Genomic DNA, 144179 nt, shown 5'->3' on the forward strand with positions numbered 1-144179 from the left:
AGTTCAGCATTCTGGCTTGCAGCCCCCCACCTCTTTCTTTGCTCATGGACAGTGTCTCTCACTGGGGATGGCTTTCATCGTACATGGCAGCTCCATACACACACGGCAAGCTTGTCTCTTTGCTCTTCGGCCTATAACTCATAAACTGGGGCGTCTTTAAAGGGAGGCACTCATTTCAGACAGTTCATCTAGATTAACTGTTTTCAGCTCTGCTCCAGCAACTCAGAAAAGCTCCCATATCTGCCAGCTTCTATGCGCTGTTGAAAATACCACTTTACTGAACAGGAGCGGCATTTTGCTTTTCTCATTTCTTCCTCCCACAGTCATTTCACGCACCCAGCCCATGACATGAATGTCTGCAATTTGGTCTCCAAGCCACAAGCTCCGCACACACGAACTTTCATTTTCAAAAGAGGCACTTTTTTGTAATTAGCTTCAATTTAATGTAATTCTACAATTCTGCAAAGCGTCTTTTCGCCTGTTTAAAAGCAGGCTGCTGATCAATGTCCCATTCAAAAGCATATGTTTTCCTTGTAACCTTGTAGTTTGGCTTCACAAGCTCACTCCAATGCAGAGTGTGATCTCCTCCAGAGAGAAGAACCCTCAATCCACTGAATCTTTGCGCTTCCTTCTTACGCACAGATTTTCCAATCTGTTGTGCCATTGCCAGACCAAAGCAAATCACTGCGCTTAAAAATGTCACTTTTAGTACAGCTCCCTGCACGATTTTTCGTAGCTTAATGTCCATAGCGCTTCAAAGATTGGCTATCTAAGCGCTATATAGGTGCGATAATGCTCCAAACCCTCCAATACAATTCTCTATTAGCTACTAAACTGGGGCCTCCGCCCTGCCTGTCTATGCACAATGCATAATGTGACCTACCACCCCTACTAGGCCTGCATATTCCTTGTAGCTCACTACTGCGTAATGGAGGCGCTACAACACATCACTTTCAGCATTTAGCACATACCTTGAATAAGCTATTGGTTTTAGCTCTTAATGCAGCCATATAAGGCCCTAATATGGAAATATGGCACTTTGTATCTCATGACACCAGCTTCCACGTGTTAGCAGCAAAATTCTGGAACTCCCTCCCCACCGCCATCAGAGCTGAATATTCCTTTTGGACCTTTAGAGCCAAAGTGAAAGACTGGCTCTTTGACCAGCAACATTAACTCTACTCCTTCTGCTTCCACTACCTACACTATAGGACCTGTTACCAATGTGGAAAATGCCAACTGTGAACTGCTCATCAGCTTTCTTGTAGCCATGGTATATGCTGACACTTTTTCCTATTTGTAACTTATGCCCACATGCCATTTGTCTTCTGTCTATGTGTATGTACCTGTAACAATTACCTATATGCATGTATCTGTAACAATGACCTTTGCTCAAGCGCCCAGATACCTCAGGGTTTAGGTGCGGTTTACAAATAATAAACTAAACTAAACTATTTTTCATGCAAGCAAATTAATAAATCCTTTTGCTTAGTCATCACTTAAAATGTAAGGTGCTTCTTAAAAGGTGCTTCTTTTTGAAGTTCACAAATCCCAACATTAACAGAAATGAAAACATATGCAGCCCGATTCCAGGAATAAATGTGCACTGAAAATTCCAGCGCAAGCGTGCAAAACCTTGCGAATCGCAGTGCAAGTGCGAAAATCGCAGCAAAACCCGTGCACATCGATTCATGGAAGTCCTTGCGCAAGTAAAATCTGGGATATGCGCTGAAAATCTGCGTGGCGCACGCCAGCGCACTGGTCATCTAACGGCGTGTGCTACGGCCACAGCGAAAGCGCACATAGCGCGGCACACATAACAAAAGTAGGCGTAACACGGGGCGTGACACGCAGAATGGGGAACAACGCATGAAAATGTGGGCGTCACGGGGGAAGTACGGGGCGCGGAACGCCCACACGCTCGCCTACAACACGTATTCATGGAATCGAATAGGGCAAACCAGCGCATGGGCGAAGACGCGCACAGGCCTAAACACGTCCGCCACATGAAGGCAGGCGATAGCGTCCCTGCGCATGAAAAACATGTGCGCCAATTTGTGCACTAACAAAAATCACGTATATACAGCTCTGATGATTGTCCCATACTGTGGCCCTCTAGGACAAATGACGTGCAAAGGGGTACGCGACAAACACGGACACCCGCACTGTCAAAAATAGCGTGTGCGTGTATTTCGGTGGTGCGCAGGAAGTTTCACACGCGATTGGCCTTGGGCGAGCGGGGTGCGTGTAAATCTGGGGTTCGGGGGAAGTTTCACACGCGATAGGCCCTGTGCCAGTGGGGAGCATGTATTCCTGGGGTTCACGTGAAGTTGCACACGCGATTGGCCTGGGTACGTGTAAATCTGGGGATCGCGGGAAGTCTCACACGCGATAGGCCCTGTGTGAGTGGGGTGCGTGTATTCCTGGGGTTCTCGTGAAGTTTCACACGAATTGGCCTGGATACGTGTAAATCTGGGGTTCGCGGGAAGTTTCACACGCGATTGGCCTTGGGCAAGCAGGGTACGTGTATTTCTGGGGTGCGCGGGAAGTTTCACACGCGATTTCAGCAGGGTGCATGTATTTCTGGGGTTCGCGGGAAGTTTCACACACGATTCCAGCAGGGTATGTGTATTTCTGGGGTTCGCAGGAAGTTTCACACACGATAGGCCCTGTGCGAGTGGGGTACGTGTATTTCGGGGGTACGCAGGAAGTTTCACATGCGACAGGCCCTGTGCGAGTGGGGTACGTGTATATCTGGGGTGCAGGGGAGTCCTACACATGAATTGGCAATGTGGGTCCTCCCAGGTGTTCCCTCTAGACCCTCCACAGCCCCTGCAGGCAGCCCACACCACAGGGGACTACCCTGCACCCCTGGTCATGTCCCGCAGGCAACCCTTCCACCATGGGCATGCCCCCCAGGCAAGCCACATGTCAGCTTGCACTATTGATCACCAACGCATGACCCCCTCCACCCCCACCCCCCAGCACTGAGGGGCACCTGCCGGCAGGCCCCCACTCATGTCCCACTCATGTCCCCTTGCACCCTCACTCCCCAGCAGTGCAGCGCACCTGCCAGCAGGTCCCCACTCATGTCCCCTTGCACCCCACAACCCCAGCACTGAGAGGCACCTGCCAGCAGGCTCCCACTCATGTCCCCTTGCACCCCCGCCCCCTGCAGTCAGGGGCACCTGCCAGCAGTCCCCCACTCATGTCCAACTCATGTCCCCTTGCACCCCCACCACCCAGCAGTGCAGGGCACCTGCCAGAAGGTCCCCACTCATGTCCCCTTGCACCCCCACCCCCCAGCACTGTGGGGCACCTGCCAGCAGGCCCCCACTCATGTCCCCGTGCACCCCCACTCCCCAGCAGTCAGGGGCACCTGCCAGCAGGCCCCCACTCATGTCCCACTCATGTCCTCTTGCACCCCCACCCCCCAGCAGTGCAGGGCACCTGCCAGCAGGCCCCCACTCATGTCCCACTCATGTCCGCTTGCACCCCCACCCCCCAGCACTGAGGGGCACCTGCCAGCAGGCCCCCACTCATGTCCCCTTGCACCCCCACCCCCCAGCACTGAGTGGCACCTGCCAGCAGGCCCCCACTCATGTCCCACTCATGTCCCCTTGCACCCCCACCCCCCAGCAGTGCAGGGCACCTGCCAGCAGGCCCCCACTCATGTCCCACTAATGTCCCCTTGCACCCCACATCCCAGCAGTGCAGGGCACCTGCAAGCAGGCCCCCACTCATGTCCCACTCATGTCTCCTTGCACCCCCACCCCCCAGCAGTGCAGGGCACCTGCCAGCAGGCCCCCACTCATGTCCCACTCATGTCCCCTTGCACCCCCACCCCCCAGCACTGAGGGGCACCTGCCAGCAGTCCCCCAAGCATGTCCCCTTGCAACCCCACCCCCCAGCACTGAAGGGCACCTGCCAGCAGGCCCCCACTCATGTCCCCTTGCACCCCCACCCCCAGCAGTGCAGGGTACCTGCCAGCAGGCCCCCACTCATGTCCCACTCATGTCCCCTTGCACCCCCACCCCCCAGCAGTGCAGGGCACCTGCCAGCAGGCCCCCACTCATGTCCCCTTGCATCTCCACCCCCCCAGAACTGAGGGGCACCTGCCAGCAGGCCCCCACTCATGTCCCCTTGCACCCCCACCCCCAGCAGTGCAGGGCACCTGCCAGCAGGCCTCCACTCATGTCCCCTTGCACCCCCACCTCCCAGCAGTGCAGGGCACCTGCCAGCAGGCCCCCACTCATGTCCCACTCATGTCTACTTGCACACCCAGCAGTGCAGGGTACCTGCCATCAGCCCCGCACTCATGTCCCACTCATGTCCCCTTGCACCCCCACACCCCAGCAGTGCAGGGCACCTGCCAGCAGGCCCCCACTCATGTCCCACTCATGTCCCCTTGCACCCCCACCCCCCAGCAGTCAGGGGCACCTGCCAGCAGGCCCCCACTCATGTGCCACCCATGTCCCCTTACACCCCACCCCCCAGCACTGAAGGGCACCTGCCAGCAGGCCCCCACTCATGCCCCCTTGCACCCCCACCCCCCAGCAGTGCAGGGCACCTGCCAGCAGGCCCCCACTCATTTCCCCTTGCACCCCCACCCCGCAGCAGTGCATGGCACCTGCCAGCAGGCCCCCACTCATGTCCCCTTGCACCCCCACCCCCCAGCAGTGCAGGGCACCTGCCAGCAGGCCCCCACTCATGTCCCACTCATGTCCCCTTGCACCCCCACCCCCTAGCAGTGCAGGGCACCTGCCAGCAGGCCCCCACTCATGTCCCACTTATGTCCCCTTGCACCCCCACCCCCAGCAGTGCAGGGCAAATGCCAGCAGGCCCCCACTCATGTCCCACTCACGTCCCCTTGTACTCCCACCCCCCAGCAGTGCAGGGCACCTGCCAGCAGGCCCCCACTCATGTCCCACTCATGCCCCCTTGGACCCCCACCCCCCAGCACTGAGGGGCACCTGCCAGCAGGCCCCTACTCATGTCCCACACATGTCCCCTTGCACCCCCACCCCCCAGCAGTGCAGGGCACCTGCCAGCAGGCCCCCACTCATGTCCCCTTGCACCCCCACCCCCCAGCAGTCAGGGGCACCTGCCAGCAGGCCCCCACTCATGTCCCACTCATGTCCCCTTGCACCCCCACCACCCAGCACTGAGGGGCACCTGCCAGCAGGCCCCCACTCATGTCCTGTTGCACCCCCACCACCCAGCAGTGCAGGGCACCTGCCAGCAGGCCCCCACTCATGTCCTACTCATGTTCCCTTGCACCCCCACCCCCCAGCAGTGCAGGGCACCTGCCAGCAGGCCCCCACTCATGTCCCACTCATGTCCCCTTGCACCCCCACCCCCCAGCAGTGCAGGGCACCTGCCAGCAGGCCCCCACTCATGTCCCCTTGCACCCCACCGCCCAGCAGTGCAGGGCACCTGCAAGCAGGCCCCCACTCATGTCCCACTCATGTCTCCTTGCACCCCCACCCCCCAGCAGTGCAGGGCACCTGCCAGCAGGCCCCCACTCATGTCCCACTCATGTCCCCTTGCACCCCCACCCCCCAGCACTGAGGGGCACCTGCCAGCAGTCCCCCAAGCATATCCCCTTGCACCCCTACCCCCCAGCACTGAAGGGCACCTGCCAGCAGGCCCCCACTCATGTCCCCTTGCACGCCCACCCCCAGCAGTGCAGGGCACCTGCCAGCAGGCCCCCACTCATGTCCCACTCATGTCCCCTTGCACCCCCAGCAGTGCAGGGCACCTGCCAGCAGGCCCCCACTCATGTCCCCTTGCACCTACGACCCCCCAGAACTGAGGGGCACCTGCCAGCAGGCCCCCACTCATGTCCCCTTGCACCCCCACCCCCCAGCAGTGCAGGGCACCTGCCAGCAGGCCTCCACTCCTGTCCCCTTGCACCCCCACCCCCCAGCAGTGCAGGGCACCTGCCAGCAGGCCCCCACTCATGTCCCACTCATGTCTCCTTGCACACCCAGCAGTGCAGGGTACCTGCCATCAGCCCCGCACTCATGTCCCACTCATGTCCTCTTGCACCCCCACACCCCAGCAGTGCAGGGCACCTGCCAGCAGGCCCCCACTCATGTCCCACTCATGTCCCCTTGCACCCCCACCCCCCAGCAGTCAGGGGCACCTGCCAGCAGGCCCCCACTCATGTGCCACTCATGTCCCCTTACACCCACCCCCCAGCACTGAAGGGCACCTGCCAGCAGGCCCCCACTCATGCCCCCTTGCACCCCCACCGCCCAGCAGTGCAGGGCACCTGCCAGCAGGCCCCCACTAATGTCCCCTTGCACCCCCACCCCCCAGCAGTCAGGGGCACCTGCCAGCAGGCCCCCACTCATGTCCCACTCATGTCCCCTTGCACCCCCACCCCCCAGCAGTGCAGGGCACCTGCCAGCAGGCCCCCACTCATGTCCCACTCATGTCCCGTTGCACCCCCACCCCCCAGCAGTGCAGGGCACCTGCCAGCAGGCCCCCACTCATGTCCCGTTGCACCCCCACCACCCAGCAGTGCAGGGCACCTGCCAGCAGGCCCCCACTCATGTGCCCTTGCACCCCCACTCCCCAGCAGTACAGGGCACCTGCCAGCAGGCCCCCACTCATGTCCTACTCATGTTCCCTTGCACCCCCACCCCCCAGCAGTGCAGGGCACCTGCCAGCAGGCCCCCACTCATGTCCCACTCATGTCCCCTTGCACCCCCCACCCCCCAGCAGTGCAGGGCACCTGCCAGCAGGCCCCCACTCATGTCCCCTTGCACCCCGACCCCCCAGCACTGAGGGGCACCTGCCAGCAGGCCCCCACTCATGTCCCCTTGCACCCCCACCCCCCAGGAGTCAGGTGCACCTGACAGCAGGCTCCCACTCATGTCCCACTCATGTCCCCTTGCACCCCCACCCCCCAGCAGTGCAGGGCACCTGCCAGCAGGCCCCCACTCATGTCCCCTTGCACCTCCACCCCCCCAGAACTGAGGGGCACCTGCCAGCAGGCCCCCACTCATGTCCCCTTGCACCCCCACCCCCCAGCAGTGCAGGGCACCTGCCAGCAGGCCTCCACTCATGTCCCCTTGCACCCCCACCTCCCAGCAGTGCAGGGCACCTGCCAGCAGGCCCCCACTCATGTCCCACTCATGTCTACTTGCACACCCAGCAGTGCAGGGTACCTGCCATCAGCCCCGCACTCATGTCCCACTCATGTCCCCTTGCACCCCCACACCCCAGCAGTGCAGGGCACCTGCCAGCAGGCCCCCACTCATGTCCCACTCATGTCCCCTTGCACCCCCACCCCCCAGCAGTCAGGGGCACCTGCCAGCAGGCCCCCACTCATGTGCCACCCATGTCCCCTTACACCCCACCCCCCAGCACTGAAGGGCACCTGCCAGCAGGCCCCCACTCATGCCCCCTTGCACCCCCACCCCCCAGCAGTGCAGGGCACCTGCCAGCAGGCCCCCACTCATGTCCCCTTGCACCCCCACCCCCCAGCAGTCAGGGGCACCTGCCAGCAGGCCCCCACTCATGTCCCACTCATGTCCCCTTGCACCCCCACCCCCCAGCAGTGCAGGGCACCTGCCAGCAGGCCCCCACTCATGTCCCACTCATGTCCCGTTGCACCCCCACCCCCCAGCAGTGCAGGGCACCTGCCAGCAGGCCCCCACTCATGTCCCGTTGCACCCCCACCACCCAGCAGTGCAGGGCACCTGCCAGCAGGCCCCCACTCATGTGCCCTTGCACCCCCACTCCCCAGCAGTACAGGGCACCTGCCAGCAGGCCCCCACTCATGTCCTACTCATTTTCCCTTGCACCCCCACCCCCCAGCAGTGCAGGGCACCTGCCAGCAGGCCCCCACTCATGTCCCACTCATGTCCCCTTGCACCCCCCACCCCCCAGCAGTGCAGGGCACCTGCCAGCAGGCCCCCACTCATGTCCCCTTGCACCCCCACCCCCCAGCACTGAGGGGCACCTGCCAGCAGGCCCCCACTCATGTCCCCTTGCACCCCCACCCCCCAGGAGTCAGGTGCACCTGACAGCAGGCTCCCACTCATGTCCCACTCATGTCCCCTTGCACCCCCACCCCCCAGCAGTGCAGGGCACCTGCCAGCAGGCCCCCACTCATGTCCCCTTGCACCTCCACCCCCCCAGAACTGAGGGGCACCTGCCAGCAGGCCCCCACTCATGTCCCCTTGCACCCCCACCCCCCAGCAGTGCAGGGCACCTGCCAGCAGGCCTCCACTCATGTCCCCTTGCACCCCCACCTCCCAGCAGTGCAGGGCACCTGCCAGCAGGCCCCCACTCATGTCCCACTCATGTCTACTTGCACACCCAGCAGTGCAGGTTACCTGCCATCAGCCCCGCACTCATGTCCCCTTGCACCCCCACACCCCAGCAGTGCAGGGCACCTGCCAGCAGGCCCCCACTCATGTCCCACTCATGTCCCCTTGCACCCCCACCCCCCAGCAGTCAGGGGCACCTGCCAGCAGGCCCCCACTCATGTGCCACCCATGTCCCCTTACACCCCACCCCCCAGCACTGAAGGGCACCTGCCAGCAGGCCCCCACTCATGCCCCCTTGCACCCCCACCCCCCAGCAGTGCAGGGCACCTGCCAGCAGGCCCCCACTCATTTCCCCTTGCACCCACACCCCGCAGCAGTGCATGGCACCTGCCAGCAGGCCCCCACTCATGTCCCACTCATGTCCCCTTGCACCCCCACCCCCCAGCAGTGCAGGGCACCTGCCAGCAGGCCCCCACTCATGTCCCACTCATGTCCCCTTGCACCCCCACCCCCTAGCAGTGCAGGGCACCTGCCAGCAGGCCCCCACTCATGTCCCACTCATGTCCCCTTGCCCCCCACCCCCAGCAGTGCAGGGCAACTGCCAGCAGGCCCCCACTCATGTCCCACTCACGTCCCCTTGTACTCCCACCCCCCAGCAGTGCAGGGCACCTGCCAGCAGGCCCCCACTCATGTCCCACTCATGCCCCCTTGGACCCCCACCCCCCAGCACTAAGGGGCACCTGCCAGCAGGCCCCTACTCATGTCCCACACATGTCCCCTTGCACCCCCACCCCCCAGCAGTGCAGGGCACCTGCCAGCAGGCCCCCACTCATGTCCCCTTGCACCCCCACCCCCCAGCAGTCAGGGGCACCTGCCAGCAGGCCCCCACTCATGTCCCACTCATGTCCCCTTGCACCCCCACCACCCAGCACTGAGGGGCACCTGCCAGCAGGCCCCCACTCATGTCCTGTTGCACCCCCACCACCCAGCAGTGCAGGGCACCTGCCAGCAGGCCCCCACTCATGTCCTACTCATGTTCCCTTGCACCCCCACCCCCCAGCAGTGCAGGGCACCTGCCAGCAGGCCCCCACTCATGTCCCACTCATGTCCCCTTGCACCCCCCACCCCCCAGCAGTGCAGGGCACCTGCCAGCAGGCCCCCACTCATGTCCCCTTGCACCCCACCGCCCAGCAGTGCAGGGCACCTGCAAGCAGGCCCCCACTCATGTCCCACTCATGTCTCCTTGCACCCCCACCCCCCAGCAGTGCAGGGCACCTGCCAGCAGGCCCCCACTCATGTCCCACTCATGTCCCCTTGCACCCCCACCCCCCAGCACTGAGGGGCACCTGCCAGCAGTCCCCCAAGCATGTCCCCTTGCACCCCTACCCCCCAGCACTGAAGGGCACCTGCCAGCGGGCCCCCACTCATGTCCCCTTGCACGCCCACCCCCAGCAGTGCAGGGCACCTGCCAGCAGGCCCCCACTCATGTCCCACTCATGTCCCCTTGCACCCCCACCCCCCAGCAGTGCAGGGCACCTGCCAGCAGGCCCCCACTCATGTCCCCTTGCACCTCCGACCCCCCAGAACTGAGGGGCACCTGCCAGCAGGCCCCCACTCATGTCCCCTTGCACCCCCACCCCCCAGCAGTGCAGGGCACCTGCCAGCAGGCCTCCACTCCTGTCCCCTTGCACCCCCACCCCCCAGCAGTGCAGGGCACCTGCCAGCAGGCCCCCAATCATGTCCCACTCATGTCTCCTTGCACACCCAGCAGTGCAGGGTACCTGCCATCAGCCCCGCACTCATGTCCCACTCATGTCCTCTTGCACCCCCACACCCCAGCAGTGCAGGGCACCTGCCAGCAGGCCCCCACTCATGTCCCACTCATGTCCCCTTGCACCCCCACCCCCCAGCAGTCAGGGGCACCTGCCAGCAGGCCCCCACTCATGTGCCACTCATGTCCCCTTACACCCCACCCCCCAGCACTGAAGGGCACCTGCCAGCAGGCCCCCACTCATGCCCCCTTGCACCCCCACCGCCCAGCAGTGCAGGGCACCTGCCAGCAGGCCCCCACTCATGTCCCCTTGTACCCCCACCCCCCAGCAGTCAGGGGCACCTGCCAGCAGGCCCCCACTCATGTCCCACTCATGTCCCCTTGCACCCCCACCCCCCAGCAGTGCAGGGCACCTGCCAGCAGGCCCCCACTCATGTCCCACTCATGTCCCGTTGCACCCCCACCCCCCAGCAGTGCAGGGCACCTGCCAGCAGGCCCCCACTCATGTCCCGTTGCACCCCCACCACCCAGCAGTGCAGGGCACCTGCCAGCAGGCCCCCACTCATGTGCCCTTGCACCCCCACTCCCCAGCAGTACAGGGCACCTGCCAGCAGGCCCCCACTCATGTCCTACTCATGTTCCCTTGCACCCCCACCCCCCAGCAGTGCAGGGCACCTGCCAGCAGGCCCCCACTCATGTCCCACTCATGTCCCCTTGCACCCCCCACCCCCCAGCAGTGCAGGGCACCTGCCAGCAGGCCCCCACTCATGTCCCCTTGCACCCCCACCCCCCAGCACTGAGGGGCACCTGCCAGCAGGCCCCCACTCATGTCCCCTTGCACCCCCACCCCCCAGGAGTCAGGGGCACCTGACAGCAGGCTCCCACTCATGTCCCACTCATGTCCCCTTGCACCCCCACCCCCCAGCAGTGCAGGGCACCTGCCAGCAGGCCCCCACTCATGTCCCACTCATGTCCCGTTGCACCCCCACCCCCCAGCAGTGCAGGGCACCTGCCAGCAGGCCCCCACTCATGTCCCACTCATGTCCCCTTGCACCCCCACCCCCCAGCACTGAGGGACACCTGCCAGCAGGCCCCCACTCATGTCCCCTTGCACCCCCACCCCCCAGCAGTGCAGGGCACCTGCCAGCAGGCCCCCACTCATGTCCCCTTGCACCCCCACCCCCCAGCAGTGCAGGGCACCTGCCAGCAGGCCACCACTCATGTCCCACTCATGTCCCCTTGCGCCCCCAGCAGTGCAGGGCACCTGCCAGCAGGCCCCCACTCATGTCCCACTCATGTCCCACTCATGTCCCACTCATGTCCCCTTGCACCCCCACCGCCCAGCAGTGCAGGGCACCTGCCAGCAGGCCCCCAGTCATGTCCCACTCATGTCCCCTTGCACCCCCACCCCCCAGCAGTCAGGGGCACCTGCCAGCAGGCCCCCACTCATGTCCCACTCATGTCCCCTTGCACCCCCACCCCCCAGCAGTGCAGGGCACCTGCCAGCAGGCCCCACTCATGTCCCACTCATGTCCCCTTGAACCGCCACCCCCCAGCAGTGCAGGGCACCTGCCAGCAGGCCCCCACTCATGTTCCCTTGCACCCCCACCCCCAGCACTGAGGGGCACCTGCCAGCAGGCCCCCACTCATGTCCCCTTGCACCCCCACCCCCCAGCACTGAGGGTCACCTGCCAGCAGTCCCCCACTCATGTCCCCTTGCACCCCCACTCCCCAGCAGTCAGGGGCACCTGCCAGCAGGCCCCCACTCATGTCACACTCATGTCCCCTTGCACCCCCACCCCCCAGCAGTGCAGGGCACCTGCCAGCAGGCCCCCACTCATGTCCCCTTGCACCCCCACCCCCCAGCAGTGCAGGGCACCTGCCAGCAGCCCCCCACTCATGTCCCACTCATGTTCCCTTGCACCCCCACCCCCAGCACTGAGGGTCACCTGCCAGCAGGCCCCCACTCATGTCCCCTTGCACACCCACCCCCAGCAGTGCAGGGCACCTGCCAGCAGGCCCCCACTCATGTCCCCTTGCACCCCCACCCCCCAGGAGTGCAGGGCACCTGCCAGCAGGCCCCCACTCATCTCCCACTCATGTCCCCTTGCACCCCCACCCCCCAGCAGTGCAGGGCACCTGCCAGCAGGCCCCCACTCATGTCCCACTCATGTCCCCTTGCACCCCCACCCCCCAGCAGTGCAGGGCACCTGCCAGCAAGCCCCCACTCATGTCCCCTTGCACCCCCACCCCCCAGCAGTCAGGGGCACCTTCCAGCAGGCCCCCACTCATGTCCAACTCATGTCCCCTTGCACCCCCACCCCCCAGCAGTGCAGGGCACCTGCCAGCAGGCCCCCACTCATGTCCCACTCATGTCCCCTTGCACCTCCATCCCCAGCAGTGCAGGGCACCTGCTAGCAGGCCCCCACTCATGTCCAACTCATGTCCCCTTGCGCCCCCACACCTCAGCTGTCAGGAGCACCTGCCAGCAGGCCCCCACTCATGTCCCACTCATGTCCCCTTGTACCCCCACCCCCCAGCAGTGCAGGGCACCTGCCAGCAGGCCCCCACTCATGTCCCACTCATGTCCCCTTGCACCCCCAACCCCTGACAGTGCAGGGCACCTGCCAGCAGGCCCCCACTCATGTCCTCTTGCACCCCCGACCCACAGCACTGAGGGGCACCTGCCAGCAGGCCCCCACTCATGTCTCCTTGCACACCCACGCCCCAGCACTGAGGAGCACCTTCCAGCAGGCCCCCACTTATGTCCCCTTGCACCCCCACCCCCAGCAGTCAGGGGCACCTGCCAGCAGGCCCCCACTCATGTCCCACTCATGTCCCCTTGTACCCCCAGCCCCCAGCAGTGCAGGGCACCTGCCAGCAGGCCCCCACTCATGTCCCACTCATGTCCCCTTACACCCCACCCCCCAGCACTGAGGGGCACCTGCCAGCAGGCCCCCACACATGTCCCCTTGCACCCCCACCCTCCAGCAGTGCAGGGCACCTGCCAGCAGGCCCCCACTCATGTCCCACTCATGTCCCCTTGCACCCCCACCCCCCAGCAGTGCAGGGCACCTGCCAGCAGGCCCCCACTCATGTCCCACTCATGTCCCCTTGCACTCCCACCCCCCAGCAGTCAGGGGCACCTGCCAGCAGGCCCCCACTCATGTCCCACTCATGTCCCCTTGCACCCCCACCCCCCAGCAGTGCAGGGCACCTGCCAGCAGGCCCCCACTCATGTCCCCTTGTATCCCCACCCCCAGCAGTGCAGGGCACCTGCCAGCAGGCCCCCACTCATGTCCCCTTGCACCCCCACCCCCCAGCACTGATGGGCAACTGCCAGCAGGCCCCCACCCATGTCCCCCAGCACCCCCACCCCCAGCAGTCAGGGGCACCTGCCAGCAGGCCCCCGCTCATGTCCCCTTGCACCCCCACCCCCCAGCAGTGAACCGGCGATCTCATGACACAAACCAAAAGTCAACTATGTACATCAACACATGTCTGCCACACGAAGGCAGGCGGTAGCGTCCCTGCGCATTAAAAAATGTGTGCTAACAAAAAGCATGTATATACAGCTCTGATGAATGTCCCATACTGTGCCCCTCTAGGACAAATGACATGCAAAGGGGTACGCGACAAACACGGACACCCGCTGTGTCAAAGATAGCATGTATTTCGGGGGTGCGTGGGAAGTTTCACACGCATTGTGCCTGGGCGAACGGGGTACGTGTACTTCAGGGGCTCGTGGGAAGTTTTACACACGATTGGGCCTGGGCGAGCGGGGTACGTGTATTACTGGGGTGAGCGGGGAAGTACAGGAGGCAAATGCGCAGAACGCCCACACGCACACGCCAAAAAAGACGCGCTAATCCGGAAACACGTACGCCAGCAGGAAGCAGGCGTACGTGGACCCGCGCAGCATAAAAGTGCGCGCAAACAACAAGCAAGCTCAGACGCCAGGATGAACATACCGTTCCTAGCAGCAGTGGTCGTGGGAGACCGCAGGAGGCGGAGGAGGATAGTCAGGACCAGAATGTTCACACCCAGAACCAGCCTTTTTGGCATGCCTGATGACCAGGTGTATGGGAGGTACAGGTTTCCACCTCACATAATACTCGACCTGGTCAGTGAGTGGGAGGATGACCTCACATCACCCGCCCTCTGCTCCCAAGCACTCAGCCCCCTGGAGAAGGTCCTCAATGTACTGCACTTTTTGGCCACCGGATCACTTCAGCGGACAAGTGCCATAGTGGGGGGGGTGTCACAGGCCATGCAGTCATGCTGCCTACATCAGGTCTTGGCCATCATGACTGCATGCCCATCAGTCCGCAGGCACATATACCTGCCCAGAACACCTGCAGAAAGGCAGGCTGCCATCCAGGATTTCTACGGGGTGGCACAATTCCCCAAAGTCCTAGGTCACATTGATTGCACCCATGTGGCTCTACGTCCCCCCAGGGCATCAGAGCACATCTATAGAAACCGCAAGCACTGGCATTCCATCAACGTGTAGGTAGTATGTGATGCCAAGGGAATCATCACCTCAGTATATGCCAACTATCCAGGGTCCACCCACAACAGTTTCATTTACAGAATGTCAACCCTAAACCGGGACCTAGAAGCTGGGCGGCATGGCGATACATGGCTGCTTGGTGAGTATAAATGCCACAGCACATGCATGCATGCCAGATACTGAGTAATGTCACAATCCCACTAATGATACCCATCACCACCTCCCCAGGGGACAGTGCCTACCCTCTGAGCACCCACATGATGACGCCAATTCGGAACCCCACCACGCCACCCGAGGTAAGATACAACACAGCCCATATTGCAACCCGGGGCATAGTGGAGCACACATTCGGAGTGCTCAAGTCACGCTTTCGCTCCCTTGACCGTTCTTGCGGGCAGCTGTTATACGCTCCCCCAGTAGTGTGCAGGATCATAGTGGCAGCATGTGTCCTGCACAACGTTGCAACACGCCAGGGCCTGACGGTGGACATGGTGGTGCCCCCACATCCCCAACCACATGCACGCCCACTGCGCATGGGAGGGGAAAGGGCACGGGGTGAGGCAGCCCGAACACAGCTGGTGGCTAATTACTTCACTTAGAATCACACCCCTGTGGAGTGCACACAGCCCTGCCACATACCAGCTGACAATCAATGATGATGACATAAGGGACAGTCAACTGTCACAACCATACCAGCCTGAGATTGGTCACCTGGAAGTGTCACAATGTTTGCATCCCTACCTACAGAAACACCACCAATGCTGTGTCATCAAAAGACAAATATGCTGCTAAATGCATTACCCCTTGCAAAATACAACATGAGAACAGTGCCATGTCACCCAACCCCTCCCCAGCACCGCCACCCAACACACCATGGCATGTCATGCTATGTGAGAGCAAACAAAGCAATCCCAAAAACCTGACACAGGTGTCACTAAGTACAGTGGGCCTCATCACGACCCTGGCGGAGTGGGTTTACGCCAGCGGTATTCGCGGCGGACCCGTCCGCCCTACTACGAGTTCCCGTAGCGCCATGGAGCCGTTTTCCGCCTGGTTTTTCCGGGCGGAGAAATCCATGGCGCTACGGGACCTTGTTGTTAATTACGCCACCGTATTTTACGGTGGCGTAATTAACGCCTTCCCCACTCCCATTATACCCTATGGGGCAAAAATGGGAATGGGGAAGGGTAAAATGGGGAATGGGGATTTACCGCCCCGCCAAGGTCGGAATGGGGCGGTAAATCCGCCAACCCCCATGGCGGTATCGGCAGCTTTCCGCCGTGCTCCATGGTGCATTTTGCACCGCGATCTCCGCCAGGGTCGTAATGAGGGCCAGTGTCCCTAATGGAAACTGGCCACACACAATATGCTCCTAGTAATGTTGAACTAGCAACACACATGACCAAATACTTACCAACAATACAATGCAGCTACACAAGCACAAACTCAACTAAAACATGACAGTACTAAGTTAAAGTAGTCGTAGTCTTACAACCTGAATATGCCACCACATCGCCCCCTTCCGACTGTAGTTTTGCAGGCTTCAAAACTTGTCTGTGTATTGCATACAACATGAACTCCATCTCCAAACTAGACGGGCTTGGGAAGACATGAGGAATGTACCTGCAAATTTAGAGGGAGACATGGAAGCAGAAGCATACATAAATCCAACATGCAGTGTACAATACAACAACAATATACACAAGGAATGTCTACACAGTATTGACTACAGACTGCCCATACAGCTCATGGGAGCCCAACATCACTGTGTATATCACTGTCACTTGGTCACACCCTTTGCAAGCCCATGGAAACGGGAAGCAGGAGGGGTGTGTGTCTCACGAACCCAAGCATCGAACCCAAACTCAGGACAAGCCTGCATGTGCCCAGCTGGAATACAGTGGATGCCCATGGGAGCCACACAAGGCAACACACTGTCAAAAAATAATCAAAAATCAAAAGTCAAAAATCAAAAAATCAAAAATGGCCATGTAGGGGAAAGGGGGCGGCCACCCAGGAGATCCGAGGACAGGGTGCGCACCAACAGCCACCTGTGTGGATGTTGGGAAAAAAAACACCTCCATGGGCTCATGGCCTGCACTGCTATGCCAATGTGGGAGAACTGCTGCTGTCGCTCTCATCACCCTCTGCTGCTGCCACAGGAGGTGGTGGTGCTATGGGAGGCAGCCCACTCAAAGCCCTGGTATGGTCCTCCATGGCAGCAAGCATGCGGGTGTGGAAGGTCTCATTCTGGAGGATTATAGTGTGGAGATCCCCATGCAGCACCTGATATAATGCCCGGATCTCCTCCCGAGTTGCCTGCATCTCAGCTGAGAGCGAACGTGTGAGCCGCTCCAGCTGCTGTTCTGTCCTCAAGTTAGTGGAAGTTTCAACATCAACAAGAGTCTCCCTGAGGTGATGGAGTTCTACCCTCAGGCTTCCCTGTGGCCCTGGGACTCTATTGATATCGATTGGCGTAGAGTCTCCAGTACCGCCCGTCTGTCCCTGTTGGACGCCAACATGTCCTCCCTGTGTGATTGGCAAATGGAGTCTGTTGCCTGCTGTAGTTGCTCCATCTGCCTTTCAGGGGGGACAATGGAAGTGGCCACCCTCTCCATTGCTTGAGCCATCATCTCAACTGATGCTGCCAGTTGGGTTGCCATACCGTACATGGATTGTTCCCATGCGGTATTGCCTGGTGGCGTACGGCCACCACGTCGACGGGCACCACACCTGTTTGGGGCAAGGTGATCTGCACCTTGCTGTGCCAGCACTGCCTGAGGCTGCAGGACTGCATTACCCCTCTGATCTGCTGGCCCAGGAACAGGATCAGATGTTGTGGTGTGTGACCCTGCACCCGTAACCGCCAAAGGCTGACTAACAAACACTGACATTCCCATAGAGGGTTCTACCCCTGGTGCAGGTGGGTTGGACAGAACAGAACCCCTTCCAGAAACACTTACCTGCGACGCCACATAGGTCTCATCATCCGAATCAGCACCTGAATAGAGGTCTGGGGAGGTGCACCCAGAGACACCCCTTGACAGAATCGTCTGCAGCAAGAGTGGTTTCTCACCCACCACCACACCACGTCCCCCACTGGTGGCCGGTTGTGCCTCAGGTTCCTCCTGGGTCTGCACCATCTCCTCAACCTCAACAGCATCAAGTGCGTCATCCCCAGCAAAAACATGAAAGACAAAAAATGGAAACAGGCAATAGCACCATAGCACACATATAGGCCTGACAAGCTACAGAACCAGTACATGATTTACACATGTCCCACATGACTATAACCCTCCCATGCATGCACTGTCACAGAGTTGGAAGGGGAGGCAAAAGTTAGACACTGATGACACCAAGATGGAAGAGCAACACATTTGCTGCATGCTGGGTAGCACTGCCATCACACATTGGCCTGTGAGTGGCATGTCCTATACACATAAATGACACATGCCATCACACAGATGGCATGTACCATAGCCATGGTACATTTCACAAGTACATCCATATGTCAGTGAATGAGTACTGTCACCCATCCTTGTGAGATGGACATGAAGAGATGAAAAATGCCACATAGTGTGAAAAGATACGGCATGTGCCACACACTGCAACACATCCAGTGTACAAAAATACAGTGATTGCAGGGCCATGTACACATCAATGGTTGTGCACTTCAACATGACAGGAAACAACTAGCATGTTCCACATTCAAACAGGCCCAAAAACATCATGTGATCAGGACAATACTCATACAGCCTGAATGGTCAAATCATTCAACTACCAAGGTGACACATGTGGGCCAATGTGGGGTTCTTCAATGACAGAAGCATGTCACATATGTCACAATAGGGCTGAAGAATGTGGGAGAATTTAAACAATCAGCCTGAAAGAACACTGAAAAATACAAACAATGTTGTTGCATGATGCCACCTCAAGGGCAACTGCCCTAATGTTGCGCTAAATTACTACTGTGGGCAGAAGGGATAGTGTCACACCCAAATTCAAGGCCGCAGAATGTTTTGGATGAAGCACATGGGTGACCCATACTACTCAGTCACACACACCCTCACCTGCCACTCAATCAGAACCCGTCACCCAAACAACATACACATGCATTACACACACACCCATGGGCACTCACCGGACAATGTGTAATAATCGGGTAGTTCTCCCACACCTTGGATCTGTTCCTCTGTGACGAAGGTCCCAGCAACAGACTCATGTTCAGTGAGTTTGTTGTCCTCTTGTGGAGACCCACCGCCAGTCACCAAAGTAGCGGCATGACTTGAGGCCAGCTTGTTCTTTGCTCTGCGTTTCAGGTCGTTCCACCGCTTGTAGCAATCATCAGCTGAGCGCCTCACAAATCGAAGGGCACTTATGTGGTCGGCGATGGTCTGCCAGTGTGCCTTACGTTGACCAGGTGTGGTCTTGGACCCTGCAGTCACCACCATTTCGTGGCTATGTGCCAACACATAGCTCACAAGTGCATCAAGTTCCGAATCATTGAAGCAAGGCTTCCTTGAGGTACCGGAGTGTGTAGCCGTGCCTGGGGTCTCAGCCTGTCGTGCCACAGCACCCTTCTCCCTCTTTTTAGAAGGTGGAGCGGAGCCAGAGTGGCTAACGCCGCTCTGGTCAGTAGGGGCAGAATCACTGGTATACTGGGTTGTTGGAGTGTGCGAATACACATTGACCATAGGACTTGGTGCAGGCATTGTCTGAAGTGTGATGTTGGCAGGGGGAAGATCAGTATGATGGACCAGGACCGACACTGTCCTGGCTGGGAGAGTCAGAGCTGGGGCGGATGGAGCTGCAGCTGCCCCTGCAGCCTCACCACCCTGCATACTTGGGGCAGCAGATGACATAGCTGCCCCAGATCCATGTGGCTTGGTGACACCTTGCACTGCCACACGTGGCTTAGACTTGCTGACCTGGAAGTCAGCCAGGGAGTCATCCTTGTGCCAGGTCAGGTGCCACAATGGGCTGGTCCAGCAAGGGCTGAGCTGGGATGGTCTCAGCCACGTTTCCTTCAACCATGGGGGGGCATGGGTGTCCCTGATTGGTCCTCCACACATGGGGGTATAGGGGCACCCTGCAAATCCCAGCCACGTCCCCTACCGCGCCCACCACATCCACCTTTTGAAGGTCGGCCACCTTTGCCTCCCTTACCGCTTGGTCCCCTCCCAACCATGGCACTGATGTTGTTGTGCGTATGGGAGGAGCAGTAAACTATTGTCCTGGGCAATTGGTGGTCAAAGGGGTAGGGTACTAGATGGAATTCGTACCCTAGTGCTCTAACAAGGCTGTCTGTGACCCGTGGGGGAAGATGACGGGTCACGCAATGCACAGGCAGCCCAAAAACAAAAATAAACGTGCATGCAACCCCTCGTAGACCACGTGCGTGGAAAAATGAACCCGCACTAGGCTGTGGCACCCAGAAACACAAAAATAAGCATACGCGTGATACACGCAGCCTACAATGACCTCTGAAGGGGTACGCGACACACGGGGCAAGCACAGTTGCTAAGTATGTGTGGAACTCACCATATGCCTGGAAAAAGAAAGTGAAAAATACGCGCGTGTGTGCGTTGGCAACACCCCTGCCAAAAGAAGAATTGTACGTTGTCTGAGGAGACAGGACAAAAGGAGAAGTGAACACTGTTTGAGGAAACAGGCCCAAAAAAAGTATAAAAATGAAAGCTGTCAGCGGTAACAGGGAGTACGAACGTGAAACGCTGTGAAGTAATCGCGTGTGAACCGACAAGAAGTACAGAATCCACTCACTCGCTCTCCACAAAAAGCATGTACAAGGAAATGGCGTCCTACATGTACCTTTTAAACCAGCTCACACGTACACGTCACTTACGCGTGTACGCGCCCTTTCCTCCAATTACACGCGCTGACACTCGGTTGTGCAGCTTTTCCACGTGTGCTCTGTTATCACGTGCTATGAGGGAAACACCCGCGCGCATCACGTCACAGACGCGCTTATGCGCTAAGGGCCTTTGGTCCAATGAAATCGCGTACGTGCGCTGACACGCTTACGTGCTAAGGGCCTTTCCTCGAATTACACGCTGACGTGCAAGATTTTCACGTGCCAAATCACTCTGTATCAAGCTGGCCATGCGTTCACACAGAAGACCACTCTCCTGCCCAGAAGGCCAAATTACTGCCCCCCAGAGCCCTGAGCACGCTCCCACCTGCCATCTGCTGCTGCCTGATTGCCTGCTGCCCACGTGCCCTGCCTTTTGCTGCCTGCACGTCAGCCAGGGGTGCTGTTGCTGTGACCACCCCTGCTGGAACCGAAGACTCCCGACTGGGATTCCATTGCTCCACAGCCCAGTCCCAGGACCCAGTTGCCCACCCACTCCTGCCTCTGGGGTTGCCATGTCCAGCACTACACCATCTGGCAGCACTGGCAACCCCCAGCCAGAGAGGCAGAGGGCCACCAGCTTCACTGCCACCGAAGTTGGTGTCCTGGTGGAGCAAGTCCTGGGGCAGTATGATGCCCTCTTCGGAAGGTCGCGCGCCGACAAGGAAGGATGGACCAGGATCTGGACGGACATTGTGACTGCCATCAACGTGGAGGGGGTGGCAGTTCGCGAATTCCATCATGTCAAGAAGACTTCAGGTCCAGGACCCTCAACAAGGCCCGGCGCCTCTTGAAGGCAGCGGATGCTAAGGGGCGCCGGGGCCACCTGTCGGAAGACCAAATGAGGGTCCTGCAACGCGTATGCCCAGCGCTCCACGTCCAGGTCCTTGAGAGGCACACCCGTCTGGAGTCGAGCGGTAAGTGTACATGCATACTGATTGGAAGCTGTGCGTGTGGTGGTGTGCCAGTAGTGTGCAGGTTGCACATGTGGTTTTGTAGGGCCATGTATGGATGTGTATGTACAGGGCCATGAGGCTGACACATGCATGTCCTTTCATGTGTGAGACACATGGATGGCGTATTTGTGGGTAAGCATGCAGGCCAAATGCAGATGTGTGAGCACACATGTTTGAAAGACTGTGTATGTCAGTTGTGAAGGTTCTGGTGTCACACATGGATGTATGTTGGTTCCAGCTGCATGTATCTGCACTGTGTACATGTGCATGTATGTGTATCTGACAAGTGTGCAACTGTCATGCAACATGAATGCATGTGAGACTGATATGTAGAAGACTGATTGCCAGATGTGACATGGATGCCGATCTCATCACTGCGACACTTGGTGGAGGTGTAAACATGCATGTAAGTGTGGTGGTGTGTGTGCTTGTCTAGTGCACTCCCTGTGTCTCATGTGATGTCTGGCTCACCTTTGCCTGCTCATGCTGTTGTATGTGTATGGATGGTGCTCGCTGTTGCGATAGGGCTGTGGATGTCATGATGCATACTCCCGGAGAGCCAGTCCAAGACCGGCAGCCCCGGAAGCACACATCAGGTACCCAAGGGAAGGTCCAGCAACCCCAAATAGGGGCCCTTTGGACACAGTCCTGGCGCCTTTGGCACCAGGCTCATTTTGGACATCAGTCCTGGCGCCATAGGCGCCAGGCTCATAAAGGGAGTGCTTTTGGTGGACTTACCTGATGCAGACCATGCTGCCAGATCCAGACCTCTTTGAGGCCTGAAAGGAACTACTTTACCTGTGGGACTATTTTGCCACTCGGGCGTGGTCAGGGAAGGATACATACCTGATTGGGGAAGGATACATACATGGGACTTCTTTGGAGGCTATTTAAGCCACGCCCAGACAGCAGCTCACGCTTCGCGTTGCTCTGCTCCTAGCAGCTAGACGCTCACCGTGTCTGCTCCTGCATCCTGACTCCAGCCACGCCTGCTTCAGTCCTGGAACACCTAAAAGGAAGAAGAGAGGAAGAGAAGGTGAATAAAGAACATTACCTGATATTGCATGGATCCGGAGCCAACACGCCGACAATCCTAAAGGAAAAGACATTATTTTTTGGATTCCTCGCGTTGCTCGTTGCAGCGCTGTGCTCAACTCACCTGACCACAAGGAATTCCATACTCCTACGACCATCCGCACGTTCCGCTGCATTCCAGCACCTAGGAAGGAAAAGAGAAGAACAAAAGGTGAGCCAGAGAAAACATTGGGAAAAAACTGATTTGACAGAAGGCTTACCTGGCGATTGTTGGGGGAGAATCCTTCCTCATCTCGGGTCGGCACGCCTTTTGGCAGTACCGCACCCCGGCCCCTATGGGGAAAAAAGAACACGCGCATTAGTGGGTGAACATACTGACATTAGAAAAACCACCCCAACATAAGCTCACCTGAATTATCCACAGCAAATTGTCTTCTCTATGTGGAATCTTCACTCTGCACCTGCGCTAAAAGACTAAAAGCAGTCCATTGAAAATAAAGGCCAAAAAGGAAGGGAGAAAAACCCTTGAACTTGATAAGTCATATACTTACGAGAGCGCCTTATTCATCCAAAAAACCAGTGAAGCAACTGGACCTGAATGCCCGTCCGATAACCAGTGAAGTAACTGGATTCTACCGCACCCCTGCACCAGAAGCAGGATGGAGAGCTCGTCATTTAAATCTTAAGGTGAGAATTAACGGGAAGGTTCAGAGGTGGTTTGAAGAGAGAGTAAAAGGGGAAAGGAGGGGTTCCACTCGTCACTCCATAGGTGATTAAAATCCTTTTCCCCATCTACAGAAAGATCTTCTTACGCATCAGACAGGCGAGGTTTGGGGGTCCGGCCCAGTCGGTGTTCCGAGTCCTGCGCATCACCTTAGAAGAGGCCGCAGCAGCCCAGGCCTGGTCAGCGTCTCAGTGGGAGTCAGGTGAGCGTTACAGAACGCAAAGCCTTCCTACAATTCCCCACCCGGACGCTATGGAGACTTCCGAAACCGATCAGCTGGCCCACCTATTGGGGGAATTACGGGCCAAAGTGCATTCCGCACGTCAGGAGACAAACGCTCTCAGGAGGGAACTAATTGTATCTAAGGAACAAACTGATGACCTTGCCAGGCAGTTGTGGCAAGGTCAAGCTGGATAAACTCCTCTACCAGAATCGGGGGGCATTCCCGCCCCAATGGTTTCAAGCAACCCTGTGCAAATTAATCTACCGGGAAATATGCCATTGGCCGTTTTGCGGGGAACCCCAGAAGATTTGCTGTATTCATGAATCAATGCCGATTACACTTCCTTTGCAGACCGGGGGCCTTTCCTAACGACCAAACCAAAGTAGCCTTCGTATTATCATATCTCAGCGGCTGCGCTGCAGATTGGTCGGTTCCACTGGTCACTCAAGACGACCCGATACTCCGAGACTTTCAAGGTTTTCAGACACGCATGGAAAGATTATTTGCTCGACACTCTCAGGGACAGGCCCTGGACAACGAACTTCTGTCCTTACGACAAGGTAACCAGGATCTATTAGCCTATATCACAACCTTCAATAGGTTGATAGTGGAGACTGGGTGGCAAGTTATTTCATCGAGGTCTACGTGGGGAACTTAAAGATGTTGTAGCCCAAGTTGTAAATCCACCCCAAGACTGTATGGAATATATAGACTTAGTGGTCCAATTAGACCATAGGCTTCAAAATAGAAAAGCAGATCGGTCCAAGTTTGAGACTCGCGTGTTAGTCAAGACCCATGTTAACCCCAAGAATGCTGATGTTACCGAACCTATGCAAATTGGGGGGCTAAAGGACCGTTATCTCAAAAGGAACGTGAAAGAAGATGACAGATGCAATTGTGTCTTTATTGTGGGGCTTCTGGACACTTTTTACGAGATTGCCCAATGAAACCACCCAAGAAAACGGTAGGAGTCGCGGATAAGAATCATAAGGATCCGGATTCGGGAAAAGACCACGCCCGACAAGCGTAGAGGTCCACTTGGCGAGCCTGAAAACGGACTCTCAGACCTCGCACTTCATCATGCCAATGATCCTTGTGAATCCGGAACAGCCTGGACAGTTGCATGCTATAAAGGCATACATCGACAGTGGAGCTATTGGGAACTATGTGGATCATGAATTGGCTTCTAGGATCAACCTCCCTCTTCGTCCAAAAACCACTAAAGAAGTCATCACCACACTCGATGGATCCGAAATTGCCTCTGGACCAATAACACACTCTACTGCAGAGGTGACACTAGTAGGTCAGGACGGGCATCGGGAGGCTGTTGTGTTTGACGTAATCAAGGCCCCGCAGTTTCAAGTAATTCTAGGAATCCCTTGGTTAGAAACACACAATCCACAAATTGATTGGCGAGCGAAGAGGATAACCTTTCCTGATTGCGCACAAACCTGTTATCCAAAGATAGGCCTGGCTACAGTAACCCCTGTCACTTTACAGCTACCGCCGGAGTACATGGAGTTTCAAGACGTCTTACAGAAGGAACAGGCCAACACGCTACCCCCCCACAGGTCATACGATTGCCAAATTGATCTGATGCCGGGTGCGCAACCCCCGTGTAGCAGAATTTATGCTCTTACGGAACCTGAAAATCTTCATTTGCGACAATATTTAGATCAGTATCTAGCCAACGGTTTCATTCGCCCGTCAAAGTCTCCTGCATCCTCAGCCCTGTTCTTCGTGCCAAAAAAAGAAGGCGACCTCAGAACTTGTATCGACTATCGCGCATTGAACCAGATAACTGTCAAAAACCGTTACCCTCTGCCCCTGATCCCCGAACTTCTTGACCAAGTAAATGTCGATTTTGTAATCACCTATCGTCCTGGCAGCAAGAACGGTAAAGCTGATGCCCTTTCCCGAATAGGAATGGGTGAAATAGATACAAGCCCAGAACCAGTAACAATAATTCCCGAACAAAAAATTCTGCGTATGATTACCTTACAAACTCTGGAGGACATTCAAACTAGAGTTAAGCAACTCCTGGACCCTACAGCCTTACAAGATTGGATTTTAAAGAGATCTATCTTTACTGTTAAGGATGACCTACCTTACTTCCAAAGGCGCCTATTTTTGCCACACAAAGAACTACAAGAACTAGTTATTTCTCGTTATCATGATACCCTGATAGAAGGACACCCAGGGATTGCCAAAACGGAAGAAAAGGTAAAACGACAATTCTGGTGGCCCTCTTGGCGAAAGGACATTAAATCTTTTGTGATGTCATGTGGTATTTGCGCCCAAAACAAAGGACAAAAGAGGAGACCAGCTGGTCTTCTTCAACCCTTAGACATTCCACCAGCACCTTGGCACACCTTGTCACTGGATTTTATTACGGACCTGCCTCCTTGCTGTGGATATAACTCTATCCTTGTTATAGTGGATTTATTTTCTAAAATGGCCCACTTCATTCCATTAAAAGGCTTGCCTTCAGCTTCAGTCCTAGATAAGGAATTTCTGGAAAACATTGTTCGCTTACATGGATTCCCATCCATACTAGTCTCTGTCCGAGGAAGCCAATTCATTTCCCATTTTTGGAGAAAGTGCTGTCAGCTGGCGCAGATTGACGTAAGATTGTCGACCAGTCACCATCCTCAGACCGATGGTCAAACTGAGAGAACAAATCAGACCCTTGAACAATATCTACGGTGTATGTTGCATCAATCCGAAAGTAATTGGAAAGACATCCTTTGGATTGCTGAATACGCATATAATAATTCGATACACTCGGGAACTGGACAAAGCCCTTTTTATACCATATATGGACATCATCCTCGGACCTCAGACCTTGATTCACCTCAAAGCCTCGAAATGCCCGCCGTAAACCATCTACATTCTACAATAACTCAAGCCTTCAAGGAAGCAACTGCGCATTTACGGCAAGCCAAGAGAAAGTACAAGCAGAATGCTGATCTACATCGAAGTGAAGCACCTCAATACCAAGTAGGAGGCCAAGTATGGTTAGCTACCAGACACTTATCGCTCAAGGGACCTCGAACTTTTAACCCAAGATATGTGGGGCCCTACTCAGTTACGGCCATCATCAACCCGGTGGCCGTCAAACTCGACCTACCAGCTAATATGCGTATTCATCCTGTTTTTCATGTATCACTTTTGAAACCGGTGCAACCTGGAACCCGACTAATCAAGCCACCAGAACCTATCCGAATAAATGGAGAACCCGAGTTCGAGGTGAAGAACATTTTGGATTCCAAGGTGTCAAAGTCCAAATTGTACTATTTAATAGATTGGAAAGGAATACGGGCCTCAAGAAAGACCCTGGGAGCCTAGTGACCATGTGCACGCACCTCGGTTAGTCAAAAGGTTCCACCGGAATTTCCCAAACAAACTGAGACCTCCGGAGAGAACGATCTTGGGAGGGGCCTTAGGGGGAGTGCTGTCATGATGCATACTCCCGGAGAGCCAGTCCAAGACCGGCAGCCCCGGAAGCACACATCAGGTACCCAAGGGAAGGTCCAGCAACCCCAAATAGGGGCCCTTTGGACACAGTCCTGGCGCCTTTGGCGCCAGGCTCATTTTGGACATCAGTCCTGGCGCCGTAGGCTCATAAAGGGAGTGCTTTTTGTGGACTTACCTGATGCAGACCATGCTGCCAGATCCAGACCTCTTTGAGGCCTGAAAGGAACTACTTTACCTGTGGGACTATTTTGCCACTCGGGCGTGGTCAGGGAAGGATACATACCTGATTGGGGAAGGATACATACCTGGGACTTCTTTGGAGGCTATTTAAGCCACGCCCAGACAGCAGCTCACGCTTCGCGTTGCTCTGCTCCTAGCAGCTGGACGCTCTCCGTGTCTGCTCCTGCATCCTGACTCCAGCCACGCCTGCTTCAGTCCTGGAACACCTAAAAGGAAGAAGAGAGGAAGAGAAGGTGAATAAAGGACATTACCTGATATTGCATGGATCCGGAGCCAACACGCCGACGATCCTAAAGGAAAAGACATTATTTTTTGGATTCCTCGCGTTGCTCGTTGCAGCGCTGCGCTCAACTCACCTGTCCACAAGGAATTCCGTACTCCTACGACCATCCGCACGTTCCGCTGCATTCCAGCACCTAGGAAGGAAAAGAGAAGAACAAAAGGTGAGCCAGAGAAAACATTGGGAAAAAACTGATTTGCCAGAAGGCTTACCTGGCGATTGGTGGGGGAGAATCCTTCCTCATCTCGGGTCGGCACGCCTTTTGGCAGTACCGCGCCCGGGCCCCTATGGGGAAAAAAGAACACGCGCATTAGTGGGTGAACATACTGAATTTAGAAAAACCACCCCAACATAAGCTCACCTGAATTATCCAGAGTGAATTGTCTTCTCTACGTGGAATCTTCGCTCTGCACCTGCGCTAAAAGACTAAAAGCAGTGCATTGAAAATAAAGGCCAAAAAGGAAGGGAGAAAAACCCTTGAACTTGATAAGTCATATACTTACGAGAGTGCCTTATTCTTCCAAAAAAACAGTGAAGCAACTGGACCTGAATGCCCGTCCGATAACCAGTGAAGTAACTGGATTCTACCGCACCCCTGCACCAGAAGCAGGATGGAGAGCTCGTCATTTCAAATCTTAAGGTGAGAATTAACGGGAAGGTTCAGAGGTGGTTTGAAGAGAGAGTAAAAGGGGAAAGGAGGGGTTCGACTCGTCACTCCACAGGTGATTAAAATCCTTTTCCCCATCTACAGAAAGATCTTCCTACGCATCAGACAGGCGAGGTTTGGGGGTCCGGCCCAGTCGGTGTTCCGAGTCCTGCGCATCACCTTAGAAGAGGCTGCAGCAGCCCAGGCCTGGTCAGCGTCTCCGTGGGAGTCAGGTGAGCGTTACAGTGGAATAGCTCATGTGTGTGATTTGAAATGACATGTGTGTTGGGGATTGTGATGCCATGTCTGAAGTTTGACAATGACACTCGTGTGCAACTGTCATGTGTGTATGAGTCCATTGTACAGTGCCCTGATGCCTGTGTCCTATCTCTCCCTGTCTGCAGCGTCGACTGATGAAGAGGGCGGAGAGGGTGCTGTGGAGCACAGTGGCAGGGATCGCACCGCCAGCCGGAGACGCAAGGCCCGGCTCCCCTCCCAGGTTGTCATCTCGTCGGGGAGTGAGGAGTCTGGTGCCGCGTCCCAGGTCGCAGCTGCCAAGGGGAGGTCCAAGAGGCGGAGGTCGGAGTTGGACTCCTCGGCAGCAGAAGGGGCAGCTGAGACCCCACAGGGCCCGACGGAGGAAGATGGCACAGAGTCATCCAGGTTGGTGGGGGGTTTGGTGGAGGAGGAGGCCGTGCAAGGGACAGAGATGGGGTCTGGAGGTGGGGATTCCACTGGTGCTAGTGGTGCAGTGCAGGGGCAGGGACAGGAGGCAGCACAGGCCGCCGCGGAGGTTCCTGTGTGTAATCATGTCCCCGATCCTGTGACTGCATCATCCTGCACCAGCAGGGATACCTACGTCCAGACCCGTTTTCAAGCATGGGATGAGCTTACGACAACTGGCCTTCCTCTGCCTGCGGACGTGGCTTTCCGGGACTGGGTTGAGCCTGTCCTGGGTGGTGTGGCATTGCGTCAACGGGCCATGCGAGGCGAAATGCAGTCTTTTCATGGGGAGAATGCATGTTGTCTCGAATGGCTCGTTGACCACGTCGACCTACTAGGACAGGTCACCAAGGCCGGATTCCTCCGTTTGCTGGGCCTTGTTCCGACCCCCTCCTCAACTGAACCCCCTATGCGCCAGTCGTACTCCGTGCCATCTTCCCACGCATGTGTCACCTGGGTGCCCTGTGGAGGTGCCTCTGACCCTGCGGCCAGGCTGGTGGAGGACACATCCCTGCCACAGTCGGGAGTCAGACGTCCAGCAGGGGTGGCCACCTCGACAACTGCACCCCAGCCGGAGGAGCATGTGTAGGCAGCAAAAGCCAGGGCACGGGCAGAGGCACAGCAGCAGCAGCAACAAGGTGGGAGCCATGATGGCTCGGGGCCATCGTCATCGGAGGGGCAGGCATCGGCCAGAGGGATGGAGGGCCCAGGACGGGAAGTGTCTTCTGTGTGGCAGCGCTTAGGCCATGTCATAGATACGGAGCAGCAGCGGGCAGAAGAGGCACGGCTCACGATGGTCAGGGCAGAGAACTCCATGCGGAGGGCCCTTAGGCGGGCCGAGTTCCTCGAGGCAATTCTCAGGGAGTTGGAGGAGAACATGTCGTCGTCCCTGCAAAACCTCGGGGCCATGGAAGAGGACTGCCTCCGGGACATTGAGCAGGAGTTCGATGATGCCCTGGCCCGGGACATCCAAAAGTGAGCCGTCGGACTAGCCCGCTGCCCTTCTAAATAGTTAGATAGTGTTAGGTTTGCTTTGGTTTTTTCTTTATTTTGGTTGCGCTTGGACAATGCACCACGTTTCTGTATATAATTTTTCATTAGGTAGTATTTTTGATAGGTTTCATTTCTTCAGTTGGGATCATGGACCCTGGATTGTTCATCTGTATATAGTTCACTATTGGATTCATCTCTTTTTTTTGGATTTCCTCATGGAGCAATGGTTTTTCCCTTGGATTTGCTTTGTTGGACTGTGACTTTGGACACCGTTCCTTTGGATTATGATTTCTTGTTTTTCATTATTTTACGGACATGCAGCTTTTCTTTTTTTATTCCCATTGTTGTTTGTTTGATTTTAATTCCATTCATGTTGCGTTTAATACATTTTTTTCTTCATACTTCGATGTGTGGTATTATCTCATTGGTTTCATGCATGTCATGATATGGGTTTTCACATTCACTTGCAACCATTGTGTGTGTGCGACAGACATGTGTTCATTTACATACTTGCCATTGGGGTTGTATCATGTAATTGCCTTTTCTATGTGGGTGGATGCAATACTTGGTTGGGGCTTTGGGCTGGGGAGGCTGGCCATAAGGGCCATGATTGAGGATCGTCATGACCTGGGGGCAGGGGGACATGAGTGGGGGCCTGCTGGCAGGTGCCCTGCACTGCTGGGCAGTGGGGGTGCAAGGGGACATGAGTGGGAGCCTGCTGGCATGTGCCCCTCAGTGCTGGGGGGTGGGGGTGCAGGAGGACATGAGTGGGAGCCTGCTGGCAGGTGCCCCTCAGTGCTGGGGGGTGGGGGTGCTGGGGGACATGAGTGGGGGCCTGCTGGCAGGTGCCCTGCACTGCTGGGGGGTGGGGGTGCAAGGGGACATGAGTGGGACATGAGTGGCGGCCTGCTGGCAGGTGCCACTGACTGCTGGGGGGTGGGGGTGCTGGGGGATATGTGTGGGGTCCTGCTGGCAGGTGCCCCTGACTGATGGGGGGTGGGGGTGCAAGGGGACATGTGTGCGGGCCTGCTGGCAGGTGCCCCTGACTGCTGGGGGGTAGGGGTGCAGGTGGACATGTGTGGGACATGTGTGGGGGCCTGCTGGCAGGTGCCCCTGACTGCTGGGGGGTGGGGGTGCTGGGGGACATGTGTGGGACATGAGTGGGGGCCTGCTGGCAGGTGCCCTGCACTGCTGGGGGGTGGGGGTGCTGGGGGACATGTGTGGGGGCCTGCTGGCAGGTGCCCCCGACTGCTGGGGGGTGGGGGTGCAGGGGGACATGTGTGGTGGCCTGCTGGCAGGTGCCCCTGACTGCTGGGGGGTGGGGGTGCTGGGGGACATGTGTGGGGGCCTGCTGGCAGGTGCCCCTGACTGCTGGGGGGTGGGGGTGCAGGGGGACATGTGTGGGACATGTGTGGGGGCCTGCTGGCAGGTGCCCCTGACTGCTGGGGGGTGGGGGTGCAGGGGGACATGTGTGGGGGCCTGCTGGCAGGTGCCCCTGACTGCTGGGGGGTGGGGGTGCGGGGGACATTTATGGGACATGTGTGGGGGCCTGCTGGCAGGTGCCCCTGACTGCTGGGGGGTGGGGATGCTGAGGGACATGTGTGGGAGCCTGCTGGCAGGTGCCCCTGACTGCTGGGGGGTGGGGGTGCTGGGGGACATGTGTGGGGGCCTGCTGGCAGGTGCCCTGCACTGCTGGGGGGTGGGGGTGCTGGGAGACATGAGTTGGTTATGATATTGCAACGTGACATGTGGCTTGGCTGGGGGGCATGCCCATGGTGGATGTGCTGCCTGCGGGACATGACCAGGGGTGCGGGGTAGTCCCCTGTGGTGTGGGCTGCATGCAGGGGCCGTGGAGGGGGTAGAGGGGACACCTGGGAGAACCCACACTGCCAATTCATGTGTAGGACACCCCGCGCATACACCCGTAATACGCGTTCCCAGCTCTAATAGCAAAATCGCGTGTGAAACTTCATGCACAGCCCGGTAATACACGTACCCTACTCCAATCGCATGTGAAACTTCCCGCGCACCCCTGAAATACACGTACCAAGGCCAATCGCGTGTGAAACTTCCCGCGCACCCCTGAAATACATGTACCCAGGCCAATTGCGTGTGAAACTTCCCGCGCACCCCTGAAATACACGTACCCAGCCCAATCGCGTGTGAAAATTCCCGCGCACCCCTGAAATACACTACCAAGCCCAATCGCGTGTGAAAGTCCCCGCGCACCCCCGAAATACACGTACCCAGGCCAATCGCGTGTGAAACTTCCCACGCACCCCTGAAATACACGTACCAAGCCCAATCGCGTGTGAAACTTCCCGCGCACCCCTGAAATACACGTACCGAGGCCCAATCGCGTGTGAAACTTCCCGCGCACCCCCGAAATGCACATACCCAGGCCAATCGCGTGTGAAACTTCCCGTGCACCCCTGAAATACACGTACACAGGCCAATCGCGTGTGAAACTTACCGCGCACCCCTGAAATACACGTACCCAGGCCATTCGCGTGTGAAACTTCCCGCGCACCCCTGAAATACACATTCCCAGCCCAATCGCGTGTGAAACTTCCCGCGCACCCCTGAAATACACTACCAAGCCCAATCGCGTGTGAAACGTCCTGCGCACCCCCGAAATACACATACCCAGGCCAATCGCGTGTGAAACTTTCCACGCACCCCTAAAATACACGTGCCAAGCCCAATCGCGTGTGAAACTTCCCGCGCACCCCTGAAATACACGTACCCAGGCCCAATCGCGTGTGAAACTTGCCGCGCACCCCCAAAATACACGTATCCAGGCCAATCGCATGTGAAACTTCCCGTGCACCCCTGAAATACACGTACACAGGCCATCGCGTGTGAAACTTCCCGCGCACCCCTGAAATACACGTACCCAGGCCAATCGCGTGTCAAACTTCCCGCGCACCCCTGAAATACACGTACCGAGGCCCAATCGCGTGTGAAACTTCCCGCGCACCCCCGAAATGCACATACCCAGGCCAATCGCGTGTGAAACTTTCCGTGCACCCCTGAAATACACGTACACAGGCCAATCGCGTGTGAAACTTCCCGCGCACCCCTGAAATACACGTACCCAGGCCATTCGCGTGTGAAACTTCCCGCGCACCCCTGAAATACACGTTCCCAGCCCAATCGCGTGTGAAACTTCCCGCGCACCCCTGAAATACACTACCAAGCCCAATCGCGTGTGAAACTTCCTGCGCACCCCCGAAATACACATACCCAGGCCAATCGCGTGTGAAACTTTCCACGCACCCCTAAAATACACGTACCAAGCCCAATCGTGTGTGAAACTTCCCGCGCACCCCTGAAATACACGTACCCAGGCCCAATCGCGTGTGAAACTTCCCGCGCACCCCCGAAATACACGTATCCAGGCCAATTGCATGTGAAACTTCCCGTGCACCCCTGAAATACACATACACAGGCCATCGCGTGTGAAACTTCCCGCGCACCCCTGAAATACACGTACCCAGGCCAATCGCGTGTCAAACTTCCCGCGCACCCCCGTAATACACGTACCTCACTCGCACAGGCCCTTTCGCGTGTGCAAATTCCCGCAAACCCTGTAATACACGTACCCTGCTGAAATCGCGTGTGAAACTTCCCGCAAAACCCAGTAATACAAGTACCCCACTCGCACAGGCCCTTTCGCGTGTAAAACTTCACGCGCACCCCAGTAATACACGTTCCCCGCTTGGCGTTTGCTGTTTGGCAGCCCTGTAAACTGGTCCAGGGTCAGCGCAGCCCTTTGCGCTGAATTGGGAATTTTGATGGCTTTTCCTTGCGCGAGGGCGTTCTTGGGGGCGTAAGTGGTGCTGCTGCAGGGTCGCTGCGCCACTCTGCCCCACGGCTGCTTTTGGAGGCTAAAATCCATGAATACGCTGTGCGCGGAAATCGATTTTAGCGCACGCGGCTGACGCAGACATTCGCACACGCACACTGTGCGCCAGCCGCGTGCGCCACTTTTGTGCGAAATTCTATGAATTACCCTGATGGGTGAGTTATGGTGGTCATTGGAATGAATGTATAGTTTGTAGTGCTAGAACAAGAAGAATATTTTAATTGTAAGAGCGACATGAGCTTCCCTTATTGGCCAACAGAACTTTCATGGAGGCCTTTACTAGTGGGTTAGTGGTATTTCATTAACTCATGTTGTGGATGTGTGATGGCTTTGGGACTTGTTCCTGGGAGTTGTGGGAGCTACTAGCCAGATAATTATACCGGACTCCTTCCTGATGATAGCTCGAGGGGGATCTGGTAAAGCAGTGCCCACTGACGAGGTCTCAGAACCAGGAACTGGCTGTGTGCGGAATGAGGGCTATTCGACACAAATAGAGAGTTTGACAAAGAATCTCCTTCACCCTGATCCATACCATACTGGCCTTGGGCGGAGAAGAGGGAATGAGTGATGCATTTTTATGTGATGAATTGATAAATGAGCCACTGCTAGGCACTATGCAAGAATTACATTAGAGGTAAGGTTGTAAAAGATGCATGACAGGCTCCCTAGGTCAAAGGAGACAGATTAAGGACAACACTCCCTTAGTACCCTCCGATCAGGACGCCACCTGCTAGCTGCATTGTGATTGGCTTGGAAGTGGACTATGTCCTGGTAAAGCCTGTAGTCGTCGTGCTCTTGTGCGCTACACGTGCAGCCTTCTCTATCCTTTCACCATCACACACATCCAATGAGTCTCCCCCATCTTTCCAGCCACCATTACCAAGCGGCAATGATACAGAGCAACAAAAGCTAGTATGACACCAAGCACCTCTGCCTAGCACCTTCCCCTTCTGGTCTGATACCTAATGTTTGGGCTCCATCCGATCTGAACGACAATGCTGCAATTCAATCACCAGCAGAGTCTGTTCTTTCGGTTCTATGTCATATCATCGACAGTCATTTTTACGACCAGTGTTTTTACGAAAAAAATGTCTTGAAAAAAGTAATCGCAATTCATTTTTCATTATTTGGGGGGGGCACAATCCCCCTTTGCACCAACTATTTTTGACACCCCCAACCCCTTATCTGCCTTTTCCCACCCCCCAAAAGTTCGATCATTTTTTTCTGCAATGTATTTTCGTAAAAACATCGTCAAACAAAAGGACTGCCAATGAAACAACGTCGTGCTGTTGCTGCTGTAATAGCCTTTAAAGTAATGGGTGAAAAGCGACGATAGTCTCACCCATACTGATGAATTGCTGTCGAACATGCAGTGTAATTCACCCTCAAACAATGACTGCAAACCTATCCTGAAGTCAATTATTAACACAAAGCCTTGTGTTGAAAATCCTGAAATGGAACAATTCAACAGACTTTGAGCAAGAGCCACTTCCTACATTGGCCTCCTTGCTGCGTCAGTTGCACGCAGATGATTTCGCTGTGGCTGGCACAGAATACCACACACAAAGTTTCATTTCCCAGGGTTCAGGAATACTTCGACACGTAACTGATCTACCCTTCTGTTTGGATGAAAACTTTATGCGTAGGGAAAACTTTCTCCGAGCCAACAATGTTTTCGTGAGCATAATTAAACGTTTATGACGTGTAGAAAAAGTCATGAGTAGTACCGCACAAACCTCAGATTTCTAAATTGTATTTAAGAAAAGTCGAAGTGTCTGGTGTTTTCAGTACACGCTACCATGACAATATGAACTGTGGTCTGACATTCAGCTGCGCTTTGCAAGGAGCGGAAGAGCAGGTCAAAGACTTTAGAAATGCCCTCCAAATATTACAAAATGAAAATGGGTTTCAGTATGCCACACCGTCTGACTAACAATGCATCTACCCACGAAATGCACCAAAGTGACCTGCGTGAACGAATGCATGAAGCACGGAATGACCCAGAATGACGTGTTCGTTCTCTAGTAATACATATTTGCAAACCTTCACGTGATGTACCCTGTTTTTTTTTGTTTTCCTCTGGGAATTGAATTGGGACCAATGACCCAACGAAGCTACAAGGTATACTAATCATTCATAAGGGAAGAATACCCTTGGATATTGTATGCAAATGATTTGTAAACGTGGCCGCCTCTCCACCCTCTGTACCAATCACTGTATTCGTGCTACTGCTATACAACCTATGGCCAACATGGGACTTGGAAAAAGACAAATTATTCCTCTCGCTGGCCTCCTCGATTGAACGCTACTGGCAGCGGCAGCCAAGGGAGTGAAACAAATGGTCATCAATTCTCCATCTCGCCGAATCCATTATTGCCGCTAGTTCCACACAACCTCTTCCAGCTCCCCAATGCATATCTCCATCTCTCCATCCAACACCCAAACCCACTGTAAACACTACTTTTCCCTCTTTCACCCCCTGCAGTGGCAACTCAGCTGCTCAATTAGCAAATTGTTCATTTTGGTTCATTGGCGGTGTTCAATTTAACTAAAACTAATACTTTAAACTAGGCACTCACTATTCTTCCCGAAATAATTGCTTTCTTCGTTATCTTCCAAGCCTGTAAATCATTCTGCTTATTTGCCATTTACCTCTTTTTCTCCAATACTATTTAACCTCGCCGCCCCTTACTGTCACATTTTTGTTTCTTTTTGTTATGTTCAATTTGCTCCTATAAAACTACTTTTTTATCCAACTACCTAAACATTGTTAGTTTATCTTAATATTTAATAAGTATTCTTCTAAAAGAAATCACTGTGTACTGTTAATTGTATTCCTCTGGGAAATCACTGCTTCCTGTGCTGTTCATTCATTTAAGATGTCTGCCAAGCTCCTGCACCTGCATCGCCATGCAAGGATTAGTCTTTCCGTTTACTCCGTCGCACGCGAGCAGACCACCATGATGGTCCATCCCGGCGTTGGATTTCCTTGACTTGGTACATATTAGTGTCCAGGAAAATAGCTCTTGATACCTTTCTGGTTTTCTAATAGCAGTATACGCCTGCGTGGGTGTCCATTACTGGTCATGTAAGCTGGGTCCTGGCCAACACCTGCCAGGTGATGCCCGGCCACGTCGGGTTTGTTGCTTAATTATAAGGCCTCTAAACAGAGGCTATGTGGCACCTTTGACATAGGCTTTGAAGCCTTACTGTAGCGCTTAGTTGTGTTCAAAAAATGCCCAATGAAAAGGAGAGCACACACGCTTCAACTTATTTCCGAGGAGGCGTGCAGCCATTACGGTTAAGAACGTCCATGAACAGCCTGGCTCTACAGACAGGAAAGCAGTGAGGAACTATCGGAAATCCTAAAAGATTGCATGTTTTTATCAGTAGCTTTTGTGGGGGCAAGGTCCTGGACCAGGCTGCCTGAAGGTCCTGATGCCTGCTAAGAAGTCTATCGGGATGCTAATGCTGGCGTGGGAGCCTGGATTTCTCTTGTGTTGAAGCCGGGCTCTTCTGTGAGTTAATGTGCATAATCCAGCATTGAAGTTGTGCAAGTTAAGACAGCAGCCCAGGCTCTGAGTGGGGCATCGAGTTGAAGCCAAAGCACCCACATTCTCTGTGATGAGTCAAATAGAAGGATGAGGCTTTCACATCTAAATGACTGCCAAGCCTGGTGGCTTCCCTTGGCAAGTTGCACACAGAGGCAAAAAAACCCACAGAAGGCAGATTATGAAACATTTTCCAAATTTGTGAGCCCCTCTCCTGAGATCAAACATGGACAAATAACCTGTTCTATGGGGATGTGTCCACTCTGGCCTGCTGTGACTTACTATTGCAGAAACATCCATTGTTTAGAAGTGAAGGGCAGCCTAGCACTGAACATCTTTTCATTCAACATAATGCCTTCAAGGAAAGTATTGTTATATGAACATGCCTTTGATTTTGTTCAACTGCGTAAGATAAATGTGTGAAGGGATTAGGGCTTCTCATACCTATTGGTCCTGAGCATATACAGCTCAAGGCAAGTCTCCACAACCACATTATTTAGCACATTGGAGCTGCAACTCAAAGTACAAAGTAAGAGGGTATAGAGATTGAAAAGGCATAGATAATTTTATGGGAGGGCAAAAGGGGCACGTGTCCTTGGCCGCAAACCTGGGGGGAAAGGGGGAGTACTGTCCCACGTGGCTGCCTGATTGAAAGCAGTCAGTGCCCATTTTTTTACAAAACCAAAATAACACAAAACGCAATGTTTTATGATGCGCTGCTGAGGCTCCAAACCTGCCGCCAAGCTTTTGCCGACAAGTACATTCTGCTTGGATCAATTAATCCTATAATGTTTTTGTGTTCACTGTAGTACACACAGTTTGTCCATTCACAAGAGCACAACTCTTGTTTCCCACCCTTCTGCGAGGAATATATAGATTACGTGACATATCGAAAGTTGAAATGCAAATTGATAAATTTGAGTGCCATGAATGCTCTGAAGATAGCTCACTCAGGTAAGCACTCGTAATGGAGATTTGTGTTCATATGCCAGATCACAGTACCCAATTCTAGCAAGACCGACTCAGTCATTCCTATGCATACATACTTTTGTGATAGTTACACTTACTGTCTGCTACTTAGCAACATAACAGCACCACGTATCGCTAGCTATAAAAAGTAACATAACATCAGTCTGGGGCAGGCATAGAGCATTGTGCCTCCAAATGAGGGTTGTTAAAACTGGTCGACACCCGTCAGTGAAGAGCATAAAGTGTTATTACAGAGAGGTGATTACATAGTCAAATATCGAGAGACTGGAACTAATATCCTGGCGTAGCCACTGGATGAGACAGTGATCATGGACAAATCATTTTATGTCACTGTATAATGCTATGCTGTCTTCCCCGAAAAGGTTTGCCTTTTCATTTCCTGATGACATTGTTCAGTCTCATGCCAGTTGTTTCTTTACATGTGGGAGGGGTTCCAGACAGAAGAGAGACATGCAAATGTCACAGGCCTCTGGTGAGCAAATTTTCAGGTGCGCTCATTTGGCAAAAAATTGTTGGCTTTCTTATACAATTTCAAAGGTACATTTGTATATCATAAATAACAGTCCTTAATTCTTTGTGTTGGGTGTATGTAAAGCTTTAAAATACAACACAAAATCCCAGATGAAACCTTTTAACATCACATCAATTAATGGTGTGGTGCTTCTTTGCTTGCCGTTTTGATAGTAAAAAATAAACTAGAATCATTTCCCTTTTCCATCAAGTGCATTCTATAAGGATTTGTTTTTAAATGTTGTATTGCTTTGATATTATGTAATTTGTGTATTTTCCAAGTCATTTTGTAAATAATAGGGTATTATATTAGTTCTTAAAAGTGAAACATTCACAAACAATTGCACCTTGCTCTATGATAAGAACTGGGAAACAATGTGGTCAAGTGCAGAAATTGCAGATTGGGCTAAAACCTCAACTTCACCTCTTAACCAAAATGTGTGATCCTGTGCAACTTTTTAAAACTTGTTTTGCCTAAGCTGCCAAAATTGTCAGTCTGTTTGAACATTGTTAGACCCTAATAGTCATTTTGTTCTGAGGGTATGCTATGCAAACACATCTCACTCGTGGTTTAGCTGGCTACGGTGTTACATTGTATATAATAGTGAACATTGATATATTTCACACCACAAAGTCATTTGCATATTGGCTGACTAATATCACTTGAAAACCATAGTTTCTCATTTATAACCACAATTTGTGTACATGCGTGAGCACATTTACATACAGTGAGACTGCTAATCTCAGTCTTCTCATAATGCTAGTTATCTGTGCCCTGCATCTAAACTACACCTTTCTCGTGGCTGCTATTGTTAAAACCTCTACCTATGCTTGAACACAAGTATTGTATTGTATTGTAATCATCATTTACATACCGCCCTTTCCCCATTTGTATGGCCTCAATGCGCTTTGTGGTTGGAACACCCTTGGTGACCGCAGTCGATGTGTGGGAGATTGTAAAAGTTAATTTAAAGATGTTTTTGTGCATTTTGCCAGGTTAGAATTAGGTGGACTGGCTAGGCTCCAGTAAGCAGCCCGGAGGAAAATTACGTGTGCGGGTGCTGTTAGTGGTTTAGGATAGAGTGCTAGTGCCGGAGATTCGATGCGTGCACAGCTGGACCGACATTTTTCTTAGTTTGTCGCTGTATACTAATTTGTTTGTTTGTTTGTTTTATTTATTTATAATGTGCTCCAGACCCTTAGGTTACCGGGCGCAGCAGCAAGTATATGCGAGACTTACAATGTTACAATGTTACATGAATGAATTTACAATATTACAAAATTACATGAATGTACAATTAGCGGTTGCAGTATTTACATGAATGTACAGTTAGCAATATACAGAGTTAGCAGTTATAAACATAAGGGTTACTAACGCCTCTGAGTGCATTAAGTAGGGCTACACTTGTGAAGGTTCAGGTGTCTAGTCGTTGTTAGCGTTAATATGTTTGATGAAGTTCCTTCTGAAGTGTGGGAAGGGTTGGTCTACTCTTAGGTTGGGTGGCAAAGCGTTCCACAAGTTGGCAGATCTCACAGGGAAGCTTGCACCACCGATTTTAGCAAGTCTAAATCTGGGTACTAGAAGGCAATTGGAGTTGGCGAGTCTCATGGGTCTATTAGATGTTTTTCCTTTTATTTTGTCCGTCAAGTAACTAGGAGCAGCATTGTTTAGGGCCTTATGGGTCAAGGAGATCATTTTTAGGTGGATTTTATTATCCGTGGAGAGCCATTTGTGTTGCCGCCTAATAGAGGAGATATGCGCCCTCTTCTTTATGCCTAATGCGGCTCTTAGAGCATTGTTTTGTAGAGTTTGGAGTCTTTGGGTAGTGGCTTTATTGGCACCACTGTATAGGGCATTACAATAGTCGAGTCGGGAAAGTATTAAGGCTCTAGCCAAGATTAGACAACTGGTATTGGACAGGAAGGGATTGCCAGCTCTTATCAATTTACAGGTGTAGGCAGTAGTGGAAGCTAGGGAGTTGACCTGTTTAGTGAAAGACAAGGCAGAATCGAGGTAAGAACTGAGTGTTTTTACTTCCCTCAAGACTTTGTTAACATTTCCATCTATGCTGAAAGCTGAGTAGTCCGGGCCCAATTTGTTAATATTGGCTTGTGTACCCAGAATGATCGACTCTGTCTTATCATCATTCAGGCAGAGATCATGAGTAGCCATCCATGCCTGAATGTTGAGATACACTCTATTCACCAACTCCCTGTCCTTGCTATGATCCCCAGAAAGTGGGAGGAGAATCTGTGTATCATCCGCGTGGTTGGTGTAGGTGATACCAAGATTGTCCAGATCATCGAACAGAGGTTTGGTGAATATATTGTATAGAGTCGGGGAGACGCAGGATCCCTGAGGGACTCCACAGGTGATGGGTATGGGGTCTGCTGCTGCCGATGGGGAAAAACTCTCATAGTTCTCTCACTCAGAAAGGATTCCATCCAACTGATAGCTTGGGTGGAGAAGTGAGCGGCAGAGTCCAATTGTCTGCAGAGGACCTTGTGGTCCACAAGGTCAGACGCAGCTGAGAGATCTAGTAGGAGGAGGAGGTCTGTCTTACCTTGATCTCTTTTAATTCGTCTATTTGGGTCTTTAAATCAATAAGGGCTGTTTCTGTTCCATGTAGTGGGCGGAAGCCAGATTGTCTAGATCCTAGTAGTTTATGCAGTTCAAGGTATTTTTGAATCTGTATGTAGGCCACTTTGTCCAGGATTTCCAACAGAAATGGAACTGTAGTGATTGGACGGTAGTTAGTAGGGATGAGAGCGTCTAGAGTTTGCTTTTTGAGCAACGGGAGCACCCAAGATTGTTTTAAATTGGCTGGGATGATGCCTGTGGAGAAGGATGCGTTGACAAGTTTGGAAATAAAAGGTGATAAATCTCTGTCAGCGTCTTTTATTAACTGTGCTGGGCAGATGTCACATTTGCAATTAGATGGTTTGAGGGTAAGGATGATTTTTTCTATCTCTAGTGTGGTGGTTTTGGTGAAAGAAAATTTGCTAGACTTGGGCATGTGGGTAGCCTTGGGTGGTGACAGAGTAGGAAGGTTAAGCAAATCTTTTTTCAGTTGAATTTTATTTTGGAGGGTGTTAATTTTATTGGTTAGAGCATGTTGGATGTCTGTGCACCAGGTCTGATCTTTAGTGCAGGTGTCTGGTATGGCAATAGGTGACTCAAGTTCCTTCAGTATGGAAAAGAGTTCCTTCATACTTGAATTAGAGTTGGCGATATGATCATTGTATGAATTCCTCTTAGCCAGACAAACTGCATTTTTGTATTGTTGGGAAATAGATGTTAGGTTGGCCTTGTTCTCAGCAGTTGGGCATAGTTTCCAGTTGGATTCATATTTTCTCTTGGTGAGGCATAGGGCCTTGAGTTCAGGAGTAAACCATTTATTTAAATGGGCTTTAGGTTTACTTGTACGCATTTTAAGTGGGGCAATTTTGTCCATATTATCAGTCATGATTTTGTTGTACTCATGAACTAATATGCTGGGGTCTAAGTTGTCAGGCAGTGCATTTAATGTTGGAAGAATAGCGGGTATGACATTGTCTATTGTCATATTCTTTTTGTTTCTTGTTGGGCATGAATGTGCCATGGGGACGACTGTTGAGGATGGTCGGGAGGTTAGGAGGTTGAAGGACACTAGTGAGTGGTCAGTCCATGATAATGCCGAGATAGATGAGATAACTGCTGTACAGTTTGAGTCAGCGACCCAGTCTAGTATTCTACCTTTCGTATGGGTGGGGTTGTTGACTTTTTGGGAGAATCCTAGGGAGTTAATAGCGTGGGCAATAGTCACGGCGTACGCATCTGCTTGGTCATTAAATCCTAGGTTAAAATCCCCTAGTACCAGCAGTTGTGAAGTGGTTTTAGCATTGAGGGTTAGTAGCTTGTGGAGATCCTCTTCGAAGGTCCCAAGCGGACCTGGAGGTCTATAGATTAGGTGAATGGTTAGGGATTGATTATTGTTTATAAGGAGTTTTGCAGTGAGGGCTTCACAAGATTGTAGAGTTTGGGCGGGGGCTAGCCTTAGCGAAAGACTCGATTTGGAGATGATGGCAATTCCGCCTCCGCGGGTGCCCTCTCGGTCTTGCCTACATATAGTGTAACTGTCAGGGATGGCTAGCATAAGTGAAGGGCCTGCTGCCTTGTGTAGCCAGGTTTCGGTTATTGCAATAAAGTCCAAATTCGCCTCAGTGACTAATGGCAGAGGTGTTGAGGTACATCAGGGGTTTCAGTGCGGATGGCTATGCATGCTGCTAGACCGGAATATCATAGCCATAGCTGCATTCTAGAGTACATGGGTGACTGGCCGTGCCTGTCGCCTGTGCCCACAGATGTGGTGCTTAGCATACATACCATAAAATTGAATGGAGTTCGTTTTCCATATTGTTCTTCTAGGTTCAATGCAGTTTGCTGGTTTTGCCAGTCATGGTCTCCCAAGACTGAAGTCTGAACAGTGGGATTGGGGCCCGGAGGGGCCTGCGGCGTGTTCCCACAGACATGGTGCTTAGTATACATACTGTACAATTGGATAGAGTTAATCTTCGATGTCGTTATTTTTCAAAATCCAACTCGATTGGCTGGTCTCGCCAGTTGCGGTCTCCCTAGATTGAAGTCTGAGCAGTGGGTGAGGGGCCTGGAGAGATAGGGGAGGGGCTGTTGTACGATTATCTGTTGGTGAGCAAAAAATGTGTCACAGTGTGCCGCTAGCGGCATCCGTGGGGGTTTGAGTGGATAGGTGTGTTGTTGGGTTAGGTCAATGTTTTGGTGCGCGTGTCGACAGTATAGAGCGCGAGAGGGTTTCAAGAGGAGGAAGGGAACAGCTAGGTTTTGAGGGCCTTTCTGAATGCCAAGTGATCTTCACTGTTGCGGATATGCAGGGGCAGAGAGTTCCAGATGATCAGCACTTGGATGGAGGAGGATCTCTCAGTTCGGCGGAATTGTAATGTGGGAAAACTAGGAGGGATGCTGTGCCAGATCTGAGTGTCCTGAGGGGTGGTAGCGAGTGACTTTGTCTTGTGGTTGACCCGGTGAGTGATGCACATGGTTTTAAAGGTAGTGCGTCGACCAAAAGGGAGACAATGGAGGACTCTTAGTGTGGGGCTCATGTGTTCTCTGGGAAGTAGGCTAATGACCAGGTGACCTGCAGTGTTTTGGATTCTTTGCACTTTCCTTAGCTGAAATGCTGGTGCCCCTAGGTAGAGGCAGTTTGCATAGTCTAAGAGGGAGAGGATGATGGAGCTGATGGCAGAAAAATAGGATAGGTGAGGTATGGGAAAATACACCTCAGGATGCGTAGATGGAAGAAACAAGTTCTGGATACAAAGTTGATGTGTTGGGAGAGGGATAAATCTGTGTACAGTGTGCATCAGAGGCTTTTCATCGAGGTGGAGGTTGTCAGTGGGGGTCTAGGGATTGTAGGCTAGGGAATAGGTTGGGGCTGGAGTGCTGTTTTCCCTAAGACTAGGATTTCCATTTTCCCCAGATTGAGGATGAGGTGGTTTGTCGTTATCCAGTAGTAAATATCTGAGAGGCATGATGACAGATATGGACGGTCGGAGCCTGGCGTAATAGGAATTTTAAGGATGATCTGCGTATCGTCTGAGTAGTTGTAGCAGGTAAGATTGTGGGAGTGAATGAGTGCAGGGAGTGGGTTCAGATAGATGTTGAAGAGGAGGGGAGATTGGGATGCTCCTTGTGGGACTGCTTTTGGTACTAGTTGTGAAGTAGAGGTAAAAGGGTGGAGCATGATTTGTGAGTGATTAGTCATGAAAGAGGTGTTCCAAGAGAGGGCAGTGTGTTTGATTCTTAAAAAGTGTAGCCTCTCTATGAGAATGGTGTGGTCGATGGTATAGAAGGCGGAAGAGAGGTAAGGAGAATGAGTACAGTGCAATTTTATGCATCCTCTGTTCTTTTTAGGTCGTTCCAGATGGACACTAGGGAGGACTCCGTTCCTCTGAGTGGTCTGAAGCCAGATTGGGCAGGGTCCAAGAGGTTGTTGGCTTCAGTGAAATGGCTGAGCTGCCTTTATGCTTTGAGGTCCATGAGTTTTGCCATTAAGCGGGTGTTGGAGATGGGCCGGTAGTTCTGGGGGAGGAGTGGGTCGAGTGTGGATTTCTTTAGGGGGGGTTGATCTAGGAGATTTTTAAAGCTTCCGGGAAGGTTCCCGATGTTAGTGGTTGAGGATTGAGCGTACCATACTGCCTGAACAGGTTGAGGCTAGGATGTTTTTCAGGAGGGTGGGCAGGAGGGGCATTTGGGGGAACCGATGGGCTTTCTGCTAGGAGCGAGAATAACTCCTGGTGTGAGATTGGGGTGAAAGAGGTGAAGGTTTGTATCGGTAGGGGATTTGGACGGGGGTTGGGCTGTGAATGGGTATTTGGCGAGGGCATTCCTTTTAATTTAAAGTGCCTGTCATTAGCGACATTGTGGAAGTGTTCTGATAAGGAGTCGCATAGGGATAGGAAGTTGGGTGGAGATGGGGTAGAGCAGCCTGGAGAATTGAATTCAGAAATGATTCTATGCAGTTCCTTTCTCGGGTTGTGAGAGTTTAAGATTCTGTTTGCATAGAATGCTTCCTTGGTTTTCATGATTTATGATCGATATGCTCTTGTTGCCTCAAAATACCTCAAACTTGCAAGGCCATTGAGAGACATTTTGTAGAATTCTTTTCAATCAGTTTATTCATGGCATACTCTGTTCATCCCAGTAAGATCTGATATAGCGTCTGTTGATACATCACACAAATGTAACCATAACTCATAGACTGGTCGTTATATGTTCCGAAGATGAATTGTATACTTATCTTGGTGCACCTTAGTTCACCGAAAATGCTGCAAGTACAGGTTATTTGTTTGAAAGATCAATTATATACTGATCATGGTTCACTGAACACATGAGAGATCTGACATACTGTATGGTGATAGTAAATAACCATACTCTCGAGAAGAGTAATCAAGTACTCAAGAGGGCACTCATGAGTTTATTAAGAACTGATTACATATTATCCACTATACAGTATCACAATGACAATAGAGATGTGGCAATGTAGTAATTTATCATGCACTAAAGTCATTATAGGACATAATCATATTAGTTGCCCGGAAGAACATTGATGTCATCAAAGTACAGAAAGATACAGAATTATAAAAAATATATATCGTGACATTATCACCATTTCCACCACTAGGTGCCAGGAAACAATGTTTAATCTTGAGCGACTTAATTTGGATTTAGTTGTAAGAACATGTCGTTACACTGTACTAGATATAATCACACAGACATACAGGATGTGCAAAATAATATAGCCAGTTAATATCATGATGAGATATGGTTTATATTTATCACATTATTGTTATTCACCGATGGGCAGAGCACCCATTACTCGCATAATCATATGTGGATACGATTCATGTGTAATAGGTATAACCTATTCCAAAATGGCTGACGCGTTCCAACGCGATCAGCCATCTTGTTAGAGTGCGTTGCTATGACAACTACACTAACATGAAAGGGCACACGGAAACTGACAATCTGGCTGACTGTGCTACGTGCGTGCACAGCACTCATCGATCTTACTCGATAGGTAAGCGCACACCTCTTGAGATGGATACATGGAATCCTATCTAGCTCATTCCCTGCCACTAAAATAGCATTTATTTGTTTTTAGGAGGCATATTGAGCGCATCGTAACACGTTACAAGTAACGATGAAACGCCATCCAGGTCAGACTTTTACTTTGATCACAAAGTTTGTGCTGTTGACACATAAAGTCATGATTAGAGATTTACCCGAACCACAGCACATCACAATGGTGCCGGTGTAGAGTGGCAAGCTTTAGAGTGAACTTGAAAATGATCAGTCATCAATTACCAGTAACAGCACAATATCTGAATAGGTAGCACAGTATCACGGGAATGGGCTTACCAGCAAATATCTGAGAATGGAGTAATGCGGTTGATTAACAGATGTCATGTTTTGTTTTCATGTTTTTTTTTCTTTTCTTATATGTTTCTCTACATGTTGTCTTTTCTCCTTTGTGGGTAACCTGTCATTATATTAACACATTGACCAATGTGACACCAATTATAACTATGTTGCTTATGATATTTAGTGGATTAAAAGGATTAGTTAGATAAGGCTCTGATGGATGGGATCGAATGCAGGGTGGTCCTCGAGTACTCCCACAAGGGATTGATATAAGCAGCTACAGACAAGTGTGGCAAATGCCAGAAGATGGATTGCATGCAGCCTTCCGATCCTTAATCAGGACCCCAGAATAGTGAATTATCAATCGATACCAAAGAACCACGGAAGTCTGTTTATTCAAGAACTACAAGAAACGGAAACCCCTAATTTCTGAAACCAACAAAATCTATATGTGTGTTATATCAAAGAAATGTATGCATAAAATGTAAATTTGAATCAAATTGACACACACAAACAAAGGATCAAGTGCCTTGACAAAGCCCAAGGAAGGGCGAAACAATAGCATGTGCAGGGGAATGTTGGCACAAATGTATTTAAGAATGACACAATTTCACCTAAAAAGTCACTACGAGCACTTATTCAAGTTAAGAATTGTGCTTTTCTATGATGAATGTAGAATTAATTGAATTAAAACGTAGAATTGTATAAAAACACCATCAAGTGTGTACCTCACAATCATTACAGTATTGGGACTCTGTGAGGACTGCCGATTTTGAATGCATATAGGCTCACATAGGAAACCCCCTTTTTTTAAACACATTTTCTGTTTGAAAGGTCAGTTCCAAGATTGTAAACTTTCATGTACTATTTATTACATACAAAAGTCAGAACTTGATAGGGTAGTCATTTACATCTATAGTGTTATGTTATTTTGTTTAAAATGTTCTCATATTGTGCAGCGCAAAGGCTTGTCAGGGTAGTGGTGCAATATGCCCCCACTTAGGTTAACTAGATTGTGGTCTATGGGGGGAAAGCAAGCGAGCAAATAGGTGAGCTGCTAAGTGCAATAGGGGTAGTGCTGAAACAATGTCAAACAATTGAAAATGTGCAAGGCGCTTGATAGGGAAGTTGGCTGGATGTGGGTGTTGCCTACGCCATCCTTGGGAATGGATCAAATGGAATGCTCTTCTGGAAAAGTGGGATGAAAGCCCGCCTGTAATACCTGGCTATTCTTTGAAGTCATTATCCAAAACATTGTTTTGTTGTACTAGAAATAGAGCATGGGTGTGAGATGAATTCCATCTGTGCTGAAGCGTGCCCTTGTAGTGTGACGAATTCCTCACAAATCCATCTTTAAAGCCCCCTCTACCCCCCACTACTCCTTTCGTCAAGGCAATAGTCTGGGAGTGGCGAGCTGATTGATAGTAGTGCCAGGACCAAGAGATGCCCGTGTACAGATGAATGCAGATAACACATAAGGGAAGGAGGGAAGGAGGAGAAGAGGAAATCCAGACCCTCCAAGAGCCATACCTTCTTGCCCACTTGCTGAGAGAGACAATGAAATGCTCCCACTTACAGGATGTGGGGCAGAAGGCTGTCACATCATGGCCATGTGTACCCCGCTATCTTAGGAACGTAGGCCTGTGAAATCCCTTTCCTTGCTGTTAACTGCTGAACCCATATGCATGCATTAGTAATGGCCGAACCCCAAACCCTCACCCATAATGATAGGCTCACAACTTGTTTCAAGTGTTGGCAATAAAAGGCCGTAGGATTTTATTGTACAGATATGGGTTATGACAATAACAATATCACATATCATGATGGTATCATACTTTTGGGCACCGGGTCCTGAGGTTACCCCCTCAGACCCGTGCCGCCACACACGGGCAGGTTCCCGGCTGACCGTGTTCCCCCAAGAGTATGCCCTAGAGACAGCCCCTGTGGGCAAGAGTTGTATTGATTTCTGGAAAGAAATGCTCCATTCCCTGGCTAGACAGGTGGGTGCCGTCATGGAGAAAAAGGTCTGGGTTTCCTAGTGTAATGGCTGGGTGTTTTATGAAACCCAGTCCTCTTGTCATACAGAATCTCTCTATCGTCCTGTTCAGTTTTCTTCTGGATATGTCTATAGATTTGTAGCAGTTGGCCCCTAGCCATTTCTTTCTTGGTAAGATGGCTGAGAAGTATATTTCCGTCCCCCTCCAGTTGTGCGAGATGCCGGCTAGGGAGGAGCAGATTTCTTCGCATAGGATGCGTCTAGCTGTGTTAACTATGTCGTTGCCCCCTAGATGGATGATCAGGAATTCTGGGGGGTCCCGGTATGCCACAAGTTCTGCTAGTGTTTTGTGGACGTCAGCCCAGCGTAGGCCTCTGTATCCCCACCATGAAGTAATGGTGTTTCTGAAAGGTGGCCCTTCTTCGGTCTCTTCTGCCCATCTGCCTGTCCTGAAAACGAATGAGTGGCCAACTATCCATGCTGATCGTAGCGTGGTCCTCGATTCGCCTGTTGTTTCTGTGGTGGTGGGAGGTGGGGAAAAGAAAGAAACTTTTTAGGGCGGAAGGCTATATCAATTTTGGTCTGATATATCTTTTATAACAGTCTGACTTCCATCGCCCTATGTTTTTTAGTAGTTGCGGTGCTAAACCTCCTTGTCATGCTGCACTGGCGGCACCTATCCTGAATGAATGAGTGCCGAATTGTTTGGGATCCCACCCTGCTCTGCTGATTTCTTTTATCAGCACTCCTTTAAATTGGTAGCGGCTTAGGGCCGATGCCTCCTTGTGGATTAAAAAACTCCCCCTACTTTGGGTCGTTGCGCGTAATAGAGATTGGTGATGCAAACCGGGCAGTTTGTTGCCTCATCGATGCAACAAATATTGATGGTTCTTTTTGCACCCGTTTTCGACTGTTGCATTTCTATGATAACACTCTCCTGCCTCACCCTGATTTCCATGACGCCCAGGACGTTTGTGGCCTTGGTGCTGGAAGCGACGAGTTCTCCGACCCGGAAAGCCCCGAAATAGGCTAGGAAAAAAGCTGTTTTAAATAACGTTATCTCGTATGGGTGCCAACATATGGCTTCTAAATGGCTTGCTATCTGCACCAGTTTGCTGAAATCAAGGGGTCGGCGGGTGTCCACTTTTGGACCCTCTATTCTGCCCCATCCCTTCATTGCGTAAGAGATGAGGGCGTTCTGGGTGGGGTCTGAATCGCCCCGTATTTTTGTAAAGTATGAAATTGCCACCAGGTGTCTTTTTGCCCAATCCCTTTTGAAACCTTGTTCCCGGGCCCATTTTCAAAATACTTCTATATCTTTAATCATTATAAGTTCTACGTGGTTTACACCTGTGGCCTTAAATACTGTTTGCAAACACTTACTGTATTGTGCTGCAGTGGTGCTTGCCACTGTCCTCTCTGCCATCTCTGTTAGGAAGCCTGTGAGGTTGTTGGCACCCGTTGTTGTGCCTGATTTTTGTTGGGCATCCCAGCCTGGGCTCTCTGGCACTGGCGTTGATGCCAATGTGTTGCTGGCACCCCTTTTAGAGGTGCCTGCTTTGTGTTGGTCATCCCGGCCTGCACTCTCTGGTGCTGGCGTTGATGCCAATGTGTTGTTGGCACCCGTTTTTGAGGTGCCTGCTTTGTATTGGTCATCCCGGCCTGCACTCTCTGGTGCTGGCATTGATGCCGATGTGTTGTTGGCACCCGTTTTAGAGGTGCCTGGTTTTCGTTGGGCATCCCGGCCTGTGCTCTTTGGCATTGGCGTTGATGCTGTTATTCTTGTCTTCCCATTATTGCCCAGCATTCTGCTGGTATTGGCGTCATCTGTTCTTGGGCGTGCAGCGCTAGCTCTCGGAATCTTGTCCACTGGAAATGAGATAAGGCATCAGCAATGTTATTATCTGCCCCTGAAATGTGTTTGGCTTTGAGTACAACGTTTATTTGTAGTGTGACTGTTGTCATGGCTCGTAATACTTTTAGTACTAGAGGGCATTTCGTAGACCTTCTGTTTATGGAGCCCACTACAGCCATGTTATCGCACCAGATCAAAAGTTCCGTATTCACTAGTCGCCTGCCCCAGATGTGTACTGTTAGCCAGATGGGGAATATTTCTAGTAGGGTGATGTTTCTTGTCCACCCTGCTGCTTGCCATGAGTTGGGCCAGTGTCCTGCCACCCATTCGGAGTCTAGTATGGCTCCAAACCCCTTGCTCCCAGCTGCGTCAGTGTATAGGACCCTGTTTGACCGGGTATTTAAAGGCGTTCACCAAAGTAAAGACCCGTTGAAATCTCTGAGGAATTTTCCCCATGTTTCCAGGTCCTGTTTCACCTCTCTGCCTAGCCGGATATGCAAGTGTGGTTTGGTGAGTGATTTGATTTTGAACTCCAGGCTTCTGGAAAATATCCTCCCTTGAGGTATTATTTTGGATGCCAAATTGAGGCTGCCTGCTAAGGATTGTATTTCCTTTACAGTCCCCTTTTCTCTCATTCTCAGGTTTTGTATTTTAGCCAGGAGTTCTGATATTTTTGTTTTAGGGATTCTGCAGAGCCCCTTTGCTGAGTCTATTTCAATGCCCAGAAAAACTATGTTTGTGTCTAGTTTGGTGGTTTTTTTCCTTCACTAGGGGAATTCCCCACTGCGCGGCCATGTGCTCCAGTTTTTCTAAAGCCTGGCCGCATTCCTCGGTGTTTGGTGGCCCTATTGCCATTAAATCGTCTAGGTAAGGCACTATTTTTGTCCCTGGTCTCTGCTTTAGGAAAGCCCATTGAAAAAAGGAACTGAATTGCTCATGTAGTGCACAGGATACTGCGCACCCCATGGGGAGGCATCTATCTACGTAGAATTTGTTGTCAAAAGTGAAACCTAGCCACTGCTGAGACTCTGGGTGGACTGGCAAGAGTCTAAAAGCAGATTCGATGTCCAGCTTAGCCATCAAGGCGTTACTGTCGCACTCTTGTGTGAGCCTTACCGCTTCTTGGAAATGCGTGTAAGATACAGCGGATTCTGTGTGTGGGATGCTGTTGTTTAAAGACTGGCCTTTTGGGTAGGATAGGTGGTGGATTAGTCTCATTTTTCTGGGTTCTTTCTTGGGGACCAGGCCTAGTGGAGATATTAAATAGTCCTTTAGGGGCATGGTGTCCTAGGGACCTGCTACCCTGCCCAGTTGCAGTTCTCTCTTTATTTTGGGTTCTACTATCTGGGGGTTGTCCCTGGCTGACTTTAGGTTCATCGGTATGTGTTGTGACCCAGTTCCCTTAAATGGGATGAAAAACCCTTTGGTGAAAGCCTGCAATATTATCCTGCTGGTTTCCTTGTCGGGGTAGCTGTTTAGGGCGTCCCTAAAATTGCCCGGGTTGATGGGCGTTAGTCCTGGTTCTAAAACTGGGATATCATTCTTTCTTGGCTGGTAGTCTGGTGCAGTTGCTTGCTGCATCGTCGCTGTTGCAGTTTATGCAGGCGTGTTTGTACCAGCATTCTTTGCCCCATGTACACTGGTTTTTCCCAAAATTTTTGCATGGGATGTTGGATTTGACAGCCTGCTGTTTGTTCTGTCTGTGGGCATTATTTTTCGCCGCCCAAGGCTGGTTCCTCCGAAACGGCTTTTTTGGATTTATCATTATCATGGGATTTGCTTACTTGCGAATTTTTGCTATTTTTGGAAGAAGAATGCATGGTATCTTCTTCCTGGGGGGATTCGGCGTTGAGGGTGTATAAATCGTACTGGACTTCATCCCACTCAATGGCCGGCCTTTCTGACATGCTCCTCCTAAATCTGATGTCGTATGCAAGCCATGTCTTCCCCCTCTTTGTTACTTTTACTTCCCTTATTTTATCAACGTATGCCCAGATCTTCCTACCATCCATGGGGAATTTTTCTTCATATATTGTTGCTAAGATGGCAAAGGCCTGTAACCAGTTGTCCCAGTTTGTTCGACCTGGGCGTTTCTGGCAATAGCTTTTTCTTCTACTTTTTTGGGGTCTCTGAAAGCGTCTTTCCCTTTGCGCTGTGCTTCTATTAGGGAAAAGATTTCTATAAATTCTTTGGCCCATATGGCTTCTTTGATTGTGGTGTCAATGTTCCATGCCAGGCATCTTTTGTATCTATTTAATATCTTTGTTTGGAAATATTTCATTTTTTGTTCTAATTGTGCATTACAGATTGTTACAATGTCAGTTGTATTGCTGCCGGTTGCCCCTGTCGCCCCCGTGTTGTCTGTGCCTGGCGTTGTCCATGCTTTTAGGGCACCTGTTGGATCAGTTGCTGGAGTTGTGGAAGCTGTTGTATTTATAGCTGTGGGTGCTATTGGCAACTGCTGTACTTGTTGTGGTGGGATTGCTATCGGTAGTATTACGGGTTGGTTGACAACCGTTATAGTAGGTTCTATTGCGATGGAGGGGTTTGAGGCCCCAGGTTGCCTTGTGGGCGGCGTCTGTTTCCCCCTTATTTCTACCATTAGTTGCTGTAATTCCGCTATATTCTCGCATAATTTTGACAATTTTTTTGTACCTTTTCTGGCGTCTTCGGATATTTTTCTCCTTTTTTTTTTTAACATATTTTTATTAAGAGAGCTGGTTTACAGCATAACAGAGCAAATAAACATCATACCACAGTTGAATTACTTACAGCATATATAGAAATAAGTACTGGGTTGGGGAGCAGAAAGTGCAAAGAAAGAACAAGGCAATGTACATCACGGTGAGGATGTGGGCGTAGTGTCTGCCTCGGAACTCAAGTCACATAAGTAAAGGGGTACCAGTGTCCAAATGTCTTTAGGGCGGCAGGAAGACGGGACCGACAATACAAAGAGTTCTTCATCGTCATTTACTGTACATAGATCCTTCAGAAAATTGGCCCTGGTTGGGGCGGCTGCAGATTTCCAACATTTAAGAATACAATGCTTGGCAACAATACATGAAATATTAAACAACCGTCGTGCTGTCTCCTTCACCTTACCAATGTCCCCAAATAAGTATTTCAGAGGGGAAAGAGTTGCTGGGATATCCGTTATGTCTTTTAGCAGTTTCGCGACCTCCCTCCAAAACTCTACAACCCTCGGGCATGACCAATAAATATGGTAAGGCCCCGCATCAGGGTCTTCACATTTGGGACAGTTACCTGTGCAATTGTCCACGAATTTAGCCACTCTGGCCGGGGAGTAATGGAGTTGGTTTAGGACTTTAAACTGGATCAACCGGAGCCCAGAATTCATAGAGACAGATCTGGTAAGCTAACAGTAGCGGATCCAGCTGGTATCACTTATCTGGGTACCCAGATCCCGCTCCCAAATCTCAAATCTCTCAAACAAATTTCTTCATGTTACGTGAGGGGGAGTGGGTTTGCACCAGAGAATACAGCATCGAGACCCCCTTGCCGTGACTGCTCGTGGACACTATCGCTCTAATGCATTCATGCGTTTGGGGTTCTAACGGAAATGTCGGCCATCTTGCCGCAAACGCAGTTCTCATTCGATGGTATTGGATGCGTTTAAGCTGGCCACTCCGCACCACCTCAATGAAATCTGCAAGGTCACAGAATTTGCCCTCTAGGAACATGTCCCCCAGCGTGAAAAGCCCGTTGGGGTCCCAGGACTGCTGAATGGCCTGATCAAATGTGGGGGAAATACCGGAGAATTTCCACAGAGGGACTTCCAGGTTGTAGGGGGCATCCAGGCCCATTCTCTTATAGAGCCTGGCCCAAGCGTGAGTGGTCGTGTACACCGGGTCAAACGGGCAGATGTCCCCATATCTGGGATTAAGAAGGGCTGAGCGAATGTCATTTGGACGGACAGAATGTTTCTCAAGTAATATGTGTGGGGCTGTGTCCTCAGTGTCAAACCAGTGTTTCGCAAATTGCGCCTGTGCACACAAATAGTATAGCTCAAAATCTGGTGCAGCAATACCACCCTGTGCAAAGGGCTCAACCATATTATCCCACCCCATCCTGGCTGTCTTCCCGTTCCAAAGAAATGAGGAGGCAAGTGACTTAAGCTTCGAAAAAAAGGTCTACCAGGCCAGATCGGGATGTTATTGTAATAATAGAGTAGTTTAGGGAGGACCACCATCTTAAGCAGTGCCACCCTGCCGTATAGGGACAGTGGAAGGTTGGCCCACAACTGGAACTTGGTCGTGAGGTTTAGCAACAATTCTCCATGATTATGTGTGTACAACAATTGTTTGTCTCTAGCAACCATGATCTCCAAGTAGTGGACCTTGGCGGGAGCTAGCCTGAATCCCTCTATCTCAGCCAGGTCTTCCGTATCGTCGGTCAGGGGGAATATTTCAGACTTTGGGACATTGATCTTATATCCCGAATACTCTGAGAATTCACGTATGTCTGACATGATATGTGGGATGTTCTCTTCCGGGTTACGGACGTAAAGCAGGGTGTCATCCGCATATAGTGAAATAATCTGGGGGGGCCCAGTCATTCTAAGACCTCTATGTGAGTGGTTCTGACAGATAAATTCCGCCATTGGCTCTATGGTAAGTGCAAAAAGTATAGGGGAGAAGGGACAGCCCTGTCTGGTCCCCCTGTGGAGATGAAATGTAGGGGATAAGGTGGTGTTGGTCAATACCTTGGCAGTCGGCTGAGTGTACAGTAGTTGAACACAGTTGATATAATACCGACCGAAGCCGAACCGCTCCAGCACCAGTAAGAGATACATCCATGATACGGAATCGAAAGCCTTCTCGCCATCTAGCACCACCATGGCCGCCTTAGCCTCAGGATCTATCTGCGCCATTACATTAAATAGCCGTCGCAAATTAAGAGCTGTAGAGCGGGCTGGTATAAAGCCAGCATGGTCCGGGTGGACAAGAATCGGCATATATGTGAGGAGTCTAGTGGCCAATACTTTGGCGAAAATTTTTGCATCAGTATTTATCAACGACAAGGGTCTATAGGACGCCATATCATGTGGAGGTCTGCGGGGTTTCAACAGGACCGTAATGATCGCTTCACGCATCGACTCAGGGAGAACCCCTATGCTCATCGCCTCATCCCACACCTTCAACAGTATCGGGGCCAGTTTGTCACAGAATTCTTTGTATAGTTCCGCACTTAGGCCGTCAGAGCCAGTTGCACAAACATTTGAGAGGCCTTTGATGGCTTCCGCGATCTCTTCGACAGTGATAGGCCTGTCCAGAATCTCGCGGGTCCCAGAGGTTAGTGTAGGCAAGTCTAGATTGTCTAAATATCGGGAAGTTTCCTCCTTGTTCTTATTGTCGTGATTAGAGTATAGGGAGGAGTAGAACTCAGTAAACGCGGAGTTAATATCCCGGTCCTTATTGACCGTTACCCCCGCCGGTGTCTGTATGCTTGGGATCGGGTTTTGGTGTCTGTCGGATCGAAGCAGATTGGCCAGATATTTCCGGGCCTTGTTGCTCTCCCCGTACCGTCGGGCTTTGGCCGGAGCGCCCATATACAGGATTTCTCTATTGGCCAGATCGTGAAATTCTTTTAGGGTGGTATGAATTTGCAACAGGGTTCCCCTGTCTCGTGTGATACCATATTCTGTTTGTAACACGTTGAGTTTGGCTTCAGCAACGTCCAGTTCGCTTCTCACCGATCTCAACATGCCAGTGGACTTACCAAGGACAGCTCCCCGAACCCAGGCCTTAAATGCATCCCATAGGGTGGCATAGGTGGTGACCGAACCTTCGTTTACTTCCAAAAATTCCGCAATCTCCGTATGCAGTGATTCGCATATGTTAGGGTCCCGTAGGATCGCCGGTGGCATTTTACACCTTCGTTCTGGCGGGGAGACATTACTAAAGTTAATGTCGAGTGTTACCGGCGCATGATCTGAGAGGGTGCGGGGATGTATTTCGCAACCAGACACTGCCCCGGCCAAAGAGTGACTAATAAGCCAGTAGTCAATACGTGAATGGGAATCGTGTACTGACGAATAGAACGTAAATTTCTTCTCACATGGGTGTAGGGTGCGCCAGGTATCTATCATGCCCATCTGTTCCATTAACTGTCTCACAGCCAATGCGGCTTTAGGGGGGGTTCTGGGGGTGATCGAAGAACGATCCATGGATTGGTCCAGTATCATATTAAAGTCGCCGCCCCAGATTATTTGTGCCTCCCCCGAGGTGGACAGCAAATCAAGTATTGTGCAATAGATCTGTGGGTCGTCAACATTGGGTCCATATGCATTAACCAAAATTATAGGGGAGCCCACCATTTCCCCCCACACCAGGACATATCTACCGTGTTGGTCTATTTTGCTAGAGTGATATTTGAAACATAGTTTGTGGTGCATAAGTGTCAGCACGCCCCTGGACTCTGTATGGTATCTATAGGGTCCCCACCGTGGCAGGAATTTAGTGTTGACGTGCCCAAGTGCATGTGTCTCTTGTATAAACAGGATGTGGGGTTTATGGCACGTGATATACGCCGCAATCTTCCTTGCCTTAACCGGGTTATTTAGCCCCCTGATATTCCAGCAGAGTAGCCTTATATTCAGGCCCCTGTCAGCCTGTGTCGTACTCAAACCGTGTGATAGCCTTTTGCCTATACCTTTGCCCCGTCACAAAAGGTACAAGCGACCCGCTGAAAAACCGCTCTCTGGTTTTAACTTAACAACTACTTGGAACCACAACTTTCCAAACAGGCTTGGTATATCGCCAGGCACAACCGTACCCCCCTCAACCCCCTGACCCCCACCCGCATCATCAACCCCAACCAGATGATGTAACCCTTGAGCCATAACCTGGGAAAACTCCTTGGGGTGTGAGTTGCACTCACATGGCCGCCAACCCTGGAATCATCACGGCTCAACCTCAACAATCAACAACTATCAGGGCCGCCTCGCCCCCTTCAGTTTAAAACATAATACTAGCGCAGCCAGAGCAAAAAATGGTCAACCAGCGGGATCATCCAGTTCTCTTGCGCCCTCAGGCAGTAGGTTCCGGTTCATGGCCCGATCTCGGGCCGGTAGATGGATAGAGGCCTCAACATACGACATGGCCTCAGTGGGAGTCTCAAAGAAGTGGGCCCGACCTCCAAGTTGTATCCTCATTTTCGCCGGGAAGACGAGTGAATAAGGGACCTGACTGAGTCTCAGTTGTTTCTTAACAGGTTCATAGGATCTTCTAAGTGTCTGTACATTAGTAGAAAAGTCCGGATATATGTGTATCCTATTATTCTCGTATAGCAAAGTGCCCTTTTCCCTGGAGATCCGCAGGATAGCGTCTCTGTCCCTATAGTTGAGGAGGCGGGCTATTATCATGCTAGGTGGTGCTCCAGGTTTAGGCGGAGGTGCCGACGTGCGGTGAGCACGCTCCACAAGAAAGTGGTCCGAGAAGGAGTCTGAGCCAAGTAGGTCTTTCAGGAGGGCTTCCACTTGGCATTCCATGGACCCTTTACCAAATGTCTCAGCCACCCGAACCAGACGGATGTTGTTCCTCCAGGAAAAAGATCCGAGGTCCTCGCACTTATCAAGGGTTTTCCGGAGGTCACCCTTCAGCTGAGCAATGTCGCGGCCATGCTGCATTATCGAATCTTCATTAAGGCCAATCCTATTTTCGGCTTCAGTGATACGTGTGCTTTCTTTGTCCACCCTCGCCTTCAGGGAGCTGATGGTTGCCCCAATATCATCTAGTTTGGTGTTTATCGCCAGGAAGCCATTTTGAACCATTGACATCAGTCGGTCCACTCTCTCATCCATCGAGAGCTCCGATTGACTATCGGGCAGCTTCAGCGGAGGCGTTACAGATCCGCTAGGCTGGGTACTGGCGTAGGAGTCCATTGGGCCGTTTTTTTTTTAGCATACTCCCTTCTGCTCGTGGCGGCCCATATGGCAAGTCGAGGGGCCTGTGTCCTCCCACGTATCCCAACACACCTGTTGCAATCTTTAGGATTCCCTTATGTAGGGTTTATATTGTGGATGGGTCCCACCGGAAAGCGTCCCTGTGGCACAGCACGAGGGACAAGGGTATACAAAGCGTGATGAGGGAGCAGAGGTTGTGCAGGTACACAATTTCAGCGGTATTTCAGTGGCCTCCACAGTAAAGGGTGTCTGGAGTCGGATTTCAATGGCGTGCCGCGAGAGGCGCTTCAGCTCGCGTTGCAGAGCGCCCACGTGGATCAGTGCAGCAGTCGGGGGGCCTCTGCCGACTGTCTGGGGGGTGTCCCCACCTTCATGTTAAGGAATACGTTGCCGTGTGCAGTCACCGGCAGAGTGCACCACTGGTCGCATCAAAATGGCCGAGGGACACAGAATCCGCCCGTTGTGTCGACTATGCGGGGTATCCGCCCGCGCCACAGATGTGTCTCTGAAGGATGCGGTATGGGGTTACCACCCCTGCACAGTGCCCCAAGCCACCACCCCCACTTGCTGTAGTTAGATCTGACACACAGCTGAAGACCTCCTTTCCGCCGGCAGCATTCGTTATAAATCTCCCACACCGTGCGCGTTGCCCCTCGTGTCCTTACTTGTATTCCTGCAGCAGCCTGCGGCCCAAGGTGCACAGCAGGGCCAGCGGTCGCAGTGTGCGTCTGACAGCCACCGGCGGGTCAGAGGCCTGCCTCGACTCCACTCGGCCGCCGACGGGGCCGTCGCAGGTGCGCCGCACCTGCAAAGTGTTTCCACGAACGAGACGGCCTGTCCCGTGGCTCCGCCGCTCACTCAGGTCTTCCGGGGCTCAAGCGTGCCAGCGACCCGAGGGCGGGAGCATCCAATTCCCTCCGCAGGAGTCAGCCAAAGCGCGGCACACACCGTGTCGTGGCTCCTCCCCCTGCGACTCAGAGGAGAATCCTCCGGAGCTCGTGGGCGGCTCGCTTCCCGGCCTCAGCCCGCAGGATCTTCTGGACGGCTTTGCTCCAGAATAGTATGACGCTGCGGCCTCAGAGTCACACAGTTTGTCCCCGCTATCTGGTGCTACTCAGCGCTGCATTTTCCTTTCACCATGGGCGGCCCTGATGGAGGATATAAGTAAAAAAGGATTCATGCGAGCCGGAGCTCCTGGACTAGGCGGCCATCTTAGTCGTGCGCAACAGCGCCCCCCTATTTTTCTGCTTTTTAATGGTGCAGAAACCTCCTCCTGGCTGGGTGGGCTGGTAGTTCCTTCCCTGGGTAGGCCGTACATGTTTTCTCTAACCCATGCCCATCCGTAGTGCTCTGCCGCTTCAATGGCTGCTAGCAATTGTGGTGATTTGGGCTTCTGCGCCGGTGTTGGGGGTGCCTGTGTTTTCAGTTTGGGCCCCATGTTTTTCTATGCCTGCTATAGGAAAAAGAAAAAGGGTTTATCACGGAGTTAAACCGTTTGTTATCGGTGAGTTCTTTGCGCCTGTTCTATTTGTTGCCCGTGCTGGGTAACTGTTGACTGGTGCCTTCTTGCCCGGGTTTCAGAAAATTGGGCAGCCCCCAGGCTTGATTTACTGGATTTAAATAATTGGTTTCGCTCTGAGGTCTCCCTGCAATATTACAGAAACTATTTTAAATCTGCAGTCTTTGGGCCCGCCGAGCTTGGAACTGTGTTTGCCAGCTCTACGTGGCTGTCAAGCAAAGACGAGCTCCCAAGCTGATTTGTGACACTGCCCAGTTTAAAATTGGCTTGTGTTATCCTGCCCCGTCTGCCTTATAACGCGGGGGTTCCGGTCCACTGTAATAAAATGTATCTCTTCTGGACATAAATGTCTATTTTTCCTCCCTCGTAGCCCCAGCGCGGTGGCTCACCTGTAAAGTGTTGAATCGGAAGCCATCCGCGCCGTGCTGTTCGAGTGCCGCTTCTCCTTCATTTGCACTGGTTTTGGGGATGATTCCGCAGCACGCGTCTTTGTTTGTTGTGTTTTGGACACGCTCGCCGCTCGCTTTTCGTTCTATGCCAAAAATGTTGAAGTTGACAGCGTCCGCGCTGGCCATTCGGTTGCTGCTTCTTCCTTCGTTAAAGCTGCATTGCAATTGCTTTGAACAGTACAATGTTCAGGAAGGAAAAAGACACTGCGATGTACAGTGAACTTCAAGAAATGCTAAAGAAGCAAGAAGATTTGCAAGACACTGAGTAAACAGTGAACCTCCTGTTTGCTTGGGTCCCCGTTCAGGGTCCACAAACAGATTGTGTTTACTCTGAGCATGCTGCTCTCATTTATAGGACCCAGGGAGACCCTGGGTCTTTGTTGTGTATGTGGTGGGGGCTGCTGTTGTCGCAGCCCCCGGCCGGATAGCCGACTGTCTGACCCCCTGGTGGGGACAAATCTTTGAACCTGGGCCCTGCCTGATGGTTGTTTCCTTATGGCGCTTAGCACCTTGCTGTTTGGAGGAAGGGTGCAATGACATTTCGCACCTTACCCTTCCGTGGCTTTTGTGCTGCCGAGACTGCGTGTCTCTGTAGCTGGGGGGAAGGAGAGGAGCAGGCGCGGTGGGTTGGGGCTGCCCCTCTCCCAGCTGCCGATGGTAACAGCAGTTACCCTGCCTCGCTTGTGGGATGCCCATGCAGCATTGCCCAGTCTGAAGACCAAAGGGATCCTAAAATGTGCTACATCTAGAATTTGTCTCATATGCTCAGATCGCAAATGCAAGCACAAACAAAATTGATGTATTGCAATGCAAAGTGATATGTTATGTTAGAGAGCTTTTATACTACGCCCAATCACCACCACATTTGATCGGAAAGCATCAGGGTTTGTCTGGAAGTTGACTAATTTTTTCCCCGCCTGTGGTATCCAGACAGTGGTCTGCGGAGGAAATGCAAAAGGGTGGGGTGCAGCGATGGGGAAAGACAATTTGGGTAAAGGAAACAGGAGGTTGCAAACAGAGGTAGGGCAGGTTAAATTTAAATCCATCACAGAGACAGATATGCACTAGAATACTGTTTGTGATAGTCTGGTCACAGTCAAAATAGACCTTAGATCAGCATTGCAGAAAATCAGAATGGTAAAGTCTAAGGTGTCTGAATAAGATGGGAAAAAGTATGTGAGCACAGTTTCAAAAGAGAAAAAATGTATTACTGAAAGTAGTGTATGGCTGTGTGATGGATTTGAGGCGTGTTCAGGTGGAGCCAGAAAAACATGCTCCAGAGTGACATTGATTGGACTGCCAAGCTCAGTGCTAAAGTCAAGAATAGACTGTCTGAAGGTGAATGAGAAGAAGGGTAGGTAGAGAGGGGTGGGCCGGTGTCTGTCCATCTGAATGTTCCAGGGATGTGAGTATTTCTTTGCCTCACGGAGGGTCAGGCTGCGGAGGCGACCTTCTGCAATGGCAGGGTGTAAATGCCAGACTGGGTGTTTTTAAATAATGCACAAGAATACAGGAAGGCAAACACCCTTCTACTTACTCCCTAGGCCATGAACGCCAGACAGAAAAAAACTAGGATGAACTGCAGAAATGATGAAAAGAGGGTGTGTTTTAAACTGTGGCTCCTCTGGGAGAAAGTACCTGCAATGGGCTAACTCGAAGTTCTTGAGGCATGCTAGTCACATACAACCCAGAGTTGAAAGCCCTAAACAGGATTGCTAAGGAACTGCAAGCCATTCTGCGACAAGATGGTTGTCTGAGAGAGATTTTCAAGGAGATGCCCCTCTTTGCTTTCAGACAACCAGCCATTCAAAAAAGAATGATGGGAAGAAGCAAACTACATTCAAATGGCACAGAACATTGAACCATGCCATGCAAAAGCAAAAGATGCCTAACCTTCAACCTTCCCACATATGAACATTGGGCAGGACTACAACATTTTGGGCATTTGAAATGTGCATCCAACAACATTGTATATACATGATTATGATCATGAAAAGCCCCTGGAACGGCTTTGATGTATATTTAGGGGAAAAGGGTCGACCGCTACATAAATGGATGAACCTCCACTGTCACAGTGTAAAGTGATGCACAAAGGAGAGCCCAGTTGGTATGCACTTTTTGGAAGCAAAGCATACCTCTAATAACCTCAAAAATGCTGTACGCTGAGGTAACTTCAGGACTAACAAAGCCAGGAAGACCTATGAATTAAAATGTAGGCCATGCACATTTTCATTACACTGGCATAAATAGACATTGTGGTTTCATGAGTCACTATCCCAACTCTCACTCTTCAGACCCATAGAGATGGTGGGACAACAACATTAAGACGTGACATGTTCCATCCATTTTTACACATCTGTTCACGAGCTTCTGACAAACACTGCACCAGCCCCACCAGGCCTCTAAAGCAATGGCTCATTGCCAGACTCACTCCAACCCAGCCCCATCAGCCCTCAAAAAGCCTAAGACTCAAAAGCTAAGCTTCCAAGTGTCACGTGATTGTCTCTGTCTCAAGTCCTACCCCGCCCTCAAGATTGAAAACATAATTCCAATGGGGCATTTGACACATCCTACCACTCTAGGTTCCACAAGTCAAAAGCATAACATATGACTGATCGGCCTTAGAGTGGCACAACCCTGACATGTGGGTGATGGTGCCACCACTGATCTAGCAAATGGACTGGCCTAACACTCAGCGTTTCAACTAGACTGTACCTACCATGACTGACACCATCCCATGCCCTCCTGCCTTCCTGAGATCACTCCAACAGGGTGGGCTGTGCTGTGCGTTTTTCTTCCATTTATTTTTCTTTCCCTTCTCCTTAGTTCCTCTGGGCCCCATTTACCAAAGTGCACCTTTCCAAGCTTGAAGAATGAGATGTGTTTGGGAGTTCAACTTCTGATGTTTTTTTATCTCAGCAAGGTATACATCAGGCACTGACAGTCTGACAGCCTTTTTACTGATAAGGTAAAAAGGAATTCCAGGAGGGACAATTCATGCTGCAATCTTGAAATATTTGTGAAATGTTTCATTTGATCTTTGCTTGAGGAAGTGGTGAAAACCACAATCGTTTTCAAATAAATGACTTTGTTAGCCTATTTTATCCTATTTAAGGTATCAACTTGTTGCTTTCTTTTGGATTAACAACACACACAGGCACGCACGCACACACACACACCCACACACACTCACACACACATAATTTACAAAGGAGTTAATGTTAAACCAACAAAAACATAAACTCTACAAACATCAAACATAATAATGTTAAGGTAACAGCATAATAACATAGTACCCTTAACTAATCCTGTTTGTGTTTTGCAATACTTTTGTTAAACTTTAATTACATTTTTAAGCTGTTCTTATTTATTTATGTTTTTAATGTGTGTTGCATTTGTGCTGCTTTTGTTTGCATTTACAGCTTGCATTATTTACAGAATTTAATTCAGCACACATTACATGTTTGCATTTCTTATGCATAGTGTAATAACTATAAATGTGTATATATTGTTATTTTTGGAAGTAAATGGTACTGAATTTTCACTGCATAATATACTTTAATACTTTTTAGTGGTTTAGTGTATGTTTTATTTTTTAATGTTATGTTTATTGTTCAGTATATTATATGTATTTATAAAGATGGCATGCACATTGTTAATTGATATTGTTGTATCTGTAAAGTATGACACTTGAATGGTTATGTATATTTTATTATTGTAGATTTATGTTTTAAATATTTTGTGGATTTATTTAATTGTAATTTATTGGAAAATTAAATACTGTTTTTAAAAATGATAACACAATATTATGGATTGTACCAAATATTGAAGAAAACTGTATACCCTGTATAAACAATTCACTTAAAAAACCGACAGGCACTGAAGCACAGCATTGGTAGCAGTGAGGAAGATCATTTCAAAACCTTTGTAAGTAAATAGTACTTTTTCATTTAATCTTTAAACATGCAGTATGCAATTGTAATAGGTGTGTGAAAATGTTATATAACTAAATATAAACATTAGAAGATTTATTCATTTATTTGTTTTTGTATAGCGCCGGGCAGCCCTAGGGCATCGTAGGATAAGATATAACCGAAGAAGAACCTACTAATGGTAAATTATTATATGTTTTACAAAATAATACAATTCTGTTACATATACATAAGCAATTAAACTCTCTGAATTACATATCTCTTACACCTCACAATCTAGAACAAGAAGAATAAAACAATCATGAAGAAAAAAAAATATTTCTTGAAAATAGATCACTCAGATGAACACATTATGTTTATATATGAATCAAGTTCCACTACGCGCCTTATTTGCCGGGGCAGTTAAAATCCCCGGGCTCACTCCTATAACCAAAGTGGGTGATCCAGGACAAATCATTTAATCTCACTGTAATTTACCTGTAAAATGTGGAATCCTCAGAAGTGATTAAGATCACACTATTTGAAAAAGACCTCCTTACATTGAGGCAGATGTATTGATTTTAGGGGCAAAACAGTGTTCCTCATGCTCCTTTGTTAGTGGCCCGTGTGACTGGTCACCTACAATTGTGCTATTGTTGCAATGGTTCTCCCTCAGTGCCATACAACTTAATTTGACAGGAATAAGTGTAATCTAACAAGACATTCATTGCACCAAGGTTCTACTGACGCAGACTGAGTGAAGCAGAGGCAACATTTAATGTTGTGCTCTGCTTCTGCCAGTTACTGAAGTAGCTTGGGAAGTTCCGAGCAATGACTCAGAGAAGGAGGAATGAAACTCTGGTATGCCCTGATATTCTATGTCATTGAATATTTTAAACTTCACCTTCTGCACTTTTCATGTTTTTTTGGAACTCCAAGATCTGCAAGAGATGGCAAGATTGCATTGTTGCAATGTTGATGTGTGCAGATCTGAAACAATAAGGCTTTCAATGGCGTGTAGATTTTAAATATATTTTGACTTATCTGGAGCAATGGGTAACGTGTGCTAACAAATTGTTTGTCTGGTTGTCTTTGGTGTCTGTCAGAGGAGTGTTTGCGGAGTGTGGAGAGTTGCATTGGTGTATCTTTGGTGGGTTAGTATGGATGCGTGTCTTCGGGTGGTGTATGTTACATTGGTAGACAGTTTTTGGTGCTGATGCTAGTTGTCGGGGTATGTTGTCCGTTAGGTTAGTAGGTAGAATAATATTGAGGTGGTTATTGTTACTATGCCCTGTTCAACAGGCCATCCAATAACAATTAGGAACAGACTGGGGTGTGCCTGCACTTTTTTTTTTAGACATTGCCTTTTTCAAATCCAGGCCTTAATATGCGTTGGGCTTCCAAAATTAGTCTTCAGGAGGGATTGAGCCCTTGAAATACGGATTTCCACACAAGACGGGAATAAAAATAAAACTAATTTTGGAAGCCCAACGTATATTAAGGCCCGGATTTGAAAAAGGCAATGTCTAAAAGCCGAAACACGTGTCATCCAGGAAGGGCTGAAAACCCAAAAAAACAAAAATAAAAAGAGAAATTCTGTGAACACGCATTTGACTTGGAACTTTATTGATCAGAAGAACGGGTACAGTGAAACTTAAGAAACAACTTACCTTGGCGCAAAAAAGTGCAGGCACACCCCAGTCTGTTTGTGTTTTACGTACGGAGTAGAGGGACTCATTGTCTCCGTAGTGACCTACACTTATGCGACAAAAAGAAGATTAACTAACACATTGTGCAACCCTAAGGATTTCTAAGCAGCTACCAAATCAGGTCGCGAAGGTACAAATAATAAGATATCACCAAAAGGTTCCTCAAAGCTACAACAATAACAATTAGGGACAACATTTTTTGGAAACCTTACAGTTAGTCGCTTTTGTTTGTTTATGAACATTTAAAACATTCTTTCTCCAGCTTTCATGAATTTTTATGTCATGTTAGGCTAAGGAAGGCTATGTCAGATGACTCTATGCCGATGACTCTATGCCATGGCACAAATTGAGGGCCCATAGATTCTTGTCACTTGCCCAGAATCTCCCTTATGACTGTCCGCTGTCACTGGAAGGACACCCCAACTGTATTGTCACTCATTCTTACATGGGATTATGGTACAATACAGCTGAACATGTACAATGAACTAACACCTGAAAAATCCAACTACGGCATCACAACCACGGCTCTTCCATGCCGGCAGGTACCATTCAACACTTGCATTATGTTATTAAAGCCGGTCATGTTTTTGGGCAATGTCACCAGTGCAGTGTTCTTTAAAATGCACAGTTTGCTGCAAAGTAAACACTACTTTCCACAAACATTAATCTGTGACAATAGGAAGGAGTCCCCATACAGGTAGGTTTGCCCTGCCCACACAAAGTCTCTGAATGTAGCAGCCCTACCACTTGATGCATTATGTCACCCACCCGAAATTTCAGTCCAGTTGTGGCCCAACAAATGTATAAAATACCTGATGAACCAGAGTTCTTTGATAACATAAAGTATGTACCATAACATTGAATTTTTTCAGGGAATCTGCAATTGTTACTGTTTTTGAGAATGTTTAGGGACTTTTTAACCCTTGTTTCCAACCTGGTCTGGCCACAAACTTTCAGAGTCTGAGCACGGGATTCCAGACCTGCATGCTTTCTTGTACATGTTTTTTGAAGATACAAGATTATTTTAGTTAGTAATGTCTTTAATCATTCACAGACGCCCGTAAGCTGCGTGCCTTTATGCGGTTCAGGATTTAACGTCAGTGCAGTCTTCAATAGTATCACTCTTCTAATTTGGTAGTAAGATCACAAGTAGTTGCAATTAGAATATTGTATAAATGGTGTGTTGGAGTTTCCTACCCCTGCAGCCATGAGACTATTTTAGCACAGCATTCATGTAATATGGAAGGTTTCATGGCCATGGGGTGGACAGGCCACTCGGGCATTAGGCCCAGGGCCGATTGAGATTAGAATCATGTAGGCCATTTTTAAAAGGAGCAGTGGGGGCTGAAACAATGCACACCATTACACCCATTGTGTGTGTTTATTAAAACTAATTTATTTTCCCCAGGCGTGCTGCCTGCACACGGTGCGTGATGGTGCTCTCTCTGTCTCTGCAGTGTTTTTCTCTTTTTTTTAAACACTTGGGGCCTGATTCACAGACAGTTCTCCTATGGGATTGCACCATTATAAAAACACATCCATGAATGACTTGTAAACAAAGTAACAAAACCATGTAACAACAACAGCAGACCGGGCCACCGCCCACCCTTCCCGCCCAGCCCTGTGATCTGCTCTGCCCTGTGCTGGCTCCTGCTGCCACCTTGACGCCAGCTCTTCTTACAATTTACATGAGTATTAGCATACATGTGACAATCGACTTAGTTCGGGTCCATTGAATTTACACTCTAACTCAATAAGCGAGCATTGCAATGTTTCTGCTCATGGCATCATGCTGCTGCTGGGTCTTGGCAGCAGGGCGTGGTGGCACAGTGCAGGCAGGCACGAGGCACCAGTCACAACACGGCCATATCTGGATCTAGCAAGTCCACCACCACCAGCCTGCAGGAGACGAAATGCCACAACACACACTCATGGTTACGGACGGGCGGTCAGCTAATTAAGGTGCCCTCTTAGGCTGCATGCATCCGACGTGTCGCAGGGTGTGGGATTTTCTGGGCGGGGGGGGTAAGAGGGATCTAGGTGAGCTGCAATGAAACAGTTGAAGAAAGGTAGCTGACTGCTTCATGCTTAAGTTGCTTTTAGGGGCAACTCTGCCAGCAGATTTACGCTCAATCGTTTGCCTTTCATAGTGGTCGCAGAGCAGAGATGGCCAAGGGGTACTGCAGTATATCCTACTCGAACAAACTCTAAACTTGATCCGGTTTCATGTCCTGGGGATGAAGGGCAATCATTTTAAAAAAATGTATAGTTCAGAAAACAATGTTTTGCATTTTTTTTCTTCTAAAAGCAAGGAGAGATGCTGAAATGGAGCTTTGTTGGATGGATGAAAATGGAAAAACAGTCTTTGCATTTTGCAGCCATTGTTCAGAAATCAAGAGCAGCTCAATATTGAATATGATTACCCCCTGAGCAATCCCCGTTAGCCGGAGACACCCACTGCCGGCGCTGCACAAAGGCAGCTCCATGGGGTTACCTCAGAGCCCTCTGAGTTCTCTGTGGCCGAGCCCGGGCTGGGTGCAGGTGTGGCAGGCAGTTGCTGGCCTCAGCGGTGCCATGTCACATCAGCTATATCATTTGCCACATGTCCAGCCTACACAGCTGACTGGCAGCACAGGCGATGGAGAGCTGTCCTGGCTCCTGCAGTCAACTGCAGGATAGCCAAAGCAATACGGCCATCTTCCAGAGTGCTCAGAAATGGCAAGACCACAATGAAAGCCAGAACCACACGCCTTACGGAATGACACCCAGGGGTGCAGCGAAACCTACATTTCAGGTGGTTGGGCTAAGTAACCCTTCAAATGTGGGGAGAAGCGCTAACTTCAGAGACGCTGGGGGAAGGTCAAACCTACATTTGAGATAGTTCTCGTGCAGTTTCAATGTTAAAAGCAGTTAACTCTCTCCTTTAAATCTAAAAGCTCCCATTTAAGGACTAGTGTGAGAATGAGCTGCCTCATGTCCCTTCGCTACCTTTTCAATCCCTCCCCTGACATTCATGTTCTATACCCACATACTGATTTCAATTGGCAACAACATTTTGCATATGAATTCAAGTGCTAAAATTGAAATGCTTTACGAACAGCGAAGCCCAGGCGTCGTTTAACATCTAGGTCAACCAGGCCGAGTCAACATACCCCAACATTTCAAGGGGGGAGGGGCTCAAGCCCAGTCAGCTCAATGGTGTTGAGCCCCTTACCACTATATTTGAACAGGTGAGGGGGCAGTTTTAAGCTATTCTGTGACTGCTGCTGTTAATTACCAGCAATATTGAACGTGAATCTACAACCTATTGAAAGTAAATGTGAAATTAAACGCTTGTTAATATTTAATGAGCCAGAGGACAGCTGCGTGGCTTTCTGACGAACAGCTTACGATTTTTCCTGTCAACATGACATTTTCCACAGAGGAGCAAACTTAATTATTTGCTTGATTACCAAAGACTTTGTGATGTATTATTCTGGGTGGCAAAATAATATAGATATCTTTTTCTAAATATAGTAATAAAAACATACCAGACTCTTCAAAAAGGGAATAAGATTACTGTTTTCTTTACATAAAAAATGGATTAAGGTGACTGCTTTTAATTGAAAATATAAGCAGTAGACCAGCTGCTTATATGTTGAAGAGCTTGGGTCTCCCTGGACATCATTTGGGATGCCTAAGGGGGCCAACCCCTGAGGGTGGTGGGCAGAAACAATATTTTTGCTGAAGGGGGCGTGGTAAGCAAAGGCTTGACTCCCACTGCGTAGTGTTATCCCCCCCCTTGAATAGAAAATAACAAATACCAGAATGCAATTCAGCATGGAGCTAAAAACAATTCCTGTGAGTTTTATAAATGTTCTTTCAAGACGGAAGTAATCACAAGATGCAGTGTTTGGAAAGGTAGCCTTGTTTCTCAAGGGCATGCATAAATGGTACAGCATCGTGACTTATTTAAAAGTGCAAAGGTTATAGGTTACATCTTGTGTGGAAGAAAATTTCCAGCATGCTGTGCTCTAGTAGTTCTTCAGTCCGGAGCCAAATGGATAGCTCCTGGCTATTGGGGGCTGCCTGCTATCCAGGGGGTACTCAACATATCTTTGTTACAATCCCTGCACTGTATTTATATAATGTATACTATGTTTATTGGGTTTTCGTCATCTTAACTATGTTTATTTTAACAGGCAGGCCACTATTCAAGTATCTACTCCAGGCAGGCTTTAGCAGAGCTACCAACAGCCAGCCAGATAAGCCCAGTACTGTGAGTAAGTACCCACTATTGTACACCTTCAATGCAGGGTAATGCAAGGTGGTCCTGTATGGCAGACTTCATCCACTTTGGCGGCCTTTATTATGCGCACCTTTGTCACCGCACGGGCCCCCCAGGCCAGTGTATAAGCAGCAGTAACCAGGCAGAATTCCTGTCCTATTCCTCCACACCCAAATTAGAGTTGGGAAATCAATCGTTCTCATCTTTCCATCTGGTCAAGTGTGTTATTGGGATGCTGTATCCATCTAGGTTCAATTTGTGCCAGCACAAAAGAAAAACCTGCATTACACCTCTCTCAAAGGCTGTGTTACAGAGCTTACACTGGGACGAGGGAGGGTGGGTAGAATGATTACACAAACGTCTCCTTTGTGTACATGAAACAGGAATGCACATGCTAAACATGTGTGTAATGCTGCATGCTCCTTTGTGTTTTTTTTTAATTTGATAAATAGGCAGCCTTTGCTTTTGGGCTACTATTTTTCCTGGGACGTCAGACCATAATACAATGTCCAGACCACTGGCCAGGAGAAATAACATGCATGCCTCCAGAGCACTTACCATGCCATTGTGCTGGATTTCGGTAACACTCACCATGTTATAGACCCAACTGGATGTTGTTCTCTTTTTGGGGGAAGGAGGTTACAGGACAGTCTCCTCTCGCTTTTGGTTTTGCTGGGACATCAGTGCCTAATATGTATTTGGGCGCTTTTCTCTGTTTGAATGGTTATGTCCATGTGTTGGGTGGCCTTGATGATGTTACTGCCTTTCTTCTTTTACAAAGAACCACATTATCAGATGTTTCCAAAGTCTTTGCACAAAACATTCAAACCAACAAACACCATCAACCCATGACAACCTCCATAAGTACCATACTATTTAAGATCGTTAATTGCCACGATTCACAGAGGAGGGTCACTTTTTGGGGGGGGAGGTGCCCGGGTCTATTTCTTGTCCCAGGCCGACCCTGGCATGGCCTACAATTTCAATCCTTAAGAGGGAACATAGCATTTTTAACATCATGGGACTGTTCACACAGTGAGAGTACATAAATATTACTGTGAAGGTAAGCAAAGGGCATGCATGTTCGGTCAGCAGAATTAGTAAATTTGGAATCAGAACCCTGCCTTTGAGGATCACAGTTAAGTCAAGCGTGTAACAAGATCAACTGTTTCTATATGTGGGCACTACGGCATGCAATAAACTTAGTAGAGACAGACCAGCTTCTCATTGGCTAAACCAAGCCCTGGTCCAGATGTTTCCGTACCCAGAATGTTAAGTATAGGCCCCATGTTAAGGTGAATGACCTCTCTTCTGAATGATTTGGTTGCCTCTCTGGAGCGATCCAAATACAGAGGAACGCCACTGGCAGACAACTTCACACAACTTCGCACACGCCCGGTCAGTAGACATCAATTGGTCGTTCCTTGGAAGGGTAAGAAACAGTGGTGGTGGTTCCTGATCTGCTGATCCAGTGATGAGACTGGAGAGAATGGAGGAGATCTGCCAAACATGCTGGTTTATGCCAAGGGCCATTTCAGAAGGTGCAGGGGAATGCCTGAAGCGGACATTGCCGATCTGATGCCCAGCAAGCCCAACCAATGTTTGACGATCGCAGTTCAGGTACGATCACGTTTATCGAATCCCTTAAGGTTCTTTGAAATTAGTTTATTTCATACCGAGCGGCCATGGGCTCTGTCCGGGACCGCAGCTGTGGTTTTTCATTGATCCTCCTTTTGTGAAGTTCATTGCAGAGATTCCTTGCGACATGCCACACACCTGTGTTTGTCGGATCTAGGTAATTATTCTTAGATTCCCTCTGGTCTAATGAGAAGTTTGTCGTCTGCAGGCAATAGCAGCCCATCACTGCCAGCGTGATCTTGGCAAGATGCAGTCATGCAGAGCTTTCGCATGGCCATCTTTGGCTTGGTTTCACCTTCTTGGAGGAACTAGCCCTTAAACCCAATTTCACTTCATCATTCGGGACTGGGGTGGGTGTGTGTGTCTGGAGTGCAGTTACCGAAATTAGATGTTTTTAGGCAGGCTCTGAATCTCAGGTGCTTGGCTTCAGCTAAGTGAAAAGTTGGGTTGCTTCTTTGATAGGTTCTCAGATATGGGGTTGTCTACTAAAAAACCTGAGGGGATGCCAGGCAGTTTTTAACAAGGGACCGGGGAGCAAACCTGGTGTATATAAACAGAACAATACTAACAAATCCCTGTTTCTTTAGGATTATGGCCAAACTCTCTAGAGTATATCAAGACTTAACATCAGTCTATGTTAAACTCCATGTGACTAGGTGAACAGTGTTAACGGAGTAGTCCACCTCACAAAGTGAACTGTCGCCAATATATTGATAGTGTTTGAGTAAAAACACTTTAAAAGGCCAGTGCCTAACACTTTATCAGTGACTTTCAAGTGCAAATATAGTAAACATACAAAGGTTACACACGTCAAAATAAATATTCACACAAGTATTGTGTTCCAGATCGTAATTCTGATTCAACACAACAATACACAGTTCAGTTATCTACTTCTGTGATCTGCTTCTGCAATAGGAATAATACTTCTCGTTGTTGCACACAATATTTTCATATATAAATCATCAAACAACACATCCTATGGTATTGTCACAAACCCTAGCTAAGTGAAAAGTTGGGTTGCTTCTATGATAGGTTCTCAGACATGGGTTTGTCTACTGCCTCTCTTCTGGCCGGCTTAGGGAATGAGCAGTGCCTTAAGTGGTATGGTAAAATGAGCCAGGGCTCATTATCAGGGGCGTGCCCTAACAGTGGGGTCGCCGGCTGGCCTGTTAGACCATGCCCCCTTAACGAGCCCTGGCTTAATGGGCTGCAGGTGACCTCCACCAGGCAGCCCTTTGCAGAGATAAGAGATAAGCACCCTCTCCCCAATGCTGATCTCTGCATCTCAACTAAAGGGATGCCTAGCAGGGTTTAACACTACCCGCTTTCTTCCTCAATGGTGGCACCAACCCCTGCCAGGCATGCTTTGCAGGGATCATCATCCTTGCACACCAAGGGTCAAGGGTGATGGTCCCTGTATCCCTTATATAAAAGAGATGCCTGGCAGGGGACAGCGCCACGTGTTTTCAGCCTTAATGGTGGCTCTGCCCCTCGCCAGGCATCCCTTTAACAAAGAGATGCAGTGATCAGCATAGGGTGATCCTGCATCACTTAGTTAATGGGATGCCTGGCACAGGGCTGATCCAACCATTAAGGATGAAACAATGTGAGGTCTTTTTTCCTAAAAACAGAAGGTCACGCAAATAAGTGAGAGCTTCAGGCTTTAGGAAAAATGGCCTCAGCTTCCAGTCGACTCACCTTTTCTTCCATAATGGTGACGCTGGCCCGCGGGCATCTCTTGGTTAAAGGGATGCCTGGCAGGTGCTGGGCTCTACCATGGTTAGTCCCGGCCCACTTAAAATCCAGTCCGGGTTTTCATGATATCCACAATTAAACTTTGTTAGGACATATGAACACAATGAATTTTCGTGGGGAACATGTTCATGTTATTGTGATTTTGAAAACGGGTCTGGATTTTCCGATTTGGTGGGTCGAGAGGTGCAGACTTACTTCCAAATGGGATTTCTGGGATGCATTTTGTTACCATTTAAAGGATGAAAGGTCATTGTGAGTATACTTAAGAATCACAGGTAGACTTCAGCCTTGTAAAAACAATGCCAAGGTGGCTTTTAATAAAACAGAGGTATCATTTGTTCATTTTGCATTACATATTAAAAGCTTACAATGGAAAATAAATCAGCATTAGACAAAACAAGCTCTTCTCAGTGCATCATTCCTGGCTACAACAGTTGTCCATAAAATAAAAGTAGAAAGTGTCTCCTGCTGCTAAATGCAGGGTTTCCTGAGATGTTCTCCCACTGGACTCTGCCTTCTTCTCTGACCCATCTCCCTACACATGAGCCGGGCTCAGTGTCAAAAGAGGAACTCCGTGTTTCAGTCACTGCCGCCCCGACTTCACACTGGTTATAAGGTACTGTACACATCCCACGCGAGTGTGCCGTTAACAGAGTCCCCTGTCAATTTGCTAAGCTCGTGACATGCAAACAATAATGTAATATTAATAAAATACATAATACTTAAATAAATAGATAATTATCCGTATAAAACAAGCGCATCCCATTTCAAATGGATCAATAAATATCACTGACTACTTGTAAGCATTTACACTAAATAACACATTATATTAATATTGCTCGGACCTTATCCTTACCGAAATTTGGGATTTAGCTTTCAGAACTTTCAGAACTGACAACTATTAGGGTAGGAAGTAAAGGATACGCCCCTGACCCACATAGGCCCCTACAGTGTGTGTGTGTCATACACTGATTGGCCAGCTGCTCTGCAGCAGATGTTCCCAGGGCTCGATGCTCACGAGTGATGGGCGAGCTCCTGTGTCCCGTGAATGGCCCTGCATCCTATAGTCTTTCAATGGACTGGCTTTGCTGACCTTCTGACCTCCAAGAGACATGAACGTTCTTATACCACAGGGCTCTTCCTGAGGCACGGAATTTGTGGTAAATATCATGCAGCGGCAAGGACTGCAGTGGAGGGAGCGGTACTGAACCCCTGAGGATGGTCATCCATCTTTTCGGCGAATGGACAGTTCATAGTGTGCCTGAGTCTCCTGAAAGCGGGAAGTGATGGAGATCATCGTTATGTAGATGGTGTCTCTGTAGTGAAGGCGTTGAGAAGTAGGCTGGAGTCTGTGATAACGGGTCTCGGTGTAACCTTTGTGACAGTGTCACTGGTTCCAGCGGAGGATAAAAGCTGTAGAGCTCCACGAAGGTGAGAGGTGTCTCTGTGGTGAAGGCGTTGAGAAGTAGGCTGGAGTCTGTGATAACGGGTCTTGGTGTAACATTTGTGACAGTGTCACTGGTTCCAGCGGAGGATGAAAGCTGTAGAGCTCCGCGAAGGTAAAGGATTGGGCCACTGCTGTCATTCTTGCTTCTGATTGGCTACTGTGAAGCCTGTGGGCAGGGCCTGACGTTGCTGCATTTTGTCACACTCCTCCATGTATGCGGCACACTTGACGTCCTCGTTCAGCATCCGGAAGAGGTTGAGGATCACAGTCTCCTGGAGGCACTCCTGGGATTCCTGGAGGGGACACAAGGGGCAAGTTACACACTTAGAGCGGCCTCCTCAATGCTTGTGACGTCATTCCTCCTGCTCATTACTCCGCCCATTCTGCCCATCTCTTTATGTACCTCAGATGCCCTTTCTGCCCCCTCTATTGCTTCATATCCTCATTACTGCCCCCTCGGCTCATTACATGCAATTCTATCACCATTCTCTTACCATCTCTTTTTCCTTGTTGAAGTTCTGTAACCAGATGTTCAGGCGAGGCGAGCGCCGGCTCAGGTGTGTTCTAGAGCTGGTCTGAAAAACAGTTTGGGAAAGAAAGCTGATATTAGAGGTTGTGGTGCCTGCTATAGACCTGTTCCCTCAGCAGTCCTGTCTCAGCCCAGCCTGATACACTGATGCTTCTGACTGCTGAGGTGCTGGATGTTCACCTGTGTGGAGTGTGCCATAGTACTGCATACATCAGTCTCACTCTCATGCCATATGCATGGAAGGTGTGGGTGCAGGTGCCTTCTGATTGGTTGTTAGCATGTATGCGCAGGTGCAATCTGTGCATTATGCATGTGGTCAGAATCTAATGTCTTGGTCAGAACACACGCAGTCTGTGGTTAGGCTTAAGTCAGTACTTACACAGTGTCTCAGGTCCTCTCTGATGGCGACCAGCATCTCCAGTGGGTCAGACACAAACTTGGACAGCTCTGGATTGCTGAGGTTCTTCAAGACTTGGACAGCCAGTGCCACCTTCTCCTCAACAAAGATGATCCTGTCATCGACCTTATAGAGAGAGTGAGGAACAGAGCTGTTTATTTTTTTGTTTGTTTATTCACTTTTAATGCGCACCAGACCCAGGGGTATCAGGGCGCAGCATATTACGACAGATGCAAGGCGTAAAATCTTAGTTACATCACATAGGCAAGGATACAAAATGATTACAAAATAATTACAGGTTTAGCAGTGCTACATACTATAAACAGAGGTACAACAAAAGATCAAAATATAAACAGAGTGTCATCTATATACAGCAGATATTTGATAGACTATGCATACAATCTACCTGGAGTGGGTGGCCAGGCCTACCGGTCGGTAGATTTGATTAGGTTTATGCATTTTCTCTAAAAGTCATGTATGGTTGGACTTCCCTAAGTGGGTGTGGCAGGGAATTCCAATGTTTAGCCGCATTCACAGGGAAGCTGTTGCCACCTGCTTTAGTGAGTGTAAATCTAGGGATGGTGAGGCAGTTCCTGTTGCTGAGTCTTAAGGGTCTGCTAGATGTTCTCCTATGGAATCTATCCGTGAGATAACTGGGGGTAGCATTCTTGTGAGCTTTATGGGCGAGGGAGGCAGTTTTTAGGAGGATTTTATTTTGAGTTGAAAGCCAGTTGTTTTGGCGCCTAGTTGCTGAAATATGTGACCTTCTGGGGACACCTTGTGCGGCTCTTAAGGCATTATTCTGAAGGATTTGAATTCTCTGCGTGATTGATTTATTGGCGCCTAGGTACAGGGCATTACAGTAATCTATCCTAGAGAGAATCAAGGCTCTGGCTAGTATCATTCAATTATCATTCAATAGAAAGGGTTTACCTGTCCTAATGAGTTTGCAGGTGTAGGCGGTGGCCAAGACCATTGATTTCACCTGTTTGTCAAAGGAGAGGGTAGAGTCAAGGTAGAAGCCAAGGGTCTTTACCTCCTTGGCCACCTTGATAAGGTTTCCGTCAATAATAAAGTGTACTGCTGGCCTAGTCTCTTTAGGTTAGAGTGAGTGCCCAGGGTAAGGAGCTCAGTCTTGTCATCATTCAGGCAAAGACCATGGGTAGCCATCCATGCCTGAATGATGCGATACACCCTGTTTACCAACGTCAAATCTGCCCCTCTATTGCTTCATATCCTCATTGCTGTCTCCTCAGCTCATTATACGCCATTCGATCAGCATCACAGTAACATCCCAAGGGAAACAGAGAGGAGTTTTGTTCCACATGCATTTACATGGGCTTTGGTGGTCAGTGCCTGGTATTGATGGACCTATGGGAGTGTGAGATCTCACTACTTCTGAGGGACATATATGGATCATAAACATTCAGAGATCTAGGGGTGATCATGCCTCTCTAAGTGAAGAAGAAACATAGTCTTAGGGCATGTTGAGCCTATGGACACAGAGGGGTGATCATTAGATAAATGGAGCCGGGACCCAACCTAAGTCTGGAGGTCCCAGATTACAGAAGCCTCAGGTTTTCCTTACCGTAAAATGGAGCACAGATGGCCTCTGCTGCAGGAGCTTCCCAGAGCATCTCTGGATCTTTGACAGCAATGTCTCCTCCTGGAACAAAAGGTGGAGATGTTAGAAAGAGAACATCCCAGCAGCTTGGAGAGAATTTCAGACACACAGCTAAGAGCAGAGCTGGGTTTGGAGGAGATGCCATCACTGAATGCTCCCCTAGGTCACCATGTGGGGTTTCCCTTATATGATAACATCTTGTGACTTAAAAGATATCTTCACACACAGGGACATGCTCCAGGCTTACAGTGTCCCCCACCACAAGGAGCCTTGTCCCAGGCCTGTAACATCAATCCAAGTCTGTAGAATCTCCTTTCACCTGAATTTCTAAAATTTGAGGAGAACCATCTCCGGTTCCGGAAGCACCTCAAGACCTTCCTCTTTTCTTCTGCCTTTGCTCCCCCTCTCCCCTGCTGATCTGCTCTCTCTTGCCACCGTACACCTGGCCACCCTCTGTCCTCTGGGCCAAGGTACCTGCTCACCCTGCCACCCTGCCGCACTGCCTCCGGGCCACCCCTTGCACTGTGGTCTGTATCTGTACCCATTCAGCCCCCCCTTTTTCTTCCTGCACTTATCAGACCTACCCTGTCTGCTGCCTTAAACTTAGCACTTGCAAATTTGCTGGCTACACTACCACTGTTTGTTGCCTTTATTATTTATTTATTTATTATTATTTCTCTGTTTTTCCTCTGCTTTGCACTTTCCACTTCTCCCCCTTCCATGCACTTTCCCCTCCACTTCTCCCATGCACTTGCACGTTCTCAATGTCACTGCGCCAACTAAGATCGCTGTTTTGTTCTCCCCTGTTCCCCTTCCTTGCCTTGTCGCTCTCTGAAACACTTGTGTATGAGCGCGATAGAAATAAAATATCAATATCAATATCACCTGAAGGGCCCTTTAATGCCTGTACATTTCCTCTACGTCCCTAGAATCGGTCCACACCAAGAGACCTGTGAAGACCTGTGAGCCACTCTCAGCTGTTTATTTTCTCTTTGGTAATCAGATTGCTCTGCCATGCGCTGCCTTCCCTCTTCCTAGATCACATGGCCGAATGGCCCTAGCACAATGACTGGCAGCTAAATCTGCTTTTGGTAGGGTGCTTGTTACTGGAAGTGTCCAGTGTTTAGAATGATTTCATAGTACAGATCTTCCTGCCCTACTGTTAGCAGGTATAAGTGGGCGCAGCCCCCACAGTCAGGCAGACTGGCTTTATGTGCTAACTCGTGGATCCACTTACGTATTTGTCCCTTAATTCCTGCACGGCTCTGAGCTGGGACGGGAGGAGGGTCTTGTACTGGGATATGCGGCACTTTGCATGTGGCTTCCTGGGGAAGGCCTCTGTGGTGAGAACGGTCAGGGCTGCCATGGCCAGGATCAATGCCTTCACATCCATCTCTGCACCCAGGGAAATAAGGAAAGTAAATTCAGTTTAGTGTTTACAACTTCAAGAATTCGTTAAAACAGCCATGATATCAAATGTATATTATCGTATGGAGGTTGTTCGTGGAACGTCTTTCAATAGAACACCTTAAGACACGGCAGGAAATGAAATCCTAGTCTAGCTGTGACGATCTGACTTTTCCAGAAAAGGAACATATGAATCAAGTCCTCTGATTGACTATCAATCATGTTGCTGCCGCTTCTTGACAGGAGCAACAGAATGGAATTCCACTTCACAGCAGCATTCAGACTGATATCTATCGTTGTGCAATGCAATGCCCCTGACTCTTCATGCCACGTTTCATGTGACAACTGCTTTTGTCAAACCATCCCAGTCCTCCCTCTCTCCCTCTCTCTCTCTGACACAGACACACTTCGATGCATTCTGTGACACCTCTCTCTATCTGCGTCTCTCTTTCTCTCTCTCTCTCTCTCTCTCTCCCTCTCTCTCTATCTCTCTCTGAGTCTCTCTGTCTCTCTCTCGTAGCTCTACCCATGACACATTCTGTGACAGCTCTGGTATCTGTGACAGCTCTCTTTGCTCTGTACAAGATGCATTCTGTGTTAGCATAGCTAATGCTCGCTCTAGTCCAGCTCTGCATGCACCTGTGTTTTGTGACAGCTCAGATATCTCTCCTATCAGTAGAGTTCTTGCTTTGATGCACTCTATGACAGCTCAGTTATTCCTTCCCCTTTTGCATGGCTCGGCACACTGTACATTCTGTGTTAGCATAGATATTGCTCCCTCTAGTCTATCTCTGCATGCACCCTGGGTTCTGTGACAGCTCAGATATCTCTCCTACCAGTAGAGCTCTTGCTTTGATGCATTCTGTGACAGCTCAGATATCTCTCCTACCAGTAGAGCTCTTGCTTTGATGCATTTTGGGACAGCATATATATCTGGGAGCAAGTTCATGCAGCAGTCTCTCACCTGTGTGCTGTGCGTTCTTCTTGTTCTGAGCTCTCTTCTCCTCTCTCGGCTCCTCTCCTCTGGAGTGTTTCTGGCTCCTCCATTGCTGCTACTTTTTATACCTGCAGATTTCTCTTTTCGAAAATGTAAAATACACACTTATTTTTTGCTTTGGTTCTGAGGGAAGCACCTTTGGCGTGTCACAGATGTGATGAAAGAGAAGAGAAAATGAAAGTGGGGATGTGGTTGGTTGGATGAGGAATTCCTTTCAGTGATGACACCACCTCAGGTAAGAATTGAAGGAGCGTCGCCACGTGCCTCATTCCTCAGAGCATGAACCTGTCATCGCCCTTCCTTTCATTTTTCTGATATCAGAACTCTGTAGTACCGCAGCAGAGGTCAAAAATCAACTTTCGTTCTTGTGTACACACGATAAGTTGCATCAGGGAAGTGAGATCTGGTGGCTTGCAGTCTTCACAGAGGCGCTGCCCAGGACTTCCCCATGGGACCACAGACTGATGCTGTTGCACTGACGAGAACTTTAACCCAGTCACAAAAGAAAATGGCAGCCAGATGGTTCACAGCCATCCTCCGAGCTCTGAAGAAAATAAGTAGGGAAGTGGAGGTAGCATGGAGGAAAGACTAAAACCAAAGGGACAAAATAGCATTCCAGAAACAGATGTGGCTCTAGAAAGCCGAAATCCTCAAAGCCAAACGTATCTCAAAAGCAAAGAAACCCCATGTTCAGCATTATCAATGAGATAAGATACCCGGCGGCCTGTACAACACACCCACTCCCTCTCCCCAGAAACTATGCAATGACCTTGCAAACCACTTTAAAAAAATGCTAAACACACAACAAGTCATCAACACTATGCCCAAAGACACCAGCACTAACTTTACCAGAAACCAAACTCCAGAATCAACTACAAGACAAAACTACTTCACACCAACCTCGGCAGAAGACTTCACTTAACTATTAAAGGAAAGCAACAAAGCGGTTTCAGCAGGAGACCCTTTCCCACTAGACATCTACGTGGTGATCCTCATTAAAGACGCACCTGCAGAATATTTCTGAGATCTTTTGAATCACTCACTGGCAGCAAGAGCTGTACCGGGGAGCTTTAAAGCAACACACAATAAACCACTCCTCAAAGATCCCTCAGGAAAGACTGACAGCCCAACCAACTACTGGCCTATTTCATGCATCTCCTACCTGGCCCACGTACTAACCTACTGAAGAAAAGAAGACCTACCAAAGGAAAATGTTGGGTGTATGTATATATGTATGTATGTATGTATGTATTTGAAAGCAATGCATGCGTCTGTGTGTGCGTGCATATGTTTGTATCATCTCTGCAGGAGATTTACAGTGACCAACCATGCAATTGTATGGTTGGTCACGGTAAATCCATTACAGAGACTGCAGGTATAGATAGGTTGCGGCAGCAACTTATTTCATGTGATTTAAAGTGGCTATTACTGCCATAGATAGGTTGTTCTTTCTATGCTGTTAACTGGTGTCGGAAGCGGCCGTCTGAGTACGGTGCAGATTGATGCCAGGCGTAGTTGGGCCCTTTCTTCTAGCGAGATTGTCCATTGCATTGCTGACAGTTTCTCTGCTGTTTGTGCTGGGATGCTGTCGGGTCACTGGCAGGACAACTGTTTCTGGGATCTGTATTGCCTCTACACAGCGTGTCGTCATGTTTAACCATTGTGCTTTGGAAGCCTTGCTGGCCAGACAGAAGAAAAAACTCAAAGCTATCCTTCACCAGTATGTTGAGAAGCATTTGAAACAAATTCCTGTTGATATTGTGCGTCTTATTGTGACGCCTGTGACCATACTATGTTACCCTCGATTGACGCGCCGACAATCACAGCGCCTCTCTTAATGACCGCACATGATTCAGCTACACTTATTTCAAGCCCTGAGCCTTCCATTAGGCACTCTATGGTGATCGCGGCAACGCCTATATTGGCAACTAGTTTCATAGATGAAACTGCCACACATGATTCGTCATTTATTTTAAATCCTGAGCCTTCCATTAGGCACTCTATGGTGATAGCGGCAACACCAATGTTCGCAGCTAGTTTCATAGATGAAACGTCTAATCACAGCTTACCTCTTGATCCTGTTTACTTCCTCGATGGCAAGATATTGCATCAACCAGATACAGTCCTCTTTCGGAAAGACAATGAGTTTACGTTGTCAGTTATTACAGTTAGTACTACACAGACTACACAAACTATCATGGCCACTCCTACAGTTGAATCTATTGAATCTTGCCTTCCATCTTTCCCAAAATGTTTTCCTAATTTTGATAAACATCTACATAATTGTCCTTCTTTAAAATGTGTGCTCTTGAATACATCTTCCCTCGTGAACCATTCCACAGAGGTTGCTGATCTTATTCGTGAATTTGGAATTGACATTATGTTTCTAACAGAGACGTGTCTGCACTCGCCTGCTAGCCCCTCTGTATCTTTAGCTGCACCCCCCCCTCATTATTCATGAAGACCAACTATACAGCGTCAGCGGGGGAGTTGCTATTATTTTCTCCAATGATCTCAAGATCCATTCATCAGATGTGCCTGAGTATAAAAACCTATGGATTGAAACAATAGAGCCTTTTCTGACCAATTTAACTATTAACCTTATCCTGAGGGATCTTAATTTAGGCTATTCTGAGCATAATGATAGGCAAGCACTCGATTGCTTAACCACCCTCGCTGAGTAACACCTTTTTCAATTAGTCAGAGGTCCCACACATGAGAAGGGTCACACTATTGACTGGATAGTTACTAATAATGATGTTTTCTTAAAAATTAATCTCACTATCTGTCCATGGTCAGATCATCACATGAAGTTTTTTGATCTTCTAATGCCTAGTAAAGTCAAGGTGAATCTTACCAACATGCTCAAAATATTATGTTGCAATACGAGTAAGATCACGGATTTGGGTTGTTTGACCAAAGTCAATAGATTCATGGCGGAATTGACCGAAATAGATTTTGCTGCAAATCTATTTGACCTTGAGTCAGCCAACCCAAATCCCTGTCCCGCCAGCAGCCCTATACCAATCCCCCCTCCCCTACTTAGCTTTTTCATCCAGTCGCTGGCACTTCTGCTATACCCCTGCAGCATCAGTTTCGTTCCTCCAACACGGGTCGGAGCTGATGCCCCAGGGTCTCTTTTTCTTTTTTATTCTTTTTTTTTTTTCAGTCCCACAAGTCCAATTTCCTGGAAGCGGGGGACACCCACGCAACCCCCAAAGCCCATAATACTGAACATGGGGAGCAGGGGACACCCCCGCAACTCCTGCTCCTCATGTTCGGTATAATGTGTTTCGATTTTTTTGTAGTGGACGAATTCAGTCAAATTGTCATATTGACATTTCTTTTTCAGACACCTTGTGTGTTCCCAAGATCTCCCCACAAGAAATGCCCCCCCCCATGCTTAGTTCAGACCATATTATATCTACTGGCCACCCTGCCTCCTTTACGTCGCACAACAAACTCAGGTCGCTTTTGACCAAAAAAAAGCCAAGATCAGGGACAACATCTCTGCTAAACTCCCTTCTAAAAAGCCAGCTGATGATCCCACTACTCCTCCAGGCCTCTCAGCAGGGCACTCGGGAGTTAGGGACAAACACTATTCCGCAGTTTTCATTCACTCCTGTGTGCACTGAAGAAGTCTCTAAAATTATTCAGGCGCTTAAAGCTACTAACTGCGCCAAAGATATGTGTCACAGAAAAGGTCATTAAAGATTGCACCCCTCTGCTAGTACAAGCCATTACTGCAATAGGTAATGAGACCTTCTCTACTTGCCTGACACCTGATTCTCTGAAGGAGACTTGCATTACCCCTATTTAAAAAAAGGCATCTGTAGATCCCACTGATCCGGGTAATTATCGGCCTATTACTGATGTCAGTTTCCTTCTTTAAATTTTGGATAAAATCGCTTATTTACAGCTACATCGCTTTGTCATTTCTTATAACCTACTGGATACTCACCAGTCAGGTTTTTGAGCAGCACACAGTACATAGATTTCTATGCTGGACATCCAGTCTGGCATATTTGATATTCTGGATGAGGGTAAAGCTGACCTGTTGATGTGTCTCGATCTTTCAGCGGCGTTTGACGTGCTCGATCATGACATCTTCCTGTCATGAGTTATGCAGGATCTCAACCTAGACCATCTAGCCACTAGCTGGATCAGCTCTTTTCACAGAGAAAGGTCCGCCACAGTGGTGCTGGGCCAGTATTCACCTTATCCCCATTCCATTATACAGGGAGTTCCCCAGGGAGCATGTATGTCGCCTCTTCTTTTTAATTTTATCTATAAAACCCCTCCATGATCTCTTGCTCTGCGAAGAGTTTCAGTTTCACAATTATTCTGGTGATACCCAGTTGTTTTTCATGCTGTCTGATGACATTGTTAGAGCTACCAATCACATTAGCAGCATCTTCAATGTCATCAGTTCATGGATGAGAGACAGCTGGCTTTATTTGAATGATCAAAAGACTGAGCTACTTCTGGTGGCAGCCCAAATACTATCAAGAAATGTGGTCATTCTTATGACTTTATGCCCATAAACACTCATTCAATCCCTATACTGAGGAAAGCTAAATCCCTGAGTATTTATCTCAAAATTGAGATGAATATGGATGGGCAAGTCTCAGCCACTGTTAATTCTAGTTGACATTACCTTTGTTTGCTCCGCCAGATAAGACAATTAATCTCTGATTCCAATGTCGCTGTGATAGCCAGGGCTATTATAGGGACCAGACTCGACTATGGCAATGCATTGCTTGCTGGAGCATTGGCATATGAGATTGCAAGGCTCCCAGTGATATGAAATGCGGCCGCTGGAATTGTGGCCAACAATCCCAGAAGGTCCCATATAACTCCAACGCTGAAAAGTCTGCACTGGCTGCCAGTTGCTCGGAGAATAAAGTATAAAACCATGACTATCACCCATAAATGTATATATGGCGATGCTCCATCATACTTAAAGGCTTGATTATGAACTTACAAACCATCCCGCTATCTTTGTTCAACCATTTCTAACTAATACACGCTACAAGCATAGTGGAACTGGGGGCAGATCATGTCAAACAATGGCCCCAGACTGGTGGAACATGTTACCACATGGCCTGCATTCTGATTCTAAATGTGCTTCTTTTAAAAAACACTTGAAACCATTTCTTTTTTGAGAACACTTCACATACTTTCATGGTTTTCACTTTGATCTGACTTCCTTATGCTCAGCCTTTCTTATTTGTTTGTCAACATGTCTAATATTTAATGCGCTTTGACTACCATGGACTTAAGTGCTTTAAAGTAAATACATAAATACACCTGTAATGGTCACTTCAAATCACAGGCATGAAGCGCTTCATGTATACGTTTTAAAGTGACCATTAGTGGAATAGATGCGTTGTAGCCAGAGGCGACTCACCCATATTTGGTGAGGGGGTGCCGACCCACCATTAGCCTTGCCCATCATGGCAGAGCCATGCCAGCCGTGGAGTGCTCCCGAGCTGGCTTGAACAGTCAAAGAGAAACGCGGCTTGCCTTTGATAGTTTGTACCCCAGACATGTATGTCCAATGAAAACACTGAGGGTGTTTTGCTTCCCCATCCTTGCATGGTGCATTGAGGAGCAGGCTGCTGGCATACTACCCACGCTAGGGGCTTATCTTATGCCTCCCCATACACTCAAATAGAGCAGGGCACTGCATCATCAGCACTCCGGCTATTGTGTGCATTGCGTCCTGTTCCTGGTTTCTCTACTGGTTCCCCGTCTTGCTGGATGGGAGCCAGAAGCTTTCTGGAGGTGGCTGCGGTGTAAGATTTTATTTGTGTATGTATTATGTGTGTGAATGAGTAGCAACTCATTCACTCACAGAATACATACAAAATATAGTTTATGATTTATGGGTGAGCTTATGAAAGAGTGAATGAATGTTGTGTGTGAATGTGTATGTGTGAGTGTGTGTTTGTGCTGGGCCAGGGAGCCGGCTGGGGCATGTTAACAGGACATTTCTTTACTAGGCATCTTTCAATGTTGGCAAGCAAAAAATCATTATCCTTTCTCTTTATCAACAAGTGGTTGATAAAAGAAAGGATGTTGTGTTATTACGTGGCTAGACTGGCATTTTGGGACACGCAGTCTATCCATTTCTTACTGTAGCGTGACATTTTTGACTGGATGTCTATTACAAAGCAGGCATGATAAATGTAATTACTTTGATAGACTTGCATTTTGAGGCAGCCAGTCTAGCCATTTTTTACTATGGCTAGACTGCCTCTGTGTGATAGCTGTGAGGCATGAGGGCAACTGACGTTGTTGGGATTGGTTGGTGGAGCTAGCAAAGAGATCATATTTAGTGAATTGAGGCTCTCCTGTATACCTGCATGAGCTGCTGCAGGACAGCCAGACCATTCTCATGAAGGTGGTGAAACCTGCAAGTAATCCAGAACTTGTGGCTTACTTGGAAAAGATTAAGGCAAATCTTGCAAATGAGGAGTACACGAAGATTATGCTGAATGTCAACAACCAGGAGCTCTCACAATGTGGCACTCTAGCAGATTTGGGCAGACAAGTGAGGGTTGTCAAGGCATGGCTTGTCAAAGTCTTGAAATCGTACAAAAATGTCGACCTGGGAAGTGCGACGGCAGAAAATGACGACTTTTTTTCTTCTTTTTAACCCCTCCCTTTCACCATATATATATGTGGGGGGTTAAGTATATAATATTAATATGGGGGATGTGGGGGGTCTCCCCCTGCATATATATGTGGTGTAAAGGGTTAAAGAAAAGTCAGCATTTTCGGCCGTCGCAGTGATCACATAGATCCACAGTCTTCAATGATCAGATCACCGTGGCTGCGGCATTTGCTTGCACTTATCTTGGCAGCCAGTATGTCTTCACAGATTCTGCAGCACGGATTTTATCAGCTGTCGTGGCTTCGGCGGTTGGTTTGGCTTGTGCGGACAATGGAGAATCCTAGTGTAAGAGGAACCCTCTCAAAATCCTGGAGCATGAAAACATTTTTCCGAGCTGGACTGTCAGTCTTTTCCTGAATTCAAGTTGCCTTCTGTCACAATATGTCTGTGCTACAAGTTTCAGTGGACAGTGCTTGCATTTGTCCAGTCCAGGCATGCTTCAAACTGCTGAATTTCCATTCCACTGGTGTTCTCCCACTTTTCGACAACGCTTTTTTTCCATTTTCTTCCTGGGGTAAAAGACAGAATAGCACTCCACGTGATGCTGATGAATCTGGTGGATGCAGCCGGCTTGTTTCCACCACCGTTAAACCTTGTGAAATCGTGTTTAATCATGAAATAGTGTCGGTGTGTAAATACATTTTTTGTTCCTCTGCAGGTGTGTTTTGATTTGTGACTGTCTCTGAATTAATATTGCTAGTAGATTTTTTACTTTTGCATGGTGTGATACACTTGCTTTTTCCCCTAGCATGTATGTAATTCTCAAGCATTCACATGATATTGCTGGGCTTTTGGGACACAAATTCCTGACTGTGCACAGCATTTCCAATGTGTTGCCCTACAAACTGATTTTCGTTAACAGATAGGCCCCTCCCTGGCAATGATGTGTATAGATCAGAAAAATAGGACTTGTTTAACGTTTTCTAAGTTTCTTATTTATAAGTCGTACAGTTCATAATGTCATCAATTTCTCATTACACAATAGTGAACAAAACAAAGGAGTTTCAATTGAGAGTTAGGACATGGTCAAACACAAACATCCATGTTAGTTTAATTTTTGCTGTCAATCAAATCTTTTGCTAAGAGTCAGTCACCCGTGTTTTTCTCTTGGCTTGCTTGTTCGGTTATTCTTTATAACAAACGCATGTGTACATTGTATTGTTCTTTGTTTTACTTCCCTTCCTGTACTGCCGTGCCCCATCCATTAGGCGGTATGTGTAGTATGACCTAAAGGCTTGTCTGTGAATGGGCCATTTCACGCCTGTGGGAGGTCAAGGGCACAGGGTGTTGGTGTGCTGCAGGCCCTGCCATTTCTGCTGCTGTTGCTGTTCGGCGCAAGCCCCTCCCACCTGCTGTCTGCTCACTGCCATAAGAGCTCCCGGCCTCCCGTGGGAGGGTGAAGCCCGCAGGGAGTCAAGAGCATAGGGTGTTGGCGTCTCGCTGGCTTTGTTAGCAGACCTGAGGGGGATATGCACCCCTTACTTCCTGGAACTACTCTGAGGATTGCCCCCTGGGGCCCACAACATTGGGTTAACTACGGAAAAGGTAATAACTGTAGGCCACAGCCTAATGTCGGGGCACACTGTATTACAGTAAAAACTGAACTTGATTCTTCTGAGGCACCAACATAATCCATACTCCCATCATACTCTCATTATGGCAGCACAATTGGTTTGGGAGCCCGATCAGGGAAATGGAGCGGAACTTGTGGAGACTTCAATATCAATCACTGTATATGGGCTAGGGCTTGATTTGGACCCAAGGTTTGGCCAGGGGCCCCAACGGAAAATGTTGACCCTAAAGAGGAAACTACAAATCACCAAGCCATCTCCATTCATTTCTTCAGGTGCTGTCGTTCCATCTGATTTGGGTTTAAATAAAACTATGGCCCTCTTTGGGAATGCCCACCTGTTGATCACTGAACTACAGCAGTTCCATGGCACTTCCAGTGTTCTGGGTAGCCTGCTCCATGGGGTGGGTGCAGATATTGACACTGTCACGAAAACTGAAATCGAGAACAATGTCATAGCCCATGTTGTCAAAACAACTGCCAAAACAACCGATATTCCACCTGCTACCCCATTCGTTACCCCAAATTGTCCATCTTTTGCTGACCCCAATGTGGAGTGCATGGAGGGGGTTCAGCCTGCCATACAATGACTGTGTTTAGGGGGCCTCCCAGCGTTGCTGATCTCTTTGTACCATCACCTACCCCTGTCTATAGTAACCCTGGTTGCGGGCTGAATGAACCTGCCACTGCTCCTACCTTCACCCCTTCACCCCGACTCATGACTGGATGCGCCCCAGTCTTCCCGGCCTCAGGCTGCAAGCATGGGTAGTGTGCTAGGGGGGAGTCTGCTGAAAGCACCAGGGGCCATAAATGTATTTTTTGTGGATATTTCGCAGACCCAATCAACGAACACAAAAAAAGAAGAGGTGGGCCCAGGACCAAATGCGTGTTGCTGTTGCTGCCACAGTCTTGTGCTCACCAAACTGTTGACAGTCAAGAATTTGCTCCTGTCCCTAATGGAAGTTATCGAATAAAAGCGGAAGTCGGGAACCCCATGTCACCTCAGGGGGGTGACAAAAGGGTGATGATCATGTCAAATGATCCATGGTTATCTTGGTTCAAGATCCCTGCACTGAATTACTTGAGCCAAGCAAGGGGGTGAACAAGCACTGTAAAGTGAACAGAGCTAGTTCAAACAGGACACAAGCTCATAGGGGCAAAGGGTCTGCCTATAACCTAATTCCACCTGTCCCCAGACCCACAAGGTCCTCACACCCACTAGCCCCACGCCCATTGGGGAAAGTCTGTAGCTTGCAAGGAAACAGAATCCCCAGGGTCAATAGAATTCTGGCTTAGTCAATCAATGCCCAGGATGACAATCCATCAAATTTAGCTTGCGAACCAATTAGACCCACAGGGCACTTTGCATCCAGGACTGTATTTCTGCACAGTTTACTCAAAATGGTCACAAAGCGGCTTGAAGTAAGGGAAGCAATATGGAACACATGTTTTCCTTGGTTCTGCTCAGTGAGGGGCTGTCATTGTTTACACAGGCAGCAGATAGTACACTGTTTCAGGACTTCAAACCCGGGGGACAATAAAACAAACTCTATTGAGATAAGGCTTTGTGACACTAATGTGACTTGGGCCATTTTGAACACTACACTAATCATTCGGTTAACCCCCTTGTAAGCAGTGGAATCACAGTGAGCCCATACACCTGAGGTACAAAGCCACCTGGCAGTTTATTGATTGGAGCAAACGCAGCCCCACTGGGATCAAGGTCTGTTGGGCCTTTTTCACTCATAGACCATAGTGGTGGACAGGGCTCGATTTAGTCTAAGAACTCACCACATTGTGTAAAGAAATTATTCGACTGCTAAGAGCATCTTGCTTCATGTCATCTTACTGTGCCCATGGATGTAAGGCGTTGGCTACATATTATTTGAAATGTATGCTTTGTTGTGAAAGCATTTATGGCATTAAGCTGAAATAAAGTTATGATATCGCTATCGCAAATATAAAATAAACTATGGCATGACATTCTCTTTACTGGATATCTATCATAATGCAAGCACGTTTAGCGGTATTATTTGGCTAGACTGACATTTGAGACAGCCAGACTAGCCCTTTCTCACTGTGGCATGACATTTGTTTCTGGGAGTCTATGATAAACCAAGTACAGTATGTGTTATTACTTGGAGAGACTGACATATTGGGGAAGCCAAGCTAGCCCATTCATACAGTGGCATGACATTTTTGAGTGGGCATCTATGACAAAACCAAGCATGGTATGTTTTATTACTTGGCTAGGCTGGTATTGTGGGGCAGCCAGTCTAGCCCTTTCTTACTGTGGCATGTTTTTTTTTTATTCTGGGAATCTATGATGAAGGATGCTGAATGTTAATATGTGGCTAGACTGACATTTTGGTGAAGCCAGTCTAGTTATTTTGTCTAGTGCCATGGCATTTTTTACTGGGAATAAGGGATAAAGCAAACATGATTAATGTTAGTACATGTCTGAAATGGACTAAATTTTACAGCCAGTTTGGACATGCTTTCTTATTGTGGCATGGCATTTTTGAAGGCAAAGCCAACGGGAGTATGTTCTTTTGTGAGGATATTGCCACAAATTGGCAAAGCCAGTGTGGACATGTTTTGTTATAATATTATTACTGCCATTATGTGCAAAGCAAACATGAATAGGTTCTTACATAGGAATTTTGGCAAATATTGGTGCACCCAGCATGGAAACCTATGGGCACAGCCAGTGTGAAAATGCTTTCATGCTGGCATGTATTTTGGATGAAGGCATAATCAAAATGTACTGTAAAATGCTTCTGTGCACTGTTGGTGACTTGCATCAATTGCATTTTTGAATGGGAGTTACCCTACAAAACACATTGCAAACTGTTTGGCTTTTTACCAAGGTTTTCACAGAAAGTGTGCTGTATAAGTCACCATTTTAACCCAATATAACAAACATTTCTCTGGGGGAACCCCCCCCTGCCACGAACCCACCTTGGTCGGTTTGGACTCCCTCATTAAGATCGGTCACTCTGGTATATTTGTGGGAAATAATAAGACCTTTGCAATTTAATAAAATCACCAGCTGGTTGTGTCACCACGTTATACATGTGATTTCAAGTGACCATTACTGCCATTGATGGGTTGGCCTATATATGCCAGTAATGGTCGTTTCAGATCACATGCATGAAGTGCTGCAGCCTTTATGCTTGTGATTTGAAGAGACTATTTTAGAAGCTTAGACAAGTTGTCCAACATTGACTCTAAAATCGTATAGCAGAGATACACCTTGTAAAACGTAATCAAGTACAACACGCTCAGACTCCAACACTGGACCAAACACACACAGAATAACCTATACACACTCACGCCAGCCACCTAGAAGCAAACACAACACACAATGACCAGCTTTTCCGACTGAAGCTACCATCAGAACAACAAAACGCGCTGTTGCGCTCTCCCTTTCCTCCCGCTAACAATTTCTCCCTTGCGCTCTTTCTTTTCAGACCCGCCATTTCGTATGGAGACCATGAAAATGACAGTGATGTTCAGTATGAATCACATTAACATAACATGACATAGCACACGGTAGGTGACGGGTTAGTGCCATGGAAAGCGATCGGATTTCCATTTTAGGACATGTCCTTTTCTTTGTTTACAGAACTGGTACAGCATGGGCAAGTTGGCATGCAGCACACACAGTGGTGGGGGTGCGGTTAAGCTATGTAAAGTCCTGTTTTGGAAAGAGGGAATCTGGTTCTCCCATTGTGTGGTGAATGAAGAGAGCAAGTCATACGCATCCTTCTTCCTGGGCTCCAGCGCCCCCTCTGGACATCTCATACAGTCACCCTGGACTTTTCGACTTGTAAAGTTGAAGGGGATAAATGTTTTCTCTGAATTATCTAATGAATGTTGGGGTGGGGAGTCTGCCCCTTTAGACAATTTTTTAAAATACATGTAATGAAACCAAGCGCGACACAAATTAGAGAATTGGGTAAAGAGCCAGAGGATTTGAAAACACACGATGAAATGATGTGCCGGTTTACTGATGGGCAATGCTCTGCCTGCCAAAGTGGTAGCTTGTGCATAATGGAGGGCCAGTGTTGTATTGTACATTATGCACAGGCTGCCACTTTCCTAAATGATACATTGTCAAATGAGCAAAGTTCACGACATCAGACGACATCAGCGTGAGTGCCACTAGCTTCACAGCATTGTTAAATAACAGATGTTTCAATGACCCCTCTAAACGATATTACATAAAGGACTTGTTTCTTGATGTAATATTTATCATAGCTGCTGATTGGATGCATCGGTTCCCATGGGGAGGAGCTTCATTAAGGTAAACAACTAGGATTCCATTGTCATTCTTGATTTTGATTGACTGTTTTGAATCCTGTGGGCGGTGCCCGACTTGGCAGCATTTTGTCACACTCCTCCATGTACGCGGCACACTTGACATCCTCACTCAGCATCCGGAAGAGATTGAGGATCACAGTCTCCTGGAGGCACTCCTGGGATTCCTGCAAGAAGAAGAAGTTATACACTTAGACCAGTCTCCTCCATGCTTGCGACGTCCTTCCTCCTCCTTATTACTCTGCCCAGCCTGCACAATCCCCTAATGAACTGCAGCTGCCCTTTCTGCCCCCTATTGATGCTTATCCTCATTGCATCCACCTCAGCTCATTAAGTGCTATCATATTCATAACACCATTCTCTTAACATCTGATCTCCTTGTTGAATTTCTGTAACCAGATACTCAGGCGAGGCGAGGGTTGGGCAACGTGTATTCTAGAGCTAGTCTGAAAAACAATTTGAGAAGAAAGCTGATTTCTGGAGCTTTGCTGCCTACTGTATCCCTGTTCCCTCAGAAGACCTAACTCAGACCAGCCAGATACACTGATGCTTCTTATTGCTGAGGTGCTGGATGTTCATCTGTGTGGAGTGTGCCATAGTAATGCATCAGTCTCACTTCATACCATATACAGGGAGGGTTTGGGTGCAGGTGCCTTCTCTTGGAATCTGATTGGAAGGTAGCATCTATGCAAAGGTTCAATATGTGCAGCGTGCATATGGTCAGAGTCTAGACAATGGCCCTCAGAACAAGATTGCCGGTAAGCTGCCATTAGTACCATCGGCTCACTGGCAATCTCAGTTTACAGTTTCCACCGCCCGATATCCTGATATTACCGGTATATTACAGGCAGTGGAGTAACAGTATGTTCTCATTCTAATGGAGTACCATTGGACTCCATGGGATGGGAACCACTGAAGCACCGGCACCGTTCATAATGGTGCCGGTGCTTCATTGCATTAACTGGCGGCAGGGGCCTGACCTACCGGCAGGCCAGGCTTGCCAGTAGTTCACTGGCCCTACACCGGCAGATAAAGAGTATGCTGGTCAGGAAAATATGCCAGTACACGTTGTTACTGGCACCTTTTTATGGACCGGCATATTCACAATGAAGCCCAATGTCTTGATCAGAACACACTCAACGGTCCTCATTACGATACTGGCACTAAACCATGGCGCTATTAGCACCATGGTTGGTGCCGGTATCGTAACGAGTCCGCCAATGTTCAATGGGGATTTACCACCCCATTCCAAGGTTGGCAGGGCGGTAATTCCCCATTGAACATTGGCCCTTCCCCATTCCCATTTTTGCCCCATAGGGCTCAATGGGACTGGGGAAGGCGCTAAGTACGGTACCGCAAATTGCGGTACCGTACTTAGCACCAAGGTCCCTTTGTGGGTCCCTACTTTAACGGCTGGTCTAGACCAGCCGTTCAGGTCGGGTCCCGCAAAGGGACCTCGTAGTAAGGCGCTAATGGGTTAACAGCGCCACAGCCTTTTACGGTGCCGTTAACCCATTAGCGCCAGGGTCATAATGAGGCCCAGTGTATGGTTAGTCTCAGGTAAGTACTTACACAGTGTCCCTTGTCCTCTCTGATGGCGAACAGCGTCCCCAGTGGTTTGGACACATACTTGGACAGCACTGGATTGCTGAAGTTCTTCAAGACTTGCACAGCCAGAGTCACCTTCTACTCAAGAAATATGATCCTGTCATGGAGCTTAGAGAGAGAGGAACATAACTGTGCATCCACAATAACATGCCAGGGTGATGAGAGAAGATCTGTGTTCAGCACATATTCACAGGATCTAAGGAGGTCAGTGTCTGGTATTGATGGGCCCATTGGAGTGACAGATCTCACTACTGCTGAAGAATATAAATGGATCAGAGACCTTCTGATGTCTAGGGGTGATCATATCTCTCTAAGTGGAGAAGAAACATAGTGCTAGGGTGAGTTGAGCTTATATGCACAGAGGATTCATTAGGTAAATGGCACCAGTACCCACCTTAGGTCTGGAGGTCCCAGATTACAGAAGCCTCAGGTTTTCCTTACCGTAAAATGGAGCAAGGATCTTTAAGGAGCATCCCTGGACCTTTGACAGCAATGGCTCTTCCTGGGATAAAATGCAGAGATGTTAGAACGAGAACTTCCGGTCTAGGCCAATTTTACCAAAAGTAAATGATCGCAATGACCAAAAGTTCTAAAAATGCTACCACCAAAGGTTTGAACACCAAAATTCCGAACCTTTGGTGGTAGCATTGTAAAAAAAACTGGGGCCTGCGGGGGTGTCCCCATCATCGCCCCGCTCACTATACTTCATGGTAAAGTGAGCGAGGATTGCGGGGGACAACCCCGCAGCCTTCCGTTAAAAAATAAAAAACGGGGGCTGCAAGGATGTTCCCCGCATCGCCCCACTCACTAAACTTCATGGTATAGTGAGCGGGGGTGTTGTGGGGGACGACCCCGCAGCGTTCTGTTTAATTTTTTTTTTAAACGGGGGCTGCGGGTTGTCCCCCGCAACCCCCCGCTCACTATACTTTATGGTATAGTGAGCGGGAGCTGCGGGAGACACCCCTGCAGCCTTCCGATACAAAAAAAAAAGAAAAGAAAAGGACCCTCCAGCGCCGGGTCCCGATCACGGAATTGAAAGGGAACTGGTGCTGCAGGAACCCAGCATGAAGATGAAGGTAATAGGGTTTGTTTATGTTGGGGGTGTGGGTGGGGGTGTGCTGAGGGTGTGGGTGGCGGGGTGTTATGGGTGTGTTGTGTGTGTGGCTGTGAGTTTGTATGTGTGTTCACATGAGAAAGGTGTGAACCTTTTGTAGTTCGCACCTTTCTCATGCGAACATTTCACCCGCCGTACTTTCAGCCGCAGGCAAATCACTGCAAATCGAACTTCCCAGCAGCCTTTAGAGGTTTCAGACACACGGGTAAGAGTAGAGCTGGGATTGGAGTAGTTGCCTCCCCTGGATTCTCCCAATGGGATGCCATATGCGGTTTCCCTTATATGAGGACGTCTTGTGACTTATAGGACATCATCTCACACAGAGACATGCTCCAGGCCTTTACTGTCTCCCACCAGGTGCAGCCTTGTCCCAGGCCTGTAGGATCAATCCAAGCCTGTAGAATCTCCCTGCACCTAAGGGGTCATATAATGACTGTATATTTCCTGCACACCCCTCGAATCACCAGACACTGAGTGACCTTTGGAGACCTCTGAGGTGATCCCATCTGTTGATAGTCTACTTAATGATCAGATTGCTTTGTAATGCGCTGTCTTCACTCTTCCAAGATCAAGGGGCCGAATGGCCATAGCACAGTGATTGACAGCTTAATCTAGGTTCTTGCTCTTGGAAGAGTGGTGTTACTGAAAATGTCAAGTGTTTAGAAGGATTTCAAAGTTCAGATCTTCCTGCCCTACTGTTAGCAGGTATAAGTGGGCGCACCCCCACAGTCAGGCAGACTGGCTTTGTGTGCTAACTCGTAGATCCACTTACGTATTTGTCCCTTAATTCCTGCACGGCTCTGAGCTGGGACGGGAGCAGGGTCTTGTACTGGGAGATGCGGCACTTTGCATGTGGCTTCCTGGGGAACACCTCTGTGGTGAGAACAGTCAGGGCTGCCATGGCCAGGATCAATGCCTTCACATCCATGTCTGCACACAGGAAAATAAGCAAAGGAAATTCAGTTTAGTGTTTATAACTTCAAGAATTAGTTAAAACAGCCGTGATATCAAATGTATATTATCGAATGAAGTTTGTTAATCTAAAGTCTTTCAATAGAACACATTAAGACACAAAGTGACATGAGATCCTAGTCTATCTGTGACAAATCGTTTGAAGCCTCCATGAGATTTTCATGCAGGGGTAAAAGGGATTATTCCTGTGGAATCATCCGCCTCACATTAGCACCTGCTAATGAGCCAGCAGATTCCTAGGGCCTCATTACGACTTTGGAGGTAGCCATGGCGCTATTGGCTACATGGCTGCTTCCAAAATTGGGTCCGGGTCCGGGTTCCCTGAATGGGGAATTACCGGGCCATTCCGAGTTTGGAGGTCCCGGTAATTCCTCCTACTGGGAACCTGGGCCCAGACCTTGCCCATTCCCATTGAGGCCCTATAGGGCTCAATGGGAATGGGTGCGGGAGCTAACAACAGGCCGATTACGACCAGCCCGTTGTTAGCTCCCTGGTCCCCTCGCTGGACCCGCTATGGACGTCTGGTAAGACCAGACGTCCACATCGGGTCCCGCGAGGGGACCTCGTAATATTGCAGAATGGTGTTAACGGGTCCGCCTCCATTAGCAGCACCCGTTAACCCATTCCGCAATACTTATAATGAGGCCCCTAGTGTTTTATTTCTCTTAAAGCAGAGAGTAAAAATGAACAGTAAAGGTGATTTAGTCTTTACTTTTACACTCCACTTTGAGAGTGTTTAAATTTGCATGCAGGGGACCAACAACACGTATATGTAAGCGTTGGTGATCCCCTCCATGCAGTTACCATTTATTTTAAAATTACCACTAAAGTGTTGCTTGCAACAGGGCCTCTGGTTCATACTTAACATGACCAACACGTGTTAGTATGATACAACGTCCCTTCATTGCGGGACGTTTTTGCGTGGGTTTTTTACAGCAAATTTTTTATCGAAAAAAAAAACCCATCACATTTTTTTGGGGGGGTTAAAAAATTATATATATGGGATGTGGGTTTTTGGTAATAGATATAAACTAAAAGGGAATGGGAGGTTGGGGGGGACCCCCCACCAAAAAGAAATGTTAAAAAAATTTGATGGGTTTTTTCGATAAAATATTTGCGGTAAAAAAAAAACACGAAAAAACATCCGGCGATGAAATGACATGGAACCGTTAATATATGTCTGCCCAAACCAGCTCTCTTGCGCTAACGTGGCTCTGCCCTTGATGCAGTTTGTGACAGCTATCTCTCTCTCTCTCTCTCTCTCTCTGTCTCTCTCTCTCTCTGTCTCTCTCTCTCTCTCTCTCTCCCGTTCATGCAGCAGCCTCTTTCTTACCTGTGTGCTGTGCGTTCTTTTTGTTCTGCACTCCCTTCTCTCTCAGCTCCTCTCCTCTGGAGTGTTTCTGGATCCTCCATTGCCGCTACTTTTGATACCAGCAGCGTTCCCTCTTCGAAAATCTAAAATGCACTTGTGTCTTTTGCTTTGGTTCTGAGGAAAAACCTGAGATATTTCAGAGGTGATGACAGAGAAGAGAACATGAAAGCGGCGCTGTGGTTTGTTAGGTGAGGAATTCCTTTCAATGACGACGCATCAGGTAATGATGAAAGAGCCGCAGCCACGTGTCACCCACATGCCGCATTCCTCAGAGCGCATTCCGTCTCCCAGCTTTTCATTTACCTGATGTCAGAAAACTGTAGTACCACCGGAGAGGTCAAAGGTCACCTTTCGTTTTTGTGTACACACGTCAGTTGCATCAGGGAAGTGAGATCTGCTCGCTTGCAGTCTTCTCAGAGGCGCTCCCTGGACTTCCCCATAGGACCACAAGCTGCTGACTATATTTACCTGACGCGGACCGGAGAATTATGACAACATATTTCATACATGGTCGCTGAGAGTTTAGTACCATGGAAAGAGGGTCAGATTATCATTTTAGGCTCATATATCCATTTCTTTTACAGAAATTGTACAGCATGGGAATTGGCGCAGTAGACAAACATTGGGTGGAAAGGGCTAAGGTGAGGGGCTACCATCAGAGCTTCATTTGGGCAGGTCAAATTTACTTCTATGGTGCCCAATACCCTTTGTCCCAAAGGAATGCTTTTGTGAACTAGTGCCAAATTAGCAGTCATACGTGCAATTGAATGCATATTGGCCCTGTGGCATTGTAAAAAAAAGAAAAGTTAAGTTTTAAATACAAAATGCACATGTTGATGGTGCCTGCCAGCATGCCATTGCTGTGGTTGTGATGAGGTGCAGGGTTGGATTTGCCAGTGTGTCGTTCATCGTGAATATCCCGCTGCATTGCACCGAAGTCCCATGTGAGACTGAGTGGCCCTAGAGTTGCAGTGTCAGTGGACAGTCAGAAGGGAGTCCCAGGAAACTGACCAGATAATTTCGGCCCTGAATTTGTATCTTGGAATAGTGTTATCTGACATAGCATCCCCTAGCCTAACAACACATCTCGAATAACAAAGTGGCAAAACAACAAAGGTTACACAATGGAATGTAAACCACCTGAAGACACATGTCTACACTAAATTTCCCTAAACACCACACCAACACCCAAACAAACTCTCCAAGCTCCTTAAACACTACTCTGACAGACACCACAGACAACCACACAATGCATGTTACCAAACTGGAACACACATTAATCACTGCTCTAGACAAGTCACAAAATATTTAAAACATATGTAATTGTAATTTGTTATTTATAATGCGCTTAATACACAGAGGTTTCTAAGCGCTCACTAGGGGATCGAACCTGTGTTGCTCCACAACGACTTCCTTCCATGGCAAGCATGTTGCCCCTGAGCTATCCTCCCAAGACATATGGACTACAGATAGCCTTATTTTCTCAGATCTGCACACATCAACATTGCAACATAGACTCCATTGTCTGCCCTGTGTTAGTCCCACTACTCCGCCGCTTACAGATCCTGAAGTTTCAATAAACCTTGATAATGGGTAAAGGTGTGTTATGCAAGACTCAATAACATAGCATAACTTGGCAAAGAGTTTCACTCATTCTCATTTGGGGTAGTACGCTGAATCGCCCAGGCAACTTCAATGACTGGAAGCAACAGGGCAAAAAATTCATGTCAGTCATCTATGTTATAGTCTCTGCCGCAGTGACTGGCTGGAACTGGGGGAGGGTCATTGCAAGAATAACACAATTCTCTGTGACGACATTGGGAGCCACTAATGAAGGAGCACGTCAAACACTATTTTATCCCTAAAGCAATTTAAAGTGACCCATTTTAAGGCAGTCTTTTTTTTCTAATAGTGTGAACTTAATCCCTTCTAAGACCTCCACTTTCTGAAGTTAAATTCAAGTGGAATTAAATTATTCTCGATTTTAGTGATTATAAAGGTGTTGAGCTGCTTGCTGCGTCATTTTAGACAGTGTTTTCATAACGATTATTAATTTCTTTCATGTATTTTCTACTTTATGCTTCAGCATCTCTTGAATTGTCTTTTCTTTATATTGTGTTGATATAGTGCTCTTTTGATGATTGATGAATTTGCATTATGTATTTTGTTTTTTATGAAATTGTTTCTGTTTGTTCTTTAATGATGTTTTGACAAAATAAAGCAGTAAATTCAATGAAATAAATGGCCGCTGATCACACTCCTTGGTTATGCAACCCACTCTGTAATTTAGTACCTTTACCACATACCTTCCGAGCACTACTTTGTTCACATATTTTAAAAAAAATGTATACCCTACTATAACCCTAAATCCAGAACCACTGCATAGATTTAATCCAAACATGCGCAAGGAGTGGCAGCTTTGTTCCGAAAGTGAGCTTTTGCAAATTTGGTTTTAATCCGTACAGTGGATTTTTTAAAAATGTAGAAAGAAGAGGTAAAAAGAAATATAAATATGTCTGTTATTTCGTTCCGCTCTGCAGTCTCTCTTCATGGTTTGGTGTCAGCAGACATCTTCGGATCAATCGGGGGCCCACGCGACATCTGCAGATATCGGGTGAATGAGGCGATTGGTCAAACATGGCACGGCTGCCATAATGGGTCCACGATCGGCACCGGTTTTTCGCGGACATCCCAATGTGAAAAGGGTTGTAAAAACAGATTTGTGGTTTTGTTGAGGATGAAATAGTGCATGGGAAAAGTAGGGGAGGGAAGTATGATGTATAATATTTGTGTTTTTTGGTAAACAAAATTAACTGTATGTTTTCTGCAGTATTTGCGTTCACTGCCACATGCATGCAGTTGTCGGGAGGCACCCGCAAACTATTTTTAACGTCCACGGACATCATAGTATTTATTATGGTAGGCTTGTGTAACATATTTTTCATTATTTAGTTAATTTATGTTGATAGCACCTATGCTGGTGTATATTATTGCCTGGGTTTTTATTGTTATAGATGTGGAATGTGGATTTGACTTTTGTCATGGGAGTGCTGGAGTGAAAGTCTGTGGGCATGGCCACCGCCCATGGCGACAGGGGATTATATTTGGGATGGACATTGGCAGTGGGCCTGAGCAGTTTAAAGGGTTTGAAAATCCATCTGGATACTTTGGTCATAGGGGTGCTGTAGTGTGGGTATGGTAGCAGTCATATTAAGTTGGGTTGTGGAGATGGCCAATGGAAATGCCCCAAACAATCTGGCCACTAACAATGGGCACAAGCGATGATATGTGGGGTTGATGTATGTTGGAAGTGGGCCTGGCCAGTTGAAAGAGTCTGAAGAATGAATCTAGTCACTAGCAATGGCGTTGAGGGATCATATATGTGATTGACGTTGGTATTGGGACTGACGTCCAGTGTCTATGGCTATATGGGATCATCTGTTTGTCTGCAAAGAAAAGAAAATCTTTGTAATTGTAGAACATAATATGGAAAATATATGTACTTTAACTTTTGTACATTTATGATCTTTTTACCATCATAGGTACTTACATTGTATATACAATGGTTTCTGCAACATTTATGTGTGCAGCACTGTTGTTGTATTAACATATTTTAATCATTGGGTAATGGAAAAAAAAAATCAAGGTGAATTGAAACAAATATTTGTATGTTCACTGTTAGTAAATGTCTTCATAGTGATGATGTTTAAAGTAGCTTACTAGGAACTTTCATATTTGATGTGTGTCATTGCACAAGTGTTACTAAAATGTGGAGATGGTATTTCCATTTTGTTAAACTTTGTCTTCCTTTTTTCAGACTCTTGTGTTCGTTGAAAGCAAAGAGATTGTGGACAGTGAATTAAGGGGTCCTGTACATTTCTTCTATTCATTTTGAAAATGATTGTGCACGTGTGGAGGACAAAGACATTTGAGTGGCAACTACTAAAATAGCCGTATTGACAGTTTCTTATTTGTGCGATGAGCCACTAACTCTTCAAGAGGTACTAGTTGGAGGTCATGGAGGATTGAATATTAAGGAGGGAAATCCCAGTGATAACTTATGTATGACCATGATTTTGTTGTTTACCCTCATATGTAGTACATTACAATACTGCAACCCAACTCTATTTGGATACTATTGATGTCACCTGTTTCTAGGTATGTCTGTGGCCAGGACCATTGTTAGTTGCGTCATGTGTATTTGAAATATTGCTAGTTAGGGAGAAGTCGTGAAATTGATGTTTGCTAAACAAACGTTGTTAAAGGAGCGCCATGGTTCAGGTGCTCTAAATAAATCCTTGAAAGTCAGTAAAAAAGGTTTTTAAAAAGACATTATTGTTGCAGCACAAAATCTAAAACCCATAGAACTGTGTCAGTTATGGTAAGCTTCACAACCATACCTCGCCCCTCTGCCACCCGCTGCTCAGACTAACACCAAGAACATCAAAGAAGGCATCACAAATTGCTTCATCAATTACATCACTGATGACATCACATATAAAATCACCACTTTGTAACAAATCTGATGTAAATACTTACAAGTGGGTTGTGTTTAGAGTATTCCCAGTAACATATACAGGGTGATAGGTAGGTCTCTAATGAACTATTTCATGCATCACAAACTGAAAACTATTAAAAATGAAACTTTCTACTGAAGTCCTGTTAATAATAGAGCAATGTAAAAATACATAAAGATAGGTGACGACTGCAGCATGGACCATAAAAGTAGAGTATTCTTAATCTGGTAGTTTCGGGCAATAGAATCATAAATCCAAGCCTATGAGAAGCATGGCGATTGTTAAACCTGAAGCCAAGTGCTAATAATACAAAAATGGCTAGAGACATGTGGATATACGTAGCATACTTAGAGCATCAATTAATACAAATTAGATGCACACACAGGGAAACTCTAGTAAATTGTACACAAATGCTATGACCAGGCAATTAAACTAAAATTGGAGTCCGTCATCATTCATACAACGTATGCATATTTCATTATCTGTCTTGGAACTGCTTATTGTTACATGCATGTGCAAGATGAGCGTAAGCTAAAATCTAAGGAAAACTGGTTAAGGTCTATCATGTTTTCAATGCAAATGTCCAAGTCAAGCCCTGTGTCCATGACCTGCTTACTTTAACTAAACAAAAACTACTTCACAGGATATGTGATGTCATCAGTGATGTCATCAATGATGCAATTTGTGACGGCATTGGTAACGTCCTGGATGTTGATCTGAGCAGTGCACGGCACGGGATTGAGTTATGGATGTGTAGTTTACCAAAACTGGTGAATTTCTTTGGTTTGTACATTTTCCACTGCAGCAATAACATCCCTTTAACAACGTTTTTCCACTGAATTTCAAGAATTTATTTAGAACAACTGAACTATAACACCCCGTTAACAAAGTTTTTTCCCAGAAAATATATATGTATATATTTTGTATGGTGGAGGTTGAAGCCCTATATTTATGGTGAAACCTGTTTACATTGACTTTACCCAAAATTGTATTGCTAAAAACTTTAGAATCGCTGAATGGATTTGGATGAAAGATGAGGTTCCAAGAACATTTTTGTACCCATCGCCTCGAAACTGGAACTTTTGGGGAAAATGTGTTAAAACGTTGAAAAGTTATTAATTAAAAAAAGAATACCTTTTAGACTCAGTCATTTTCCCAGTGAGAAAAAGTACTTCCATTAACACCCATGGCGCAAAAACTGCTGGATGGATTCACACTAAATACAAACAACTTGGGCACAAAGCCCTGCAGCTGTGCCTTTTTGTTGGTTTGGGGTAAATCTGTCCGGTAGTTTTTAAAACATTCAACAGATGTGAGGGGCTCCCTGCTCCTGAAATACCATTATTTATCTCCCGTGGTGCTTTACAGCAGAGAGGCTGAGAGGCTTTGCAGAAAAACAAATCCGCCATTATGTTTCCTCAGTGTGAGCGATTCCCACAGTAATACTGAATGAAGCCGAAAATGAATAGTGCTCAAAATTATATTTGGAGAAGGACAAGGGGTACATTCATATCACGCTACAGGTCGGGAGGGGGAAAGAACAGCACATATGTAGTAAGAGAGTTTGGGGTGGGCTGGGGAGCCCGCTTTGGGGAGAACGTGTTTGGCCTATTGTGGCAAACCCACCATAATCAGTGGTAACATTGCAAGGCACTCGTAAAAGAAAATGTGTCACATGAACTGTACAGTGAAAGGGCTTAACAGCAGTGGTCGAAGTGAGCGGGAGCGGTTGGGAGCGGTGCTCCTGTACTTTTCTAAATTACCTTTTACAGCTCCTATACTTTTATTTTAAAAAGAAAGCGTTCCGGAATGGTTTTGTTTTAAAATAAAAGTTTAGGAAGAAATTATATTTGGAGAAGGACGTTCCCTTAAACAGCAGGTGCAAGTGTTTGGGGTGTGTATTGTGTGTGGGAGGGGCGAGGTGATGGAGTTTGTGGGGAGCAGAGCAGGCCAGCATGGTTCATAGTCCACTACTTCTTTTCGTAAACTTCGACCACTGCTTAACAGGGAGAATCAGGGAGATTAAATGCATGGGAGGAGAGTGGGGGGAACAATACAAGAGGAGGGGGACATTTGGGGAGTGTCAGGGAGGACAGGGAAGACGTTCTAATTTTCAAGCTTTTTTCCGTTACTACGGGATTTGTCAACATTACCATACCCACGGGAATGTACATTCTCTGTTTTACAATAGGTATGATTTTGGGAATTAAATCTGCTGGAACAATGACAGCAGCAGAGGAGTTATTGCTATTGTTGGGATAAAAAAGAGGCGATAGTCTTTTCATGCTGCACAGAGGTGGGATGGGGACTAGTAAGCAGGGTCTGTCTATTTTTAATAGTTGCTGCCATATGTACAGTGGCCGAAGGGCGTGGCCAATGGTCCTTGAGACGGCTGGTTAATTCCCTCCATGTTTAAAAATATTTGGGGCAATATGAGCCTTGGGAAAAGGCCCAAGAGCTGTGGACCCTGAAGCCGCTGGCCAGGGTTTTAGCCTATGGCTAGTGGGATATGGTTAGGTTCTAAGGAAAGGGGTATGAATTGGTGGCATTTCTTTCATACCTCCAAGACATGCCTGGAGATATTCTGTTTCATACCTCCAGCACATGATTGGAGGTATTTCTTCCATACCGCCAGTGCACAGCTGGAGATATTTCTTCCCATAAAAATTGAGGAATTATTGTCACTGGAATTGCCACTGATGGAAATGTATCCACACTCCAGTGGAGTTCTTTGGGGTGCCATAGAAGGTAATAACTACAACTTGCATGTTCATCGCCATTTCAGAGGTGGCCATTCTCTTCCCATAGTAACATTAAGAGTAATCGGGTTCGTAGAATTACTATCGGTTGGCATTAAAGTTTTGCACAGGTAACATTGGTAATTTTGAAGCAACAACTCTTATACTTCTTATACTTCAATGTTGATGTGCTTCTAGTAGGTAATTGTCCTTTTTCAAAATATAATAGTTCCATAACTGTTGGCTTCTTTCACTATGATTTTTTAATTCTGTTGTAGTTATGTTTGCATGTTTGCTATTTTGCTGGCAGGTTTTCAGATGTTTGTTTGCAAGAATATCTGGATTTTTAGTAGCAGTCTTCCAATTTCTCAAGGGCTTTGGTTACAACATTAATTGCAATATTGATAGTGATATGTGGAAGTGCGATAAATAAACTACTACCTCGACTATAATGGGTTTCAGTGATGAAGGGAACACAGATATGGTCAATGTTCTACATTGCAGTCATCATGAAGCAGTAATACATTGAAATGTTCTAAGTATTTGCTTATTTGCCTATACGTTTTTTTTCTACGATGTTTTTACAAAATATGGTATCATTGTATTGATTGAGTTTTTTAATTGCATATTATGGTATTGATTTTTGTAAATAAAACAAAAGAAATGTTCAGTTTCTAAAACGTTCTCATGGTGGCCTTACGGCTGCACACCAACATCACTTCATCAAACCAGTAACAAGATTAGATATGTAATAATCTTTTATTGCTTAAACTGTACTTACACTGCACATATATGTTTCTTGAATAATTGATTTGACCAAATTGTTCATTATCATTGGAAAGCATGCTAGCGATGCCAGTAAAAACACACTATCCTATCACTCTTAATACCATTGTGGCAAATAACACCTGCATTTAAGATTGCTAACATGTATGTGGGTAGATTCATTAATTTCTCTAAGACAGTGACACTGTCTGATATAATTCTGCCATTCCATTTTTAATCTCTATAACCCTATTCGTTTGAACTTTGAGTCAGTTCTCCAAAGTGTTCCACAAAATGAGCACACTTTCTTGTTCTGAGCTATAGGTATCAACTTGTGTATATCGCCCATAACCGTGCACTTTACCATGACGTATTCACGCTATCTGGCACAGTAGCGAAATGCAGCAGTGATGCCTTGAATAACAGTGAGATACTAAAAGTTATTATTTTGAATTAAATGTTCCCCATTGCAAGATGGAGGCAAAATGCCTCATTATGAATATGGCAATATTTTATGTGGAATTACCACCAAACTCAGTGTGGTGATAAAACGGTCATGTTGTGAGCGGCAGAGTGGTGGTGTTAATAACCATTAATTCAACCCACGGTAAATCCTCCATTTGTGGGTTGTAATGCTGAGGAGAAGTCTGCAATCAAGTGCTGGAGGTTTTACCACAACCGTATCTGTAAACGCAGAATTGGAAGGCCTTTGGGCACCATTTTGTACTGTGCCGTCAGACTCATAATGAGGCCCACTATTTCTTTTGGGTGTTATACTTCATAGAAAGCTTTATCAGATGTGGGGGACTGTGAGTAATTCATCCATCCGCACGGTGGGTGTGTGCTCACCTGGGCTTTTTGGGAAATTTTAAATGAAATTGAATGATGCTAAATCAACCTCGGAAAATGTGTGGGGCTAATCCACACACATATATTTATATGCTCACTGCATGAAATACGCTTAGACCAGTGTACTTTGGGGTCACACAGCCTACAAGCACAGTCACCGCCTGTTATATTTAGTTCGGATCTGACAGGTGGAGTACAGGATGCATCTCCAGAAGAGGGAGGGCCAAACCTTCCCCCTGCCATATCCAGCCTAATAAACTAACAAAGGCTCCATGGATCCACTCTGTACTTTTGTTGAGCCCGGTAACTGGTGGCAGCATCTGCATACTAATCAGAGTTTAATTCAAACAGGCCCACATGTGGTCTGCCTGCAGAGGTTAACAAAGGAGACAGGACACCCCAACAACCTTTCAAATGCAACTGTCGCAACCTGATGCCAGCTTCTTCCCTAAGTATTGATTGACAGTGAAATGCCATTTCTGGGACTGCGTGTTTTCAGTAGTCATCCCCGCAGTGTGACCCATTCAGAAGGCACGAGTATGTGGTCTGACGGAGCCAGAAAGTCTGGCCTCACTGAAGCTTCAAGGGAGACCTGCTGCTTTAATCAGGAACCCCAGGGAGCTCCATTAGCCAGAGGGACGTTTTGATCCACAAAAGACAAGAAGCTGGGTAGGACTTAGTATTGCATGTTTTCACCCCTTTACCTTTTCTGTTGCAAAGCACTCTGGTTATGACCTCACAAATACAGCGGATTGTTGGTGGGACCCCATTCAGAAGGTACGAGTATGTGGTTTGATGGAGCCAGACAGTCTGGCCTCACTGAAGCTTCAAGGGAGACCTGCTGCTTTAATCAGGAACCATGAGGGGCTCCATTAGCCAGAGGTACGTTTTGATCCACAACAGACAGGAGGATGGGTAGGACTTAGTATTGCATGTTTTTACCCATTTACCTTTTCTGTTGCAAAGCACTCTGGTTATGACCAATGAAGGAAAGACAGTACCTCCAAGAGCGAAGCGAGATCCCTCCGCTAAACATCTCCCAGGGAACAGAGGGAGATACCAAATCCAGAGGGCCCTCCAGTAGCTCCAGAACCAGTACCGAGCCAAAACACAGCGTGTCCTGCTATGCTCTGCAGCAAGCTTCCTAGGTGGGAAGTGCCAGAGAGTCTCTGAACCAAACCAAGGACAAGGCATCTGCCTGCAGCACTTTTCTCAGCTTTGGGCTGTCCACCATAAAGGACAACAGGAACCCTGGTAAGAATCAAGGAGGAGTGCATCGACAAGCATCTACCGATGCCTGCCTTAAAGGACATTTTTGAGCCAGTCGAGCCCCTGTAGCTTCAACCGACAGCACTGCTGACTTTTGTTACACCTCAGTCGCTAAAGCCATCTGAGATGCCTCAACCAGTGCTTCAGAACCACCAACCAACACTGAGACAAGGATTCCTGACCCCGAGCCGCCATGTAGGCCAGCCTGGTATGTTATGTTATGTTAGACATATATATAGAGCGCACAAACACCTGAAGGCACCCTGGTGCTAGGATGAGTACAGAGCTACCAGGTAACAAATTAAAACACAAATGTTTTGAGCATACGTCGAGAGTCGAGGTGATCAGTTGTCATCCGCAAAGCCAGGGGAGTAGCATTCTAGGCCTTGGCAACAGCCGCCGAAAAGGCACGGCTGCCGGTACGGGTCAGTCTAAAACCAGACCAGAAAATTAGAGTGTGAGCAGATGCACCGTGTTGGTACCTAATGGGGGAACTTTTCTTGGATATATTCCGGCCCAAGGCCATTAAAAGCCTGATGTACCATGCACAAGGATTTGAACAATATCCTCTTGTCCACCGAAAGCCAGTGGAGCTGCCTCAGCAGAGGGGTAATGTTGGCTCCAGTGGGGAGACCCGAAGGATAACTCTGACACCAGCATTCTGCAGTAACTGTAACCGATGAATCACATAGCGGGGCTGGGCAAGATAAAGTGAGTTGCAGTAGTCTAGACCACTCAAGACGAGTGCTGCCACAATCGGAGCATGACATTTTTCCGGCACAAAAGGGAGGACTTTCCTGAGTATGTGCAACTTAAAATGTCCACTCTTACATACTACGGCTACCTGGGCGTCCATCGCAAGAGAGGAGGAAATAACAACCCCAAGTTCTTTACGGATGCCACAGGGACCGGGAGAGGGCCAAGGGAGGCCAGCCAGCAATCACTGGTCCAATAAAGAAGAGGCTAGATGGTACCAACCACCAATACCTCCGTCTTGCTACCATTTAATTTGAGCCAATTAGATGACATCCATTCCCCGACCTCCTGAAGACACAACCTAAACCAACTGGCCGTATTGGTATGATTAAGGTCAAGACAGACCAAAATGTGGGTGTCATTGGCATAGGAATAATAGCGGAAGCCATGGTAGTGAATGAGAGCCAGAAGATGCCTAATATACAAGTGGAATACGATCGGGGAGAGGGCAGACCCCTGCAGGACACCACAGGATAATAAGATTGGGCTGGAGTGAAAAGGAGGGAGTGAAACTGTTTGTGAGCGGTCGGCCAGAAAGGAGATGAACCCGTCCAGGACTTTGCCAGACAGCCTGGCAGTAGAAAGCCGGGTGATCAGGGTGGGACGGTCAACAGTGTCGAACGCAGCCGACAGATCTAAAAGAAGAACTGCGCGGACACCCCCCTGGTCCACCAAGCGAGCCAGGTCGTCGAGCACAGAGTTCAGGACTGATTCAGTTCCTCTACCAGGCCGGGACCCAGACTGAAATAAATCAAAGTAAGACGTAGATTCCAAGAAAGTGGAAAGCAGAGGGGAGACCAGGGCTCCCCACAATTTCCTAAGGAAAGGAAGTAAAGAAATGGGATGATAGTTTGCTAATACCTCTGGATCAAGTGTTTTTTTTTTTAATAAAGGGATCAGAAGGGCGTGTTTAAGTATGGATGGGATCACACCCTCCCTAAAGGAGGCATTTACGGCTGCAGTAATCTGAGAGATAATAGCCCTCGAGTCTTCCTTGAGCAGCGCCAGTGGAATAGGGTAAATAGGAGATGCCGATTTTGAACCTTTGGTGGCATGCATTTAAAAACAAACACTGCGGGGGTGTCCCCCACAACACCCCGCTCACCATACTATACAGTATGGTGAGTGGATGTTGCGGGGAACACCCCTGCAGCACACCTGCAAAAAACAAATAATAATAACTAAAATGGGTGCTGCAGGGCTGTCCCCCGCAACACCCCGCTCACTACACTGTACAGTATAGTGAGCGGGGATTGTGGGGGGAAACCCCTGCAGCTGCCCCAACAAAAATAAAAAAAAGTGAAGTGAAAGTGAACTGGCGCAGCTGGGACACAGAGTGTTTTAAAAGGTAAGTAGGGTGTGCGTGGGGGTGTGTTGGGGGTGTGCATGGGGGTGTGGGTGGGGGTGTGTTGTGGGTGTGTTTTGAGTGTGGGTGGGGGTGTGGGTTTTGTAGGGTTTTTTAAATTATGTTTACATTGGAAATGTACGAACCTTTTGTGGTGCGTACATTTCTCATGCAAACCTTTCCGCCGCTGACTTTTCCACGACGGAAAAATCAAGTAGATCCCTGATTTCACCCCTAGAATGGCAGCAAGAATATCCGATTCTAGGAAAATGGGGAATGAGGACAATGTCCTATCTTCGCAAGCAGGCTCAGTCGATGTTTTAGCGACTGGAGGGCATGCTGCATCGCTGTTAATATTATCACGAATAGCGGCGATCTTAGACACAAAGAAGGACGACAAGGAGTCACATAAAGCTTGAGAAGGAGTTACCTACGTGCTAGTCATCGCAGGGGAAGAAAGGGACTGAACAAGCTGGAAAAGGGCCTTAGGTTGATTAAGGGCTCTTTCAACCTTGAGGGCAAAATAGGCCTGTAGCTTCGCTCGCCGAACTGCCTGCCGTCTGATACCCGCAGCTGTCTTCCATCTTGAACTCTGTTGCAGAAGCTGCAAAGCGCCCTGAAACCGACTCGACCCTGTTGAGCACCAGTGACATTTTACGACCCATTGCCCCCTTTGTGTTGAAACCAAGTATCCTTGAACTATTGGGATTATTTACAATACTGACTACCCTCCTGTCAGTATCCAGAGTGCATCCCTTTTCCTTCTTTGAAAATGTCTGTCCACTGCATTCCTGTACGGGGTGGGTTGTATTTTGTACTCTGCTAGAACTGCCTGTTGATATAATAATAAAGTAGATATTTTTACCCACACTTGACTGGACAGGTCCCTTTTATCATTGGGAAATAATTGTATTTTCACTTTGTTGCAACTAACCAACGATCCACCAAATTTTGAAGATAAGTCGGACGTTTGTAGCAAAAAGGAGGCTCCAAATTAAACAGAAAGAACAAAAAAAGATTAAAAAACAAAATCTAAATCTCCAAAAATATGTACGTGCAAAGATATGTAATATATGAAGGCTTTTTGGTTACCAATTGCATGCTGTTTAATGTTATAAGAATGCATGGTTGATTTTCTGCATAACAGTCTGAAATTAAAGTGTGACTTTTTTTATTTTGCCAGGATCACACATGTGTATATAACTAAAACTTAGTTTCTGCAGTGACTCGTCAGTCAGGTCACCAGCATAAACAAAAGGGGGTAGTTTGTAGGTTAAAGGAAGGTCTACATTTTATCTGAGGCTCTGAATTTCAACAAAAATGAAAACTGATCCCATTTGTCAACAAGGAGGGTGAAGTTTAGGTGTGAGACTCTGGGCTGGATCTGTTCTAAGTCAGTATTGTGAATGCCCAGAGGACATGCCAGCTAAAAGCAGGGTTTGAATTTGGCACCACATGACAGTGATATGGACTGAGTGCAATGAAATATAAAACAAACATTTACTAATTCTCCTAACACCCCTAACCCATTAACCTATCCCTTTACTAATATTTAATGTGGTTCAGTCCATAGCCTGTGGTGCAGAATGTTGGTGCAGAAGTATGGCACAGGCTCATTTTATGAAATGCTACCAGTGCAAGCTGAGCAATGTGCTTGGAAAAATTGGATAAACATGAAGAATTAAACATATTCTGTGGAAGACATGACAAGTTGGAGATGTGGAATGTGAAGAGCCACATTGCTCAAAGTAGCCCATTGTTCATGTTCGCTCTGCAGGAAACAAATGCAGAGATATGTATCTTTTTAATATCCGTTTGCTGCCTGAATCTCTGTGCAGAGGTGACAGGCTAAACACGTGCTCTTTGGAATCCTCTGGAGGCTTGACAAAGGAGGTGGTTTTTTATTGGCATATGACATCATTGTCAGAGACAGGCATATTCTGACACTTTATGTAGGCCCACATACATTTTTGGGCAGATCACAGAGAAATCATTTAATAAGAGCAGTATATTAGAGGGAGGTGTCACTCTGTCACTCTCCTGCCCTCTGGCTCTGGGTCGGAGTGTGCTGCGTTCGCTGGCAGGCAGGCTGGCTCAGAAGACTTGGCTGAGTTCATTTATGCAGAGAGGGGAGTTAGCAGATAAGGAAACTTTCTGTGTGGCCTCTGTCCAAGTGGACGGGGAAGAGAAATACTCACAGGCTGCGTGGAGAGAAAAGTCCTAGCATTGCAGTCAGAGAGCACAGACCTCTGTGTACTTTAGGTGAGATCCCAGTAAAGTGAGGTGTGAGGTGAATGAATGTTTTTTTTTCTCACAATAATATTTTTCAGGCAATTACAGTCTGAAGGATTTTAGCTAAGTAAACAAAGGTGAGTAGTTAATTTTCAGGTGCTACTCAAAGCATTTGACAGACTCGCATTTTTCAGACAGTCGCAGCTTAGAAAAGTGCATTCACATTCTTAAACGTAGACAGCTATTTGTCATGTGTTTTTTGCCACTCATGTAACAATCTTCACATGTAATAGACGGTTTATGAGCTGCCAAGATTAGTGATGAATTTCAAGGTCTGTTATAGAAGTGTTCTGGCCATCTCTCGCAAAGAAGAGTGTTGGAAGTCTATTGTACAGAAAAAGCCTTTACATGGGGAAACTTTACAAGTGAAATGTATCCATTTTTTTAATGTTTTCTTTTGAGTCACAGGCGATGTCATGAGAATAATCCAGTGCATTACACGTTTTAATACGTTGCATACATTCTACTTATTAAAAAAAGGAAAAGTAAGTCAGCCTTGGTCTGTTTATCATGTGTGCTAGTTCCTTGAGATAGTATACAGACAGATGTGAAGCATGTGGTATTTTTGTTTTACTGCGTGTGGTAAAATACAAAACAGAACTGGTCACTGTGAATTGGGTAAATTAAAGGGGCTGGTTACATGGATCACTTTTTCCAGGTACCCTGGTAAGTATATTCTGGGTTAAAACCAAAGTGGTATTGTAGATAAAATACTACATGATAATGAAATTGTGATTTAGGGCGCTCCAGGTCCGATTTCGGCTTCCAGTTTATGATCCCGATATAAAAATAATATCAGGTAAACAATATATTTGGGTCTCCCCAAAATACCACAACATACCGGAACAGGCTCACCAAACAATACTGCAATGTACCCTAACACCTCCCATCCACGTTACCAAATTTGGTCAAAGGAGGTTTATATTTGCTTGTGTTTCCAATCTGTTCGGATCCCTTCTGGTGTACTAGAGGTGTGGGGCTGATGGTTTAGAAACCAATATTTATCCCTGGCCCACTGGTGCCCCAGAAGTAGATTTTTCATAGGGATGCTCTCCATGATCATTCACAGGTACAGTTCATCCTAAGTTGATGTGCAAATTGAAATGGAATCCACATCAGACACAGGTCTAACGTTATGACTAGGAAACTGATGATACCTGTTGATGACCCTCTATGTCATAGTTCTGCAGTCTATGGTATATTAGCAATAATGCACAAGGATACTGCACCTAATGAGTTAAACTATTCACTTTAATGGCAAGTATTATATGTTTATAGATGGGAACAAAAACAAATGATTGCATCTAAACGGAAATCATTATTCTATATCCACACAATCATAAAATTATTCAGAACATGAAAACATAAAAGGAAAGGTAAACCCATGTGTTAATAATTAATATGAAGCAAAAAACTCTAATTACACAATATCAATAAAGAAATAAGAACCCAGATGTACCAATGTTACATACAATAAAAACAGACAATACTAATAAAAGGATCCTCATCCTTTTTTCGATTACCCTAATAACTGATTGCCTGGACTCTCTTGTCATTTGTTATCAATAACATTTCTGTCATAAGTTTGAGCCTCTTAGCCCATGCCCTCATTTAATATCCTGCGAATGCCTGGATAACTTTCACCTCTGTCGAATTTAAATAATAGCACAAAAGCAGGCCTGCATTTCGTAAGACGGTCCTCAATGCTCCAGCGTGTAATGGCTTCCTAATATCTGTATTGAGGGTGCAAAGCAAAATGAAATGAATCAATGTTTCTCTATCCCCTCAAATGCAACATGCACCGCCAGCTTCTAGCTGTGAGTCGCATCTTTCAGTGGGAGGACATGCACATTATATGTCCATAGATTGGGACCATAGAAAGATGTTCTGCACGTTGCCCAATAGGGGAAAGGAGGTGGTAAAACCCTTAATGCTCTCTGGATATTCATAGCACACCCGCATCCCCAAGGTCTTCCAACAGGACCTAATGTGCACCAAACACCCTATTCTGTTTGTATCTATGTCAATAACATCACATCAGTTATCAATCCATTTAGGATTCCATGTGCCTTTGTCGTTGGTGAATACAAAGATTACATCGGTCTTCAGATAAACTGATTGAGGAATAAGTGAAGGCAGGTTCTAAATGGATAACATACACCGTGGTAGAGGGTGAACAGCCAATAACTGAGTGAGGAATGAATTCTCAGCAATATGCAGAGGAGGCGCATTCCCATAACCCCAGAGCGTGCCTCCATAGACACCAGTAGGCAAAGCTTCACATCAGTAGACTGATAACGTATGCTCCACCGAAGATTGCTGCATTGTTGTGGCAAATGTTAAAATGCCACTTATTACCTGTTTCATTTCAATCAATTGTTTATCTACATCTTAACTTGTGTAATCAAAATGATCAGTACTTCTAATCTTTGCCACACTAATAAAACCAATAACAAACTCTGCTTCTAATTAGAGATATGCATGACACAGCATTTGGTCAGATTGACCTTTAATCTCCGAGATGTCATGTAGAGGGTGCATTCATCCACCAATCATTGCAGTGACCTTGGGGTTCTCGCAGCATAGCTTAAGCGCGATAGTCTATTATTCCTTATTCTGGGGACAGCCTAAGCTGTTGCTTCTAAATGCGAGGCAACGAAGTTAATATAGAGGTTGAAAAGAAGGGGTGCTGTGCACATCCATGTTTTATTTTGCCTTTAATGCTGTGCCACAAACCCTCAGGCATCTGAGCACTGCTTACCCACGCTGTGTGGTGCTCATTTATTATCGACCTTGGAAGCATGAAAGGCTGAGTTTGGCCCTTCCAGGAGTCAAACCTGTATCCTCAGGCTCTAAACAGATGTCAAAGCGAGCGCTCTACTCGCTGTGCTATCTGACCAGCTTGTGCTCCACTTACCATCTCCATCTGTTCACTTAGCTCACCCCTGGTTCATAACGTACACATACTCTTGACCAAATGCGGAGGGCTGTCACCACCTGTTACAGTGACTCTGGATAACCATCTCTGCCAAAGCAGTCCAGAGAAGGTGCCTGTCCACATGGTCAAAGGCTTAACTCAGACCCATAAAGGCCACATAAACAGGCGAGTTCAGAAGAATGGCGTCCTTCGCTAGGATGAGATGCAAATGTACACTCTGCTCAATTGTGTCAAGGCTCAGACCCATCCTAAAGCCCAGATAATAATGTCTTCCCCGTCACCCACCCCCAACCATTTTAATAATTTCCCTGCAAAGCTCTTTGAGGTGCCATCCAGCAATGTGACGGGGTGGAAAGATGTTGGCGAGAGAGAGACTGAAATCATGTAAAATTTACAAATGATGGTCTCTTGGTTGACTCCTTTTCCAAACTGCATTCAAGAAGGATAATAGTATTCCCATAATAGTGTGAAATCGTTGACTTGTAGTGATTATTTTAAATAGCCTATGTGAATGTTCGTTTTTGTTCTATCTTTACTTATCAGACGTTAGGCACATGTGAGAATAACGCGTGGTATCTTTCTCTGTGCAGAATTTGCTTCATTGGACATTTGGCTCTAAAACAAAACTTTTATGAAATATCTAACATACCAAACGACATAGAAAATATAGTCTTTGGGTCTGATAGTGAATGTATTATGCATGGGTGATCTGAGTTAGGCTTCTTTTCACATGTTAGAGACAATTCAAGCAGCGTTTACATATTTTTTTGGCCTCCTATGTTAAGAGCCCAAGCACATTCCTGCGCTGCATATTGTCTTGCCACATATGTTTGTGTAGTTTAAAGAGGTATGAATGAAAAGGCAAACGTGTGACATGCTAAAATAATGCCAAGATAATCTTTAATAAAACACAGCAGAGATTTATCCAATTTGCCATTGCACAATAGAAGGATACGATTGGGAATAAAGTAGGAGTAAGTGGAGCAGGTTAAAAAAACAAGAACACAGAAGAGATTTCAGAAGTAAGAAAGAGTGTCCAGTGTCAGGTCTTACATCTTTCCAGGAGAGCAGTTCTGACCTGCACTTTCTTTCCACACTTCAATAGTTCTTCATAAAATACATTCAGAAGATATTCTCTACAGAATACTTTCATAAAGGATGCTCCTGTATTATTAGTAATCGAAATGCAGTGCCCTCCTTGCCAGAGAAGGGGAACTTTCTGAGATCTTTTGCCAAAGGGCTTGTAATCGTCCATCCATCTTCTTGTCATAGTCCCTGTCACTGAGCCTGGATCCTGGACACACAGAGTCCCTCTTTCCAGTCCAATGAGACCCAGGACTTCACAGGAGACGCAAAGGACTGCAAACAACTATTTTTTTATTTTTTTTATTGGTTTGTTACAAACTTTTAAAAAATGAGAATAGACCAATCAACCATGAGATACAAAAATACATCACATCAATTGAGTGCCAAAGGGAAGGTAAGACACATATTTTGGCCTAGGAGCAAAGTTATAAAGACAGATTAGACAAAAACAATATCTTAGAACCAAGGACTTTGACTAAGTCAAATGGCTTTATCATTTATGTTTCTAGGTCAGCTTCTGCCTTTAACAGTTTTTTCTCCATTGATTCTAAGAAGAAAGTTAGTGCAATTATTAATATGTGGCCCGAGTCGTAAAAGGACTCTCTCCACCACTCATCAAGCACTCTCCACCACTCATCAAACAACTATCACTGTCACATGACTAAGATTATGTCAGAAACAATAATACATTATTCAATTAAATAAATAAATAGCTATCAAAAATTAAATAAATATAAAAACAGCTATTATTATAAAACAAGGAGGGCCCATTTCAAAGGAGTCTATACATACGGTTGTTGGTTTAGGAATGCAAAACCATTTTCAATAAATAACACATAGTACACATTTTGCTCTGGACACAACGACATGTACAATTCGAACAGGGTGCTTCTCTGGGGGTATAGCTCATAGAAGTCACCACCCTTACACTCTGAGGTGGGAGGGGAAAATAAGGCCCTGTCACACACAAGCCCTTGCCACCGCTACTTGTACAGAGTATGGGTGACTTGTGCCCTGTAATGACTGGCCATCTACTTTGTCTTGTGAATAACCATGCATCCCAGAGTCTATGATAGGACAGGCCCCCACTGACCCTATGACCCTCAAGAGGAATGTAAGTGCCTCTGCACAGAGCATACATAATGCAGGGCTTTGCATTGCAGTGGAGGGAGCAATACCTAACCTGCAATGATGGGCAGCCACCTCTCCAGTCATTCACAGCTCATATCCTTTATGAGTCACCTGAGAGCAGCAAGGGGTGGAAATCATAATTTAGAGGCTGCCTTGGAGATAAAGGACTTCAGTGGTCGGCTGCAGTCTGTGAACACGTTTCTTGATGTAATATTTGTCACGGCTGCTGATTGGATGCATCGGTTCCAATGGGGAGGCACGCCATGAAGGTTAAGGTCTAGAGTTGCATTGTCATTCTTGACTCTGATTGGCTGCTGTGAAGCCTGTGGGCAGGGCCTGCCGTTGCTGCATTTTGTCACACTCCTCCATGTACGCGACACACTTGACGTCCTCGTTCAGCATCCGGAAGAGGTTGAGGATCACAGTCTCCTGGAGGCACTTCTGGGATTCCTGGAGGGGACACAAGGGGCAAGTTACACACTTAGAGTGGCCTCCTAAATGCTTGTGACGTCCTTCCTCCTGCTCATTACTCAGCCCATTCTGCCCCATCTCTTTCTGTACCTCAGATGCCTTTTCTGCCCCCCCCACACCCCCCCACCATTGATGCTTATCCTCATTACACCCCCTCTGGCTCATTATGTGTATCATATCGCCATTCTCTTACCATCTGTTTTTCTTTGTTGAGTTTCTGTAGCCACATGTTCAGGCGAGACGAGGGCCGGGTCACGTGTGTTCTAGAGCTGGTCTGAAAAACAATTTGAGAAGAAAGCTGATTAATGGATCTTTGCTGTCTACTGTATCCCTGTTCCCTCAGCAGTCCTGTCTCAGCCCAGCCTGATACTCTGGTGCTTCTGACTGCTGGGGTGCTGGATGTCCCTCTGTGTGGAGTGTGCCATAGTAATGCATCAGTCTCACTCTCATACCATCTACAGGGAAGGTTTGGGTGCAGGTTCCTTCTCTTGGAATCTGATTGGTCGTTAGCATCTATGCAAATGTTCAATATGTGCAGCGTGCATGTGGTTAGAATGTAGGCAATGTCTTGATCAGAACACACACAGTGTATGGTTAGTCTCAGGTATGTACTTACACAATGTCTCAGGTCCTCTCTGATGGCGACCAGCATCTCCAGTGGTTTGGACACATACTCGGACAGTTCTGTATTGCTGACGTTCTTCAAGACGTGCACAGCCAGTGCCACCTTCTGCTCAACAAAGATGATCCTGTCATGGACCTTAGAGAGAGAGGAACCAGGCTGTGATCACAATAACATTCCCGGGTAATCAGAGAAGACCTGTGTTCAGGACACATTTACATGGGCTTTGGAGGTCAGTGCCTGGTATTGATGGGCCTATGAGAGTGTGAGATCTCAATACTTATCAAGAACATTAGTGGATCAAAGTCCTTCAGAGATCTAGTGGTGATCATATCTCTCTAAGCGGAGAAGAAACCTATTGTTAGGGTGATTTGAGCCTAAGGACTCATAGTGTTGATCATTAGATAAATGGAACCAGTATCCAACTTAAGTCTGGAGATCCCAGGTCACAGAAGCCCCAGGTTTTCCTTACCGTAAAATGGAGCACAGACGGCCTCTGCTGCAGGAGCTTCTCAGAGCATCCCTGGATCTGTGACAGCAATGTCTCCTCCTGGGACAAAATGCAGACATGTTAGACAGAGCACTTTCCGGCAGCCTGTAGAGAATTTCAGACACACGGCTAAGAGCAGAGCTGGGATTGGAGGAGATGCCTGCACTGGATTCTCCCTGAGGGATGTCATATGTGGTTTCCTGTATATGACGACCTCTTACGGCTTTAAGGATAGCTTCACTCACAAGGACTTTAGTGACTCCCACCACATGGAGTCTTGTCCCAGGCCTGTAGGATGTATCCAAGCCTGTAGAATCTCCCTGCACCTGGCGGGTCCTGTAATGCCTAGACATGTCCTCCACACCCCTAGAAACACCAGAGACTGAGCGACCTTTGGAGACCTCTGAGGTGATCCCAGCTGTGTGTAGTCTATTTAATGATCAGATTGCTCTGCCATGCGCTGCCTTCCCTCTTCCTAGATCACATGGCCGAATGGCCCTAGCATAATGACTGACAGCTAAATCTGCTTTTGGTAGGGTGCTTGTTACTGGAAGTGTCCAGTGTTTAGAAGGATTTCATAGTACAGATCTTCCTGTCCTACTGTGAGCAGGTATAAGTGGGCGAAGCCCCCACAGTCAGGCAGACTGGCTTTGTGTGCTAACTCGTAGATCCACTTACGTATTTGTCCCTTAATTCCTGCAAGGCTCTGAGCTGGGACGGGAGGAGGGTCTTGTACTGGGAGATGCGGCACTTTGCATGTGGCTTCCTGGGGAAAGCCTCTGTGGTGAGAACGGTCAGGGCTGCCATGGCCAGGATCAATGCCTTCACATCCATCTCTGCAGCCAGGGAAATAAGCAAAGTAAATTCAGTTTAGTGTTTATAACTTCAAGAATTTGTTAAAACAGCCGTGATATCAAATGTATATTATCTTTTGAAGTATGTTTATTTAAAGTATTTCACTAGAACACCTTAAGGCACAAAGTGAAATGGGATCCTAGTCTGTGACAATTCGTTTGACGCCTCCATGAGATTTTCATGCAGGTGTAAAAGGGATTATTCCTGTTGAATCCGCCGCACTTTAGCACCTGCTAATGAGCCAGTAGATTCCTAGTGTTCTATTTCTCCTAAAGCACAGAGTAAAAGTGAACAGTAAAGGTGATTTAGTCTTTGCTTTTACACTCCACTTCGGGAGCATTTACATTTGCACGCAGAGGAGCAACAACACGTATATGTAAGCGTCGATGGTCCCCTCCATGAAGTTACCATTTATTTAAAAATGACCAATAAAGTGTTGCTTGTAACAGGGCCTCCGGTTCATGCTTAACATGACCAACACGTGTTAATATATGTCTGACCAAACCAGCTCTGTCGCGCTAAGGTGGCTCTGCCCTTGCTGCATCTTGTGACAGCTATCTCTCCCTCTCTATCTCTCTCTATCTATCTTATCTATCTCTCTTTCTCTCTCTTTCTTTCTCTCTCTCTAATGTAGATCTGCCCTTGATGCATTCAGTGACAGCTCTCTCCATCTCTCTGTCTCTCTCTGTCGCTGTCACTCTCTGTCTCTCTCTCTCTGCCTCTCACTGTCTGTCTGTCTCTCTCTCTAATGTAGCTATGCCCTTAATGCATTCTGCAACCACTCTCTCTCTCTTTCTCTCGCTCTCTAATATAGCTCTGCACATATTGCATTCTGCGACTTCTCTCTTCGTCTCTCTCTCTCTCTAATGTAGCTCTGCACTTGATGCATTCTGTGACTTCTTTCTTCCTCTCTCTCTCTCTCTCTCTCTGTAATATAGCTACGCACATGATGCATTCTGTGACTTCTCTCTTCATCACTCTGTCTGTGTGTCTGTCTCTCTCTCTATCTCTCTCTTTCTCTTTATGTCTCTCTATCTCTCTCTCTCTTTGTCTCTCTCTCTGTGTCTCTAATGGTAGCTCTGCACTTGATGCATTCTTCTGTGACTTCTCTCTTCCTCTCTCTCTCTCTCTGTCTCTAATGTAGCTCTGCCCTTGATGCCTTCTGTGACTTCTTTCTTCCTCTCTCTCTCTCTCTCTCTGTCTCTCTCTCTCTCTCTGTATCACTCTCTCCCTCTCTCTCTCTCTCTCTCTCTCTCTCTCTGTAATATAGCTACGCACATGATGCATTCTGTGACTTCGCACTTCCACTCTCTGTCTGTGTGTCTCTCTCTCTTTCTCTTTATGTCTCTCTATCTCTTTGTCTCTCTCTCTGTGTCTCTAATGGTAGCTCTGCACTTGATGCATTCTTCTGTGACTTCTCTCTTCCTCTCTCTGTCTGTGTCTGTGTCTGTCTCTCTCTCTCTCTTTCTCTCTGTCTCTCTCTTTCTCTTTATGTCTCTCTCTCTCTGTCTCTCTATGTCTCTCTTTATGTCTCTCTGTCTCTCTCTAATATAGCTCTGCCCTTGATGCCTTCTGCGACTTCTTTCTTCCTCTCTCCCTCTCTCTCTCTGTCTCTCTTTATGTCTCTCTGTCTCTCTTTCTCTCTCGCTAATATAGCTATGCACATGATGCATTCTGTGACTTCTCTCTTCCTCTCTCTGTCTGTGTCTCTCTCTTTCTCTGTATGTCTCTCTATCTCTCTCTCTCTCTCCCTCCCTCTCTCTCTCTCTCTCTCTCTCTCTCTTTGTCTCTCTCTCTGTGTCTCTAATGGTAGCTCTGCACATGATGCATTCTGTGACTTCTCTCTTCCTCTCTCTGTCTGTGTCTCTCTCTTTCTCTGTATGTCTCTCTATCTCTCTCTCCCTCTCTCTCTCTCTCCCTCTCTTTGTCTCTCTCTCTGTGTCTCTAATGGTAGCTCTGCACTTGATGCATTCTTCTGTGACTTCTCTCTTCCTCTCTCTCTCTCTATCTCTCTCTCTCTCTCTCTCTCTCTCTCTCTAATGTAACTCTGCCCTTGATGCATTATGTGACAGCTCAGTTATTCCTTCCCCTTTTGCATGGCTCTGTACACGGTACATTCTGTGTTAGCAGAGCTATTGCTCCCACTAGTCTATCTGTGCATGCACCTGTATTCTGTGACAGCTCAGATATCTCTCCCGCCAGTAGAGCGCTTCCTATGATGCTTTCTGTGACAGCATATATATCTGGCAGCAGTCTCTCACCTGTGTGCTGTGCGTTCTTTTTGTTCTGCGCTCTCTTCTGTCTCGGCTCCTCTCCTCTGAAGTGTTTCTGGCTCCTCCATTGCCGCTACTTTTTATACCTGCAGATTTCCCTTTTTCGAAAATGTAAAATGCACTTGTGTTTTCTGCTTTGATTCTGAGGGAAGCACCTGTGGAGTGTCACAGAGATGACGAAAGAGAAGAGAAAATGAAAGCGAGGCTGTGGTTGGTTGGGCGAGTGACACACATCAGGTATGGGTGGAAGGAGTGCAGCCACGTGCCGCATTCTCGCTGTCTCCAAGCATTTTTGTGATATCAGAACTCTGTCAATATAAGTTGCATCAGGGAAGTGAGATCTGGTGGCTTGCCGTCTTCCAGAGGCGCTGCCCAGGACTTCCCCATGGGACCACAGACTTGATTTACCTGATAAGCAGTGGCAGCCCTGCGGGGGTGGCATGTCAGCAAATGAATGTGTTATGTACAATTACAAAAATAATTGGCAGGCTCCGAAATCTCGTTTTCTGGCGGGGCCCTGCTGGGGCTCACTAATCTCCCCTGGCAGCCCCGCAAACTACATGACAAGGATTTTTTTCTAAAGCCTGAAGCTCTCGCTCGTGTGGGTGACCTTCAGGCTTCAGAAAAAAATGCCTTTCATTCATAATGGTCGTGCCGCACCTGCGAGGCATCCCATCAAGCAAGACACGATCGTGGGCCGGCGCCACCATTATGGAGAGAAATGTGAGGCTGCTGGCGAGAACAGGCGAGGTGCTGTGTCTTGCCATGCAAGCCTATAGAAAATAAATGCTGAGATCAGCACTCTCTCCCCCACTGGGAAGATGGTGCTGATCTCCACAAAAGGCTGCCTTTCGGGGGTGCCTGTAGCCCATTGAGCCGGCCGTCAAGGGGCGTTACCTAACGAGCCAGCAGGTGACCCCGCCTCCTGTCATTAGGCCACGCCCCCTTGATGGGCCCCGGCTCATTTTGCAGTGCCACTTAAGGCACTGGAGACGAGTCTGCACCAACAGTGTTTTTTTTTAAAAGGCCTTGATGGAGTCTGATAGATGCAGTGATTGCAAGTACCAAGGTATGGCATCAGCGTTGAATGCCGTTGTTACAGCCAATAAGGACTTTGCTAGTGATGCGTGATATAATGGCACAGGGGTGCACAGGCACTGGATGCAGTGGTTGCAGTAGGCTGCATTCACGCCAAGAACAGTAGTTGCAGCCGAGCGCGAGCTGCGCCATCTTTGGGAGCAGTGATTGCCTAGAGCGAATATGGAAGATTTCTGCGCCTGCAGCCGTATCTTGTATGTAATAGCAGCGAAGGGCAAAGTCAGTCACTGTGAGGCTCTGCCTGACTATGGGCACTGTCTCTGCCCCAGCCCAGCAGTCTGCCCGAGGCTCGGCACCGTTGAAATCCAGACTTTATCTTGGCCAATCGGCCTGGGCCTCCTTGCTCAAATGCTGCAATTTTCTAACACCCTCAATTCCCAGTGCACGCTCCAACTGTCCACATATAATAAATAAACCGCATGTGGTGCTTCATGCTTAACTCATGACACTTCTAAGCACTCCGTGAAAGACGAACAGAAATTAAGTCGTGTGGTGGTAAAGATTAAAATGTATGGATTGTTTGGTAATTGTAACACTAACACCTCATCAGCAGCATGCTCGCCAAAGCATGACGCTGTGCAATGGGGCAAAGGAATAGCTTGTAAATGTTCTGTGCAGCCTTGCGGGTGTCATTTGAACATGCTTTTAATATAAAGAGAGTATAGGCAGCATTTTCGCTATTTGGCAGAACTTTTTGTACGTCACATTTGTTAAATACCAAAGATCTGCTGATGTCAGAAAAATGTCAGCAGTGATGGAGCCTCTGTACACTACCCTCCAACCACAGCCCACAATGCCTTTATGAAAGAACGAGGCCAACAAGATCACACAATGCTTTTTGCAACTGCCCTGTGCTGTCATCATTTTGCACGTGTTTAATGGCTTAGTAAAACAGTTTGAGCTTTTGTGTAGGCATGGGAAAGGCACTTGCCAGGCACAGCCATAGTGGTATGAACTGGCCATTGATGGTAGCAGGTGCAAAATGGTGTGAGTACCTGGGCCTCGAATAGAAATGCCTGGCAAATGCCTAATACTTTTACACAAGCCAAAATTGTTGGCTTTGATAATGCCTAGTTTTAACAGGATTTCAGTAAAGGACACACACAGCGCTTACAAATTGAGTGGCTGAAGGCAGACCTGGTTAAGACATTTTTATTATACCAGTAGTAGGGTTCCAACTCCAATTAAGTCATTAACTCTCAGAAGACTGCTTTGAAAATGCACTGCTTGCAGGTAATTTTTAGCGCACAATTTGATGGTAAGACTTGATTAAAGCGATCCCAAGAGTTCCCATGAGGAGGTGTTTTGGGTGGGAGGGGCAGGAACTGGGTGGGAATGGCCATAGGGATTAGCATGATCCTGTGCAGTCTATGGGTGGGCAAATAATCAAACAACAGCTACAAGCTTTGAGACCCTCCTCATTTACTATTTCCACCTATTTGTACTCTAAAGCAATATTTTCAGTGTATCAGTAGGTGTAATAGCCCATGCTAAAAATGTGCTATCCGAGGAGTACAGTGTCACAACATTCACTGAACTAATGTCTCTGTATCTATGCATGCTTTTGAATCCTAAAGCATGGTTCCCGCAATGGACCTCCACTTGTCAGTAAAATGGTGGAAAATTCATCTTTATCAGACAGCCAGCAGAGGTAGGACAAATGTTGCATTAATTAAGTGGCAATCGGGTCATATTTTAGCTTAGTTGCTCCCCTTTCAGATAATGGCTAAAATCCTACCTTAGAAAGAGGATGAAGGCATATGAAGGCCAGTAACAGCATGACAAAATAATATTTTTCCATCATTACTGGATATCTATGTAATGCATTTCTTTATGTATACAATTCTCAATACAAGCTGCTGTAAAATACGCCATCACACTTGCACGCATAAGAATAATGTACCACCATTAGTATGTAATACCTAATGCTTTTTATGTCATATTTCTGTGGGTTTGGACAGTAAATTGCACATTATCCAAGCCATTTCAAAATGTACGCCCCACCACCTTTCAAAGTCACCAGCCGCCCCTGCTGATGAGGGCTGGAACATAATGAGAACACGGTTCACGCATGTTCGTCAGTGCAGGAATTGGGCCTGAACAAGACCGTGCAGAGTTTCAGCATAGTTTGTCTTGCAGGAGCGCTGCCGGAACTCTGAGCTCAAGAAACTCGCTCACCTGTTCCCATGCGAGTCTCACACACAATCAGCCCACGCTGCACCCAACACGAATGCAGACACAGACAAAGCCTCACAGCCTTTTCAGAAGCTGAGCACAATGGTATATATGTCTTCCAATTTAAAGACTTTTTCTTGTTAGCTGAGTATTTTTGACCAATAAAAAGAGAAGAGTCCAACTTACATTACTCATTTAAAAGAGTTTCTTTCTGCATCACTATGACATTGATATTTTTGAAATTTTAAACTGTGGGAATTCTTAGGTTTTCAAAATGGTCTTTGCTTGAATGCAAATCACCAGGCTTGGGTTCCAAGACGAGATATTAAATTCAGTGCCCAGGTCTGAGGCCATGCCAATCGCTGCTCCCCCCACTCCCAACCAGGGAGGAGAGGGTTCCCTGAGTAATTTCTTTCCATTTCCAGTACTGATGGCCGCTAAGAGTTTAGTGCCACGGAAAGTGCGTCCGATTATCATTTTAGGATCATATTTCTATTTTCTTTTTACAGAAATGTTACAGCAAGAGTGGGGTCGCAACGAGACAGAAGCTTTGGGTGTGGTGGGGGCTGCCCCGTCAAATGTAAGATGTGGGGCTGCCTACAGAGCTTTATTTGGGTGGCACACATTTATTGCTGTGGTGCCCAATTGCCACTGCCCCAAAGGAATGCTTTGTGAACAAGTGTCCAATTGGCAGACACGTGCAATTTAATGCACATTGGCCCTGTGACATAAAAAAAAATGTTAGGTTTTAAATACAAAATGAACATTTTAATGGTACCTGCCAGCATGGTGTTGGTGTGGTTGTAATGTGGCATATGGTTGGATTTGTCAGGTGGTACTTCCTGATGCATACTCGGGTGCATTGCACAATAATCCTGTGTAAAAGAGAGTGGCGCTAGAGTTGCAGTGTCTGCGGTGTCAGTGGGCATTCAGAAGGGAGTGCCAGGAAATTGAGCAGAATGGAGTGTCGTGAATATGCTACATGGCATAGTGCTATCTGACATAGCATCCCGTAGCCCAACAACACATCTCGACACAATGCCAGCAGCAAAACAACATAGATTACACACCATAGGTTATACAATAAAAGGTACACTAAACGAAGACACGTGTCTACTTGTTTCAGCCCTGCAAATGCCCTGGCACATTCCTCATTCCATCTGACCTTCTTAGGAAAGTTTGGAGAGGAGATGACATTCAGGGGAAATGCTATGGTCCCATAGTTCTCAATGAAATTCCTGTAGTACCCAGTGAGACCTAGAAAGGCTCTCACTTTGGTTTGAGTAGTGGGGGTGGCCCAGTCCTGTGCAGCTTGTACTTTGCAAGGCAAGGGCCTAATCTCACCACCTACTACCTCATGTCGAAGGTAGACCACTTTGCTCTGACCAATTTTTCATTTACTTGTCTTTATGGCCAGATGGGCCTGTTCAATAGCCTGCAATACATATCCAAGTTGATGACAATGGTCTTCCCAAGTGGGGCTGTACAGTGCTATGTCATCCAAGTATGCCATGCAGAAGTCCTCTTACCAATTCAGGACCTAGTTCACCATCCTTTGGAATGTAGCAGGTGCATTCTTTAGTCCGAAAGGCATAACCCTAAACTGGTATAAGCCTCCTGGTGTGGAAATGCAGTTTTCTCCTTGGCATCTGTCCGTGCTATTTGCCAATTGCCTGAGGTCAAGTCAAATGTGCTGAGGAATTTAGCAGATCCAGGTTTGTTCATCAGCTCATATGTCCTTGGTAAAGGATGGGCATCAGTCTTTGTGACTGCATTTAGGGCTCTATAGTCCAGACAGAATCCCAATTCCTTGGTTCCTGCTTTTGGTACTAGTACAACTGGTCTAGCCCACGTACTGATAAATAGCTTTATAACCCTGAGGGCAAGCATCTTGTTAATCTCCTGCTTTAAATGAGTTCTGACATAATCAGATGTTCTGTAGCCCCTGCTTTTGACAGGGAGACAGTCACTAGTGAGAATGTCATGCTGGCCCCAAGGGGGCAAGCCTGGTGTTAGAAAAAACAGGGAGGCAAACTGACTTAACAGAGTTTTGCACTCCTCCTGTTGGTGCAGAGTCAGATCTGAAGAGAGCTTGACTCCTTCAGTTGTCTCATCTGAAGGGTGTCCCCTGAGGAGATTAGGGAGAGGCTCTCTTCCCTCCTCCTCTTGATCAGAGGCTAGAAGAAAAGCTTCCAGTTCTGGTCTAGAGACATAGGCCTTCAGACAGTTAGTGTGAAAGACCCTAGGGGCCTCGTGGGGTTGCCAAAGTCTACTAAAAGAATTCACCACTTCATGTTTGCCTTCAACCTTGAAGGGTCCTATCCATTTCTCCTGTAAGGCCCTCTGCCTTGTTGGAACCATAACCAGTACTAACTAGTCTGGAGTAAACTCCACCATGTTGGCCTTCTGGTCATGCCAATGTTTGACCAGAGCCTGATCAGCTTTCAGGTTTTCTGTTGCTTTGATCATCAAAAGTACCATCCTCCTCCTGAGGCCTAGCACATAGTCAGTGACATGGAGTGGCTTCAGGGATGGATGACTCTTCAAACCCTCTTTGATCATGGCCAAAGGTCCTCTGACTGGATGACCATAGAGGAGCTCAAAGGGGCTGAAACCCACTCCAGCTTAAGCCACCTCTCTGTAAGCAAATAAAGTGCATGGTAGTAGAAGGTCCCACTTCCTTCTCAGGGGTTATTATAAGCCACCTATCATGCTCTTCATTGTTTAGTTAAACCTCTCTACCAACCCATTTATTTGGGGTGGTAGGCAGTTGAGAACTTGTAAGTTACTCCACAGTTCTTCCTCATAGTCTGCAGGAAGTGGACATAAAATTAGATCCCTTGTCACAGATAACTTCCCTAGGAAACACCACCATGGTAAAAATAGCAAGGATAGCCTTAGCCACTGCTTGGGCAGCAACAGTCCTCATAGGTATAGCCTCAGGGTACCTGGTAGCATGGTCTACCAAACCAATATAAATTGATTGCCTGAGTAAGTGGGAGGGTCAAGGGGACCAACAATGTCAATCCCTGCCATCTTAAAAGGAACTTCCACCGCTTTGAGGGGCACTAAAGGTGCCACATTCTCGGATCCCCATTTCCCAGAGGTCTGGCAGGTGTGGCAGCTTCTACAATGTTTGTCAAAATCTGCACCCATCTGGGGCCAGTAAAAGTACAGAGAAAACCTCTCTTTGTTCTTCTCGGAGCTCAAGGGAGCAGCCAGAGGTATCTCATCTGCTAGTTGTAGAAGCTTAGGTCTCCCCTCCTGGGGTACTACCAGTCGCCTGAAGTCCCATGGGGTAGACTCTGTAGGCTCACTGTAGAGGGGTCCATCCTCAAATCTGGCCACTTTAAACTGCACACCCTGCGGAAGGTTTCTCCCTTTTATTCCTGGTAATTTTCATGCCCCGATGGTAGCAGCGCTGGTTTTAAGTACGGAGGATTATTGTAAATCACTGTACTTCGGCCAACCGCGCTACTTAATAAACCGCATTCAAAGGCTCCAGAATGCTGCGCCTAGAGCAGTCCTGCGCCCGCCGGCTCGCACTCACATGTCACTGCTCCTGAAACAACTGCACTGGCTTCCGATTGAAAAGCGAATATTGTTCAAATCTATGTGTCTCGTACATTGTGCTTTTTATAAGCTAGGTGCCGAATATATCCAAGAGAAATTTGTCCACTATGTCCCCGCTCGCCCTCTTTGGTCCCAGGCTGCCCTCCTTCTATCAGTCCCCCGTGTTAGACGAACTAGGACTGGTATTCGTGCTTATTCTGTGCCAGCTGCCATTGCATGGAACCAACTGCCCTGGGAACTGCATGCGACCCTTAACCATTTGGCTTTCCGGCAGGCTCACAAGACCCCTCTTTTCTGATGATCCCTTCTCTGAGATGCTTGTTCCAGTCCACCTGCCTCTGCTTATTGTTTGTTTATTGTTTATTTATTTATAGAGAGCGCCGGGCCGTTAAGCAACTGGGCGCTTGCAGAGAAATAAATCTTGGGTTACAGGTACATGAATACGTTATGTGGAGCCCAGTAAGCCCAATGTTTTGCACCCATGTGCATGTGCAAGTTAGAATCCAGCATTCACGAATTGGGGTGGGGCAAACTATGTAAAGCCCTGGTTTTTGGAGCAGGAATCTGGTTCTCCCATTGTGTGATACAGGATGGAGAGAGACCTGAAGAATCTTTTACTAGGACACCAGCCCCCCTTCCCCTCGCAATCTCACCACAGTCTAGATCACTGGAGCCTGGTGATTTGCAAAGTTGTGGAGCATAAATGTTTTCCATGAATTGGCCCAAGGGTTTTGGGGGAGGGGAGTTCTTTTTAATTGCATTTTATGATATTGATACCTAAAATAGCACAATTTCTAAAATATTCTCATGGTGCCTTGCATCCACACACCAACATTACATCATCAAACCAGTAAAATGGTCACATAAATAATTGCCTTTTTTCCTCGTATGTAGACCACATGAATGTTTAGAGATTAGTTAATTTTACTAAATGGTTCATTACAAGTGACAAACATGACGGTGATGCCTGTAAAAGCTCACTGTCTTGTCAGTCAACATACCAATGGAAAAATAACACCTGCTTATCAGATTAATTAATTATTCTAAAATGGTGACACTTCTAATTTAGTTAGCTCCATTTTAATCTCTTATTCGCTTGCACTTCTTGCCAGTGCTCTAAAGTTTACCACAAAATGACATTTAAGACTTTTTCCAAGCTGTATAGGATCAGTGTATAAATCTACGGAAACCAATGCACATTTTATCCCTCACTAGTTATTCTCTCTGGCACAGAAGAAAAAATACAACATTGAAGAGTGCACAACAATAGGTTTCCTAATTCTTTTATGTTGAATGAAGAGTTCCCCACTGCAAGATGGAGAAACTCGACCTCATTATGAGTTTGGCAGGATTTCCCATGGAAATACCAACAAACACTGATACCATTATCACCGCTTGGTCTGGTGGTAAATCTGCCAGTGGTGATTGCTAGATTGGCGGTATTAATATCCATTCCTTCTGCCAACAGTGAATCCTTCACTGCCACGTACTGGAGGTTTTTTCGTCCACTTTACCAGTAAGCTCAGAATCCCACTGAGTGGTAAAGTGGCATTTTCCAAGATGGAGATCATTCATCATGTTATCATTTAATTTCCAATAGGCACAGCAAATTGACCAGATGTTGGAGACTCTGCACAAATCTGTAGATTTGTTTCCATTTGTATGATCATTCACCAATCCATGTATTCGTATATTGATTTCCAGATATTAGGACAGCCTCAGGAGTAACAGGACCAATACTATGAGCAGGAAACTGATGAAGCAGGTAACTTTGTATCTTCACTCTCCCCTCAAATAATGATAATTATTATTATTGTTCTTTTGTAACGCACCTAATACCGGAGACCAGTTTCTAAGTGCGAGACCGGTATCCAAACCTGTATTGCTCTGCATTGTCTTGTTTCCAAGACAAACATGTTGCCCCTGAGCTATCCTCCCGTCCCCTAATAGTCAATGTATGTGTTACCTTCTGATAACACTTTAGGTCACAGTCCTAGAATGCATGGCATAATAGCAATACTGTAATTTAATTGGTTGGCATACGTCGACGATTTGATTGTATTAGACCACACGCCTCATGGATTACAGATGACTATAAATGCCTTGAGTGAATATGCCATAACTAATGTAAAACCATGGTCTTTTCGAAAATTCGTGGGAGACAGAAAAAATATACACGGACATTAGAAGGTGACCTTTTGGAAGAAGTAACAATATATAAATACCTTGGCCTATTCGTAGATGACCAACTTAATTGGAGACTCCATTGGTTAGAACTTAAAAGTAAATGTTTAAAGGTTGGCAATATGATAAGTAGCTTTAATGGAAAAAAATATGGGTTTTTCTGTACAGACGGTTTTGCTGCTTTACACAGCAAGAGTAAAATCCATACTAGTCTGCAGTGTTGAGATTTGGGGTTTCTTCTCTGTGAAAGAAAGTGAGCTAAAGACTCTGGGTAAGTCTCTCGTAACCAGGACTAATGTCTGGCAGAGGGACTCCCAGGACCCCCATTGTTAATTTGCATATTTACGTAACTTTGGGTTTCACCCTAAGTTACTAGGGGAATCCAGACGTGGACCCCTTGCTCACTATTCTTAGAGAGGCACAGATCCACCCTACTGATGAGGTCCAACCAGACCGAAACACGTGTCTGGGGTTTCTCTTGGTACTCTTGTTCAGAGGAGAATTGCCTAGCATTTCGGTGCTGGACTGCCCCAGGGCAGGACAAAGACTGATATGTTTGGGATATTTCTTCTCTGTGAAAGAAAGTGAGCTAAAGACTCTGGGTAAGTCTCTCGTAACCAGGACTAATGTCTGGCAGAGGGACTCCCAGGACCCCCATTGTTAATTTGCATATTTACGTAACTTTGGGTTTCACCCTAAGTTACTAGGGGAATCCAGACGTGGACCCCTTGCTCACTATTCTTAGAGAGGCACAGATCCACCCTACTGATGAGGTCCAACCAGACTGAAACACGTGTCTGGGGTTTCTGTTGGTACTCTTGTTCAGAGGAGAATTGCCTAGCATTTCGGTGCTGGACTGCCCCAGGGCAGGACAAAGACTGATATGTTTGGGATATTTCTTCTCTGTGAAAGAAAGTGAGCTAAAGACTCTGGGTAAGTCTCTCGTAACCAGGACTAATGTCTGGCAGAGGGACTCCCAGGACCCCCATTGTTAATTTGCATATTTACGTAACTTTGGGTCTCACCCTAAGTTACTAGGGGAATCCAGACGTGGACCCCTTGCTCACTATTCTTAGAGAGGCACAGATCCACCCTACTGATGAGGTCCAACCAGACCGAAACACGTGTCTGGGGTTTCTGTTGGTACTCTTGTTCAGAGGAGAATTGCCTAGCATTTCGGTGCTGGACTGCCCCAGGGCAGGACAAAGACTGATATGTTTGGGATATTTCTTCTCTGTGAAAGAAAGTGAGCTAAAGACTCTGGGTAAGTCTCTCGTAACCAGGACTAATGTCTGGCAGAGGGACTCCCAGGACCCCCATTGTTAATTTGCATATTTACGTAACTTTGGGTCTCACCCTAAGTTACTAGGGGAATCCAGACGTGGACCCCTTGCTCGCTATTCTTAGAGAGGCACAGATCCACCCTACTGATGAGGTCCAACCAGACCGAAACACGTGTCTGGGGTTTCTGTTGGTACTCTTGTTCAGAGGAGAATTGCCTAGCATTTCGGTGCTGGACTGCCCCAGGGCAGGACAAAGACTGATATGTTTGGGATATTTGTTCTCTGTGAAAGAAAGTGAGCTAAAGACTCTGGGTAAGTCTCTCGTAACCAGGACTAATGTCTGCCAGAGGGACTCCCAGGACCCCCATTGTTAATTTGCATATTTACGTAACTTTGGGTCTCACCCTAAGTTACTAGGGGAATCCAGACGTGGACCCCTTGCTCACTATTCTTAGAGAGGCACAGATCCACCCTACTATTGAGGTCCAACCAGACCGAAACACGTGTCTGGGGTTTATGTTGGTACTCTTGTTCAGAGGATAATTGCCTAGCATTTCGGTGCTGGACTGCCCCAGGGCAGGACAAAGACTGATATGTTTGGGATATTTCTTCTCTGTGAAAGAAAGTGAGCTAAAGATTCTGGGTAATTCTCTCGTAACCAGGACTAATGTCTGGCAGAGGGACTCCCAGGACCCCCATTGTTAATTTGCATATTTACGTAACTTTGGGTCTCACCCTAAGTTACTAGGGGAATCCAGACGTGGACCCCTTGCTCACTATTCTTAGAGAGGCACAGATCCACCCTACTGATGAGGTCCAACCAGACCGAAACAAGTGTCTGGGGTTTCTGTTGGTACTCTTGTTCAGAGGAGAATTGCCTAGCATTTCGGTGCTGGACTGCCCCAGGGCAGGACAAAGACTGATATGTTTGGGATATTTGTTCTCTGTGAAAGAAAGTGAGCTAAAGACTCTGGGTAAGTCTCTCGTAACCAGGACTAATGTCTGGCAGAGGGACTCCCAGGACCCCCATTGTTAATTTGCATATTTACGTAACTTTGGGTCTCACCCTAAGTTACTAGGGGAATCCAGACGTGGACCCCTTGCTCACTATTCTTAGAGAGGCACAGATCCACCCTACTGATGAGGTCCAACCAGACCGAAACACGTGTCTGGGGTTTCTGTTGGTACTCTTGTTCAGAGGAGAATTGCCTAGCATTTCGGTGCTGGACTGCCCCAGGGCAGGTCAAAGACTGACATGTTTGGGATATTTCTTCTCTGTGAAAGAAAGTGAGCTAAAGACTCTGGGTAAGTCTCTCGTAACCAGGACTAATGTCTGGCAGAGGGACTCCCAGGACCCCCATTGTTAATTTGCATATTTACGTAACTTTGGGTTTCACCCTAAGTTACTAGGGGAATCCAGACGTGGACCCCTTGCTCACTATTCTTAGAGAGGCACAGATCCACCCTACTGATGAGGTCCAACCAGACCGAAACACGTGTCTGGGGTTTCTGTTGGTACTCTCGTTCAGAGGAGAATTGCCTAGCATTTCGGTGCTGGACTGCCCCAGGGCAGGACAAAGACTGATATGTTTGGGATATTTCTTCTCTGTGAAAGAAAGTGAGCTAAAGACTCTGGGTAAGTCTCTCGTAACCAGGACTAATGTCTGGCAGAGGGACTCCCAGGACCCCCATTGTTAATTTGCATATTTACGTAACTTTGGGTCTCACCCTAAGTTACTAGGGGAATCCAGACGTGGACCCCTTGCTCACTATTCTTAGAGAGGCACAGATCCACCCTACTGATGAGGTCCAACCAGACCGAAACACGTGTCTGGGGTTTCTGTTGGTACTCTTGTTCAGAGGAGAATTGCCTAGCATTTCGGTGCTGGACTGCCCCAGGGCAGGACAAAGACTGACATGTTAGGGATATTTCTTCTCTGTGAGAGAAAGTGAGCTAAAGACTCTGGGTAAGTCTCTCGTAACCAGGTCTAATGTCTGGCAGAGGGACTCCCAGGACCCCCATTGTTAATTTGCATATTTACGTAACTTTGGGTCTCACCCTAAGTTACTAGGGGAATCCAGACGTGGACCCCTTGCTCACTATTCTTAGAGAGGCACAGATCCACCCTACTGATGAGGTCCAACCAGACCGAAACACGTGTCTGGGGTTTCTGTTGGTACTCTTGTTCAGAGGAGAATTGCCTAGCATTTCGGTGCTGGACTGCCCCAGGGCAGGACAAAGACTGATATGTTTGGGATATTTCTTCTCTGTGAAAGAAAGTGAGCTAAAGACTCTGGGTAAGTCTCTCGTAACCAGGACTAATGTCTGGCAGAGGGACTCCCAGGACCCCCATTGTTAATTTGCATATTTACGTAACTTTGTGTCTCACCCTAAGTTACTAGGGGAATCCAGACGTGGACCCCTTGCTCACTATTCTTAGAGAGGCACAGATCCACCCTACTGATGAGGTCCAACCAGACCGAAACACGTGTCTGGGGTTTCTGTTGGTACTCTTGTTCAGAGGAGAATTGCCTAGCATTTCGGTGCTGGACTGCCCCAGGGCAGGACAAAGACTGATATGTTTGGGATATTTCTTCTCTGTGAAAGAAAGTGAGCTAAAGACTCTGGGTAAGTCTCTCGTAACCAGGACTAATGTCTGGCAGAGGGACTCCCAGGACCCCCATTGTTAATTTGCATATTTACGTAACTTTGGGTCTCACCCTAAGTTACTAGGGGAATCCAGACGTGGACCCCTTGCTCACTATTCTTAGAGAGGCACAGATCCACCCTACTGATGAGGTCCAACCAGACCGAAACACGTGTCTGGGGTTTCTGTTGGTACTCTTGTTCAGAGGAGAATTGCCTAGCATTTCGGTGCTGGACTGCCCCAGGGCAGGACAAAGACTGATATGTTTGGGATATTTGTTCTCTGTGAAAGAAAGTGAGCTAAAGACTCTGGGTAAGTCTCTCGTAACCAGGACTAATGTCTGGCAGAGGGACTCCCAGGACCCCCATTGTTAATTTGCATATTTACGTAACTTTGGGTCTCACCCTAAGTTACTAGGGGAATCCAGACGTGGACCCCTTGCTCACTATTCTTAGAGAGGCACAGATCCACCCTACTGATGAGGTCCAACCAGACCGAAACACGTGTCTGGGGTTTCTGTTGGTACTCTTGTTCAGAGGAGAATTGCCTAGCATTTCGGTGCTGGACTGCCCCAGGGCAGGACAAAGACTGACATGTTTGGGATATTTCTTCTCTGTGAAAGAAAGTGAGCTAAAGACTCTGGGTAAGTCTCTCGTAACCAGGACTAATGTCTGGCAGAGGGACTCCCAGGACCCCCATTGTTAATTTGCATATTTACGTAACTTTGGGTTTCACCCTAAGTTACTAGGGGAATCCAGACGTGGACCCCTTGCTCACTATTCTTAGAGAGGCACAGATCCACCCTACTGATGAGGTCCAACCAGACCGAAACACGTGTCTGGGGTTTCTGTTGGTACTCTCGTTCAGAGGAGAATTGCCTAGCATTTCGGTGCTGGACTGCCCCAGGGCAGGACAAAGACTGATATGTTTGGGATATTTCTTCTCTGTGAAAGAAAGTGAGCTAAAGACTCTGGGTAAGTCTCTCGTAACCAGGACTAATGTCTGGCAGAGGGACTCCCAGGACCCCCATTGTTAATTTGCATATTTACGTAACTTTGGGTCTCACCCTAAGTTACTAGGGGAATCCAGACGTGGACCCCTTGCTCACTATTCTTAGAGAGGCACAGATCCACCCTACTGATGAGGTCCAACCAGACCGAAACACGTGTCTGGGGTTTCTGTTGGTACTCTTGTTCAGAGGAGAATTGCCTAGCATTTCGGTGCTGGACTGCCCCAGGGCAGGACAAAGACTGACATGTTTGGGATATTTCTTCTCTGTGAGAGAAAGTGAGCTAAAGACTCTGGGTAAGTCTCTCGTAACCAGGTCTAATGTCTGGCAGAGGGACTCCCAGGACCCCCATTGTTAATTTGCATATTTACGTAACTTTGGGTCTCACCCTAAGTTACTAGGGGAATCCAGACGTGGACCCCTTGCTCACTATTCTTAGAGAGGCACAGATCCACCCTACTGATGAGGTCCAACCAGACCGAAACACGTGTCTGGGGTTTCTGTTGGTACTCTTGTTCAGAGGAGAATTGCCTAGCATTTCGGTGCTGGACTGCCCCAGGGCAGGACAAAGACTGATATGTTTGGGATATTTCTTCTCTGTGAAAGAAAGTGAGCTAAAGACTCTGGGTAAGTCTCTCGTAACCAGGACTAATGTCTGGCAGAGGGACTCCCAGGACCCCCATTGTTAATTTGCATATTTACGTAACTTTGTGTCTCACCCTAAGTTACTAGGGGAATCCAGACGTGGACCCCTTGCTCACTATTCTTAGAGAGGCACAGATCCACCCTACTGATGAGGTCCAACCAGACCGAAACACGTGTCTGGGGTTTCTGTTGGTACTCTTGTTCAGAGGAGAATTGCCTAGCATTTCGGTGCTGGACTGCCCCAGGGCAGGACAAAGACTGATATGTTTGGGATATTTCTTCTCTGTGAAAGAAAGTGAGCTAAAGACTCTGGGTAAGTCTCTCGTAACCAGGACTAATGTCTGGCAGAGGGACTCCCAGGACCCCCATTGTTAATTTGCATATTTACGTAACTTTGGGTCTCACCCTAAGTTACTAGGGGAATCCAGACGTGGACCCCTTGCTCACTATTCTTAGAGAGGCACAGATCCACCCTACTGATGAGGTCCAACCAGACCGAAACACGTGTCTGGGGTTTCTGTTGGTACTCTTGTTCAGAGGAGAATTGCCTAGCATTTCGGTGCTGGACTGCCCCAGGGCAGGACAAAGACTGATATGTTTGGGATATTTCTTCTCTGTGAAAGAAAGTGAGCTAAAGACTCTGGGTAAGTCTCTCGTAACCAGGACTAATGTCTGGCAGAGGGACTCCCAGGACCCCCATTGTTAATTTGCATATTTACGTAACTTTGGGTCTCACCCTAAGTTACTAGGGGAATCCAGACGTGGACCCCTTGCTCACTATTCTTAGAGAGGCACAGATCCACCCTACTGATGAGGTCCAACCAGACCGAAACACGTGTCTGGGGTTTCTGTTGGTACTCTTGTTCAGAGGAGAATTGCCTAGCATTTCGGTGCTGGACTGCCCCAGGGCAGGACAAAGACTGATATGTTTGGGATATTTCTTCTCTGTGAAAGAAAGTGAGCTAAAGACTCTGGGTAAGTCTCTCGTAACCAGGACTAATGTCTGGCAGAGGGACTCCCAGGACCCCCATTGTTAATTTGCATATTTACGCAACTTTGAGTTTCACCCTAAGTTACTAGGGGAATCCAGACGTGGACCCCTTGTTCACTATTCTTAGAGAGGCACAGATCCACCCTACTGATGAGGTCCAACCAGACCGAAACACGTGTCTGGGGTTTCTGTTGGTACTCTTGTTCAGAGGAGAATTGCCTCGCATTTCGGTGCTGGACTGCCCCAGGGCAGGACAAAGACTGATATGTTTGGGATATTTCTTCTCTGTGAAAGAAAGTGAGCTAAAGACTCTGGGTAAGTCTCTCGTAACCAGGACTAATGTCTGGCAGAGGGACTCCCAGGACCCCCATTGTTAATTTGAAGATTTGGGGTTATAACTACATCTCACTCCTCTGTAGGTTTAAAGCATTGATTCTTCGCCAATTAACGCGGTTACCACAGTGTGTATCTATCAATTATATTCTACTAGAACTTGAAATAAACAGTATTGATGTGGACATAAATTATAGGGTCACGATGGGATATGAAAAAATGTTATCCTTAAAAAATAACACGATTGGGGTTACATTTTTGACAGCCTTTAAGAATATTGACAAGTGTATGAAGATATGCTCAATGGGGAAAATGATGGTGATTCATAAAATATGGAATGATAAATACGTGTCAATAAATGTTGCCATGAATGCACCAATATTTAAAACCTGGTTGAGAAAGAAGCGTAGGGAAAACAATACCGAAACAAATAATGTACAATTAGCCACCCTGAGCAATAGTGGTATGTATCTACATTATCGAATGTTTCACCAGTCTGCCCCAATATACATTCAGGCTTTTCCCTCGCCTAAGATAATACGACAATATTTACTCATGAAAATCAATTGTATCGAAACCTTTGAGATTAAAGGAGTGCAATTTGGCTTAGCACATCCAGTAAGGTGGTGTTGGCTATGTGGCAACTTTGAGGTGGAAACACTCAAGCACTTGTTAATGGAATGTGAAAGTCTAAATGGAATAAGAATTACCTTTTTAATATGTTATAATAATCAGTTTAATAGTGACAACATCTCATCATGTTGGAATGTGTTTATAGAGGGAAACAATATGAATTTTATATATTTTAAAACGAAGTTTTATTGGAAGTGTATAGAAATCTTAAATCAACTTTCTGAAGGGTTGTTTTATTTGTTTCTCTAGCCTCTGAGGATCTGGTATTAAAGCAATTTTAGAATGATTTTATGGCGTAAGGTTCACACTTCTAGTGACTTGATATTAGATGTTGTTAAAAGCTATTAGGATGATGTGATATATTGTATTGTGTTATTTTATGTATTTATATTCTGTAATGTTTTTATATGTTGTATATACGAAACCTATATGGTTGCATGTATATTAAATCAAATAAATCAAATAAATAAATAGCGATAATGCATCAAGATACTGCACTGTCTGCATAATGGGGGAAACAAGTCAATCTCGTTGATTGCTTCTAAGTATACCCACTTCAATACCGAGCATTAGACGCTCATGGCTGGAACCAACAAAAAGTTAGCCTGTCTAGACTGAACTCACACAACATGTACACATGATGTTCTCTGTGGATTCCTTTTGAACGATTCTGTACAGGAATGATTATAATTTCTGTAATGGTATTAACTATTTGCTTGATAGTTTTTATCTTAAATACTCTATATGAACAGTTTTCTTTTTACATTTACTTAATAGACCATGAACAAATTTTGGCCTGGGTAAAGCGCGGGCATGCAAAATGTGTTGGCCTTCCGTGTACATAATTTGCTCATCCCCTTTTGGTCCTGAAAAACATATATTTTGAACCAACTTAGACACCAAAGTGCCTAACAGATATAAAGTCTGTGCCTAACACTGAATGTATTCAGGGTGATCTGCGGATGTTCCTGACTTGCTTTCCATAGGCTTCAGGGACACCTTCACCAGAGTTGACTGCCTTGTTCCACTGCATATATTAGGAGCCCGAGCACAACAGCCTGGTGCTGCATATTGTCTTGTCCAGATGATATGATCTGATAGGTTATTCATAACGTGCTTAATACCCAGAGGTTTCTAAGCGCGGACCCAGGGATCGAACCCGTGTTGCTCCATGTAGTTTTGCTTCCAAGGAGAGCACGTTGGCGCTGAGATATCCTCCCAGGACATATGTTTGTGTAGGTTAAAGACGTAAGAATAAAAAGGCAAGCATGTGACATATTAAAGTAATGCCAAGATCGTTTTTAATAAAAACACAGCAGACATTTATCCAATTTGCCATTGCACAATACAATAATACAATTGGGAATAAAGCAGGAATAAGTGGAGCAGGTTAAAAAACCAAGAACACAGAAGAGATTTCAGAAGTAAGAAAGAATGTCCAGTGTCAGGTCTTACATCTTTCCAGCAGAGCAGTTATGGCCTGCACGTTCTTTCCACACTTCAATAGTTCTTCATAAAATACATTCAGAAGATGTTCTCTACAGAATACTTTCAGAAAGGATGCTCTGTATTATTAGTAATGGAAATGCAGTGTCCTCCATCCCAGAGAAGGGGAACTTTCTGAGATCTTTTGCCAAAGGGCTTGTAATCGTCCATCCATCTTCTTGTCATAGTCCTTATCACTGAGTCTGGATCCTGGCCACACAGAGTCCCTCTGTCCAGCCCAAGGAGACCCAGGACTTCACAGGAGACATAAAGGACTGCAAACAACTATTTTTTTATTTTTTTTATTGCTTTGTTACAAAAAGAGATTAGAACAATCAACCATGAGATACAAAAATACATCGCATCAATTGAGTGCCAAAGGGAAGGTAAGACACATATTTTGGCCTAGGAGCAAAGTTATAAAGACCGATTAGAAAAAAACAATATCGTAGAACCAAGGACTTTGACTAAATCAAATGGCTTTAACATTTATGTTTCTAGGTCAGCTTCTGCCTTTAACAGTTTTTTCTCCATTGATTCTAAGAAGAAAGTGAGTTCAATTGTTAATATGCGGTCCGAGTCTTGAAAGGACTCTCTCCACCACTCATCAAACAACTATCACTGTCACATGACTAAGATTATGACAGAAACAAAAATACATTATTTAATTAAATAAATAGATAGCTATCAAAAATTAAATAAATATAAAAACAGCTATTATTATAAAACGAGGAGGGCCCATTTCAAAGGAGTCCATACATACCGTTGTTGGTTTAGGAATGCAAAACCATTTACAATAAATAACACATAGTACACATTTTGCTCTGGACACTACGACATGTACAATTCGAACAGGGTGCTTCTCTAGGGGTATAGCTCATAGAAGTCACCACCCTTACACTCTGAGGTGGGAGGGGAAAAATAAGGCCCTGTCACACACAAGCCCTTGCCACCCCTACTTGTACAGAGTATGGGTGACTTGTGCCCTGTAATGACTGGCCATCTACTTTGTCTTGTGAATAACCATGCATCCCAGAGTCTATGATAGGACAGGCCCCCACTGACCTTATGACCCTCAAGAGGAATGTAAGTGCCTCTGCACAGAGCATACATAATGCAGGGCTTTGCATTGCAGTGGAGGGAGCAATACCTAACCTGCAATGATGGGCAGCCACCTCTCCAGTCATTCACAGCTCATATCCTTTATGAGTCACCTGAGAGCAGCAAGGGGTGGAAATCATAATTTAGAGGCTGCCTTGGAGATAAAGGACTTCAGTGGTCGGCTGCAGTCTGTGAACACGTTTCTTGATGTAATATTTGTCACGGCTGCTGATTGGATGCATCGGTTCCAATGGGGAGGCACGCCATGAAGGTTAAGGTCTAGAGTTGCATTGTCATTCTTGACTCTGATTGGCTGCTGTGAAGCCTGTGGGCAGGGCCTGCCTTTGCTGCATTTTGTCACACTCCTCCATGTACGCGACACACTTGACGTCCTCGTTCATCATCCGGAAGAGGTTGAGGATCACAGTCTCCTGGAGGCACTTCTGGGATTCCTGGAGGGGACACAAGGGGCAAGTTACACACTTAGAGTGGCCTCCTAAATGCTTGTGACGTCCTTCCTCCTGCTCATTACTCAGCCCATTCTGCCCCATCTCTTTCTGTACCTCAGGTGCCTTTTCTGCCACCCCCCTCCCCCACCATTGATGCTTGTCCTCATTACACCCCCTCTGGCTCATTATGTGTATCATATCGCCATTCTCTTACCATCTGTTTTTCTTTGTTGAGTTTCTGTAGCCACATGTTCAGGCGAGACGAGGGCCGGGTCACGTGTGTTCTAGAGCTGGTCTGAAAAACAATTTGAGAAGAAAGCTGATTAATGGATCTTTGCTGTCTACTGTATCCCTGTTCCCTCAGCAGTCCTGTCTCAGCCCAGCCTGATACTCTGGTGCTTCTGACTGCTGGGGTGCTGGATGTCCCTCTGTGTGGAGTGTGCCATAGTAATGCATCAGTCTCACTCTCATACCATCTACAGGGAAGGTTTGGGTGCAGGTTCCTTCTCTTGGAATCTGATTGGTCGTTAGCATCTATGCAAATGTTCAATATGTGCAGCGTGCATGTGGTTAGAATGTAGGCAATGTCTTGATCAGAACACACACAGTGTATGGTTAGTCTCAGGTATGTACTTACACAATGTCTCAGGTCCTCTCTGATGGCGACCAGCATCTCCAGTGGTTTGGACACATACTCGGACAGTTCTGTATTGCTGACGTTCTTCAAGACGTGCACAGCCAGTGCCACCTTCTGCTCAACAAAGATGATCCTGTCATGGACCTTAGAGAGAGAGGAACCAGGCTGTGATCACAATAACATTCCCGGGTAATCAGAGAAGACCTGTGTTCAGGACACATTTACATGGGCTTTGGAAGTCAGTGCCTGGTATTGATGGGCCTATGAGAGTGTGAGATCTCAATACTTATCAAGAACATTAGCGGATCAAAGTCCTTCAGAGATCTAGTGGTGATCATATCTCTCTAAGCGGAGAAGAAACCTATTGTTAGGGTGATTTGAGCCTAAGGACTCATAGTGTTGATCATTAGATAAATGGAACCAGTATCCAACTTAAGTCTGGAGATCCCAGGTCACAGAAGCCCCAGGTTTTCCTTACCGTAATATGGAGCACAGACGGCCTCTGCTGCAGGAGCTTCTCAGAGCATCCCTGGATCTGTGACAGCAATGTCTCCTCCTGGGACAAAATGCAGACATGTTAGACAGAGCACTTTCCGGCAGCCTGTAGAGAATTTCAGACACACGGCTAAGAGCAGAGCTGGGATTGGAGGAGATGCCTGCACTGGATTCTCCCTGAGGGATGTCATATGTGGTTTCCTGTATATGACGACCTCTTACGGCTTTAAGGATAGCTTCACTCACAAGGACTTTAGTGACTCCCACCACATGGAGTCTTGTCCCAGGCCTGTAGGATGTATCCAAGCCTGTAGAATCTCCCTGCACCTGGCGGGTCCTGTAATGCCTAGACATGTCCTCCACACCCCTAGAAACACCAGAGACTGAGCGACCTTTGGAGACCTCTGAGGTGATCCCAGCTGTGTGTAGTCTATTTAATGATCAGATTGCTCTGCCATGCGCTGCCTTCCCTCTTCCTAGATCACATGGCCGAATGGCCCTAGCATAATGACTGACAGCTAAATCTGCTTTTGGTAGGGTGCTTGTTACTGGAAGTGTCCAGTGTTTAGAAGGATTTCATAGTACAGATCTTCCTGTCCTACTGTGAGCAGGTATAAGTGGGCGAAGCCCCCACAGTCAGGCAGACTGGCTTTGTGTGCTAACTCGTAGATCCACTTACGTATTTGTCCCTTAATTCCTGCACGGCTCTGAGCTGGGACGGGAGGAGGGTCTTGTACTGGGAGATGCGGCACTTTGCATGTGGCTTCCTGGGGAAGGCCTCTGTGGTGAGAACGGTCAGGGCTGCCATGGCCAGGATCAATGCCTTCACATCCATCTCTGCAGCCAGGGAAATAAGCAAAGTAAATTCAGTTTAGTGTTTATAACTTCAAGAATTTGTTAAAACAGCCGTGATATCAAATGTATATTACCTTTTGAAGTATGTTTATTTAAAGTATTTCACTAGAACACCTTAAGGCACAAAGTGAAATGGGATCCTAGTCTGTGACAATTCGTTTGACGCCTCCATGAGATTTTCATGCAGGTGTAAAAGGTATTATTCCTGTTGAATCCGCCGCACTTTAGCACCTGCTAATGAGCCAGTAGATTCCTAGTGTTCTATTTCTCCTAAAGCACAGAGTAAAAGTGAACAGTAAAGGTGATTTAGTCTTTGCTTTTACACTCCACTTCGGGAGCATTTACATTTGCACGCAGAGGACCAACAACACGTATATGTAAGCGTCGATGGTCCCCTCCATGCAGTTACCATTTATTTAAAAATGACCAATAAAGTGTTGCTTGTAACAGGGCCTCCGGTTCATGCTTAACATGACCAACACGTGTTAATATATGTCTGACCAAACCAGCTCTCTCGCGCTAAGGTGGCTCTG

At 47.6% G+C, this 144179-nt stretch overlaps 2 protein-coding genes and 1 long non-coding RNA gene across 3 annotated transcripts in view; 1 reads left to right on the forward strand and 2 right to left on the reverse strand.

Annotated features, from left to right (window-relative positions):
• Positions 1 to 46171: 46171 nt before the first annotated feature.
• On the forward strand, positions 46172 to 104249 carry LOC138566674 (uncharacterized). Its single transcript, XR_011301988.1, has 6 exons — positions 46172 to 46249; positions 46334 to 46388; positions 64213 to 64263; positions 64391 to 64449; positions 100196 to 100574; positions 101473 to 104249. It is a non-coding gene; the product is annotated as an uncharacterized lncRNA (long non-coding RNA).
• A 13383-nt stretch (positions 104250 to 117632) lies between these two features.
• Positions 117633 to 119758, reverse strand: LOC138567770 (interferon lambda-3-like). The gene is made up of 5 exons (XM_069646261.1): positions 119603 to 119758; positions 118907 to 118984; positions 118429 to 118572; positions 118006 to 118086; positions 117633 to 117791 (listed from the first exon to the last, which is right to left on the reverse strand). Exons 1-5 carry the CDS (start codon positions 119756 to 119758, stop codon positions 117633 to 117635), a joined length of 618 nt encoding a protein of 205 aa, XP_069502362.1.
• A 21745-nt stretch (positions 119759 to 141503) lies between these two features.
• LOC138567771 (interferon lambda-3-like) overlaps positions 141504 to 144179 on the reverse strand; it is a 9375-nt gene continuing 6699 nt past the window's right edge. Inside the window, exons 2-6 of the mRNA XM_069646262.1 lie at positions 143471 to 143628; positions 142775 to 142852; positions 142297 to 142440; positions 141874 to 141954; positions 141504 to 141662 (exon numbers count right to left, since the gene is read on the reverse strand). Of these exons, the coding sequence (XP_069502363.1) occupies positions 141504 to 141662; positions 141874 to 141954; positions 142297 to 142440; positions 142775 to 142852; positions 143471 to 143628 (620 nt within the window). The remainder of the gene's footprint in view (positions 141663 to 141873; positions 141955 to 142296; positions 142441 to 142774; positions 142853 to 143470; positions 143629 to 144179) is intronic.

Source organism: Ambystoma mexicanum, chromosome 2p (genome assembly GCF_040938575.1).
Source record: "Ambystoma mexicanum isolate Mex_15411 chromosome 2p, UKY_AmexF1_1, whole genome shotgun sequence".
In the NCBI taxonomy this organism is placed as follows: domain Eukaryota; kingdom Metazoa; phylum Chordata; class Amphibia; order Caudata; family Ambystomatidae; genus Ambystoma; species Ambystoma mexicanum.

What these genes read in the sequence shown, in the direction of transcription:
- LOC138567770 (XM_069646261.1), bottom strand. Translation starts at nt 119,758, where the DNA reads ATGGATGTGAAGGCATTGATCCTGGCCATGGCAGCCCTGACCGTTCTC. An exon ending in AGGAATTAAGGGACAAATAC is followed by an intron (nt 118,985 to 119,602) that starts GTAAGTGGATCT and finishes ATTTTGTCCCAG; the next exon opens with GAGGAGACATTGCTGTCACA. An exon ending in TCAACAAAGAAAAACAGATG is followed by an intron (nt 117,792 to 118,005) that starts GTAAGAGAATGG and finishes TGTCCCCTCCAG; the next exon opens with GAATCCCAGAAGTGCCTCCA.